At 39.8% G+C, this 142,339-nt stretch overlaps 6 protein-coding genes and 1 long non-coding RNA gene across 34 annotated transcripts in view; 4 read left to right on the top strand and 3 right to left on the bottom strand.

Moving 5' to 3' along the window:
* Window positions 1-12,624, top strand: part of LOC144981208 (uncharacterized) — a 27,502-nt gene extending 14,878 nt beyond the window's left edge. For 2 of the 3 annotated variants that reach the window (XM_078953269.1, XM_078953267.1), the window contains exons 7-18: window positions 1,675-1,782; window positions 1,863-2,161; window positions 2,880-3,030; window positions 3,918-4,037; window positions 4,312-4,438; window positions 4,657-4,787; window positions 5,145-5,260; window positions 6,602-6,958; window positions 7,043-7,157; window positions 9,077-9,184; window positions 11,139-11,521; window positions 12,064-12,624. In XM_078953269.1, coding sequence (XP_078809395.1) covers window positions 1,675-1,782; window positions 1,863-2,161; window positions 2,880-3,030; window positions 3,918-4,037; window positions 4,312-4,438; window positions 4,657-4,787; window positions 5,145-5,260; window positions 6,602-6,958; window positions 7,043-7,157; window positions 9,077-9,184; window positions 11,139-11,521; window positions 12,064-12,136 — 2,088 coding nt within the window. In that variant the 3' untranslated portion in view covers window positions 12,137-12,624. Of the gene's footprint in view, window positions 1-1,674; window positions 1,783-1,862; window positions 2,162-2,879; window positions 3,031-3,917; window positions 4,038-4,311; window positions 4,439-4,656; window positions 4,788-5,144; window positions 5,261-6,601; window positions 6,959-7,042; window positions 7,158-9,076; window positions 9,185-9,678; window positions 9,911-11,138; window positions 11,522-12,063 lie in introns of those variants that run through there. The other variant, XM_078953273.1, reaches the window with a different exon arrangement.
* Window positions 12,625-13,036: 412 nt separating this feature from the next.
* LOC144994622 (uncharacterized) lies at window positions 13,037-23,022 on the bottom strand. Its single transcript, XM_078953277.1, has 16 exons — window positions 22,525-23,022; window positions 22,115-22,237; window positions 21,865-22,017; window positions 19,730-19,864; window positions 17,919-19,650; window positions 17,694-17,829; window positions 17,127-17,272; window positions 16,859-17,047; window positions 16,078-16,163; window positions 15,613-15,675; window positions 15,437-15,528; window positions 15,259-15,338; window positions 14,969-15,057; window positions 14,167-14,309; window positions 13,976-14,078; window positions 13,037-13,402 (listed from the first exon to the last, which is right to left on the bottom strand). Exons 1-16 carry the CDS (start codon window positions 22,677-22,679, stop codon window positions 13,201-13,203), a joined length of 3,627 nt encoding a protein of 1,208 aa, XP_078809403.1. The 5' UTR covers window positions 22,680-23,022; the 3' UTR covers window positions 13,037-13,200.
* Window positions 23,023-29,233: 6,211 nt separating this feature from the next.
* Window positions 29,234-71,481, top strand: apbb2b (amyloid beta (A4) precursor protein-binding, family B, member 2b). Of its 6 annotated transcripts, none has more exons than XM_078953201.1 (18): window positions 29,234-29,376; window positions 46,039-46,130; window positions 48,207-48,275; window positions 49,784-50,848; window positions 55,703-55,947; window positions 56,234-56,365; window positions 56,734-56,805; window positions 57,525-57,569; window positions 58,113-58,198; window positions 59,092-59,152; window positions 60,473-60,619; window positions 60,977-61,104; window positions 63,648-63,762; window positions 64,598-64,685; window positions 65,069-65,152; window positions 65,565-65,680; window positions 66,809-66,988; window positions 68,321-71,481. In XM_078953201.1, exons 4-18 carry the CDS (start codon window positions 49,804-49,806, stop codon window positions 68,489-68,491), a joined length of 2,715 nt encoding a protein of 904 aa, XP_078809327.1. In that variant the 5' UTR covers window positions 29,234-29,376; window positions 46,039-46,130; window positions 48,207-48,275; window positions 49,784-49,803; the 3' UTR covers window positions 68,492-71,481. The 6 variants fall into 6 exon arrangements, with proteins under 6 accessions (XP_078809327.1, XP_011473422.2, XP_011473412.2 ...); XM_011475120.4 differs by having other exon boundaries at window positions 57,519-57,569; window positions 65,072-65,152; XM_011475110.4 differs by having other exon boundaries at window positions 57,519-57,569.
* A 749-nt stretch (window positions 71,482-72,230) lies between these two features.
* LOC144994616 (putative methyltransferase NSUN7) lies at window positions 72,231-88,264 on the bottom strand. 2 transcript variants are annotated; one of them, XM_078953219.1, is made up of 13 exons: window positions 88,108-88,264; window positions 87,079-87,195; window positions 86,506-86,688; window positions 85,536-85,594; window positions 83,663-83,811; window positions 83,434-83,586; window positions 82,882-83,065; window positions 81,516-81,729; window positions 79,103-79,246; window positions 78,800-78,901; window positions 78,610-78,727; window positions 76,533-76,653; window positions 72,231-73,166 (listed from the first exon to the last, which is right to left on the bottom strand). In XM_078953219.1, exons 1-13 carry the CDS (start codon window positions 88,145-88,147, stop codon window positions 72,372-72,374), a joined length of 2,379 nt encoding a protein of 792 aa, XP_078809345.1. In that variant the 5' UTR covers window positions 88,148-88,264; the 3' UTR covers window positions 72,231-72,371. The 2 variants fall into 2 exon arrangements, with proteins under 2 accessions (XP_078809345.1, XP_078809349.1); XM_078953223.1 differs by having other exon boundaries at window positions 83,663-83,799.
* Window positions 88,265-96,851: 8,587 nt separating this feature from the next.
* On the top strand, window positions 96,852-128,033 carry LOC144981209 (RNA-binding protein 47-like). Of its 19 annotated transcripts, none has more exons than XM_078953127.1 (8): window positions 96,910-97,121; window positions 98,484-98,638; window positions 119,014-119,872; window positions 121,128-121,461; window positions 121,781-121,804; window positions 122,158-122,367; window positions 124,157-124,344; window positions 125,328-128,033. In XM_078953127.1, the coding sequence occupies exons 3-8, from the start codon at window positions 119,045-119,047 to the stop codon at window positions 125,577-125,579; spliced, it is 1,836 nt and encodes a 611-aa protein (XP_078809253.1). In that variant the 5' UTR covers window positions 96,910-97,121; window positions 98,484-98,638; window positions 119,014-119,044; the 3' UTR covers window positions 125,580-128,033. The 19 variants fall into 19 exon arrangements, with proteins under 19 accessions (XP_078809270.1, XP_078809253.1, XP_078809313.1 ...); XM_078953136.1 differs by lacking the exon at window positions 96,910-97,121 and adding an exon at window positions 97,936-98,031; XM_078953144.1 differs by lacking the exon at window positions 98,484-98,638 and having other exon boundaries at window positions 96,852-97,121.
* A 2,211-nt stretch (window positions 128,034-130,244) lies between these two features.
* On the top strand, window positions 130,245-138,879 carry zfp91 (ZFP91 zinc finger protein, atypical E3 ubiquitin ligase). Of its 2 annotated transcripts, none has more exons than XM_011475212.4 (12): window positions 130,245-131,140; window positions 131,385-131,422; window positions 131,497-131,613; window positions 131,697-131,736; window positions 132,294-132,407; window positions 132,493-132,582; window positions 132,733-132,918; window positions 133,161-133,211; window positions 135,521-135,599; window positions 135,814-135,928; window positions 137,025-137,124; window positions 137,214-138,879. In XM_011475212.4, the coding sequence occupies exons 1-12, from the start codon at window positions 130,728-130,730 to the stop codon at window positions 138,190-138,192; spliced, it is 2,322 nt and encodes a 773-aa protein (XP_011473514.3). In that variant the 5' UTR covers window positions 130,245-130,727; the 3' UTR covers window positions 138,193-138,879. The 2 variants fall into 2 exon arrangements, with proteins under 2 accessions (XP_011473514.3, XP_023812463.2); XM_023956695.2 differs by having other exon boundaries at window positions 132,490-132,582.
* LOC101168094 (uncharacterized) lies at window positions 138,876-140,114 on the bottom strand. Its single transcript, XR_013658197.1, has 2 exons — window positions 139,826-140,114; window positions 138,876-139,726 (listed from the first exon to the last, which is right to left on the bottom strand). It is a non-coding gene; the product is annotated as an uncharacterized LOC101168094 (long non-coding RNA).
* Between the last annotated feature and the right edge of the window lie 2,225 nt (window positions 140,115-142,339).

Below are 142,339 nucleotides of genomic sequence, written 5' to 3'. Positions count from 1 at the left end.
TTATACACTTTTCTCAGACAGACATAAACGTTTTCACACTTTTATCTCTTTTTAAACTCTAAAAGTTCAAATCTTTGTTGAAAAATAAGTCTAGTTTTATGGAATAAAAGCAAAGATCTAATTGCGATGGAGATTTGGAAAGCTGAACTCCTTCTGTATCGGTCACATGGCACAGAAGAAGTTGATTGACAACAGTCAGTCAGAACAGTGCGCTGTTAAAAAAAAGACCATGAAGTGCCACCAAAAACGACTTAGAAAGGCATTAAAAAGCTGAAATGAGATTGAGGGAGCACAAAAAAAATCAGTCTTCTAAGGCTGACTTTCTAACTTTAGTGTGCAAATTTAATCGATTTAAAGCGTACTGTGAGGGCAAGCGTCTCACTGCTTTAAAAACAATGAAGCTATAAAAATCCAGCCTAAAATCTTCAGGGAGCCATTTCAGAGATGCTGGACTAACGGCTACATGACTTATTACAGATTAAGTTGCTTTGTAGTAGTCCAGATAAAACCATATCAGTTATTGGTTTATTTGATGACAAAAACAAAATTTTAATGATCAGTTTATATGCTTTTCAAGCTTAAACTAGAACAGGTTGCCCAAGCTTTTTTAGGGGATTCAAGTCTATAAACGTTCCCTTTTACTGCACTGTCACACTAGAACAGTCCTGGATTGGGCAGGAAATACCGAAAAGTTCTCATTCGATTTACTTTGTAAAACCAGTGTGCTTGGAAAGGTCATGCAGTTATGACAGCTGCTTATTTTGGGGGTAGTGCTCCACATGAATATGCATTTCCTTTGTCATGTTCTGTCTTCCGCCTCCTCCGTTCTTTGGTTTTCTAAATTGTGACTTAGTGTTCACACTGTTTCCAAACTGCACCAAGAATTCACTTGGAACTGAGACCATCATCTTCTGTCATACTGGGGTTTGTTTGTTCAAAGAAGACTATTAGAGGAAACAAACTCTTAAACGTGAACTGAAATGGATTTTTTAAAAATAGCCTACTGTAAAATGTCAACATTAAAAGGTGGATATTTTTGGGTTTCAGTTTCAGCCGAACTTTAGATGTAGTTATTTTGGGCGCAGAAGCAACTTGGAGTCTTAGTGTTTCCTGTCATTAGCTGCTTCTGATCTGCATATGTGTGATACAGCTCATTTGAGCCCGTGATTCATAAACCTGTCAAAAATGACTGAGTGTGTCAATTCAAAAAAACAGGGCCAATGCATCAAACTGACAGGAACTGAGATGGGGGGGCTTGTAGTGATCCTCTAATTGAGCTTCTCCAACACCCTCTGTGCCTCAAGGAGTTTAACTGCCCACCCCCAGATGAAAAACGATTGCTCTAAACGTTTTCAGTGTTTAAAATTGGTACCTTCCGTATAACTAATGTTATATATATTTTTTTTTCTTCAAAGGAAATGATTTCTTTCTTATCTAATTTAGTATCTTGGGAACCCGGGGAGGGAGGGGGGGGGCTTTGACCACAGATCAACCAAAAAAATGATAAATGGATTATAGTTGCTCACAGAGTGATTATTTAAAGTCTTGCCCTTCTCAGCATGCTTTTGCCGTGTGTTGTTTTGAATAGATTAGGTAATAATAGCACAGAATTGCTAAAATGAAGACTAAATACGGTTGCTACACTGTCTTTGATACGGATGAATGCTCTTTAAGGTGTGTTTGCGTTTGGAGGAGGAGAGGAGGGCTGCTGACGAGCTACGCAGCAGGTTAGAGAAGGAAAAGGAGGAGTTAAGGAAATCGCTGAAGGATGCAACCACTGAGGTGTGTATATCTTTGATTAATAAATATCTCTTAAATCCCATAAGCTGTGAAGGCTTAGTGAACTGTCTCCGTGCTCTCAGATCCAGAGGTTAGAAGGAACCATCCAACAATCAAATCACAAAGAAAAAGCTACGCCTGAAGCTTCACACTCATGCGGACCCCGCTGTTCTCGTTTGGAGGAGGAGCTTAGCCAAGCTCTGGGTCGGCTGGCTCAGGTTCAGGAGGAGACCGAGAGGCAGCGAGACAGGCAGCAGAGGGAGATGGCTTTTCTGAAGGCTGACAAGCATCGGCTGGAGGAGAAGATCCTGGAGCAGAGCCGGAAAAATGCAGAGAAGAGTCTTCTAGAGCAGAGTCAGCGGCAGATGGAGGACCGGATAAGGTAGCAGCCTTTAGAACAGGGGTGCCTGAACTTTTTGCAAATAGGGACAGATTTGGTGAGGTGAAAATGTGTGATGGACAACCGACTGGCCTTCATTCTCTGAACCATTTTAATATCATTAGATGCTATTGAACAAATAAATGATTTTTTTAAATAGAATACTTTTCATTTCTTCACAGAGTACAGAAATCTTCTAAATACATTTTTACCAATCTTACAAAATCTTCAAACTCAGATGGTGACCAACAGAACCACACCAAAAATAAAAAAGCTCTCTGACAGTTTTTATTTTATTTTATATCAAGTGACCCCAAACTGTGTGACAAAGTTGATGGTGACTCCAAACAACATTTGAGTTCTCTAGAGCCTTGACAAAGTATAGATGCACATTTACTTTTAAATTATAGTCAACAATAAAAAAAATGTATGTTTTAAAACAAATAATCAAATCAGGATTTTACTGCGTCCTCAGAACTCCTAGTACCTGGACAATGAAATACAACTTACAATTTGGTGCTCATGTTCTTTGAAGTAGTAGTATTAATTGGGCTACAACAATGCCTGTTAGGGAAAAGGGACTTCTTAAACAGAAGATGAAGTGCAGAACAAAACTATGCCCGAGATTGTGCAAAGATGAGAGAGAGGAACAGTAGAAAATGATAAATATTCATTTTTAAGCTAATAGTGACTCCGTTTTCGCTCTGATTTGCGTCCCCAGGGTGGAGTGTGAAGATCGCCTCAGAGCGGAGTTCCGGATAGAAATGAATGCAGCCGTTGCAGAGAGTGAACAGAGGTGGCAGGACCGAGAGCAGGAGTTGCAGAGCCAAATATCTGAGCTGCAGGCTCAGCTGACCGAGATGCAGGAGCAGGTGAGCCCAAGATATTTGCTCCATTTAATTTCTACATGTTTTTTTTTCACCTTTTTTCTTCTCACTTTGTGGTAACGTTTATTCTTTCAAGTTTAAAACAAACAGAAGCAGATACAAGTTTTTTAAGAGCAATTAAACCAGCAGAAAGCGCTAAAGATACACCCAGAGGAAAAAAGTGTTTTTGGTGTTTTTAACATGGTTTTGTGGCATTTTTCTGCTGATGTATGACATATATAAAGAAAATTAACCTTAAGTTTCCATTTGTAAGTATTTTTTTCCAGATCTTTGTGAAAAAGGAGCAAACAAAATATGCCACTTTAAAAAGAGAGTAGAAAGTCTGCTGGATGGGCCACAACCTCCCTGCTCTGATCCATTCTGATGCATCCACTTGCAGACAAATAAAGCCATGAACGTCTTTGTTGTTCTCATCTGAGCTGACATCCAGCTCAAAACTGTGCGGCCGGATAGCTCCGATATTGCTTGCCATTTTTGTTGCACCAGTAATGGTATTTGGGGATGTGAGGGGCTGTAAGCTAGTGGGAGAGCGTGTAAACAGATGGCTGATGGAAAGTGAGGGCGGGGTTGCTCTGCTCCAATGATCCCGCCCACAAGTCAGAGGCAAATTTCAAATGAACTACTGCTGCTCTGCAGAAACTCTCCTAAGAAATGTCAGGTTTATTGGTTTTAGCTAAAAACAGCATAATCATAATTAAATCGCTTTCAATGATTCGGACTTTAATGATCTTTAAGTGGACGTCAAAATTGTTCATTTTTTTATATGAAGTCAGCAAACATCAGCATCCAAATTCTTGCTACAAACTCATCTGCTGAGGATGGCAGCACGGTGACCTTTAAAAACCTCTGCTTGCAATTTGTCACCAACGCAGGAGGAGAAAAAGAAGGCAGGGCAGGGAGACGATAGTCACGGCAAGACTGAGATTGACAGGCTGAAAAGGGAGGTTCAAGAGACCAAAGAGATAAACAGAAAACTGAAGGAGCTGCTGCAGGTACGTACGCACACACACACATACATACTTTCATGTGCTGCTTGAAAAATCCTATGTCCTCTCCTTCTTAGAGTTTCTCTATGATGAATAATTTAGCAGCTTTGATCAAAATGTTTCCGTGAAAAGCCGTGTAATTTCTCTCAGTAAGTGTGAGCGAGTGCAAGCTGAAGCGCCCTATTTATGCGGGACGTGTTTTGTGGGCTTAAAGAATTGCACTTTGATTACAAATAAAAGCAAATGAATACTGAAAAGAGAATATGTTAATATGGAACAGGAGCCCCAAACGTCAGCTGAGGAGAGGCACAGTCATGCCATGGCGCTGCAGGCAATGGAGAGACAGGCAAAAGAAGATCTGCTGTCTGAGAGAAACAGACTTCAGACGCTGCACCACCTGGAGCTCGGTAACACACTCATTTATCAACACAAAAGAGCTCACAGAGAAACACAAACAGGAACAAAATGAGCAAGAAGTTAAGGCAGAGTGATGTGCATGGAGAAGTTTTCAAATCCAACACTGAACTTTCCATTGCCATGGCTACAATTCACCATGGCAACAGCAAAGGGGTACTGAGGGCAACACTGGTCTTGTTTCCGTGTGGTTTTGTGCGTGCGTTGTCAGATAAGCAGCGAGCTGAGCTGACCCAGCAGCACACGGAGTGGAGCAGACAGATGACCCAGAGACACATGCAGCAAATAGAAGACCTACAGGCCCAACTGCAAGCACACACGCAGATGATGGCTCTGCAGCAGGTGACTCACACACCCAACCACAATGCACTGCAAAAAGAGACACCCTTGATATATGTTTCTTAAAGTTGAACAATTTTCTTTAAATATGCGGGGGGGGGGGGGGGGGGGATCTGCAAAAGATTAAGAAAGAAATTCTAGTCACTACCACATGTTTTTTAAACTGTTGAAAAGCTTTATTGATAGGATTGTTTTTCTTGCAAAACAGAAACAAGTTTTTTTTTGTACTTTCCTAAGAGTCTGTTTTGGCAGTGGCTGTGCACACAAACCTTTCTAATGGTCTGTAAGTTGGTTGTTCATAAAAATAAGACATAAACCATCTTTTTATTTGTTCTTTACTCTCTGGTTTATGGTGTGAAGGACCTGAAGCAACAGAACCAGTACCAGGTGTTTGAGCGTCAGCTGGATGAGAGTCGCTGCGCCATGCAAGAGCTCCAGAGAGAAAACGCTGCATTAAAGAAGCAATTAAAGGAAAGGTAGGAAGAGCTCAGATGTGCTATTGATGTAGCACATCAATGTATACATCAATGAATTTTTTTCTTGTTGCACAATGAAACACAAAAAATCTTATCAGAATACGTCACTTCATTTGGAAAAATAGGAATAGACTCATTTTTAAAACCATCCTGTTTTTCCATTTCCATTGCCTTTAGTCTTGGCTTGTCACTCAAAATAAAATCCACCAGATTTACGTTCAGCAGCCGGAAAAAAAGTATACTTGACTAATTTAAAAAAGTAACAAAATATGTAACTAAAGAAAGTTTATATTGGGGGTCTGCAACCTGAGGCACTTAAAAAAGTAATGTATTTTTAGGCAAATTAATTGAAAGGTAACAGTCAGATAAGTCAAACTTTAGTCAACTCATTCACAAACAGTATTTATTACTCCACGAGGGTCCTGACTACAGTAGCTGTGATGCTCCAACAATCCATCCAGAGGTGCAGCTCTTTAATTTACCAAAGTCATATTAAAACATGTTGATCGATATTTGAGCGCCGATTACCACAGATAATCAGTGCGAGGTCAATAAGCACAACCAGATTCCTCATAATGTCTGCTGGATTTTAAAGCAGATTTTTTAAATTTTTGATAGATTTTAAGTGGGCCAAAAAATACATTAAGGGTCTTTTTGTTTTTTATAGAACTGCATTACACTACCTACTACTATATTTGCTACACTGAGACTATCCTATGAGATACAATGTGGTTTTTATTATGCAAGGAAGTCATGTGAACCTCTGTCAAAAGTTATGAACTGTTTCATACTTAGAAAATAAGGCTATTCTTTAATTATGTTTTTCATAATAGTTATTAAAATATAAATGCAAAGCACTGTTTTGTTTTTTTTAAAGGGTGATCTTAGCCTTTGTGGCATGTTGTCAGCGAGAAATTGACCTGAATGGCTCTTTCAGTGTTGAATGTAGGTTGCAGGCTCCTGTATTAGGGAAAAAAATAATTAGAAATAATTGTAATCTGGGTGTAAGGAACTACGCTGCTGGACGTCAGCTCCAACCATTACATGTATATTTCATTTTATTATAAAAAACGTTGTGACAAATTAGCAGAAACAGGCTAAATGATTGGATTTCTTCTTAAAAAAAGGTAGAAGAATAGAAATGTGAAAGGCTTTTGTATGATTTCTTACCTCTGCTGAGAAACAGCGCTGGGTTGTTTCAGAAAATGTAATCCCTCTTTTCTTAAAACTAGTAGAAAACAGCAGGTAAAAAAAAAAGCTCAGATCCATTTAAGAATCAGTTTTAAAAAATTATGGCAACGGGAAGTTTGTAACTGCCAACTGTGTGCTGCTCCATTAAAGGTCAGTTCAGAGGAATTCTGAAATTGTGGAGAAAGAAGAGGACAGTGCAGAGATGAGGAAGAAGAGGGACGCTCAGCTAGAAGAAGAGGCGCAACGTCTGAAGGAGGAGGTGGAGAAACTGAGGGTGGAAATGGAGAAACTTGAGGAGTCCCAGAAGCAGTGGGAGGAGAAAAGGGAGGATGACGTGAAGGAGGAGGAGGTGGACGAGGAGAAGAAGAAGGAGCGGGAGGAGGAGAAGAGGAGAGAAGAAGTGGAGGAGATCAGAAGGGAGCACAAGAGGGAGATTCAGAGCTTGGTGTCGGAGTACAGTAGCGCCCAAAACCACCTGCAGGCTCGAATAGTGGCTCTGGAGAATGAGTGAGTGGAGGACAAACGTTCAGCAAACCGCCACCACTCCTTCACCGTCTGCGCAAGAATAAACTTTTTTTTTTTAATCTGCAGACTGCGTGAGCGGGAGGAGCGGTGCAGGAGGCGGGAGCCTCGGTGGGACGACGTGCAGTTGGGAAGACTCCAGGAGAGGCTGACAGAGAGAGACCAGCTCATCAAACGATTAGTGGTGAGGATGCAGACCTACGCAAAATAAAAAAAGGTTTCAAAACCTATCAAGACCTCTATCATATTGCTCGTCTAAATGGTGCAGTAGTTAGCACTCTTGCCTCACGGGAAAGAGGCCCTGTTTCAAATGCTGGTGAGCTCCTATTAGTGTGATCAATTCTCAAAGGGTTAGCGCTCTGGTGAATTAAAAGGGACACCACCCATACATCACCACTAAATTTGAGTCCCTAGTTGGTCAAAGTTCAACCTGGTTTGACTTTCAGCGCTCGTCCAGTGGCCATGCATTTTGTACCTAGACTTAGACACTTGCAGAGCGTTGCTTGAATGTGAGAGTTTGGGACGCGGAAGCCTGAAACACACATTTTTGCACATCTACATAGACCTTAAATTGGAAGTGGTCACTGAATTCACCTTGTCGAGGGAACGCGCCCATCCCTGCTCTAGATTGTCACTCGGTGGGGTTGTGTGTGCAGAAAATGGATGGATGGTATAAAGATGAAAGGGAAAGCAATAATTCTATTAAAGTCTAAAAGATGAGAAACCAGCTGCAGCCGATTACCAGATGGACCATTTTCAGCCTTCAAAATAAAACAACAGCATGAGACAAGTGGGACTGAAAGAACAAGTGTTTTCTGCTCTGTTTTTGACTCAACAACACGCAGGGGTCGGAAATTTGGGAAGCCTTATAAAGAGCCTAGGTCTTTTCGGTGCAACACAGGTCAGTGTCTGCAACATCTGTATTATGTAAGCCTGCACATCATCTCATGCCTTCTTATACAACTGTGTGTCTCTGTAAAAGAAACAACAGAACATTCGTGGAAATAAAATACTCCTGGATAAAACGATGCAAAAAAAAAATACAAAAGTAGCATAACAAATTACCTCATGTCTGCTTGAAAAAGTGGCTTTATGTCCAATATTTCTACTTAACTGGGGCAAACCTTGTGAGCAAGATCCTGTGAGATTTATCATTTTTGTCTGAACATATTTTAACTAATACATTTTCAAATACCAGTCAAATTGACTGATTTGTTTTTTATTCATTCATTCAACTTCTTCTGTTTTATCCCTTTCGGGGTCACGGCGGTGACACTTACACTCACACCTATGGACAATTTGGAGTGACCAATTAATCTATGAAGCATGTTTTTTGACGGCGGGAGGAAGCTGGAGTCCCCGGAGAAAACCCACGAATGCACGGGGAGAACATGCAAACTCCACACAGAAAGGTCCCCCATTCATGTTTGGTTTCCGGTCCCCCAGGCACGACTTCTTGCTGTGAGGCAAGAGTGCTAACCACAGCGCCACCGTGCAGCCTGTTCTTCACTCATTTTAAAACTTATAAACAATAAAAAAAAGTGTCTTTTTAAGCAAGAGAACTGCTTCTTCAAAATAGCTTCTGCTTTCCCTGTAGTTGTGTGGTTTAGAAATTAAAATCATAAATGGTTCTCACGGCAAGTGGCAGTTTACCTCTAAAGCTCACTACTACGTGAACAGCACTCTAACCTTATGTCCTGCTTGTTTAAGTCTTTGAATATCCTTCTGACTAATACCGTGCACCTGCCATGTCACGTTGAATTCCTTTCAGGAAAAAGGCGTTATCTTTTTTTGCATTAGAGTTCTCACCTGATTACGACAAAAGGCTGACTAGAAATAAAAAATACAGGAAATCTTTGGTGAAGACTTAAACTGACAGTGGTGATGCACCTAAAGTAACCAAGGCTTTTATAGTAATTCTTGGAATGTCGTTCTACTCCTGGGGGAAAAATGTTTATTAATCATTTTTCTTACGGAGCATTTTGACATGTGTGATGTTTATGTGACATGAAGGACACAAGTCTACCCTCCACATGCAAGAACAACAGCAGCAGCTGTAAACAAGGCCAGTAAAATCCCTGCCTCGTCTTTTCTTCCCTGCAGGAGGAGAGGCATCAGCTGCAACTTCACCCTCCTGTTGCCGGGGACAACAACACCCTCAGGCTGAGGGACACCAAGTCCCGGCCTGGGAGCGTCACTCCAACAATGAGAGTGAGTTTGTCCGCTTTGGCTCATGAGCATAATTTATTCATCCAAATATGTTTCTTTCCAGCCCGATTGAGTCTGGATCTCTGTAGAGGCTGCAGAGCCTCTGCAGATCCAGCCTAGCCACATTTTATAGTAGTTTCTTATAAACTGCTTAAAATAAATATGCATATTGTCTAATCCATAGTTGTTTAAGTCTCTATAAGTCTCTGTATATCCTGGGGCATGTGTTTCTCTCACTGCCAGGGAGGTAAACATTTTAGGATGACCTGATCAGGATTTGTTGACCTGATGAAACATCTTATTTTTCATAATGAAACAAAAATTGCAACATCTAAGCCAAAAAAAAAAATGTTGGTCTGTTGCTACAGATCCTTTAAAATGGTACGTATAATGGAGCCAGATTTTCTGGGAAAAATCTTTTTAACTACTTCTATGGCATTAAGTTTAATGTTTCGACATCTTTGAGATGTTCAAAGCTTCCTCTGTGTATGTCCAAGGAGGACCCTTGTCCTGCACATCCTGGGCTCTGCGGTGGCCCACCTAAAGGTTCAGAGAGCAAGAGACTTGATGGTTTCAGACAGATGTCATCATTGAAGATGTCTAAGCCACCAGACGGGAAGAAGTTATGAAAGGAAGAATCCATTCTGTTGGCAAATTTAGAATGTCAGCTGTCCCAATTTCTTTGCTTATTGTACATAATGTTGCTGAAATGTCCCATTTTCAGCCTTGCTGGAAAATCAATGTTTTTATTTGCCTAACTGTTCTATGGGCTGAATTTCCAGTGTTTAGATTCTACTGTTGACTCTCTTCTTTTATATTTTCTTCAGGGAAGTTGGTCATAAGGAGTAACTGTGCAAGCACTCAGTTGCACAGGCTTAAGTAATTTGTTGTAATATAAAATAAATCAATTAAAGTGCGCCCCTTGGTATATCTTCATTTTATTTTATTATTACTTGTGTAGGTTTGGGATTAGGTTAGGGGACAAAAATGTGCTCATAACGTTTAACTTTGTCCACCTTAACAATATTAAAAATAAGCGATGTCTGTGTTTGTGATATAAGTTAATGAGCAACTTTTCTTCCGTAGCACTCTTTATAGATTGAAAATCACTAAAGTGCTTCATGGAGCATAAAATCAACAAGCTTAATGGCAAACAATGTCAGAAATGGCAAATTTAAGAGCTATAAAAACATAAAAGAATCAAAGGTAACCTTGGTGGAGGTTTACCTTGATGGATTAATTCGTCTGTTTTGTTTAAAAATTAAATATATGGTTGCCTACCTAATCACATTTGTAAATATATCAAGATTCCAGTCAATGTCCTTGTAAACATTTACATGTGACGTAAAACGTGGGCAGGCCACTAGCTCCCTGCTTTGCTCCATTCTGATGCATCCACTTGCAGACAAATAGATCCATGTACGTCTTTGTTTTCCTCGTCTGAGCTGGAATCTGGATCAAAACTGTACGGCTACATAGCTCCAATTTTGCTCGCCATTTTTGTTGCACTGGTAATGTGAGGTTGGGGTTTGTGCGGGGCTGTAAGCAAGTGGAAGAAAGTGTAAACAGTCGGATGTCGGGAAGTGTAAGTAGGCTTATACCACGCCAACGGTCACGCCCACAACTCAAGGGAAAAATTTCTATTAAACTACTGTCACTCTGCAGAAACTATGTCCTAAAAAAAGACACTGATTTTAAAATTTTGGCTAAAAACGGCATATTCATAATTGAAAGGCCATTGGTAACGCGTTTTAAAATAGCACCTGTGTTGCTTTATTTGCAGAAGACAGAAAAAAGGGGGAAAAATCCGTAGTCATATATTTTGATTGAAAGTAAAGAAATTACCTTAAGTGAGTTTTTATTCCCATCATTAATAGAAAGGCTGCAGCTGAATCACTGACTTTGTGTGCTTTGCTGTTTATTAAATGGTTTTTGTGTGCATTTGATCTTCTTCCAGAGAAAGGGCGTGGAGTCGCCCCCCCGAGTCACCAGCATCCCTAGCACTGCTGCCCTCGACAGGAACATCTTCCCTTCCCAATCCTCCACGTCCTCCATCCCTCAGCACTCCTCCTCCACCCTCCCCCACCAGTCATCCTCTCACCCTCACGTCTCTCCCCAATATTCCACCTCCTCTCTTCCACACAAGCACACTTCCATCTCCTTAGGGCAGCATTCCTCCCCGTCCCTCCCACGTTCCACCAGATCCCGGGCCTCCTGCATCCCTCCAACGCCGGCGCCAACGGCTCCCCTCCCCGTCTGCCCCTCACCCACCACAGGCATCCGATACGTGTCCCCTTCCTGCCAGGAGCCACATGCACACTTCCAAGCCCAATCAGTCAGGTATGAATTTCAAGGCTGAAAATGAAGTTAAATAGTTTATTGGTCACAAAACATTTTTTGACATACAAAAAAGGTAATTTTCTAAACAGTGACTCTTTCTGGGTTTTGGTCAGTAAGAAACAGCGTCACATGCCCGCATTGGTAGGTCAAGCCATCAAATCATTAGGAGAAAACAAAACATAAAGCAATGGCTTCTTTAAATAATTATTTAAAACAAGTACTTTTGCTCTTTTTCTAATTTTTGTCACTTCAACGCTATTTTTGTAATCATTACCTTGTTTTTATGGATATTCTGGTCACAGCATTAAAACTATTAATTCAAAGCATTTTTTTTCTTTTCATAATAACTGTTTTGCACTTTTTATGATAAATGAGCCATTTATCATAAAAATCAGAAGGGAAATTTCCACCATTTCTAAATATAAAAATACATTTGACAGGACAGTTGGATGTTAGACAGTAGGTGAGGAAGATGCATTCCTCTAGTTTAATGTCCTAAATGCCTGATATAGTTTTTTTTTTTTTTTTTTTGCATTCTGCAGGGGCTCATACCTGGAGCAAAGGGGCACAGAAGGGCTGAAGCAGGAGTGGTTCACCAAATACTTCTCCTTCTAAGCACAAACGCACACAGACACTCCAGCTGCAACTGCATTTCCTATACAGTTCATTGCTTCCTATACAAATACAGACTAAAGGACACACACAAATAAGACATACCCAGATTGACGGATTTATTGGCTCATCACCAGCAAGGCCATCTCTAACATTGCCTCTAAGCTCAACCAAAAAGTGCTTCTCTACACATGCCTGACCTCTTCTCAGAACGTATGTTGATTGGATCGTCCGACAAGTTTCCATGGAATTTTTTTCACTTTTTTTTTTTTAAAGGCAGTCTTCCTTTTTTTTAAATGCAACCGTTGCATCAGATATTCCAGATAAGTGTACTTTTTTTAAAAATAAAAAAATACATTTCTCTTCAATTAAGGAAACGTTGAAGTTGTTAAAACCACATAACTCTACGGCATATCAAAATGAAGCTCGTCTTAATGCAAAAATGTATAATCTTACTTAAGAAATTGAATAAACATATTTTGTTTTTGTAAGTGTTCCTGCCCTGATTTTTCATTTGATTCTGCAGTTGGTTGCTTTCTTTCTTGGCTTTTATGAGCAAATAATTAACCAGTGCAAAGATTAATCATCAGAGCTACTGTTAAGTTTCTGCAAATACATCCCACTAGCCATTTCTCATGAGCAGAGGTGATGCATTACATTAAAAAAGCAACAGCGGGAGCCCAAAGATATGAAAAACTACACACTACGTAAAAGACCAGAGGCTGTTAAATAAGCAGCTGTTGCCAAGCAACAAGGAGTTGAACAAAAACCGGACAAGTCATTCAATGAAACTTTTCAGCAGCTCAAGATTACTAGAAAAGATGGAAGGTTATTGATCTAAAACAAAAAGTAAAATAAAATAGGCAAATAACTTTTAAAAGACCTTAAAAAAAGAAAAACTACTTTTGACCAGTATGTCAATTTTATTAATGTAACTATACTTTTTACAAGTTCTCTGGATTACGACACTTTATTTCAATTTTTACATCAGGTCAGAATTCACCCCCCCTCTCCTTTAAGCCTCTGTCCATGTGAGCTTTCTCACACTTGGGGAGTTAACTCACTCATTATTGAAACATGGCGCAATTTCTCAGCGCCTCTGTGGCCGAGTTGTACTGGAGGATGTTGTCATGGAAACGGCTGAGCGCCTCTCGCGTGTCCTTGGCCCCCTTGCGTCCTGAACCGCGGTACTTCATGGACAGCAGCTTGGAGCACAGGTAATGCAGCCAGAGCACATTACTGTGAGGGTGGTAGCTGCTCCAGTCGTTCCTGTAGGGAAAACACCAGCAGAAAGAGGACTGAAAAACTGCATGTCTTCTCATGGCTTCGTTCAATGAGCACAATTCACAACTGAGCTGTTAATAAGCTAAAGTTAGGTTTGGATTATTAAAGAAACAGGAATGTAGTCAGTATGTCGGGTATGGATGTTAATAAAGGAGACGTGATTACCGTACACTATTTTCTACGATTTGTATCAATTTTTCTTAAATTGTTTTGCTTTTGGGCACATTTCTTCCTTCAGATGTATTAAACCCCCTGAAGCTCAGAAAATATCGTACTGTAGTAACCCAAGCAATCCATAAGGGGACAGTGTTCATCTGCGTTCACACCGCCCTTGGCAAGGTGCGTTAAAGTTACCACTTACAAGGAACAGTCTCTGTAAACATAAATGTATTTTTTTATATATATACCAACAGCATCAGTGGTGTGTGGTCACAAAATCCACAACTACCGGCTTGTACTTTAGGGGTACTGCAATCCATTTTTTAATCTGTTTGGTTGCACACCTATACTGGTTAAACAGCCACACAGTACATGTATGTTCAAATGTTTGAGTCTGACCCGTTCTCTTGTCTCATCAGCCTGTAGATTTCAAACTGATAGTCTCCCTGACCCATGAAGAGCTCCTCGTCGTTTGAGATGTCACAGGACACTGTCAGCTCATCTAAAAAGAGTAAAATAAACGTTTTTGTCGTTATTTTTTTTTGTGAGAGTAAAACAAATAAGGAAAAAGAAAAATGTAAAAAGCTGACCAATTTCCAGCCTGGAGAGAGAATAGTCGATGATGCGGACCAGCACGCCGTTGGTCTCCACGTGGTGGGTCTCTCCATTGAGGAGGAAGCTGCCCTTTCGTTTCCTGGTTGTTTTGACCAGAACGTTACCCCAGTGGAGGTCCCTGAAGCAAGCATGTCGTGAGTTAACAAAAAAGGAAGGATTACACAAAAAAAATTGACTGCACTGAGGCTGTGTTGCACACTTAGCTCAATGTTGCACCTCTAACCTTCTGAGCTCAAAGGAAAGTGCCAGTGTATGCTAGTGACGTATCCATTGCAACGGCCATGTAATAAACTTGAAGGCCTTCCATATGCTGATAATATAGTCATTTAGATGCAGATCCTTAGAACAGTTTTGAGCCAGATGCCAGCTCAGACGAGGAAAACAAAGACATACGTGGATCTAGTTGTCTACAAGTGGATGCATTAGAATGGAGCGGAGCAGGAGCTTGTGGCTCGCCCAGCGTGTTTTCTGTGTCACAAAAAAAGGTATTTTTCGAACAACATCTTTTTCATCTGCCCCTGAGTCAGAACAATTTGATTAAAGCGATCCTCAAAAATACTATTTAAGCTCAATATTCTTAATATTTGTCCTCCATCATCAGAAAAACGCCACAAGAACCTGTTACGAACACGGTTTTCATCGCTTTAAGACAAAGTCAATCATAAGCTGTGGATATCTGCTGTTCTGTCATAAACTGCAAACAATGGTAGAGCAATCCCAAGTACTGACTGTGAAGCATGAAAAGAAGCAGATTGGTCATTCATCAAAGTGCTTTACCTGTGTTCAAAGTGTAGCTCCTGCTCAGCAACCGCCAATGCAGCCGTCACCTGATGAAGAATGCTTTTCGCCACCCCCAAAGACGCCAGCTTCACATACACACACACACACGGAGGTCAAGTAATGCCGAGAAGCTAAGGGGTTTGTTCTTTCCTCCTTCTTCTGGCATCATAACTTCCTGTTTTCACTGGAGTAAAATTGTAAACAAACTATCTGTACTCGTAATGGTCTACGATAACATCTCCTCTTCAGTAGATGGGCTAAAATGACAGCTGCCAAACTGTGCATACCGTTCCGTTGCTGTTCTCCAAGTCCACACCTCCAAACTCAAACTCCAGGATGATGAACAACTGCTCTTTTGAAAAGAAATCTATGCAAAGACACACAAGGCCACGGAATGACTCTCCAACTTTCACTGCTCAGACCTTGAAAGACGTGATCAAAGGGATTTCATCTCATCTCACTCACCTGGCCTGTCATTTTCAGAGCCTTTCCGCCGGTCATAAGCATCCCACGCCTTCAAGAAATCTGACGGGTAGCACCCCTGAACGCAGTGGAGACTAAGAGAAATAACACATTAAGTCACATTGTTGAAACCTGATCAGATAGAAAACAAGATTCAAAGAAAATCAAATCAAACTCACTCATTGAGTCCAATAAAACCATTAGTCTGGTTGTGCTGTTTCTCTTTCAAGCTGCTGAGCTCCCTGGCAGAGAAAAAAATAAAAAACACACCCACACAGCTTATTAGCACAGCTCTGCCTGAATGCTTTGAAGTGCTTTCCAAAGTTAATTATCATGCATCACTCAATTAAATTCGACCAGACCTTATAATCCTGGTATCTCCAGAAACAGTCAAATAGTGTGCACGCCTGTGACAGTGAACCGTGCAGTCTCAATTATGTCCAAACATTTATGTTCACTTTTTGCTCTAAAAGCTCAAACAAATTGCCACATCAGATATTTTCTTGATAGTTTTGGGGTTTTTTTGGGTCAAAACTCTTAGACCCTAAAGAGAATGATCCATCAAAAAACGGCATTAATGTAAACAATGAAAGGTAAACAACAGATTTTCGGAGGTGGGCATTGGCGCTTTATCCTGTACTTACTTGGATATAATAACCTCATGGAGAATCTCCCCAAAGGTCTTCTGATCCTCTCCGTTCACCTTCTTGCTGCCCTCTATTGGAATGATCTGAAAATGAAACTTGAGTCAATTAAAAATGCAAACAGACCTCAACATGTACTTAGTGTAGTATGTACTACTTAATACATTTACTGCATAGAGATACAGTCTCGCATACATCAGAGTCAACAGTGCATTCCTGATCCTCTTCCCTAAAATGCCATGATCAATTTTTTAATTGAGCCCCTAGTGGTTATTTTGCACACAACTCCAGTTTTCGCTTTCAAACTACAACCTGAATTTCAAGTAGTCAGCCCAGAGTAACACAAAGTGGACAACAAAAACAAGTAGTGACCAATTTAAAAAGAAAGATTTTTTTTTATTGTTTTCATGGTTGTTTGTTACATATTTATAACAAGATATGTAGATCTGGATCATGATCACTAGATGCACTCCAGTGGTGCCTATTTGCCGGTTTCAGGAAGACCAAATTGATGACATCACATTCAGTCTAAATCTGACCAGTGGCTTTTTTTTTAAACTGGCTAAATAAAAAAATTGGGTTACTGGATCAAACCCACTGTCTGTGCCAGTTGATTATTTTCCCTGTGTCACATAAGCTTCACTAAAGTTAATATTGATTTAATAAGTGAACGTCACATTTGAAGCATTTTTGCCATTTATCATGCAGCTGGACTTCCTCAGGCAGCACTATGCCTCTATGATCATGTAGCCAACCCTCTCCCCCCCAAAAATACTCGTACTTTGAGTGCCACGGTCTCTCCCGCAGCGTTGGTGGTGGAGAAGACCTCCCCAAAGGTCCCCTCCCCGATCTTCACACAGCCTTTGCTGCGAAGAGGGAGAATGCACTCTTCCCAGGGCAGAGGGTGCTCCTGGCCACACTCAGCATACACCTTTTCCGCGTCTGACAAGTCTGGCTCTTCACACACAACCTGTGGTGGAAGATGCAAAAAGGTTGCTTCTGGTGGAATCCTTCCGCCGATGGTCAGGGGCAGTGACATGGTGTCTTACCAGGGAGTGCTGGGTCAGCAGCTGGGACTGCAGGTGTTTGGGGAGGGGCGTACGTAGAGGAGTAGCGAAGAGATCCTGACTCACATTTGCCAAAGCGTTCCTTCTTGGAGTCTCCGACAGCCGGAGAGTCGTGGGGGTGAGCTGAACTGAAAAGAACAAAAGATGGGCCGAGACAGTCACTTGATTATGGCGCTTATTCGAGTAAAGCAAAAGAATCAAAAGTCCAAACGTGTTTCCAGTGGTCTTTTCATTATGATTATGCAGTTTTTAGCCAAAATCCAAAGACCTGTTGTTTTTCTAAGATATAGTTTCTGCGGATCCATTAAAAATTTACCTCGGAAATGTGGGGGGAGCAACCCAGCCCCCCCTTTCCGCCACCCATAACCGCTCCCGTTACCCCATAACACCCCCAACTTAGCATTACAGGTGCGACATAAATGGCGAGCAACATTGGAGCCACCCAGCTTGATTTTCTATACATCTGTCCTCCTTCATCAGAATAATGCCACCAGAAAATGTCAAAAACAGGATTTTCATCACAGAAGGTCTTTAGAGCCGATATTTTACCCATTCCCTTGCGGTGGACGGAGAGGGCGGCTTTGATGCGGCTCCAGGTGTGTGTGCTGGGTGTTAAGTTAGCCAGCAGAGGGGGCAGATTTGCCTTCAGCGGGGTGAAAATGTTCTCTGGATTTGTCACCAGCTCCTGAATGAGAGAGACACCAGAATTAGTAACCCTTTTACAAGTTTAAAAACTTTGATGAAAAAAAAAAACATCCTTTCCTGCGCTCTTACCTGTGGTTGTTTCCACGGTGCAGAGATCAGCTCACTGATGCTACAGTCCACAATCTTTGAGCTTCCTGTTTGCTCCGCCCAGCTCCTGAAATTCCCGCCCTTGTTTTTCCAGCGACTAACACTCATTCCACTGACACACACCTTCCTGGTGCTGTTAAACGTGTCTGCGGTGGTGCTCTTCTTTTTCTTGTCCCCTGCAGGCTTTTGTTTATGCTTTGTGGCACCTCTGCACGAGTCCTTCTCCCCAGAGGCCACCTTCCTGCGTCGAACGTTGGCTTTCGAGGTGGATTTGTTTTCGTCACCATCCAATAGAAGGACAGTCTTTGCCTGCCGATCAGCGTCTGACTCCGACAGATCGGAGGACTCCCGTGCAGCATCTTTGATCTGCAGCGTTTCCTTCAGTTCAGACAGACGTATCCTCTTAACCGGTACAACAGGCCTGTTGGCCAGACATTCTTTCTTCAGTGGTGATGCTGATTTTTCAGAGTCGGGCGTCTCTGCTGAAGCTTTTAGCCCGTTGGTGGTGTCTGCCCTAGAAAGAGCAGCAGTAACTTCTCTAGCGCGTTTAACGTCAGTTGGCTGATTGGTATCTTGACTTGGCAACATCGCAGAAGCCAAAGCTGCATCCTTAGGTTGCGTAATGTCTTTGAGTTGCTCTTTTTGTAAACTAACAAGCCGTTTCTTAGAAAGGCTCTCCCCTTGTGCTACTTTTGCCTCTGCAGGAGAATGTGGACTCACGATCACATTGCAGCTGAAGTCAGACGGGTGAATTGAGTCATCTGACTGCTTCTCGGTTGCTCTTGCATCAGATGATTTCTCCTGGTCAACAGAGGGTGAAGCCTTTGTCTCATGAAGGTCAGAGGCCGAAGAAGCCAAGTTTAAAGTTCTGTCATTTCCCACCAGATGACGCAGGGAAGCCGTCTGCGGGCTACTGACAAAGCTTGAACGCTCCAAACAGGAGGAGTATGTTGTGTCTCCAAGTTGAGACACAAGGACCAAACCTAACCTGTCCAACTGAACCGTCCAGCGCCGGCTCAAACATTCTTCCTTCAGAGCTTCGATCAACCATTCCAAACCTCCTGCTGCAGACACAAAATGACTGCTGCCGTCACTGTCTACAGAGATCAGGTTCACGTCCCGCGATGCTCCACATACACTCTTGGCTTCACTGCAGCTGCTCTCCTTGGGCTCCACAAACAAATCAGCAGACTGTTCTTCAATGTGATCCAGATCTCGCTTGCTCTGCTGCCTGTCTTCAGAATGCAATCCACAGACAGATCCAGGCTGCGCTGGAAGGACACGCTGACGAAAAGAGAGGTCTTCATGTGAAGCGCCGATGCAGCTGACCGACATGGACGGAGGAGAGCTGCCCTGATCACAGGTGGGGAAGGCTTCAGATGGTCCTTGTTTTCTGAAGAAACCTGCAGAGGGCGTGGAGCAGAAGATGGGCTTTCTGAGGTGAGGCCCAAGGCTGCGCTCCACAGACGCGTTGAGTGAAATCTCCTGAAGGGGATTGGCAGTGCAGTTTGACATCCCAACGTCATTCATTGAACTTTCTGAACTGCAAAGTCCAAATGCCACAGGGGCTTTTCTTCCCCTGGTGGGCCGGAATACTCGTTCAGACGTAAAGTCATCTGATGAGCTATGGCCACTGGCTGTAGCTTTGGTGAGCCTGGTCAGACCTGCACATCTGCGGCGAGTTACAAAGCGACCAGCAGACAGAGGGTGAACACTGAGGAAGGTAAAGAGAGGAATAACTCGTGACATTCTCTCCTGCTGAAACTCACAAACGTTACATGAAAAGTGCTTACTTGGAGTCTGTAGCTGCTTCAACTGATTTTGTCTTGGGTTTTGGCGCAGTGTTTTCCTCCTCACTGTCACTCGTAAACGTAATTTTATGGCGTTTCCGCTTTGTTAAAACTGGGGCGGACACAAGCCGGTTATTCCTTTTGATGGAGAAGGAAACAAAAATGCGTAAAGTCACACTCAGATCTCATTTTCAAAGCATTCCCAAAGGTCTTTTAATTATGATTATGCTGTCTTTATCCAAAATTGGGGGGGGGGGGGGGGGATCATCATTTTCTTGGACATAGTTTCTGCAGAGCAACAGTAGTTTATTAGAAATTCTCCTCCGAGTTGTGGGCGGGACTGTTGGTGCAGAGTAAACCCGCCCCACTTCCTGTCATCCATCTGGGAGGTATTCCAGGAAGCATGTTTAAACTAGCCAGACTTTAAGCCTGAACTCTGGCTGAAATCCGCCTGAACTTGCTCACTCTGGGTATGTCGGTTCCAAAAGACCGGATATGAGTTGGCGTAATTACGCTCGACTTGGTAACCCTGGGTTAATGCTCGTGCACAGGAGGTACATAAAGACATTCTCAATAGATCGCCGATTTCTGGAGTCACCATGGAAACGCGCGGAGAAAAAAAAAGAAAGCGGGACACTTGAGACGGAAGTGAGACGGAGACTGAGATTTTAATGACGGCGGATAAAGATTATACGTTCATCAAAAAAGTAACACGGCTGCATATATATATATATATATATATATATATATATATATATATATATATATATATATATATATATATATATATATATAATCTTAAATAAATTTCTTCTATTAGTAACAAATAATTTAGTTAAATTTATTCAACCTAATTTCTTACGTCTATAAAACTCAATAACTGTTTATACAACTCAATTTTTACGTATTTATCTAGCTAAATGTCACATTACTTCATTAATCTTTTTTCAATCTTAATTACTTATATTTCTTGAACTCTCATATGTCTAAGTTTGAGCCGGCGGATGTGCTCATTTTTATAACAATAAAAAGGACGGAAAAAATGCACTTAGTGCAAAAATCCAATAAAGAATTTTCCATCATTGTCATTACAATGTATACTGGTAGGGGTGCTATATAAAATCATCATCCTCTCCTTCACTCTCACTCATGGTGCAGAGCCGTAAGCATAGTAGGACAAAATAACTCGGCAAAACACGGTATAACACAGTAAAATAGCTATACAACTAAACACATTCTGTCAAAAACCCACACTTAAACCCAAATCCGTCCAGACAGGCAAAGGGAATGATATCCCAGAATCCCTTGCGGTGCCGAACTAACGGCAGCATCAAAGTTACACCTACTTAATTGAATTAATTTGAATGAAAGGAAAATGATTGTCTGAAAACTACGTGTTATTTTTAAGGTGACCTAAAAAAATGATTTATCTTAACTGAAGAAAATAATTAAGTTGGATCAAAATAAAAATGTTTATCTTTACAACATCCATACGTGGTCTTATCACCCTCTCATGGTGGAAAATGTGTTATCTGAACTTCTTCATCCACTATATCATCTTCAAATGGACACGCCATGCTGCTTCACCTCTCTGTAAACAAACTAAGCTTCAACGAAACCTGCTCCGGACCAGGTTATGTTCAGAGCATGAGTTGCCATGGTAACTTGACCTACCCTGAAACATACCTCCATTTCTGGAACCGAAAGCAGAGGTTATCAACTTCCTTAGCCTCAGACTTATCGTGGGAGCTAGCATAACCTGCTTTCTGGAATACCCCCCTGTTTACACTCTCTCCCACTAGCTTACAGACCGAGTTTGTTAATCAGAAAGATAAAGTTTACAGACCCTCAAAATCCAAACATAACATTAGCAGTGCAATAAAAATGGCGAGCAATATTGGAGACATCCAGCAGAACAGTTTGAAGATTTGAAGAAAACAAATCTTAATATTCTTTATATGTCCTGCATCATGAGGAAAAATGCCACAAGAACATGTTTAAAAAACACAAATTTCATCTAAATAGCGAACTGTAAAAATCTTCTTTCTTTGCCTGACTATATGCTGTATAACCATCAGCAGAAATCCAAGTTAGTTGGAAAATGGCTCAAAAAAAAAAGAAAAGAATAAATCATTGACCTTTTAAGTTTTTTGTTTTTGTTTAGGGTACATGGCCCCACAGGTAAGTTTTCCTCACTGCTGCTTGTTTCTTTTGAACGCAGATTGGCCCTTCTCTTCACTGGATGACCCGCTAAACCACAGGTTCTGCTGAAAACACTGGCTTTTCGGCCTCTGAGATGGAAAAATAAACAGCCCATCAGGATTGAGGCGAGATGAGATTCTATAATGTATTTTGAGACCAACTTTTGAGTTGTGTTATTTAGCAAACCTGGGTTGGTTGAAGTTCTCATTCATTAAACTGTCTTCATCATAACTCGACTCGATCAGGTGCTGCATGGCCTTTTTCTTGGCTGGACGGACTTCTTGTCTGAAGACCCGTTTGTGCTTTCCTCTACAAAACAAGACAACAGAAGCAAGAATTATTTAAGTTAATCATTTCTGAAAGGAGCCAAAAGTCATGGGTGTTTTATTTTTTAGTTAAATACTACTAGCAATTATGTCAATAAAATAACATTAGAGTTATCAGTTGTTTACTGTTTATTATTTATTTATTATCTATCATGATACACATTCTTTGTCATGCTGTAAACTTGACAGACAGCACAATTTAAATACACTCAAGCAGTTTTTGTTAATCTATAAATGTTGTTTTGATCCGTTTAAAAAGCCCGATCATACCTCGTCCTTCTGGGATTTGCAGATTCAAATACGGAATCATCATCAGATTCGGTGCTGTCGAAGGCTCGCTTGCGATCTTTAGGGGAAATCCAAGCGGAAACCTTCCGCATCTGTTTGCCATACGTCTTCAGAAATATCGACTTTACCGGCTTCATGTTTGCAGTAACCGGGCGAGTTATCCAAACACGTTGAAATTAAATAGTTAAACGAAAATATCACTAACTGATTGAAGAAAACCCGTCAAGTTTTAAGCCTGGCGTCGATGATCTCTGCTGCTGCTAGTACCGGGTCCAATGCGTTCAATCTACTTCGTCACACTTGATGAAAAAAAATTTGAACAAAATACCACTTTTAGTACACCTCTAGGGGGAAAATGTCTAAAACTCGCTAATCTTAAACGCGGTACAATGATCAGGCTTTACTTGTTTATTTATTTTTTGTTAAGGTCGTTGAGCTTTAGGAGCCGCTACTAGTTTAAATTCTTGGAAACCGTTGATTGGACAATAGCTTGTGCGACTTTTGGAACAGCGACACCTGGTGGTTCGGAGGAAATAAAAATAAAATTCCCTCTTTAAGGCATTTTCTAAGGACAAAAAGTAAATTTAAATAAACAAAAAAGGAATTGTAATTAGTAAAAGCTTTAACATCAATACCATCGTGGGATAAATTAAATGACACGCTGTTGTGACAAGTGTAAAATTCAGGTAAACTATGATCTGCCCTTGTTCATTCCTAAGTGTTTTTAAGAGGATTTGATAACACACATCAGTAATATCAACACTGTGCTAAAAACTGTTACGTTAAATATACCATTACTTCAATCATAAGGAAAAAAACTTAAAGTCAAATTTGTTTGTAGAGAGCATTTAAAGATAAAAAATATCAAATAAAAATACATTTACTTCCTCAAATACATCATTTTAGTTGAGCAGCATCCATAGCTGTAAAAAAATACATGATTCATACACTATAAATGTCAATTCATGGAACTTATAATTGTTACAAAGTCATAGATGTAATATTTTACCAATGCATTTGGGTGGAACTGTTCTTATGAAATGTTTCTTTTGATTTAGTATTTTTATTTTAGTTTATTATTTACAATAAGAAAAGCAATTTGACCCATCCCCTGGGGGGAGTGGTGAGCTGCTGCCAAACTGCACTCAGGAGGCAGTAGCATTAGGGTCTTGCCCAAGGGCCATCACTGCGTGATGTTAATTGCTTGCCATTGATATGGTACTTGCCCCAATACCATTGTTCATTCTCCTCTGGAAATTGAACCCTGGTTTCCTGCGTGGTAGTCTCTCACCTGAGCTGCCCAGCCCCACCAACTGTGCTAGTTACCTTAACCGTTGGCAAACGTAAAAATTCCCATCATCCAAAAAATTGACAATTTTACAACATTCAGACATTTCTTGACATATGTTTACATCAAATTTTAACGGAATCTATTTGAAATAAAGCTGATCTGTGATTTGAAGTGTGTACTTTTACTTGAGACAGTTGGTAAGGTCACCTGTACACAGACTTGTTATGCGCCAGTTTAACCACCAGGTGTCCTCCTTTATCAGACCATCCATTTATTCATCTTCTAAACCTGCTTATTCTTGTTGTGGGTCACAGAGAGGAGGCAAAACGGGGGTACACCTGATAGTTGAGTCCATTGCAGCCCCACACAGAAACAAACAACCATACACACTCACATTCACACCTGAGGGACAATTTAACATCCGCTATTGGCTTAGGAACCATTTTTGGACTGCAGGAGGAAACTATTGCTAAAAAAATCCATGCATGCATGCAGAGAACATACACATTTTACACAGAAGGAACCCAGATGGGATTTGAACCAGGAACCAGGGCCTTCTTGCTGTGAGATGAGAGTGCGAACCATTACACCACCACACAACCCTATATTGGATTTTTTTTGTTCCTATTTATTTCCCTTATTTCTATTTTTATAATAATGATTACAGTTGAAGAGGAGAGCCAAATTAATAATTGGGTACACTGTTTTTCCAGTGATCAATACTGCAGCGTACTTAAACACTTTATGGACCTTCATGCTGTTGAACTAAGTGAATCAGAGCTTTAATTAAATTGTTGGCGAGTATGTGCAAACATGCAGATGAGAAAATAAGCAATCCAGAGTGTGGTGTCATACTCTACAAATTAAAAAGATTTTTGGTTCTAATCTTATGTCTTTGTTTAAAGTTCAACTGATCTGCTTTGGAAACAAATCTTAGTACAGTTTGTCATCATTTCCATTATTTTTTTCAAATGATTGTTTGAACTCTACTGTCATTTAATTAACTTAGATATTACTTCGACATGAGTTAAGTAACAGTGACTGTTCTTCCAAATATGTCTTCCTGAGGTAACATTTTGCAGGCAGACCAAGCTGGACTTCCTGGCCTGCAAGCCAAACAATAAATGTGGAAGTTATGAATCTATTTCTTCTTCTTTTTTTTTTAAATGTAACATGAGATGCATGATGGTTAACTACTGTATCAATGCAATGCTGAGTTATCGACTACATCCAGTAACACCTTTCATTTAGTTAGGAAAGTCATTACTGTACACTGTCATGGTCTTTGGTTTTAATTGCGGTGAACAAAAACACTCCTGCATCCACTTATTTTGTCACACTCCAAAGTATTTATGTCCTGCTGCCCATCAATCTGTCAGCTTATCTCCACACAGCCAGTTTTACGTCCTCTCTTCTCCCTGCTCTGTGTTTTTGTTGTTCGAAACTCTGTTTATTGAGCTTTCTTGCATTAGTTCCCTGTAAAGCAGCTTGAGTTTGTTCATTAGTAAGATAAAATAGCTCACCATGTAGTGTTGATGGCTGTTTTAGCCACACAAAAAAAGAAATCCACACTCATGAAACTGAACTGGTTGAAAAGTGAAACTTTGCAAAACTATTTTTGGGAGATGCAACAATATTGATTAAAACGCTTTAAATAACATAAAAGATTTCAGACAAACTTTAAACTTTTCATTTTTTTTATTATTGTGCAAAAAAATAAAACCTACAAACCTTTTCAAAGGCAATCGTTGTATTGTTTGAAACTTTGCGTGGAGAAAATAATTAAGTTAGTTGTGTTGAATAGAATTCAATTTCAATTCAATTCAATTCAATTTTATTTGTATAGCCCAAAATCACAACAACAGTCGTCTCGATGGGCTTCGAAGTAAAACATGAACTTAAGGATCACGAATACAAAGAGTTCAATAGGAAAATACTAAAATGAACTAACAAACTGACTAAGCTATACTGGCATCCCTGCCCTTAGACCCCCCTTCGCGGTAAGGAAAAACTCCCCAAAAAAACGGATTCCGGAAAAAACGAAGAAACCTCAGGGGTGCCCACATGAAGGAGGGATCCTCCCCCAGGACGGACAGGCGATTTACCAGAAATCTTAGAGAAGAATTAACTTATCTAAATCTACAACTACATATATAAAAGTCCAGCAGACGAGCTTCATCCAGCCGTGGTTATCGGGACAGTCAAAGGCGCGAGTCGAGCCGGAGACAGGAACCACAGCCAGGTGTAGGAGCAGGAGCAGAGACGAGGTACTCGGTCAGGTACAGAGCAGAGACGAGCCAGAGATGAGCCAGAGGCAGGATCCACAGCCAGGTGTAGGAGCAGGAGCAAAGGCGAGGTAAACGGTCAGGAACTGGAGCACGGATGAGCCAACTGGAGTCTGGAAGCACTCCCACTCCCCAGGAGGGGAGAGGAAAAGAGGGACAATACATGAATCGCACTGCACCAAACAGAGGCATGGAGAACTAAATGATAAATTATGATCAAGAATAGAGGAGAGGAAGGGTAGAAGTAAAAAAGGAAAGAGGACAGAACCCCAGTGCACCATAGTTACCCCAGCTTCAACTTCTAGCAGCCTTTTAAAACAAAAAGTTATTGTTATTAAGTTTAATTTAAACACATTAACATTAAGTTAAATAATCTCTGAATACTAGCTAGTCTGATAATAAGCCTGTCCAAAGAGGAATGTTTTCAGTCTAACTTTGAATGTAGAAACTGAGTCGGCCTCTCTTACATGAGCTGTGAGATTGTTCCATAAAAGGAAAAAAGGGGCTTGGTGACTAAACGCTCTACCTCCAACCGTACTTTTACTAATTCTAGGAACCACAAGCAGTCCTGCATTTTGCGAGCGAAGTGTTCTCATTGGATGGTAAGGGACTATGAGGTCCTTAATATAGGACGGGGCCATTCCATGTAAGGCCTTATAGGTTAACAGGAGGATCTTGAACTTGATTCTAGAATCAACTGGGAGCCAATGGAGCGAAACTAACACAGGAGTGATGTGATCTCTTCTGTTAGTTCCTGTTTACAATCTAGCTGCTGCGTTCTGAACAAGCTGGAGACTTCTTAAGGAACTCTTAGGACACGCTGCTAACAAGGAGTTACAGTAATCCAGCCTCGACGTAACAAATGCATGGATGAGTTTTTCAGCATCACTCTTAGAAAGTATATTTCTGATCTTAGCAATATTCCGCAGGTGAAAAAAGGCAGTTCTACACGCCTGAGATATGTGAGCCTTAAATGATAACTCCTGGTCAAATAAAACCCCAAGGTTTCTAACTGTGGAATTGGGGGCTATACTTATGCCATCCAGGGAGACTATCTGAGCAGACAGAGAAGACAAAGAAAAACTAAACAGAATTCTGCAGAGGTTGTGAGTCTTAGTCCTGAAACCTGAAATTTTAGGTTGCCAGAAGCTCTGAGATGCGTGCAAAAAACAGAGTACAAGGTCAGTAAAATGATTCCTAAGTTAGAGATCGTAGAAGTAAGGTTGGAATCGCTCTTTTAGGTTTGAATGTTTGTTAGATTTTTTAAAAAGATGGAAAAAACTTAGCTCCTACTTTCTATTTAAAAACAAACAACAAACACAGGACCACATCAGCAGCATCTGTCATGTGTTTCTTTAATTTGGTCAAGCAATCAAAGCGTCCAATCATCTTTTTATCTATTTTAAAATATTTTGTTCCCTCTTTAATTATGATTATGATGTTTTTTGCCCAAATTAAAAAATCGTTATTGATTTCTAGAACATAGTTTCTGCAGAGCAGCAGGAGTTCATTAGAAATTCTTGTGCAGAGGAATCCTGCACAAGGATGTTGAGGATGTGAGCTCTCTGTTTACAGGCAGTAAGCTTGTGGCCCATCCAGCATATTTTCTACATCACAAATACAAGATTGGCATTTTTTTTGTCTGCCCCTGATTTACAACAATTTGAGTAAAGAAATACTCAAAAATGACATTTTAAGCTAAATCTTCTTTATAAATATCCTCCATTATCAGAAAAATGCCACAACAACATCTTAAAAACACCAAAAACACAATTTTCATCTGTCTGGGACTCTAAATCTTTCCCTAAGTTGACCAAAAACTTCCGTAATGCCCTAAAGTTGTGAGATAAAAATATATAATTACAAGATTTCTAAAAATATTCTTTGTCTTATAGAGTTGAGACAAAACATTCTGAACTAAGTACTACCTTGAAACTACAATTGAGAAAATCCTAATGAGTACATTCAACTTTAAAGAATGCACACACACCACCACAGCTGGGATCCTTCAATTCTATGCAAGTCTGCAAAAGGAGCTGGTTAAAAAAAAGCACTTAGTTCTTATGCAAAAGCCTCCAGAGAGGAAACAGTTAATAAAGCTTTTCACATTTTGAAATAACCAGTAATAATAAACTGCAATGAATAATTCAAGTCCTCCAGAACTCTGTCCCGGCGTGACTTCTGCATTTCACCATGTAACAGAAGGAAAAGACAGAAGGATCTGGACATTTATTTATCTGAGTAAATATTAGGAATAGAACAATTCACCCTCCTTAGGAATGGGATCAGACCTCGATTTTTGGTTCACGATTGTTTCAGTTTGATATAGGCCGATGAAATGTGTATTGCAAAACAACAACAAAAACTGAAAAATCAGTACATTTCTTTGTTTAATTTTGCTAATAAGAAAGTACCAAAGTAGAAAAACCTTTCAGTTGGCTTATTCTAAGCCTGGTATAAAGCAATCAAACAATATTAAATATATCAAATGTTGCTTAGACACTTTAAAGTAAACATATGCTAATATGTGCAATAAAGATGCAACAATTCCCACATCCAGCACTGCATAAGAATATATCTTCTGTTATTTTAATATTTCCAGATCAGTGTAAATTAATTGGAAGTTTTGGAAAATTGAAAATGGGGACCCAACACTGTATCAAAAACTTTATTAATCAAACAAGAAATGTGGGACCACTAATAAATACAACCTAGTAAGCTAAGACAGTCATGTAAGGAGGTAAGTAAATACTATTTGGATTGAGGTTTTGCACTGGTGAACAGTCAAACAAACAAACAAGAAGACAAACAAACAAACGACTTGTTTGGTTTGTAACAACGAAGAAAATATTATGTTTATGGAGGCTCTAGTCCCTTATCTTTAAGAAAATACCTTCAGACAGAAAAAAAATGGAGAAGTTTTGAACATTAGATCAAAGTTAAAATTTCGTTATTCCATATCAGATTAATGAAAGAAAGCGTTTATTGCACACTACTATGTATTACAATTGTCATAGACACTTTAAAAAGTAAATGCCATAATTAAAAAAACCCTGAAACTAAACAAAAGTAAAGGGAATTGGGGGTGAGCGGTGGGAATGCCCACTTCCGGATTAGCTTCTCTTCCCCCTGCCGGAGACCAGCGGCATCAGGAGGGAGGAGGAAGAGACGCAAGCCAGGAGAGAAAACGGACGGGAGGGGAAAAACAAAAAGGAAGCAGCGAGCCTCCGAAGGAGGACGTAACCCGCGGGAGATGAGGTGAGTGATGTGGAATGCCGAGAATTCCTCCAGCACGGATCCTAAAGCCTCGTTACGGTTCCCGTATGATTAACCGAAAGGCGAGGAACGTGAGGAACTTTCATTCGTATGATGATCTTAAAATGACGACGGGTTGATTGAGACATTTTCGAGGGCGCCGCTGTGTTGCAAACAACTAGCGGGGGGGGTTGGGGAGGCTGCCGTGGCAGATGGGGGGGATCTGTAGGACCCTGTCGGTGCTGGTCGGGGTCCGCAGCTGCGGATTCGGGTCTCGTTCGAGCCGGTTTCTAACGGTTCAGTTAGCAGGCGGCAGACATCGCGGGGTCCCCGCTATGTCTGTCTGCAGCGTTAGCTACCCAAAGTCGAGTGCTGTGTCACATTAAATGTCTGGGGTTCAAGGAAGAAAAACTCGGGTCCAAACAAAGCCCCCCTCCTAAATAAGTCCCCCAAATCCTCCTCGACCCCTGTTCCGTCCAGCTGGGTGCCTGGGTTTGGTCAACATGTTACCTTTAATCAGAACCTGACCCAACATGAAGAAATAGTTTGGCCCCAAACGCTTTAAATGACTCAAACAAATCTGCATTCATTTAATTGTCAATTGAGATGGCCTTTCTATTTATTATAAATCAAATAAAAAATTGTTTTGAATTCTAAAGATGGATTTTTGGAAATAATTAGCCTGGACGTTTCATTTAGCACCTTTTGTAATAGCTATCTATCTGATGTCAACATAGTCAATACAGGCTAACTTTATGCCCAGATAAAATCCCATGAAATATTATTTGTAAATACATTTACATATAATATTCCTGCCATCTGGAATCAAAAATACAGCGTTAGAAGTTTGTAACTCCCAGCAATGAAAGCTATGTTTTCCACACACACACACACACACACACACACACACACACACACACACACACACACACACACACACACACACACACACACACACAAAAAAAATGAATCTGAAAATCCTGAAGTTTCATGACATTTTCAGTCCAGAACAAAGTTACCTTACTTTAAAGTCAACAAAAGGATGCATCACTTTTATGAGACAAACTAAGCAGTTATGGGTCATTTTCAAGCTAAATCTTGGAGATCATTTCTTCATCTAGCTAAAGTTTAGAACTCCGTTCAGAGTTTTGTCCGCAGCAGTTGATGTTGCAGTGAAAAAGGCTCCTTGTGAACCCAGCGTGCATAAAGGAGTGTATTCTCCTGACTGCCTTTATGCGTGTTACAGCCCTGTAGGACGAATGGGCTATGTGTGTTTATGGTGCTTGGTACTGGCTAGACATGGCTGGATATTTCCAATTTCTATCAGACCTTTAGGATAATACACTTTTATTTTGAACAAACACACATACTATTATTATACTATTTATTCTTAGCATATATTTTGTTGCCCTAAACAAATTATTTACCTAGTTTTCTTTAAATATTAGAGGACACAGACTAGAATTATTTTTATCCTTGCATATGAATCTGCTTAACATTACAAAGGAGCAAATAAGTCTGATTTTTGTTTAAGGAGGGATTTGTCATTTTTGGTGGATTATTGTGTGGATTAAAAGCGCAATTGAATAATGGAAAATCTCCAATTTAAGACACTTTCATCTGAATAATACTACGTAATTTTTTGAATTGAAGCTTATTTTTAGAGTAATGTTTAGGATTTTATGCAATTTGTACAAAATGGTTTATCTTAATGAAACACATCCATGTCTGTGAAGAAAAGGATGGCAGTATAGAAAAAATAATAGTTTTAGGAGATGTTCTTTTTTTGTCAATGTGACTTTTTTCATAACATATAAGATGAATGCAGCTTTTGGAGTGGAAGTATTGTCTTAATATTTAAATCATTAGTATGTGTTTTTACACATACTGTGTTTTTATGGTTCCCTTTTTGTCCTGCTCATGTTTTGGCACATTTAACCATCTATACAGCCCAACAAAACTATCTTTGTGTCATTCCTTCAGCGCTGTTTATTGGTTGTCTGTCCTTAATGTTTACTTATTTATTTGGTTTGGGTTTTAGTTTTTTTTTAAATATGAAAACCAAGTCAAAGAAACCCTAAATAAAGCCAAACAACACAAAAAAGAGCAGTTAGAAGACAAATCATTTATAGCACAGCACTGTCCATAAATTCTGTTTTTATCTAAATAAATAGTCGATTGTTTATCTGCCAAGATGTGGGATTTTGCAGATGATAAACAGCCATTGTTACACAGACACAAATGCATTCCATAGAATTACCAGTTTATACAAATTTAGCACTAAAAAGTACCATATAGTAAGTATCTCCTTGGAAGAAATCTTCTTTCAACTGGTGTCTGCTTGTAGATGACACAGCTGTAGTATGTCTCATCCGTTTGTGCTTCACATTGGCTAACCTCTCATGCACATATTTGTTTTTGGCACACGTGTGAACCATTAGAACTGTATTCCTATCTCACAGCTTCTAGTTTCTAATTGGTATTCTCACGTCAAACAAAGAGAGAGATGAGGAAAAAAGTCCGGTGGCTGTGCTTTAAGATGCATGCCCAATTGCCATTGAGCCTCTCTGTATAGGTATTCTTTCACAAAGGCAAAAAATGCTTCCCAGGAAAAAAATAATCCTTTTGTTTTGCTTGTTCTGCGCAGTATGTGGTAGGTGAGAAATATTCAGTTAAAAAAAAAGTGCTTATGTAAACTTCCTCTGCCATAAAAGTTTTCCATTAATGGGGATTCTGGACAATATGCAATTCTCAGACAAAGAGAAGTACTTGCAATTATACAAATATGAAGAATTGCATGTTATAATCCTCGGATCATGCTGTAGTTGTGGAGATTTTTTTCTTTTTTATTGTCTTTACAGTGGTATTGCTTTAGTAAGCTAATCAGTTTAAGCTGCACCACCACAGTGGAAAATACTGCACTGCCGTCGTCGTTTACTCCTTTCTACACTTGGTCCTGTCTCTGGCTCCTCACCCAGGCCTGGTCCTGGTCTGCAGTGTCTGTGTGTGTCTATGATTTCATTGTTAATTGCTCCAGGCTCTCGGGCCGTTCTGTTGGTTTATGTTTTACCCCTCTCCCCATTTCCTGCTACCTCTCCTCACTTCATCCTTCTTTCCCTTGTCATTTAGTTTCTACCCCGCCTTCTGTGTAATGTCAGGATTTGCTGAGTATGGAAAAAGTGACTTGGACATTTATGGGCAGAGTTTTGGGCTAAGCGCTGCAGAGTGTTTTTCTACCCTTGTTTGTTTAGCTTTGCTGCTATTAGAGTGCCTCTGTTTCAAAATGGCCACTTCTCAGTCAGTCAGTCAGTTAGTTGGTATCGTTTCTCTGGTGGGCAGAATATAGGTATACAACACTACCAGTGTGTACATGTATGATTGGGGTGATGGCTGCCTCCCAGCACCATCCAATTAGACGGTGTGCACACTCAAAATCGTGTTCAACAGCTGTTGAACAAGTGTGGTAGAGGTTTGCGTGTGCGTACATGCTTGTTTCTGTGTGGGGTTGTGGAAGAAATCATATCATGATGATTCAGTCTTATCACCTCCCTTCTTCCTCTGAAATATCACTACCACCAATGACCACCTTGGTTCAGACATGTGTTCATGTTAGTGAATAATCCTGCTTGTCTAGTCTATACAACAGTAAGGATCAACTAAGGATTTTGGTGCAGTAATGGTTGTGTCAGCCCATGTGTCAATTTGTCATTATTTTCTTCCTTTTTTGTGTGTGCACCTTTTCAAGGCATCCTATCAATGGCTTTCAATGGGGTTATTGTGCCCACTATCAAGCTGGCTGTAGTGGATATGTGTGTGTGTGTGTGTATGCATTGTTGTTGCAGGGAGCAGACAGCCGTGAGGTGTGTTTGAACAAGGAAAGGAGTACAGAGGCCCAGTTCATCCTGTAGGCTGTGAAAATGAATGGGAGGGTCCACATCTTGTCCATTGTTCTGTTGTCCAGTCTAATTTTTTCGGACAGATCTTTGCATCCGCAGCCCTGACCGATCATCTGTCTTTTTACCGTCAAGTCTGCCATGTGAATGGCTAATGAGCACGGGTGTGTTTGAAAACAGGCGGAGGTTGACTTCACAACCACCTACTATCTCACCCATTGTGTATGCTCCTCTGCTGGTGATGTCTTTTCCACATCAATGCATTTTCAAATGTGTACCCCCATCGTTCCAGCTCAGCTGCGTTATGGTCTCTGCTCTTTTGTCTGACCGTTTGGCTTTTTCTCTCTGAATCATTTTTAAAACAAACGCACAGTGGGAAGATGTGAAAGCCAGAAAGAGAGGGAAGAGGCCTTTTGAACAGACCACCTACACTTGGTGTGAAGCTTTTCGCTGGGATTAAGTGAAAAATTAGTGGAGTACAGGTAGGCCTGCACAATATACCGCAAATTTATCGTTATCGCAATATCCAGCTCTGCGATATGCATATCGCAAAAGACGGCGAATATCGCAATAAATCGCAAACCCAAAATGTGTTAAAACAACCTTCTAGCAGCTTGAAGCATTTAACGAATCAAATAAATCCCTTTATGCTTTGACCAATCAGATGGACGCCTTCCCATTGTTGACCAATCAGATGGAGGCCTATTATGTTAACCCTGGTCCTGAAGAGCCTCAACCCTGCCTGTTTTCCAGCTCTCCTTAACCAGCTTGCTGTTGATTGGCTGACTCAAGTGATTTCACATCCTGATTGACTGAACACACCTGATTTTGGTTATCATTATCGAGCAGTCTAGGGAGAATTGGAAAACAGACAGGGTTGAGGCTCTTGAGGACCAGGGTTAGCCACCCTGACGTTTGTCCCCCATGTCGATGAGGGTCATTTGGAGTATAATTTTTAAACTGTTGCAATGAAATGGGAATGATGTTTTTGTTTATTTTTCTATTTGTTTATTTACCGCAAATTTATCGTTATCGCAATATTGATCACTAATATCGCATATCGCAAGTTTTCCTCATATCGTGCAGCCCTAAGTACAGGTCAATTACTGGAAAAAGTTTTTTTGTCCTTGGGTATTGTAAGATCTGCAATATCAGAAAATTAAGAAATGCATGTTTTGAGTTATATAAGCTGAAATGGAATACTGATGTGTTATGTAAACCAAAATTTAGAACTTATAATTTGATAAAAGAAAGTTTTGGTACAGAAATTTATGTTAAACATAATCTGAGTAGAGGTCAGAGGTCATTGTGTGCCCAGTTTAGATGTGGTATTCTGCCTCTAGCTTTAGAGACGGGGCGATTCCACTCTGTCCCTGAAGATAACTGTGTTTGTACCCTCTGTCACCTAAATGACATAGAAAATGAATGCCAGTTTTTGTTTTATTGTACCATCTATCACAATCTGAGAAGTGGATTATTCTCTGGTTTATTTTCGATTGATATGTCGGATGAAGACAAATTGAAACATTTAAGTTGAATGTGTTTAAAATAGCATTTTTTTTGTTGAAAGCTTGGGAACGCTATAAGATATTTTATTCAAAATGATAAAAACCTGTCTGTCTATTGTTTTTTGTCTTCGGAAGTCCATGTGGGCCGGGGACTTTGGTGCTTGACGCTACAATAAATAAAAATGAAAAATCAACAATTTTGAGTGGGATATAGAGTATGTTGACCATCTGTGTTAATCTGTAAGAGGAATGCAAACAAATATTACTTATAGGCTAAAAAGGTGAGTTTAAGCTATCAAAGCTGTACAGTAATTTTCTTAGTGGCCTTGGTCATTGCCTATTGGGCAGGGACTGCCCAATAGTCATCTTCTCAGTGACCTTGTGGAACAGTGTTCAATCTAAAATAAGGTTCACTTCCATAGATGGGTCATATCATAGACTGATGTTTCAACCAGGTAAACTTTAAGTCCCATTTTTTTCAGTGGTGGGAATTGTTGAATCACCAGTTAGTTCCTGAGCATTGACTTCAGTTTACTATTATGTCACTGGATGGATGGAGTGCAGACAGCAAATATCTAGAGGCAGCTAGACTTCAGTTTATGGTTACATGATGACTGTGTATTAGTTGGTGTTACTTTAGCAGGAATGAGTGACTATAGAGAGCATACTGCATATGTTTGTGAGCAGAGTTGCATGCTGTTGGGTCAGAAATACATCTGGACTATATTTATCTAAATGCAAAGATGCATATTTGAAATTTAGCAGACAGGAAATATGGAGAGAAAGGGAATGAGAAAAGGAGAATTGGCTCAATTTTTCAATTCATAACTGCATTTACCTTGTGGGTAACTCGTAATCTAATGAATGCTGCAGAAACATCCCTAGTGGGGCCTGTAGGCGAATCAAAACAGCTAAGCTGTGATGTTTAGACTTTGGTATCACACTTTTAGTATTTCTCAGTACTTTGACCTAGAGAAAAAAGGAAGGTGCTTCACATGTATACGTTTATACAAATATCACTAGTGTTATTGACAGAAAAAGCCAGAGGTAGTGATTTCTTTTATTTCCCTAAAATGTCATTTTAAATAGAACATTTACATTAACGAAAATGTGTAGTTTGTCAGGATGCTTTTTTCGAGGTAAATGTAGACTCACATTAATGTGTGCTGTAAGAAATCCTGATTATAGATCACAAAGGGAAAACAATTATGAACACATAATTTTGAAATATTCTAAATTACTAACAGAACCTTGTCTGGTCATTAAAAAAGAAGCCCATTACATAATACTATTTATCACTAAACAAAAGCTATGCTAATATCCAGAAGCAGTTTTTAAAAATCAACTCAACAGATTCTCCTGGGATTCCCTTTTCATAAATATTTGTTTAAAAAAAGCTTGTAATTTAAAATGTTTCTATTAATGGAGGTAATGCCATTTTTTAATAGAGGAAGTGAACTATCATTCATCTCTTTGTCCATTCCTGCTTTTACATGCTGGCAGCTTCTCTCTCCTTGTTCTGATGTAATAATTAACCCCCAATCAAAAGGCCACGGTTTGTCAGTTTACGAAAGGCTCTTTGGTTGGAATACCGAGGATGACAGGTAATTGAAATGCTGAGTCACGGCTCCTGTCATTGTGGTCTTTTGGGTTTTCGACCGCACAAGATGCATTTCATCATTTCCCATGGTTGGAGTAAAATGAATCACCATCACAATGAACTGTATAAGAAAAAAATCCTCAATTTTGACATGACTTCTGAAACTACATCAGCAAAAAGTGTCATTGTGGTTTTAAGGTTAACAACTGAAAGTAGTTGAAGAGTGTAACTTGTTTAGCTGCACAATGAAACAGCTAAAAATAAGTCAGTGGTTTCTCCAGACAGTGGTGGTGCAATATTGGCACACCAGAGGTGGTTAACCATCTATATAATTTCTACCTCAAATCAGTGTCCATTCAGAGAAGAATGTGCCGTTGAAGTTGTGTAATAACTAGAAGAACTTGATGACAAAGAACACAAAATTATGCTGGAGCTCGAGAGACTATGAACAAGAAATGGAAAAAAAATAGAGAATTGGATAATGGACAAGTACTGTAATTGTGTCCATTATAGACATCTGTTTGCTCATGAGTCACTCTTTATTTTTCATTGGTTTGTAAGAATCCCTTCCCTTGACCTAAGGGTCAGAGCCATCCTTTCTAAACCTCTGTGTTTGAGATCAATGTTATTAGTAATAAAAACTCAGTTGTAGTTTTCAGATAGTCTTGTGGCGCTACAATGTAACAACTTGCCAAAGGCTTTTCTTTTGTGGACATGACTGGGCTGAAGTCACAAAATAGCTAACAGTCTAAGTGCTTCTCGGTATGTCTGGACCTCCCTGTCCTCTCCGATGTCCTGTCACATCTTGGCTATATTTAGGAAGCACAGTCTCTGGGCTGCCTTTGCCCTCGCCTTGGATCTGACAGGTCTTTTATTCATGTGCATGCATGTCTGCCTGTCTATGTCTGTTTTCACTGAGAGAAGATTTTCAAATGACTTGCCTCTTGTTTACTGCAAGCCAAAAGAATGATCTTACATATTGCTTTGAGGCAGATGTGCTAAGAAGAAACAACACATCATTCTGTTGAGCGAAAAAAGCCTGACATAGATTTCCAATGTTGTGAATTTAAATAAAGGTCTTCTTCTGGACAATTTCTCTTTTCATTATGACAATTTGAGAAACATTTAATAAAAATGTAATCATTGATGTCCTATTCACCTGAGCTTATTTACATTACCCCAAAATCCGATAACTGGAAGAAATCAGATAACTGCAACATTAAAGCCTTAGTCATAAGTACCATTAGGGCTAGATATGGCTGCCTGCGGGCAAAAAATGGGCAAACCTGAACGGGACATGCAGGTTGCATTTCGCGTAGTGGTTTCTCCAGACAGGTCACCGTATGACAGTTTCACCTGAACATCATAAGTGTTTGCAACTTCCATTAACCTTAGAAATATTTCACAATACACTTAACACTTGTATGACAATTCTACATTTCATTTTCATGACATCCCTTGAGGTGGTCATACAAGCCTCTTCAATGGAACTGTAAGACACACCTGCACTCTTCTCAAGGTGCGGCCGCTCCTCTCTACGACCCTCCATGGGACCGGACAACCCAAAAACCTGCAGCACCCGTACAGGTCTTACAATTTAGATATGACTGGCATTTCAGAAATCCAATGACCCCAAAAACCCTGGTTGGTAGGCCTTCACAATAAATCGCAAATTTATCATTATCGCAAAATCAAGTTGTGCAATAAGCATATCGCAAAAGTCGGTGGAAATTGCAAAAAAAAAATGCTAACTTTAAATGTGCTAAAACAATCTTATGTCAGCTTGAAGGATTTAACTAATCAAAAAAAAAATCCCTTTTTTTATTTGACCAATCGGATGGAGCCCTTTTACAGGGAGCCGGTTTAGCTCGTGCTGGTTTGCGGCGCCTTCCGTCCGTGAAACCAGGGTTCAACTCCGGGCCGCTCCCTGTTCCCTTCTCTACTTCTGTGCCGGTCCCAAGCCCAGTTGCTTTGAGAAGGTTGCGTCAGGAAGGGCATCCGGCGTAAAACATTGCCAAGTTTTCCATGCGACTCGTTCGCTGTGGCGACCCCTGATGGGAAAAGCCGAAAGAGAGACGGATGGAGCCCTTTTACATTAGATGCTTGCCTCCTATGTAGACGGGGAGTACATTTGGAGTGTAATTGACGTTATGTTGACTCTTATTTAAATTAAACAGCTGCAGTGAAATGGAAATAATGTAGTTGGTTGTTCTGCTATTTGTTCATGTATCGCAAGTATTGTGAGTTTTTCTCACATCGTGCAGCCCCACTGGCTGGTATGTTTTAGTCCTGTCTTTTGATTTCTATCATTTTGCATGGATGTAGGGACTCTAAGACTTTTTTTATTTGATTCTCATGGTTCCGTTTTGATTTGATCCGTCCTGTATTACTCTTTTATTCTGTTAAAGAAATCGAGCAGAATTTCTCAGAATCCAACAATTTACCCAAAGATTTCTCTGCATGCATTCATAATGGTAGAACTTAATGTGGTACCAACAAAAGAGACAGTACACTGCCTTCTGTTTTGAAATTTAGCATGCCTGCTGAAAGGTGCGTTGTGAAGAGCCCCCACTACTGTTGCAGCTTCTGTCTCACACGTTTGCTGAAGGGTTGATTGATTTGATCTTAAAGCAACTCCAAGCCTGTATGTGCAGATTTACTGCTATGAATTTGTGTGTTTTCATAAGATAGGAAGGACTATTTGTCCACTTTTTGCTCACACAGTAGAAATTAACAATAGTGCATATTAGGGTTCGGTAAATGATTATTTTGGTTGTGGACGAGTATCTGCAATTTTTTTGTACTTGTCATCCTACAAAAAGTCTTTTAAATATCGCATTGAAAATACCTATATTTATCCATTTTACCATTTATATTATCTGACTGGGATATTATTTTTTTAGTTGAATCTAAATTGGTCCACACAAGTGTGTTTGCATTTTAGTGTTTGTCTTTGTTGATCCTCAAGAGACCCTGAACTCTTTTTTTCTTAGTTTCAGAGACCTTGAAAAACAAAAACAAAAAAAACTTGATTACTTCATTTTATTTTGCTTTACTATAAGCCAGACATCTCTGTTGTTTGCATCATGGTCAAACCCCCGCTGTCTGACTCCTCACTGCTTTCAAAAGGCGAGACTGCATGGCCCCCACTCTTGCCTCTCCATATTGGACCTGTGTCAGTTTTAGATTTTAAATGGACATTCTTGTATTTGTTTTCAGAGCACTTCATGGTTTTACTCTTGCATTTCAGTGGTTTTAACAGCGTACCCCTCCTAATAGCCCCTGAACAGGAGCTCCCGGTCATTCCTCAGATGGTAGCTCAGGAGCAACCATGTGTTCTGGCTGCTGCACACTGTGGACCCAGGCATGGGGAAACTGGAATAATTGTTAGATATACGATGTAACTAAAAATCACCTGCTCTCCCCTCAAGTCTGCAGTTTACCTTGTTGCTGGCATGTAAAACTTAACAAGGAGAGACTGTTCATAATGGTCCTGTTGAGTTTATTTTTTGGGGAAAGTAACTGCTAAAATGCCTTTATACAACTTAATCGGGCTTTTTAACCATTTGTCCTGATACTTCCAGTTTTTTGTTGGATTTTACAAAGCCAAGCAAACCTTTACACATGAATTCAAAGTGCTTTAATGAAGCTCTTTCATTTAGTTATTCGAATAACTGCAGGAAGCGTTGGCTCTGCTGCACTACGATTGCAAAACTAATATTGCTTTTGTAACTTTAATGGTGTTGACTTTCAGCATAAACTAGTGTTTGTTTACAAAACTCTGCTTTGATACAAACAAAACCACTGGATGCAGGTTTTCATCAATATAAATAGATTTAAGACAAACAGCCTGCATCTCCAACTCATGTTTTCCTATACAATCCCTTTTTAAAAAGGTTGCAGTAAGGACCGGAGGTTGTTAATAAAGGAGGAGGAGGTTGCAGCACAAATACTCCACCTCTCCAAATGCAGGAAGACGTTCCTATGTTTTCTGAAGTTGTTAGTTTTCCATTTTTGATGGATTTTGATACATGAACGTGCCCCCCCTGACTTTTATACAGCTTCAAAAGCCTTGAAATCTTTGCCTTGAAACATCACGGTTCAGTTCTTATCCATCAGTCCTGCCTGTCACTCAGTACACATAGGATGCATTCATGTAAATGCATATGAAAACACGTTTTCAGTCAAAACCGACACATTTCTTTCACGCTTAACATGCCATCAGCCTTTGCCCTTTCTCTATTTCATTGGTGCTTTCATTGCTGCATGTTTGCTCAGGGTCACTGGGTCAAGAGTGTTTGCAGAAATGCAGTCACTCACCACTCTAAAGGTGTGAGCTCTGTGTTCAAGTTTATCTGTGCTTGTTTGCTCCCCAATCACGCCAACTCCTGCAGAGATGCCTGAGATTCTTTGGCACACCCTGAACATTCCTCCCTCCTTTACTTTCTGTTGTGGTCATTTGTTCCACCCATGCAAACCACAATAGTGCAAAATGATATCTTTAGCTGTATGTTTACATCACATTGAGGCATTCCTTTATGTACTTTAAACTTTGTCTGACCTTTATCGCTATAAACTGGTGCTACCTTGTAGATATGGTACAAAAGTGTCTGCAAGTTTAAGCTATAGTGTTATTTGAGGGAAACACCCAAGTATGTGTGTGTTTGCCTGTACACAAGTAGGTTTGTTTAGACTGAAGGCTCAGTCAGAGTGTTACTTTGTCTCTGTCATTTCCCGCTATTGACTGAGTAAGGATACCCCCCCATCTCTCTCCCCCTTAAACATCCGTTGAAACCATGGAAGCAGTTTCATGATGGCTTAGTTTTCTCCTCAGCTTCCTTATGGAAAAAAACACAAGGAAGCACAAAGTGATTCATTACAGTTCAGATGTTCTTGATGGGCCTATCGTCAGTTGTCTCCTGTCTTCATATGTATGATGTCGATGTTTTTTCTTTTTTGTCACTTGCATCCGTTTAGTCAACCTACCTTTTCTGTCTCAATAAAGTTCAAGGAAGGAAGTTCTGTGCACTAACAAAGAGGAAGGAAGTTAAACAAATTGGTCAAGCAAGCACCTAAGCTGTTATTGATCACATTGGTAATAATTACTGTTTAACTACTAAAAGCAAATTAAGTAACACGTTTATACTGTTTGGCTTTTTTTCTCTTAATGTTAATATCTTCAGCTTTTCTCTGCTCTGAAAGTCAAAGTGAAGTGCAAAAGAACAAAGAAGATATTTAAAAAATGAACATCTTGCATTTACTTTCATTATATCTTCGTTTGAGTTGTCTGACTCTTAAGCGACGATCACACCACCCTAGACAATGCACCTTCAAGCAGCTATTTGCACCACTTAGACTTTTCGCACCAAGCCTCTTCCAACCATACGTGGCGGACATGAGCTTATAAACGCTAGCAAAAAAATAAAGAAAAAAAAAGGCGACGCCCCTCCTTGTTTGTATGTGAACACAATGGGCTGAACGCATTTGACGCGCTTTCAAAAACGAGCTAAAAGCCCGGTGAGAACGAAGCATTAGGAAGAAAAAGACAGCATTTCTGCAATAGGGAAGGAAAAGGAGGACAAATGTGTCAAGAAACGGAACAGATCTCCAAATGAATCAGCAGAGAAGCTGGAATGACAAAGAAAGACTTGTCCATTGGAGTGTGGGCAGACGTCCACTTGGCATAAAAAGTTCAAATCCAGCCTTTCCTCACTGAGTGCTGATTCTAAAAAGTGATGAAGGCATGTAAAAGGAAACATTGATACAGAGAGAGAAATGTTGTTTTTACAGGTGGTAACTACATCCTTTTTGGTTGTCCAAGCTTGCCAGTATATCTGAAAAAAAAAATCTCATCACAGTATGTTTTTAATAATAATCCAAATACACATCTTTTTAGGCTAAAGATATTCCATAATATTGACTCATCAGACCGTATTTTATTCATTTATATTTAAACCTATTTACTTCAACAGTAACATAATTACTCTTCTCAAAAATGTTGTTTGCTGGCATTTAATGAAATGCCAAGCTGGTTTAGGATAACAACCCGATCTAAAGGAAAGTCTTTAATCTAAATGCCAAGTTAATATCTCTCATGTTTGTGATGACAGAAAAAAATAATGTATTAAAATGAATCAAGCTGTTCTTTTAGGCCTAAGAGATAATGTAACTAGGGGAAAATAAATGCACTATTTCTCTGAGAATGCAACATTTCTCAGATGTTTTAGTGGTAGAGGTTTTTATCATTTCTGTGCCCAAATGTAACGCTGCACCTATTTTTGTTTCATAATTGTCAACACAAATAGCTAACAGATTTTGCAGACTGCCTGTCATTCTAACTTACGTTAAGGAATTTTCGCTGCTTGCTACTGTTGTCTACCACATGTCTCTCTCTCTCTGTGGGATGGTGCCGGCCCTGCCCATGACGAGGCTCTTTAATTATGCTTTGATACCCTTATCTGCAGCACAAGACTGCAGAGATCCCCTCAGTGTGTTAAGGCCCTAAAAACAGCAGTTCAGTTTGGAGATGTAGATTCATTTGGGTGAAAAGTTTCCCTTTTTTTAAACCTTAGTCACTAAAAACAACTATAGCTTCACACACGAATGAATGGTTGGTTTGTCTTTGCATTTATATATTTTTTCTTGTAGAAAATAGTCAGAACATGATCAATTTTTGTAGTTTTTGTTGCTTTGTTTGCTGCATCATTCTTGGCTCACAATAGAACCTTTTCAGATCATTTCACCAGATTGTCTTCATTCTTTCACCAATAAACCATTAAAAAAAAGTAACATGTCATTAGAGAAAACGTTTACTGCACACGCCTTGTCGTACGTTTTCCCCTCTACTTTCTCACACAAAGATTTAAGCATATATTCTCTGGTATGCAGGCTTGTTGCAGCAAGATTTGAGGAACCAATTGAGCCTTGTAATTTTAATCCTAGTCTGTGTGAAGATGGATTGCTGCAGTTGCCTGTTAGTCTTATTTGGGATGTTATCCCTCCTCCCGATGTTACATCACCAAACATTAACGCATTACAGAATAAACTGTTGTGTTTTCTTGTGTTTTTCTTCAAATGGTTGGATACATTTTCAAGCAGAGTAGTTTGCTTTCACTCAAATCTGTTTTTTTTTTTTTTAGTTTTAAACATTTTTTATATCTTGAAAAGACTGTATTTGGACTTGAGTCACATAATATGTCTGTACTTTATAGCGTTATAACTGTATACATTATTAATTAAAGTTGTATTGCAGTCAGAAAGCTGGAATAGATGAATTTCTAGATTTGTTTGAACAAATGGAACATATTATGCTTGGAGCAGCAGATGTCCTTTCTGACTGCAAAGTGGTGGTTGAAAAAAGGCTACAAGATCTAAATAAATGCATTTAGAAAGCTGGGTGCATACAGTGCAGTCAAGAGCTAAACATTAGTGACCTTAATTTAATTTGTGCAGCCATGGGTGACCGGTGTTTGCATTTTGACCTAAAAGACACAGAACTGGGAATGGCCGGGGCCTTTTTTGTTAAGGCACTAAAAGATTATTTCAGACTTGTGGCCTCTGGATTTCCCCTGAGATCTCTCGTTTCCACTGAGACTAGATTAGGCTAATTAAGTGCTGAATTGTTTCTCTTGCCAGAGCAGCATTGGTGTTGCAGTATTCGAAGCAGCCTCTGTATCAAATACAAAAACCTATAATCTTTTTTTAAAAATTGTTGCGATGCTTATAGTAAGATTCTTTAAAATTCCAGTTATAAGCATTATTACTGTCTTTATAAGCCTTTAAAGAATATTTATAAATTGTTCACTTGCATTTCTAGTTGTCTTACAAATGCTTTATAAGTGTTTTTCTGCTGCTTTACATGTAAGACATTTAAAAGACATTTACAAATTCTAATAAATGTCCTCTAAATCTCTAATAAAGACTCTACACATGCTAATACATATCTTTATAAGCAGCATATTAACACTTAAGGCATAAGTAAGACATCTATAAATGCTAATTAATGTTATATAAATGTCTTATAAAGGCCTTAAAAAGACATTACTAATGCTTGTTAATGTCCTCCAACTAGATTATTAAGCAACCTTATTATAAAACCTTACCAGATTAGGTTTTGCGTGCACGTTATTCATTTATTAACCATATATAATATAGATAGATGAGTGATTTTTTTTTTCCTCTTCATTGCTGCAAGTAAATGGCAGGGTTGCATTGAATTTTTACATAATCTACCATTTTTATCAAGCCAAACTCCACAAAGATAGTTGAAGACAAACACTGAAGGAAGCTCAGTTTGCGTCTAGTTACATTTCGATGAACATAATTCCTTGGCATTGATAGACAAATGATGCTTTTTCTGTATTTTTGATTTTATTAAATTATTAGCACCATTGTTATTGATTCATTTTTTAAATGTAAGGTTTGTTTTGTGTTTAAAACATTTTTTTGATTAGTCGTCAAAGCATTTATATAAGAAGGGTGTTTTTGTTACACCAGCTTTTACAATTTAGAACTAAGTACAATCTGGGATAAAAAAAAAAAAGGTTTGAAGTACTCAACTCTCACTTCCATACTGTTAGGTTGTTTTCTGCACAAGATCACACAAGCATATACCAGTATGTCTCCTTGCAAATTTTAAGATTTTAAAATACTGGTACTTAAGATAAGATTGATTATCTGTCACAAATGTGAAAGAGCACAGGGATAAACGCATAAAACTGAGAATGATCTGGTTGATTTTAGTCATTAAATCTGAAATCCACCTGCTGCTGTCTATTTGGCAAAGGGTAAACTAGACATTTTTAAAGAGGGGATATGATTATGTTAACTATGCAGAAGGGAAGCTTTGTTGTACCTTAAAGCCTAAAGAACTGCTTACATGGTGAAGTGACTTTCTTATGTTGACAGAGCAGATATCTTGGGATGTGGCCCTGGGCTTTTCTTGCTCACAACAGAAAATTACATGGAAGCTGTAAAAACTGTGATAGGTGTGAGATTGTAAATGGGAAGGATTGGCACCTTTACCAAACTCTGTTATTAGACTATATAATTCATTTTTAGACTTTATGGTTCTTGTCTGTTAAATCTGTTGCAGGCCCAGAACAGATAAAATGTCTGAATCTAGTAGCTTAGTTTGTATTTCATTAAAAAATGAAACTTCAAAAAGGCATGTAAAGACAGAAGGTGACATACCTTTAAATGGGATTTCCAAAACATGTGTTTTTTACATCATGTTTTTCTCCATAAACTTCCTGTCAAGATTTTCTGTCTCCAGTTGTGACAGGATGTCCAACATGGACTGCCTCTTGTTGTTTTAATTCACCCTTGAGACTGTTAGTACACCAATTTAAAAAAAAGAAAGCACTATGCCTGCTAATGCAGTTTCTTTTGCTTGTAGTTATGTCTCCTGGGGTATAAAGATTGCATTCCTATATAACATGTCAGGCAAAACTCCTAAAAATAGGAAGAAAAATAAGCTCCCAATAAAATGAGCTCTGTGTTCAACCTATATAAACTCACTCAGCTCAAGGATTTATATTTGACAGATGTTATAAATTATTCTTTGTCTGTATCGTAACTCTTTTTGGCATACTTTTTTCCCCCACTCTTCCATTTCCTGTTGTTAATTGTGTTTCATGGCCGTTTCTCTTTGTTTCTTTTTCAGTGAGAACTGTTTCATCGGTTAAAGAAACGTTGCACTGAGCACCACTATGGACCTCCTACTTTTTGCTGTCCTCCACAACCCTTAATATTCTGGTTAGTAACAACTTTAAATTGTTTTCTTGCTGTGTTTACTTTAAGGGGAAAAGAAAAGTGCATTTGTGCTTCATTCCTAACCCAATTCTGTACTTGAGAGAAATATGCACCATTGACGAGTCTTTACAAGTGTACTTGAAGTGTACTTGGTGTAAACTACTGGTAATATAAAAGACAATGAACAATAAAACATAATATTTATCACCCTCCAGCAATATGGTGTGCGCTTTTTAAAGCCTGCATAAACCCCGGCTGGCTACGGTTAGTATTTAGCAAGTGTTGTGATGAATTCTAGTATATGTCAGCAAGATCTAGTGACAAAACATGCAGAGCCAGATGGTTCTTAATCCACCATTTTCCCATGGCAAAGAGAAATACAGTTAGCTTAGATAACACTTAAACAAGATACTCAGACTAATCAGAGATCAGGACCACCCATGGTGATATGTGAACTTTATAAAGACTCCTCTGTTGTTGGAGAAATACATTTTGTCCTGGTTCCAATATTAAACCCTCAAAATGAATTGCTAGCTAAGCTATGTTCCATTGAAAAAATAACTACTAAGATTTGGACCAAGAACTTCATTTTTTGTTTTTGGGAGAAGTGAGAACTTTGACATCTTGGGGTTTATTATTGTTTCTGAAGAAACAGATTTTTTTATTTGTAATAACGTCTAAAGCTGATAATCTTTTAAGGTCTGCGACGTTAATGTGGTGAATAAAAATTGGACATTGAAATGCAGATGATTCTTCTGCATGCAACTTTAGAAAAACTAGAATTTCATGAGGTGTCATTTGTTTTATCAGTGTTAAAGATGGTGAGGTGTTACTAAACTTTTGGGTTTTATTGTACAGATGTTTGAGCAACTGGTGGTGTATTGTACTTTTTATCTGAAGAAGCCAAGTGTTGGATTGACTACTAATGGGGAACATGAGCCGGGTTTAAACAGTTGTGAGACAGGTTAGTTTTACCTTACTGATGTTTTGTTGTTCCATTGGTTTATTATGTCACTGGGTTCCAGCTCTTCCAAACCCCACAGTCTCACTACCAACTCCGGAATGTCAACAAATTCTGAAATAAAGGACTCATCATCAACGACCTGCCTGACTTTACAAAAACATCTAAACCACCAGGGTACCCATAGTTTCTTTTCATCGCACCAGAAAAACAAACCCTACTTTTTGGCTCAAACAACCCAACCTTCTTTGCAGACACTCACCATCTCTCGGTTTAATTAATTCAGTGCAACGGGGCTGCCAGTCTGCTGGTAAAATGTCTCCAAACGATCCAAAAAAGCAGTTTTGTGTTCAGTTTTAATCAGCAAAAAAGGACACATGCCACGCAGATGTTCTGAACTTTGCACTGGATTGTTTTGGCAGATGCATGAGACTCTACTTTACACTTTCTAATAGAATAGCCTATTCAGTAGCACTTTTGTACGTAAAAGTTCAGCTCTATAAAACTTATTCTGGCTCTTCCAACAAACAGCAACTGGTGTGTCCACACAACATGCAGCAAATGTTCTATTCTGCATATCTTAGTACTTGGTGGTAAAGATACAGATGTGAAGCAAAACTTTTCAGCTCTGTCATTCCACAGGGGTGGAGCGAACCACACGATTGTGCAGGCATAACAGCCTTACAACTAGTGCTAACGCAAGTTAGAAGTCTAGCTCTTCTGTGCTCCTAAAAAGATGTTAATTTCTAACTCTTAAGATCTATAAAGATTAATCTCTGTTCTTTAGGTGCTTACGTTGACTCAGAATTTTTCCTTCTCATTCACTTAATTTTATGGTTTTTTGGAGTAAATAAAAGTTTGTTAAATGTAACTATGACTGATAATGTACATGTGCTCTTTACCGTGTTTAACTTCTACCAACTCTATTAAGCTCAGGGTCTGTTTTGTTGTGGATAAACGTCTGACTGGCCTTGCAGATTTATATAGTGTCCACGCTAACAAAGTCAACTGAGGTTCCACACGAATGAGTGTGGTTTGTCAGGGCCATCCAAAAAGAACTCAAAATTCCTTGCATTTTTCCCTCATGTACTTCCTGCTTTCCCCTCTGTGGTCTCCAGGTCTGCTGCTGAATCTACCGGATTCTTATCTGTGACAAGTACCGATCTATGACTGATCCCCCCTACCAGGTATGAAATATACACATGAACATTTCAAATGTGCTGTGAATAACCGAGTCATGTTGGGCTTTTCTGGTGAGTCTTTTAGTCACTTTTGACCTTGACCCATCCAGCTATAGCTCATGTTGCTACGGTCACTGGGGTGAACAGATGCAGTGGTTTGAGTTGTTTTTAAGTCTTTGTGTGAACTGTGTCAGAAAAGCCTTGAGGGGACATCCAAAGCTGCACTATAATTAAGTGTTAGATGATACTTCAGGGCTCTCTGCTGTTTGACTGTTCTACTTTTCTTAACATCAACCATCTGCAGAGAAGTCAGTTAGGTAAGAAATTCAACTGACTTAACAAATTGTCCCCAAAAAACCCACCCATCTGAAAAAATCCGGACTAATTACCCCTCAGCCTGCTTGTATGATGGCCACAGTGTCTTTAAGGACCAAGAACGTGGACTTGCTGTATTTTTATTTGATTTCGGTTATTGATATTGACTAGACTCCAATAACATCTAGTAAATTATTATTTTAATTTATAACATTTTGAACAGTTAAAATCGATCAATAACCCTTTTAATTGGCTTAAATATTGGGAAATGCTGCTGTACTCTTTTTCTTAGAAATTTGATGTGATTTTATGTGTACAGATTTTAGCTGGTTTTCCTCAGATGACCCAGTAGTTAAGCCAGTTAGATGGATATTTCAGACATGCACTTTGCAGTACAAGGGACAAATTTGGATTGGATGTACCTTAGGATCCCTTTTTTCAGAAAAGCACGTTAGCCATGAATATATTAAAAAAAGGTGACCATACACTCAATTTTTACAAGAGTGTTCAATGTCCATTTGCCTCAGTCTCAACAATATGGGCTGTTCAATTAGAAAAAAATACTGTCTTTAAACTTGTGGGGTACCTGCAGAATATTATAAATATTTTGATTTTCTCGTGGCTAACATGTTTTCCTGAAAGGGGGGATTCTAAGGTACATCCATACCAAAACTGTAAAGCACGATTATTTTAATAACTCCACCGCAATAATGAATGTATAGTCACTGTCCTTTTTGGGCTTTACCCATAGCAGAAATGGAGCATTTTAGGAAGGTGTATGATCATACTTTTTGGTTAATAAGTTTTTAATGTAAATATGATTTCTATCAGTGTCTCTCAGCACTTTCTGGTTGGCACGTTGCTAGGGCAGTCACTGCTGCAGCTATATTTATGCGGGTGCCTTAGTACACTTTTTAACCCTTTAACTCCAGAGCTGTCACCAGCGACAGCTAAATAAAACATGCTCTTTGGACTTGCACTTCACTATATTGAAATGGTGCATATCAGTGCAAATCTGCTTTTCTCCGCTTAAGAATCTGTTGGAATTACGTCTGTAAACTGTTAAAGAGTTACGGTAACACAGAGAACGTCAATACTGGAGATAAGTCTCCGATGTTAAAGGGTTTATGGTGTGTAATTCATTAAGTGTGTGGATTCTGAGTCATTACCTTTCTTTTTTTTTACCTGGATTGTTTCAGGTGTTCTGTCTTGACCCACAATGATGCCAGTGGATGTGACCAATCGCAACGGCCCCGCCGCCACACCTCCCACCTCACTTAGCCTTCGCTCCTCTCACAATCAGCTTCTCACCAGCGATGTCATCAAACAGGGCTTGGCCACACCACCCAAATGTCGCAAAAAATATGCCCTCACAAGTATCCAGACAGCCATGGGTCTGGGAGAAGCAGCGCCTCCATCATCATCTCCATCCTCCTCTCCGTCGCAGTCTTCAACACCTACAAACTCTAAACTAGCTAAGAATGGAGTTAACCAACTTCGAAAGGCTGGTCAGGACCAGAACAAAAACACAACTGGCTGTGATGTGATGGAACTTGACTATAACTCAGAAACTATGGAAGATGACTTCAATGTCAATACAGTAGAGGAACAGAATAGTTGCATTCTAACAAATAATGACCGAGAGGAGGATGGGTCTGACTTTAATGCTGAACCTTATTTATGTGCCAGCAGTGATGTAGAGTCTGAGCAGAATAAAGATTCAGACTTGGATAGCGACGCTAACACCACTGTGGAGGTAAAACTGAATAACAACACACCGGATCTGGAGCTTAACTTGAATGGGGAGGCAGACGAGAATGATGACATCAGTATTCTGTCGGAGAAGGAACTGATGTCCAAGGTAAGGCTTGAAGAAGACGAGCTGGTGGAAGAGCAGGAAGATGAAGAGAAGAAGCCTTTACTTGTGATTGGAAGCAAATCGCCCGTGAAGAGCCTCAGAGGTTCTTCAGACTTTGAAATCATCTCTGACATTCACTCCAACATCAAGCTCCTTCAATCAAGCAAGAACTCTGTTGTGCCCCCTCCTCCCTCCCCGCGAAGACAAGCCAGTCCAGAAGACACTCCATTGATGTCCTTGGCCTCCTGCCCCTCCTCTTCCTCTTCTTCTCCAGAGACTAAAAAGGACAGAAGGACCGGGGCAAAGACAGACTGTGCTTTGAACCGCATCCAGAATCTGAACCCCAGTGACGAAGAGTTGAGTTGGACGACCCTGTCCCAGGAGAGCAACTCCCCTGAAGAGACTGGTAGGTGCCAACACAAACTCATGCTGTACGTTTCTCCTTTACTCTTTCTTGCCACTGGCATTTGTTACAGAGAGTGGCGTTGCCATCTCTTACGACAGTCTTTTCTGTAATTAAAAATGTTGCTATTCATTCCATCCTGATCTGGGACTGTGCTTTCACAGTGCTCCTGCTGTTTACAACGGCCCTCCAGGCGGCTTTTAACAAGGTGACTCAGTTGGGCTCCGCCAGATTAAAAACACATAAAGGCTGTCGAGCATAGTATTGTTTATCCATTAAACGTTCACTATAACATCTCCGGGAAGTTTTTGTGTTATTTCACAAAAGGTTAGAAAGAACATGTCACAGTTTAGCTGATTTCTTTTGCTGCAGTACGTGAACTTCAATCTTATTCTCATAAATGTTGGACTTTTTTCTGAAACTTTATTGGTAGCGCACATTCTTGGCAGCATTTCTTGCTGTTTTGTCAGGTAGTGTCACGTTGAGTTTTGCTCAAAGTATTTTTTTGTTTGTTTCTCATAAAGTTTCATCGATTGTGGAAAAAAGTTGTTTTTATGTTCTACTTTTTGGGTAATAATAACAAAAAAATCCGTCAGCTGCAGAGCTTGAGTCTTGATTCTTGAATCCCAGTTCTAAAACTTAACTTAAGAGATATACTCTCTTACAACATCACTTCTGCCCCCCCTCAATTCACTCGGATGATCCACAGTTGCTTAGACTGAAGGCTCAAAACAACAGTGTTTCACTAGCACATTATAAAAATATTTCTACATATACATTTGCTGCTGGTGGTAAATTTGTCTCTTATTATGTCTTTTTGTCCAATTATTTTTTTTCTAAACTGTAAAACTTAACTTGAAAATTGTGTTGATGTTGTTTCTGTTAAGTTTCATTATTTTTAAGTTTTCCTAATTTTGTTATCTATGGATGATGAAACAGAACAAGACCTTGGAAGGACTGTAGCTACTGGCTTCTGTTGGCTTTAGGGTTGAATTAAGCGCAAGAGGAAAAAAAATATTCTTTTCAAAATAACTCTAACAATTACTATAAAAAAAGTGTTATTTCCAAATGAACAAAATCAAAATTTTCAAAACAAGTTCATATGACCAATTATTGAGAACAATCACTGCTAGAGAAGCTACACCACACCTTCAAGTCTTCTTTGAGTTAAATTGTGTCTGTCTGTTTTTATGACTGCTGCAGTTTACAGTTGAAATTATTGCTTTTTTTAACGTTTAAGTACATTTTTTTCTGAATTGTTGCCTCTGAATCCTCGTGGTGATCGTTATTGCATGTCTGGTTGCTACCATATCAATGTGGGACTGTGCAGACTGAGCTGGGGTTTCTTTCACAGGCTTGTGTTAGCTTAATTTTGTGGGTTGGAGGGCTTGATGACACTACACTTGCATAGAGAAGCTAATGCAAATACACATCCTAACCGTTTCAGCTGTGCCCAACATCATACTTTAACTCTACTCCGCATCAGGCACACCTGGTGTGAAGCTTCTTCCCAACTGTTACTGAAGTGTGCTTATTGTTTTCTGACCTCTTAGATAGAGGAAACGGATTGCATAGGCATGGGTAAGGAGATGGGGCATTGTAAAATTAAAAATCTATATAAAAATTTGGCAGAAAGTTCAGCAATGGACTATTCTTTACTTATGAGATGCCAAATTACTGTGTTGTGTTGTTTATTCCAGTATTGTTGTAAATTAAACAAAAAAAATCTATAGGAAAGTGTCTATTACAGCTAAGCAAAGCTTGAAGAATAGAGTTCCGGCCATATGATACTTTGTTTTGAATTTAATCCTAAAAAGGTTTTTTTCTTGTCTGAATTAAGGATTAAGGAAAATTGGGATTTACCATAGTTGTTCTGCTTCACACAGATGTCTCTGTTTCTGCTTTGTCAGTGCTCAGTCATGTTAGTTTTTGAAATCTCTGCAGCTCCAAACATAAAATGGGCTTCAATAGAACCTCCAAAAATCTCCGTTAGACTCATTTGAGGAGCATGTTGTGTGGCATTGCACATGTTTAAGCGTTTGCCTTAATGCATGGTTGTTTCGGTACTCGAAAGGGGAAGCGCCATTACAAATCTCCATTGCTCCAGATAGAGAAGGCAGAGACGACTATAACAAACCTGTCTCAGCTGGAGGGAACGCACAGCCTCTCCCCCTTCTTAAATGTCTGTCTCTCTTTTCCCTCTTTGCCTCAGTCTCTATCTCGTGTTGCTGGTACTGTTCTCTCAGGCAGCCTTTCTTCTCGTCTTCCCTGCCCCTCTCCTTTCAGATCACGCTGCCTCCGAATCTGTGCTCTCCCATGTCCCGATGCCCCTCCGGTCTCCGCTCTCTCGTGTGCCTCCTCACCCCTCTTTACCAGCCTCTCCCCCTTCCCTCTCTGTCTGTCTGGGATTCTCTCTGATCACAGCAGCAAGTTTTTGCTGTTTGAGAAGCAGCTAGCTAACTATGATGCTGGGGAAAGACTATATGCTGGCAATTGTGATTGTCAATCACGAGGGTAGGTGCTTTTGTCACGGGGTCGGCTGGAAGCAACACTGTGGGGTTGGTTAGTTTGCGCCGTCCGAGTGTGTCAGTGTGGCTCTTGCAGGAGTATCAGCAAATGTGTTTTGGGGCTTTCTCCGATTGGTGCACAAAGTTAGTTCATGGCTGCATTGGTCTGACACACGTAAAGGATCTGCAGTTTGTGCATGCTAGTGCTGGTGCGCCGTGAGGGAAGCTGTCGGTCCATGTTGGTATCATTTGTCAGGCAGACGTGTGTATCCGTGTGCATGCCTTTTCTTGTTGCTCCACAGACTCACACTTCTCCCCTCCCCCCTGGCTCAACTGTATTCTGCATAGAGATGTGTGCGTGCCGGTTGTCACATGCTAACTGCTCCATAGCTCCCTTGTGGTACATTTTTACGGCGCATTGGCACTTTAACATAACTGCGATCTGCATGCCAGATCCCCACGTTGCATTTCTATACTTGCCTAATTGCTTGCAACTGACACCGCTGATTTTGTATCATGTACCGTAATAACTCAGAGTTCAACTTTGATGTCTGCTTGCCACTTCCTTGGTGTGTACATGCTTTTCGCTTTCATTCTCATTCATGAGTTCCCATCCTTCCTCTTACTCAAAGCAGAGACAGTCATTTTAGGACCGCTGTAGTTTTATTTGCTCTGACCTATTTATTTGTTTATGGAGACTACAACTCCCATACAGTGCAGCTTCACAGCTCGTATGTGCATCTGTGTGTGTCTCCGTTCCTTCTTAGTCTGGACTCGTCTACTCGTTCTGACATGTAGCCTGATTTTATGGCCACAGGTCCATGTTTTATCAGTGTGTGGTCAACAGTTTAGAAACTGCTTGAAATTGTGTACACACACACACACACACGCACACGCACACACACACACCCACACCCCCCCACACACACACACACACACACACACACACACACACACAGAGCACCATTCTAGTCGGTCAGAGCTTATATCATCTTTAGGAGCTGCTGTCCCCATTTCTGCAACTTGGCATCAGTTTACCTTTCATCCTCTGCTACAGCCTTCTCTGCAGGCGTGCATGTGCTCTTCACTTCATGGTTTTGTTTCTTGTGTTTGATGTAGATGAAAAGACTTTGGGTAAATCAGTGACAACAGATTCCAACAAAACACAATCATCTTACGAGTGTTTTATTATTTTCTTAGGAAAACTAGAGCTATGGTGCCTTAAGCAACCTTCACACGGCTCTCTGCAACGTGCGCTTAAGCAGCCACTTACAATGAAAAGTCTTTCAGGAAGGATTTCAGGAACTTTCGCATTCACACATAGATACGACAGGGTCTACGACTTTTCTCGGGCTCTACGTACAAAACGCACAGACATTGAATGCACGTTGAAAGTTAAACCAAGTTAAACTTTGACCAATCTTGGACTCGAATTTGGTAGTGACGTATGGATGGCGGCCCCTTTTAAATTCACGGAAGTGCCAAGCGGTTAAAAATTGATCATGAAGGAGAGATTCATCGTTGCCGTTTGTGCTCGGCTGGAATTCTATTACAGCAAGTCTTTCATATAGTGGAAAAGAGCTGTGAAAGAAGAAGCCTTGAGCAAGATTCTTAAGATTTGCACCATGACAGCATTTCACACCAGGACCGACAGCACGTGGTGGCCACGCGCTAGTAAACAGTAGAAAAGAAAAAGAAGAGGAAGACCCTCAATGCCTATCTAGTGTAAACACCATAGGCTATATGTTCAGGAACTCATGTTTAGCGCGTTCTTGAACCCACGCCACATGCCCAGCATGTCTGTAGTTTTAGAGACAAATGCCTCACGAACATATGAGAGAAAAAAAGAAGCATAAAGTAGTGAAGGGTAAGTTGTAAATTGATCACATATCCACTTAATGAAACTGGTGATATTTTTGCAGAATTTTTGGAGAAGAAAACACGATGGCAGATGTCCAGTATAAATGTTTTTACTTGTGCTTGTAAAAGATGTAATATTTTTCAATTCTGCTCACATTTTAATCATTGGGATTTGACAAAATGTCCAGAGCTGGGCATGTACTTTTTCTTCTAGAAATTTATCTCTTTACACATATTTTGAAATCAGACATATTTTTCATTCTTGTGGGTTTTTTGTTGCATTAATCTCAGCAATTTCTGTCCAGTTCTTTCTGGAAAAAAATGATAAAATTAAGTTAAATATTATCCTGAAACCTCCGACCAAGTTGGACTTTCTGCTTTCAGGATGTCCTCTTACTAGTTGGTTGCTTGTTGCACTTTAGCTTGGACTCATTCCTGTATTTTTGCCCACTTTCACCTTTTTTCTTTCTGTTTTTTAATTGCTCATCAGATATTTGGAGTGAGCAGTCATTCCAGACAGACCCCGACCTCCCTCCGGGATGGAAGAAGATCACAGACATGGCTGGCATCTACTACTGGCACATTCCGACAGGTACCACCCAGTGGGAGCGACCTGCTGCCCGTCCACCTCACCCCGGAGAAACTGAGTTCACAACCTTGGGGGATCATTCAACTTCAGCACCACGTAAACACTCGCTGGGCTCCCTCAGCCCCTCGCCCACTCCTGACCACGAGGTGAGAGCTTAAGAAAGTGCATTTGATCAGATGGTTGAAGTTTAGAAAGATTATTTAAAAAAAAACATTTTTTTATTGATTTCCAAGAACACTACATTTTTGGTTGGTAAAAAAAAATAAATTTTTGTCTTAGTAAAAGTCCTGAATGTTGAGAAAATTCACAAGTTGTTTTAATGAGATCATTAATGCCCCAAATCTCTGTATATTCTTTAGATGTCTTACCATCTGTCACAGACCACAGAAAATATATTGAATTTTTGATGACTCCTTATGTGTTTTTCTACAGTCGTCCCAGGCTGAGATCTTCTTCCGAGCGTCAACCCGCTCAGGCAGCACCACTTCTGACAGCTCTGTGGAGCCCCTCTCAGCTCATGAGCACATCCTCCCCACGTGTGGATTTGTCAACAGCTGCTACTTTGTAAGCTTCAGAAGAATTGTTTTTAAATCTCCTTTTCCACACGTTCTTAAAAAAGTATAACCTGCTTTTATTGTTGTCCTCCTGAAAGAAAAAAACCTTAGTCGTGTAGCATGATGGCTTTAGGACAGAGTGTTAAAGGAGATTGATGGAGATCAGCAATGTGTAGATACAATATTGATCGACTGAGAATGGCCTGATGTTGATGGATTGACGTGTTGGAACCAGATTCCTGATAATTCTTTATGTGGCCACTGACCTTGAGGCCTCTCCTTTTTAAGCTGACAAAGTGACAAACTAGATTATGACCTAATAGAAATGACAACATTTCACATCTCATCGTCGTCTCATTCGATCCTCTGTCTTTTCAGCCTCGCTCCACTTCTCCACAGGGGACGTCCGATCAAGAAAGTCACTCCCAGCATCATGAGGACGAAGATAAGGCAGGGAATTTAAGCATTTCTTTTTCTGTTCACATTCTACTTGAACTCAGTGGAGTTCTGGGCTAAATGGGTCAATTCTTTTTTCCTGTAACACTAGAGATGTTGCCAGCAACACCTAAACAACCCCACGATCTTTGACATAACTCAAGTTAGAAATGGGAATCAGTGGAATCTGATGCAGAGAAAAGCAGCTTTTCTTTATACCGCGATAAATTGATTGTGTGAGCACTTCACTACTGTAAAGAGTTGCACATCAGAACAAGGCTGCTTTTCTTTAATTTAAAATCTGCTGGAATTACGTTCATTAGGTAAACAGTCAAAGAGTTATGATAGGCGAAAGAATGTAAACACTGGAGAGTTAAATGGGTAAAAATATGCATGAGTGCATCTGGTAAAGACTCAAACGTGGCATCAATGTGTTGTAGCTCGCCACATATGAATAAAAATGGTTTCTGTCAAATAAATCTATTGTTCTAAGCACACAAGAAAAAAAACAAGTTTCTAATCAAGCTTATTCTGTTTTTTTTTTTTAAATGTTTTGTTGCTTCGCTCCTCATTGCAAAACCCGAGTGTGAAGTGATCTGGTTAGCTGATAATCCTGTTTTGTCTTTCTCCCCTTGCTCCTTTCCCACCTTCAACCTTTCAATCTCCACCCACCACTGTCTTTTCTTTTTTGTGTTTTTTATTTTTATTTTTTTTAACGCTGTATGTAGAAACAGGTGTGGAGTGAATTTGGCGGCAAAATTGATAGTGAAATGTGGAAGGCAAGTATAAAGCGCTCTGAGTGTGTGGGGAAGTCTTGTCTAACCTCACAGTGTTTGCATTTTTGTAGAGTTCACTGCCCGAGCAGAAGCATGTGTGGCTGATGCTTCAACAAAAGCACAGACATTTATTTTTCAATGACGCTGATATGTGAGAATATGTCCGTGACATGGCTCATTTAACAGGTTGCCTCTTGAAACCATCTTTTCATCCTAATTGCACAGACATCTTTTTGTCTTGATGTAGCATGCCCTGTTATTAGTATTGTACCATAACCATTTTTTAACCAGCCCACACTTGAATGCATGTTTGCGTGCACCGTTCAGCATATTGGCTTTTTAGCATATTTTGTATTTGGGCTTGTAACCTATGGTTTTTCATGCCAGGACAGTCGATGTGTTGGTGTTTATGCATATTTTATTCCAGAGTCTGCCAGAGGAACATAAGCTGCTGTTAGAACAGACATGTTGACTGCACATTTCAAAGGGGTGTATTCTGGGGTTTTAATCTTTCTTTGACACGCCCATGTCACTTGTGTGTCTCAGGATCTTCAGGCTGCTACAGTGAACCCTGATCCAAGCCTAAAGGAGTTTGAAGGGGCCACGCTTCGATATGCATCCCTAAAGCTCAGGTGAAGGTTTGCTCAGAGACACTGCTAACATCAGACTTTCAACTTACCTACCGGTACATGTACTGTAAATGTCTGAAACCTATTTATTTATTTTTTACTTTTAAGCTCCATTTTTCTGTTTCTGCCACTAATTCTCACCCTAAATATTTAGCCTTTTCCTTTGTGTATTTAGTGAGGTCAAACAGGGTCATGTAGACGTTAGTTCCATCATTAATTTGATCTTCATCAGCACACTGAATAATGTGGAGAACAAAGTAAACAGGATATTCTGACAACATTTTATTCTCCTTTGCAATCACAAAAAAGTCTATTAACTATTTTTTAATTTTTTTATTTACATTTAAACTTGCACAGAATATTAGGACAAATGCTTCTTCTCTTTTTTATGCAGTAAAGTGCAGCCTTTTAAGTTGTTGAACAGGTGTTGATCTTTTTGTTGAGTGGTTTCTAGATTTTCCTGACAATGTAGAACGTCTGTACGCCTGTAGAAGTGTAATGTTTCAGAACAAATACAAATTCTACCTATCATATCTTAAAGGAGAACTAAACAGTGCTATCAATCATTTGACGCTATTCACTTATTTTTTACTTAACATAGTTTTGTTATTACTCAAAGAAAAAAGCCACTACAGTTACTCTTTAATACAGCAGATCCACCAATGCCAGCATTGTTGTTTTGTGAGGGGAAAAGCCATTCTTTTGATATTGTAATCAAAGGGAGATTTGTTTTACACATTTCTGTAGGTCCAAATGTTTGCAGGCTATTGGTTGTATTTGTTTCTGTGCACACTATTGGTTTAGTGGCCAGCAATCTGATTCAGAGTCCACAGGATCTTAGCATTATTTAACCTTCGGAAGAATGTTAATTCTTTGACTCTGTTGGGTTTTTTTAGGAGCTGTCCTGCTTTGGAAGAGAACGAGACGACAAACGTGAAGAGTGAATCAGAAGCAAAGGTAATTCTTTACGTAAGGGTTGCTGGCAGACGAAGTGTGCATTATGAAAATGAACGCACTTCGCAGAAGTGCGTTCATTTTCATAATGCACACTTCGAAGGCCATTAACCCGCTTATTCCATGGTCACTTATAAAAGAAATAAATATTCAACCAGTTTTTAGTCCTTTATTGGTATTATTTTCTTTTGGATCGCTTTTGTTCACAAAAAGCGGTCTATTTGTCACATGGAGCGGCGCCCACTCTGACCTCCGATCTCGACTGCAGCGGCAAAGGAAAGCGATATCTATGCTGATTGTCACGATGGGTTAAATAATTTCAGAGAGAAAGTTCACCTCTTAATGCTTGTTTTTGTCCAGATGATGAAGAAAAAGTTTGTTCTAAAGAAGCCAGCGCAGTGAAATAGAACATTTAAGCTAGATGTGACAAGATCTTCTTTTTTAGGTGTGCATTTTTACTGTGGATTATCACTTTTTAATCTACACCCAGCAGCCAATCAGAAATGAGAATTAACCCGGACCATGGCATAAACCCATTTAAATGATGGCATCTGAGGTCAGGGGGAAAATTATACGTACAAAAAAAACTGTTAAAACTTTATGAACCAAATAAAAACTAGCCAACCAATATTGCCCCCTGGTGGTTAAACAGGATAAATGACATCCTTGTTTTTCAAGGGTTACTGCAATTAAATGCTGAACTAAATGAAACATTCCGGCTTTAAGGAGTCCCTCATACTGCAGAGTTATTCTGGTAACTTTCTACAATGGTCGCCCAGCTGATGATTTGTTTCATCATAGCTGATCCAAGCTTGATTATTCAGTGCTAATTTTGCCAAAGTCCTGAATGTCAGAAACTTTCTTAGCTTCTCAGGTGCCTTAAATAGACACAAATGGAGTCAAGCAATCTGGGCTTCTGGACCAGCAGCACATTTGTGTGAAAAATAGTCATCTGCAGATAAAGATTGGAATCTTTAAAGGCTTGTGTACTGTTTGGAATCTGCATGCACAGAATAGCCTGCATTAAGGATGCTTATAGCTGATTGTATTTTATTTGTAACTTCCCACACTACTTCTTTTAATGGTTTTGATTTATGAACTAAATCTGATAAATAAACTGTACTTTTACTGGAGGAAAATGATGTCAAAATGTAATGAATACTTGGCTTTCTCTGCCTCAGGTTTCTTCCTCCTTACTACTTGCCTTCTCAAGTCTAAATTGAAATTAGAAAAGGTTTTCGGTGTAAAAGCCTGGTAATATGTATCTGAATCAGTAAAACGGTCTCGTGTTTTTTTTGTTTTTTTTTACTGTATGTCCGCCAGTGCTTTGCGGTGCGCTCTTTGGGCTGGGTGGAGATGGGCGAGGAGGACCTGGCCCCTGGAAAGAGCAGCGTTGCCGTCAACAACTGTATCCGACAACTGTCGTACTGCAAGAATGACATTAGAGACACTGTTGGCATCTGGGGAGAGGTGAGGAAGAGGAAGGCATGAAGCATGAAGGCATGGCAGCAGATTTATTAAAGTAAAAGACTTTTTAGGCTGAAAACTTGCTTTTAAAAAAAACAAGAGGATTAAAAAATAAAAGACTTTCTACTATCAAACATGTGAAATATGTCAGAGTGAGGAAGAGGAGAGAAAAGAACAGACATGTGTGAAGGTGTCTCTCTGTGTGTGATGTAAAATGACACTTCATGCCCTTCTTCGATGCTTTAATCTCGCTCAGGTTTGATCATTTATTTAAAGGCCTTAGTAAACAGAGAAAGCACACACTTTTATACACATTTTCAACATTGTGTGTTTGATTGCACTGTATTTGCTAATCCTCAGGGGAAGGACATGTACCTGGTTCTGGAGAACAACATGTTGAATCTGGTTGATCCCATGGACCGCAGTGTGCTTCATTCCCAGCCAATTGCAAGTATCCGGGTCTGGGGCGTTGGCCGGGACAATGGCAGGTAAGCTGTGATGGCAACCCCATAGATTTACCCCATGTTACCTCCTTTTACATTCACCTTGGTAATACAGTAGTTTGTAAATTTCCAAAGAGACCTTGTATTAAGTTGCAGTTGCATTTGCTGTAGTTGTTCTCGTTAGTCAGAGCTTTAAATAGGTTTTTGATGAAGAGATGACGAAATCAGAGAAACTGAAGATGAAGATTCAAAGATTATTAGGAATAAACCATCCTTTAAATCCAGAGGACAAGAAATGATTTTGATTTTCCTTCTTTCAGTTTCATCTCTTCCTTTATTGATTGATTTTATTGCAGCTGCCTTTCACTTTAGGTCACAGATACTTCTGATATGCTACGTGTTGATGACCATTAGAGGGCGCTGTGCACAAAAACCAAAAAATATAGCTAAAATCCATTTTCCAGCATGGATATGTGATGTGAAGTTTACAAGCTGTGCGATTCTAACAGGCAAGTAGACCAGCATGTGTTCACTGCCAAGCTGCTGGAGTAAGAGAAGGAAGAGTTTCAAGCTGCTGCAGTAGCTGGTTCCACGTTTCTCATCTATACACTCGAGCTTTAAAAAACAAAACATAAAAGAACCAAGATGATTCTGTCATGTTTCCTGAGAGCTGCAGAGCTGCTACCGTGCACATTTCCATCGCAGGAGAGCCTCACGAGTAAGAATACCTCAGCTGGAGCGAAGGGAGGAGGCTGAGGGATGGTCAGAGGGAGGAGGAGAGGAGAGGGGGCTTTCGGAAGGAGAGAAGGAGAGGGGGAGGACACTGTTCAGTTCTCTGTGATTTGGGGGATCAGACAGGTTAAGAAGAATGCGCGAGCCTGCAGCATCACCAGGGACTGAGAATGTAATTGTCTGAGGACGATCCTGTTCAGAGGATTAACTGTCAAGACCGCAAACAAAGCGCTGTGAGTATCTCTGCAGCCGTCTTGTTTTATCAGAAAGTAGAAGTAGCTGATAGGAGGTCTGAGCACCCTGATGATGTATCACAGCAGTCTGTGTCTCCAAGTCTTTAAGAACTGTCCAGAGGTCTACCTGTTAGAGATCAGCAGTTGGCTGTAGGTGTAGCTTTACTCGTAGCTGGTTTTCTGGATCTGTTTGCCTGAGATAATGTTAAGTGATATGTGTGTTTTTTTTAATGTAGCATCCTCACAGTCAATTACTGCAGAGCAGGGTTCTGTTGGGGTCTGTCTGTGCATATCTCTTCCCATTTTTGCTGTGGTTTGGATTCCCACGTGAATGATGAGGGGATGAAAACCTGGATTTAGCGGGGATTTTCCTGTCCGCTCAGACAGAAGTGGATCTGTCAGTAAACAAGCAGAGTCTCTGATCCTCCTCTCTCCTTATGTGCCTGAAAAGTCATCATCACTTCTGAGGAAACGCATTCCCACTGAAACCTTGGTATCTTGGTGGGGGGTGTGGCATATGAGATTATAGATGAAATGAAAAATCCATCCAACCTGCATCTCCATTTTTATGTTTTTCTATCTGGATGGTGCTCTGTCATCCTCCAAGTGTTTCTATTTACATTTTTAAGCTTTTCAAATGTGTTTTTCTTTGTCCTGGATAATACTTAACAATGCAATGTGATGAAATGTGATGTTTCTATTTGTGCTTTTATTTATTTTAAGGGATAAAATATTGATTAGTAGCTTTCCCTGCCAATGAAAACTACCTATTCCCAACCACAAATCTGTGTATTTGACTAAACTGCAACTGAAAAAAATGTCCCAAAAACTCCCAAAGACACACGATAGATTACAAGTGTTTACTTAAACTGTTTATACAGGTTGTCTCTGGTGTGAGAACAGTTGTTTTTTTTTTGTTCTTTTTTACTAAATGCCCTCTTTTCCTGCCATGCCTTCTTGGATGCAGAGAGAGGTAAACACATTCTTGGTGTCGCTGAACCTCCCACAGCATGTCTGTCATCAGTGGTCTTTGTTCACTTTTCTCCGTTTGTGTGTATTTATTTTCGTGCCTTTGTACACACATGCAGAACTGAGGGTGACCTCATCTGCTGGTTGTTTCTACAGGACTGCAGAACAGAACCACAGAAAATGCCAATGTTTAAGGAGATCTTCCTCCCCCAAGATTCATTATTACAACATGAAAACAAAGGATTTCATTTGTTCAAAGTCGTTATTCATTAAAAAAAATAAAAAAATAACGCTTTCCATCTAAGGCAGCACTGTTTTTTCCTTATTATTGCTTTTGTTTATTCTAAGAGGTTCAAAGGATTCCTTTCTGGGCCCTCTCCTCCCCTCATTCCTCATTCCTTCTGTACAGCAGATTTAAATTATTTTCTGCTCCAGTGGCCTCAGTGGAAAGTTCTGTCCTGCTGTCACTGGAGTCATCTCCATCGCACATCATGCTGTTCTATTGATCTCAGGGGTCCTTCGACAAGACAGTGCATGTGTGTGTTTTTGTGTGTGTGTGTAATGTTCAGCATGCTGATAAAGGGCTGCCAGCTCCACAGCTGGACCTGCCGCTCCTCATATTTCTTTTTTTTTTTCTTTTTTCCATCTTCTCAGGGACTTTGCTTATGTGGCGCGGGATAAAAACACCAGGATCCTGAAATGTCATGTGTTCCGCTGTGACACTCCGGCCAAAGCCATCGCCACCAGCCTGCACGAGATCTGCTCCCGGGTGGGTGTCTTCACACACCAGGCTGCTCTGGAGGCCACAGCCCTTTCTTTTGATGAGGTTTACATTGAATGACGAGCTTTCATAGAGCTGTGCTTCACGCCATATTGATTTATAAAATTCCTTTTGGCCGTCCTCTTTGTTTTTCTTTGAAGAAGTAGCCATGAGGTTATGGGGCCGTTTAAAGGCTCCGTGTGTGTAATTAAGGGCTTTCAACTCACTTACAAAGCTTTTTCTAGCGTTTTATTATTTCATTGTTGCAAAGTTCCCCCCCCCCCCCCCCCCATCTCATTAGTCATGTTTATTGACTCCGCATTTTTTAAAGTTTTTTTAAATTACATTTACTGATGCTTTCTTATTGCATGTTTTCTGAAATAAAGGGAGAAATTGCAAATCATTTTATTTCTTTACCAATTTGCTAATAAATCCAACTATTAATGTGGTTTAATTCAATTGTCATTGATTTGAGTCTCCAAAAAAGCAAAGTTATGCAAGAATTACCAGCATTTTTTTTAAAACTAAAAATACATTTTTACAATGATGTATCTGTGGATCTGAAGTTGTGATGTTTCAAACAATCGATTTGCCTTTTTTTAAATTCTTCTTGGGAAGTGAAAAGTAGTTTGTTAGCCTGCTCAGACGCTTTCTTCTGAAGATTTTCCCAGGAAGTAGCAGGGGTCCTCACCTGCCGCAGTTTTCCCTTTAAGCTTGTTACACATAACAGTTTTCAATCCACTCTTCTTCCCCATCGTCTCAGCTCGCTTTTTTTCATAAGCCTATTTGTCAATAACGCTCTCTTTACGCTCAAAAGTTCCTATTTCTTCTCCTCCTCCTCCAGATAATGACAGAGCGAAAGAATGCCAAAGCCATGGCAGGAGGCTCTCTTCAGGACAGGATGCAGGCAGGACTGGACCTCCCCTTACAGGGTTTGTTTCAATCATTCATCCACTGGTGAATGGAAAATGAACTTCCTCTGTAGATAAAATTACTAATTCTCTGCATAAAGAAAAGCAAGAAAATTGTATTTCAAAAAGATTTGATGTAGACAATCGGCTAGAGAAGATGATTCCTCACAAAATCCACCAATAGAATCTTTCTCTTCATTTGTTTTCTTATGAAGGCAAATATTTAAAATTCAATTGCGATATAAATCTTTCAAAATAAGAGTGTTAATGTAAAAATGATCTTAAGTAGGATTAACAAACGCCTCACAAAATTGACGTCCTGAATATATTTGCATTTGTAGTATTTTGACTGTTTTGGACAACAATGTTTTCCAGCCTCTAAGTTTTTGTTAAATTCTCCTCAGCAGAGTTCCCCACACCAAAGACTGAGCTGGTTCAGAAGTTTCAAGTACTTTACCTAGGAATGATGCCTGTGGCCAGACCAATCGGTTCGTATCCCATGTTCTTGTCTGAAAGCGCGCTGAGAAAACAAAACGAAAAACCATGGACGCTCTTCTTCATTAGAAGTGGAGACAATTTCCTAAAGTGTTCATCAAATCCATGCAGAGTTCCAAAGATCAAAAAGATGGAGGATCGAAGCTCCTTTGTCTTTAACCCCATCTTCACACAATCTTTCATAAAAAAAACACTTTTAAAGGATAGATTGGTGTTTGAGTCTAACACATGTATTCTAAATGAGCAATGCCTACTTTTAAAGTACATTAAATATTTTATAATTATTATTTCAATCAGTTAAAACAGTTTTATGGTCTGGGTTACTATCAAAACTGTAGCTTTCATGTCCAGTGCAGGTGATCCACTCACACCTTTCCTGTTTGTTTTTCATATCCTCTGTTCCAGGGATGGATATATTGAATGGGGCTATCGACAGTCTTATGGGTTCTTCCACTAAAGAAGACTGGACTCCTGTGGCTCTTAATGTGGCAGACGCCACAGTCACCATCAGCAAAGACCAGGTTTTCATGTCTTTGTTCGCCTTGCCTTAACTCTCATCTTTCAGTGCTCAGCAGGAATGCCCCCACCCACCCCAAAAAGTCTTAGATAAATTAAGTGTGCTGACTCGGACAGCTCCACTTTGACAAATCTGAGCACATGGTCATAGTTTTGTCCTGCGATTACCATGGAAGAAATGTATTAGATGCTGGACTGTTGCAGAGCTTCACACAGACTAATGAGGCATTCTGGTGACCGCTACACCACAGCCAGCTTGAGTACAGCAGCATTCCATCAACGCTGCGTGAATGGTGAACATCCTCAACTTCGTTCCAGATGATCCAAGAAGAGTCTTGTGATGCTGTCCTACAAATCAGTTTCCATGGCAACATGAACCTCAAGGAACCACTTTAAGGGTTTGCTGACATGACCAGTATCGTATTGAAATGCCGAGGCAGCAAACGGCAAAACAAGCAGCCAATCTCTGATCAGTGACTCTGTACATGAGTTAGATGTCATTGGTTTTGTAACTGGCTCATTTAAGGCCACCGTGCGCCTCATCCAACTGAAAATGTCCTCACTAAACTTCAACCTTTCCAAATATTTATAAATATGGACATTTAGACAGTGTAACCAAGTAAGGCCGCTCTAAAGATCTGGACTGGTTGCTCACTCAAAAGATCCCATCCACTCTTTTTGCACAATTTAATGTGAATTTAAATGAAATGATAAATAGTTTTAGAAAACTTCAACCTCCATAACAGTTGCTTTGGATTTCTTATGCAAACAGAGGGGGAGAAAGTAAAGGTTTAGAGTTGCTGGTGTGCATTTTTTCCTGTAGCTAAATTAAGACTGTTTAGGTTGAAGAAGTTGGGAGTGAATAGAGACTCAGTTACTTTTGTAACTAGCCTTCTAGTGGTCATCTGGTGGAACTGACCTGCCTTCAACTCGTGTTTGCTTTGAAATGTGTCAATAAATGTGTCGGAATTAAAAAGAGCGGAAAATAGAAGACTGTGGAATCAGAAACTAATGATCAAAAAGAAAATGAATAAAAGTAAAGGGCTTTAAACAGATAACAAAAATAACAAATTAAAGTATGTAGCATATTTGAATTATTATTTTTACTAATCTCACCCCCTTGTTTCTGCTAGGATGAAGAAGAAGTGTTAGTGGAGTGCCGAGTTCGTTTCCTGTCTTTCATGGGCGTGGGTCGTAACATCCACACGTTTGCCTTCATCATGGACGCTGGCGGCCATCGTTTTGACTGTCATGTGTTCTGGTGTGATCCCAATGCCGGCAGTGTCTCTGAGGCGGTGCAGGCGGCGTGCATGGTAAGTCAGAGTAAACCAATCTCATCCTGAACTACCTCACAATTATTAAATATACTGCACAGATGAGAATCCATAAACATAGAAAGGTAAACACTAACACGGCAATTACATATAATGCCTATTCATTTATAACATTTCCAATGTAAGGATTGGTCAACTGTAAGGGTTTTTTTCAGGGACTGAAATATGACTCTTTTTAGAACTTTTTTTTAAATATTTTTTTTTACATTTTAGTAAGCTGCAGTGTTTGAAAACGACATCTGATAACAAATTTTAGGATATTTGGCAGAATTATGCAAACAGTTTTGACATGAATGCAGATAATAAGACACAAAAACTACAATGATGGAAAACGATGTGAAAACTGAATCTTGAGAGTTTTTGAACATCCACCTTAATGAAAAGTGTGATTCTATTTACATTTTTAACATCTTCTTGTGGCATTTTTCTCATAATGGACGACATGTGTGAAGAAAATTAAGCTAAAAATTGCATTTCTAAATGTTTCTTCATTAAAATAGTTGAGAATCGGGAGCAGACACAGAACACTGTTGCTAAAAGCTTGTACGTGTGACGTAGAAGCTACCGTGGCAAAGCCACAAGCTTCCATTCTGATGCATCCACTTGTAGACGAATAGATCCACGAACGTCTTTGTTTTCCTCATCTGAGCTGGAATTTTGGCTCCAAACTATACGGTTGGATAGCTTCAGTATTGCTCAGCATTTTTGTTGCACCACTAATGTTAGATTGATGTTATGAGGGGCTGTACGCTAGGGGGAGAGAATGTAAACAGATAGATGATGGGAAGTAAGGGCAGGCTTACTCTACAGCAAAAGTCCCCGCCCACATCTCTGAGGAGAATTTCTAATATGAGCTACTGACGCTCTGCAGAAACTATGTCCTAGAAAACAACTCAGGTTTTTCAATCTTGTCTAAAAATGATGTCATCATAGCAAAATGAATGCTGGGAACGCTTTTAAAATAGATCAAAAGATGATTAGAGTGGGAAAAGAGAAACCCCATCCGAGTGTTTTTGGTAGATGCAGTCCATGCATGCAGGCTGCAGATGCTGCAGATGCCTCTGCTCCTCTGAGGTATTTACAGCAGTGCTGGACTGCAGGCTATTGATCACCCTTCACAACTTTGGATGTATGCTCACACAAGCACACACACACATTGGCAAACCAAAAGTGATGGACGGTGACATGAATCATCAGTCATTACCATTGATCACAGGCAGCAGCCTGCAACAGTCCAACTTCTTTCTCCGTGTTCCTTTTGCACACACATGCGTGTGCTGTAACTCTTCTGTCTGTGTTTTCTTTTCTCAGCTGCGGTATCAGAAATGTCTGGTGGCTCGCCCGCTGTCCCAGAAGGCTTGCGGCTCCTCGCCTCCCGGTGACTCTGTGTCCCGCCGCGTCTCCACCAGCGTAAAGCGGGGGGTCTTGTCGCTCATCGACACGCTCAAACAGAAGAGACCTGTCACTGAATTGCCACAGTAACCACAGCAAAAAAAAAAAAAAAGAAAGGGACTCTATCTACTTACAGAATCTTAATTACCATGGTAACTCATCGCATCGCTGCTGTAAAGTCCATGTCCATAGAAGACTCAAGCAATGGCGGAAACAACAAAGCATCACCATTTGGGAATGCTACCCCAATTTCCTCCGTTTTTGGGAGAAAATCTAAAAAGTCCTGATTACTCGGCTCTCTCCTGAGCAGCGGGTCAGCTTAGTTTCCTCTGAATAATCAAGGAAATTCGGAATCATCGGCATGGGGAAGAAACGATCAGGAAGGATGCTTAGGAAGGGGAACTTGTACATAGAAGTACTTTCACCTGCCGCTCCCCCCAGAACAGTGAAAACGATGAACACAACTCACTCCTGCCCCAACCGTGGATCTCTCCATGCTTTGAGTGTATTTACCTGTGTGCGCTGCCAGCATGACCTTCCACCGGAGGCCGCAGCGCCTGCACTTCAATCAGCTGTCTCATTAGTCTAGGCGCTTTGTCACAGTCTGGTCCTCCTTCCTCAGTGAACATACTATAAACCTAATGAGAGAAAGGAGTAACCATAGCTACCATGTCTTGTTTTGAAGAGAAACCTTGAATTGAAGGAAGAAGCAAGCTGCTACGACATTAAAACACTCGCCAGTCTACACCTAAAGGCTAATGCATGAACCGTTTTCTATAAATGTGAACCGTTCGGACACACATCACCTCACTGCTGCTGCTTTACGGACTGGAAGGGAAGGCGATAGGAATGCTCAGCCTGACTTTCAGCTGTGGATCATTGGAGACGAGCGGTGACCTGTCACCTGAAGCTTTCTTTCACATCCCCGCCTCTCTGTTTGTTTAAATCTTTTGTTATCCCTTGTTGATAGCCATAATAAAGGCAGAGAGATTGGAGGGAAGGGGGGGGCATTTCCCCTTTGCAGGAGCAAAGTGTTCAAACCCCCTGCTTCAATCACAGAAGATGTCGGCATGCCACTGCTCCTCGTAACCCCCGCTGCAGGAAATTTGACTTTTGCAATCCTCTCAATCCCACCTCAGAACTGTCTTAGTGTCTTAGTAATAAAAGGGGGATTGCCTGGAGGAGATATGAGAGTTGAGGAATGTGTTTTATACTAGTGTGTTGGTTATTTTTTTATATTATTTTATCATGTTTTTTTTTTCTCTTTATCTTACAAGGAGAGGAAATTGTTTTGGCCTCCGCTTGTTTTGGAGAAGAAAAGCAAAGACTTGCATGAACTCCAAAAGACGGGGACTGTCCTGAGCTGCTCCACGTCTCCACTTGAATTTGTTTCCTCTTCATGTTTGTGTTCATTGGTGCCATGAGATCAATTATCACGTAAATTACTTCCACATAAAAACCTTTGTGTGTCACATATCATAGATTAGATGTAATCTGTCTCATCACAGCACTCAAGACTTCAAAGCTGTAGATTGATTATGAACGGGCAAATGTTTGAAACAAGCGAAATATGTTTTTATTTTTTTTCCCAGTAAATCAGCAGATTGTCTACTTTAAAGCTATGGGCCCACCAGACATGCGATGCTTGTTCTAGAACTGGCTAAACGCGGGTTCTTGTTCAAGCAGGGAAGGGCTACTCTTTCTTTTTCTGCTGTCTACTTGAGCATGTCCACCACCTACAGTTGGAAGAGGTTTGCTGTGAAATGCTGAAGCGGTGCAAATCTTGCCAATTCAGGCTTTTTCTATGCAGCCCTACTCTGATATATGAAAGATTGGGTATCATAGAATTCCACCCGAACACAAACTGCAATTATCAAATTGTCCCCCATGATCCATTTGAAAAAGGGTCGTTCATTCATGAACTAAAAAGGACGTCAGCCATACAAAAATACCAAATCCGAGTCCCTGATTGGTAAAAGTTCAACTTGGGTTAACTTTAAAAAGGCATTTTGTACGTAGAGCTTTGGCGGTGTGAACATGGCTTTAGAAATGTTTATGTGAGAGCTTTTCCTGAAGCTCTGACTAGTTTCTTTAACGATTCTAGATTATTCAAAAGAAGAAACCACATTTTCTTTATTGTAGCTATAAAAATCAACTAACTATATTATTAAGACATAAAAAAAGAATCAAATATTTGCTTGTTCAGAAATGTAAAGTGAATTTTGATAAAATGCACATTTATGGGAAAGCTGTTAATTCATCTTGTTTATTGTGGCGTTTCAATTTAAGGGATTTCAAGGGATGTTTTTTTTTTAAAAGCAGGATAAAAATTCTCCCACACAGCACCTTCCTTCCTTTTCACAAAGCTTTTAAAATGAAAAGTCTAAATTCTGAGTGTGCATAATGCCCATTTAATGTAACCTTTAGCGTTCGTTATTATAAGCTATTTTTATCTTTTGAAGGTTTTTTTATTTTCTTCTCATTTTAAAATGCCTTTATTTTGAAATCTTTAAATGGCCAAAGTGTAAAATACTTATATAGATCATTGTAGATATAAAAAAAACAGTAAAAATGCAAGGAAATAAAGAAAACAGTTAAGAGTAAAAAGGGGGAAAAACTTCCAGTTATCCCTTAGATTAATGCTGAATTTAACTGTGCAATTATCTATGCATTCTTTGAGTAAATGAAAGTCATGAGAAAAAGCCTCGCATGCCCTCGAATGGTTGAAAGAGAAACTGTATGTATTGAACAGAAATATTTTTATTTTATTTATTCTATTTTATAAAGGTATGTACGGATTTTATTGGTTGGGGAGAGTTGAAGCCTCTTGACGCCATTCTCTTTGTCCCCTCTATCAAACCCCAACAAGCTTAACTTTGCAGAAAAGGAGGAAGGATTGAGAAGAGGAGGGGAGCAACAGTGGACGCTTAGCTTAAACTGTCACAAACATCAACAAATGAACACCCTCCATTACCATAGATGGATGTGTTTGCTTCCGTTTGCTGCTCACTGATTTGTACACTTTATCAATGTAACCAGTTGTGAGGATAAATGGCATTAAAAAAAAATGTATTACCTGACCTTCTGCGTCTGCTGCCACCAATCATTTCTGTGTCCCCCTACTACTACCTTTAGCGAGTCACTAATGTTTTATTCAATTAAAAATGATACTAAAATTCTTCATAAAGAAAATTTGAATCAAAACAGACTAATTAAAAACTAATCTTAAAGTTCTCGTTGAAAAAAATCAATTAATAAAAAAGGTCAAATGGATGGTCGGTGCCTGCAGGCTCCCACCTGGAGACTAAATAAACAGCAACCTGTCAGATTAGTTTGCATTAATTTTATTTTTTTAATCATGAACACCTTTAACACTCATAGGCCCAGATAATTACACTCTCACCTCTGTGCTTTGCTGTTTACATCCTGCAATTAGTGCTAATGTTTTCACAGAGGCCCTTATATACATTCTGTGCATACTTGGGTCGAACAATTTTACCACATCATTTGTTAGATAGTTTTCCTTTTGTTTTCTACAGATTAATTGCACAGTTAATGAAAATGCCATGTTATTGTCTGGGCATAAAGACAATTAGTCAGCAGGCGTCCTCGGGACAGAGGAGACGTTTTTGCTGCAGAAATGTTGGCGTAAAAAAAAGTAGTTTTTAGACCCTTATTTGATCTCATATTTTATTTTTCTCATGTGTAAAGTTAAATGTATATATACATTCAATATATAATTATGTCACATTTACATAGAAATATAAAACTATGGCACATAAATGAATTTAGCTACATTAATAGTAAACAAACATCGTTAAAATTCCTTTTGTTCAAGCTGGCCTTAACTGTTTAAGCATTTATCTCATGTGATGGTGTTAAAAAATGAACAATTGTTAATTTTTTTATCCTTTTTTTTCAGTTTGACCCAAAAGTAGAAACACTTAAGATAAACCTCACGGCTGCATTTTTAAATGTCAGGCAGTGAGATTGAGGATAAGGATGCTGAAGTGCTTACAGGCTGAGAAGAGACGCTCTGGGAGACAGAATTTCTGCTCTTGTTGCCCGGAGAAGAGGAGATGAGACAGGAAATTGGTGGTAGGACATGGTCTTTAGGCCTCACTGCTCCCTGTGTTGTTGCAGCCTTCTCCTGTCTCCCCTGTCTGGAGGGTTCGGCGGTGTCCTTGAGTGTTTCTGCTCCTGCTTGCTGAACATTTGGTCTTCTGATGGTTGAGTTGGAAGCAGCTGAGCTCTGCTGGGACTGACCCGCTGGATTCCCGCTGATCTTGTGTGCGAGAGCTGTGATCAGAGTCAAGCTGCTGGAGGGTTTGTCTGAGGAAATTGATGCGAGCGTGAGACGCGGTATTTGTTTGGGCTTACTTGCCTTCTTATTGTGCGACTGGTTCCCTGTTTTCTTTGTAGACTTCTTTTGAACAGAGTCTGCTTTTCTGCTTTGTTTTTTTGCCCGTTTACGCTTTTTTTTCTTTCCTCCGTTCGTTTCGGTCACCTTTTCCCCGTCCTTCCTGAAGTCTTCCTGTACAATCTCTTGTCCCTGTTCTGAGGTTGGATTTTCAGAATCCTCCCCCTCCCGCCTCTCTGGTTCAGATGGGGATGATGGTTTGCTTATAGATGAAGCAGCTTGAGTCTTCTTGCTTTTCCCCTTTTTACGACCTCTTGGCGGTTCAGGAATTATGCCCCCCAGGAGGCCCTTAGCAGCTGCTCTTGCCAGCACATCCTGGACTGTTTCAACCTTTGTGGGGTCAGCCTGAAAAACACCAAGTTTTTGATTGAAAACAAGCAATTTTACACCTTTATAATCATAAACCCTCACATGAGAAAGATCGGTGCAACACAGCTTCTCAGATGTGACCGTGGTGTGACTGCTTTCTATTGCAGGAAAGACAAATTGCTTCTAAGTACTGTCCATCTCCTAAAAGAAAAAAAGAAGAAAATTTAACATCTCTCAAAGCCAGTTTAGAAAACTTATTTTTTCTTTTCTTGAATCTGTCATTTACTCCACATTTTTCATGGTAGGGAGCCCAAAAGTCATACACACTGAATGCAGCATTTCTCTAAGTTTGGGTTTTACATGAGGTGCATCAAATGGTGCAAATGGCTCTAAAATGAGAACAAAAGCCACAGTGTTGAAATAAAAACTCAAACATGTTCTCTTATAAGGTGAATTACCAAAACACTCCATGCATCTGCTCCCTGTCTGGTCCTTCTATCAAATTTCAGAACCGTTTGCCCACCCCTGCTTTAGGGGCAGAATCTCTGCTCTTCCTGAACGTAGAACAGATACATTGTTAAAGCTTTTTGAGCGATGCAAACATTTTTACATAAAAACTCTGCAGAATGTCAGTGTTTCAGAAAAAAACAATAAAGCAGCTGTTTGTGGTAGAGTCCTTTGATTAGAGAAGTTCAGCTTTCAGAGGCGGCTTTGGTGTAAGTGTTCTACAAAGTCTTACTTACTTCATGCAATGTCAGTTACATGAAGTGTTATGGTGTCAATTCAGCGCCTAATGTATTGCTGAATTGACATTTTCAGTCATTTCTGATCCTAAGAACTCTTTTCGGCCGTGGTGCAGTGATAGGGTGGTCGACCTCTGATCGGGAGATTGCAGGTTCGATTCCCGCCTTGCCCGCCCGCCCATGTGTCGAATTGTCCTTAGGCAAGACACAGAATCCCACCTTGCCTCTAGTGGGAGGTTGGCGCCAGTGTGTGGCAGCGGAGTCGCCATCAGTGTGTGAATGGGTGAATGCGACTGTGACTAAAGCGCTTTGGGCCTTCGAGGAAGGTAGAAAAGCGTTATATAAGTATACTCCATACATAGGGATATTGAGCTGTGAGTAAGAACGAAACATCTCACTTGCGTTTCTTCCTCTCAGAACCGTTGAAACAATTTCCTTCTCTTGAATACTTGAATAATATTTGCAAAATGAAGCTTTCCTGATGAAACAGCATGTGAGCGCTGACGGCTGACTGTCAATGTTTTGCTTAGAGCAATGCAGAGAAGATATTTCCCAGGAGCATCCATTCATTTATTTAAATGCAGATATGAAAAAACGTCAAAGCTTTTCTTTCTGTCTTTTCACACACCAGTATTTGATTGTCTTTGTTGTTTTTTTTGTTTCCTTGATTAATAATGCACGCTTTATATATGTATATATATAGTTAGATTTGTATTTGGGTGGGGCACCACAAAAGTATTGGTGGATCAAATATTCTGTTCTGTGACTTGACTTGCTGTGACCTTGAATTTCAATCCAATTTGACCTCCTGATTGGATTTTAAATGACTGCAATGAGCTGGACGAGCCAGAATCTGCTCTGTCTGTCTAAACAGATAAAAACCATGTGGATCTTCTTATCAGCAGACATTTAAACCCAAAATATAAACACAGGATAATTTAATACATTTGTGAGGTTCTCTAGACTGTCTTTCTAGAGATATAGACTGCATTCTGTGAGCAAATATGAAATTAAATCACCCAAAATTGTATTCATAAAACTTCACTAAAATATGTGAAGGAGTTACTGTTGAAACATGTTTCCATAATTAATGTGTCATAATAAACGATGTAACTAACATACACACTGCTAAAACAGATCCCTAGAAATGTGAAAGCTTTTCTTTAAATCAATCCATTTTCTCTGTACCCCTTTCGGGGGGATGGAGTTGCTGGAGCCTGTCCCAGCTACTGTTGGGCAAAGGTAGGGTACATCCTGAACTCCCACTCACACCTATGAACACTTTAAAGCACCCAGTTAATCTATGAAGCATGTTTATGGACTGTGGGGGGAAGCTAAAGTGTCTGGAGAAAACCTATGCATGCATGGAGAGAACATGCAAACTCAACACAGAAAGATGCTGTGCAGCCCACTTTTCTTTAAATAAGAAAGAAAACGGTAGGATTATTGGATTATTGGTCTGGTCGCTAATACATGTTTTCTCAAACTAGGATTATTTTGTTATAGAAAAACTTTCTTGATAAGTTTATTTTTCTTGAAAAAAGGGTCTTTTTTACTTTTTAAGTGTTCGTTTTTGCAGATTTCATCCTCACAGGAGGTTTCTAGTCTCATAAAATCAAAGCCTGTTTTCAGTTTTAAGGTTTTAGCTTTCAGAGTGAACGACCTCTGCTGGATTGTTCTGTTTGGAACAAGAAAATAGGATAACATCCGGAAAAGGCGCACTCATCATTTTCTGCAGGATTTTCAGCTTTTTTTTTCTTTCGTTTTTGTTACCCCTGCTTACCATTTTTGGTTTTGTTGGTGTCTGAACTTTACTCTGTTACCTTTGTTTGTGTTAAAACTTGTTTGTGGTGTTTTCATGGTGGCTGAGGAGACTCAACGTTAGAACTCCATCAAGCTGCAATGGTTTGACATCCCTTACACTAAAGTTTCAAATTTGAAGTTGGCTTTCTGAAGCCAGATGGTTTAGCCTATGGGGCTGTCAGAGTGTTAGCATCACGAGGGCCTTTTTTTTTAAGGGGACAGAGCTCACTTTTCATCTGGAGTTCTTGGTTGTTCTTGCACCATAGCTATTTATATTTTAAATCCTTGACACTTCATTACCACATACCTTTTTTGCTTACAGGTAAACCAAACAAATTAGAACATGAAGTGTGTTTTTCAACTCTCAAAATTGCATTGCAAGTCTAATTGTGCTTATGTATTTGGTGCCAGATTTTCCGGCTGCAGAGGATCAATCAAAGGAGCAGCATCTCACCTTTTCCCTCCATTTGTTCTTTTCTTGGTTTCATGAGTAAAGCAGGAAGACGAGTGGGTACAACTGTGTGGATGCAGCATGCTTGAAGAGCTCTGAGACTGTCAGGATTATCCATTCATCTTTGCCATGAAGCTCTGATATGCACCAGTGGTCCGGGTATATTTTTTCCATAACTTGTCTCTTTTCTTATTGAGTTGGAATAATGCTGCAGTATTTTCAAGGAGCACGACTTTGCATCTGCGTGTCTGCTGACAAGCTGCATGACCTCCCAGCAGACAGTAAAAGAGTGCTGCCTCAGCACTTCTTAAGGCAATCAGGCACAGACACACTCGCCCTCACAGAAATACTCCAGTGCAAGAAACACCACTGACTCCCTCTGCCCCGACTCTTTTACAGCCTCACCTGACGCGATAGTCTGGCGATAAAGCATCCGTTGGTGAGCTGAGAAGGCGCTAGTCTGAAGAACCTGGGGTCCGCTGTGGCTCCTGGTGGAGAATCACTTGGAAAAACCGGACCACTCACCCTGAGGAAGCAGTGAAAAGCAGCTCATGAAGAACATGGTCAGCGGTAATTTATTATTGTTTTAGTTCAGGGAAAGGTCAACAACTAGGGGCACTGCATGAAAGCTGTCACCTTCAGAAGTGGCATTGTGGTAGATCGTCACCCTAAGATCGGGAGGTTGGAGGGGGTTGGAGTTGGTTTTGAGCGACAAAACGGTTCCAGAACGCGATCTGGCTGCATCGGGGTCAAATGTGGCAATTTGCACAACCAGGTGTGTGACAACAACTAATGGAACTTTCCCTCAAAGACCCTGCAGGTGTTATGATTGTCAAATGGAGAAAACGTTTTTCCGATTGTGTCCAAATTCCCTCATTATTTACTACTTAGTGCACTAATTTACAATTCCAAGAGTCTCTGAAAAACTATTGTGCAATGATGCTCACTGGAATGGCAAATGTAGACCGCAGTGCACTGTGTTTAAACAATGTGTCATTTGAAAAAAATATATATAACTTCATTTTTTACATTTCATCTAAGTTTTTACTATTAGAACACAGTGGACTCATAAATAGTCTTTGTAAAATATTAATATTTGTCAGGTTTTAAGGGTTGACCTCATTTTTTCCCTTTCAAAATAAAGTAGTGAGCTTTGTTGTCGAAAAGCGTTAAAATCCAGGGCACTGGATAGTCCTGCAAGTCCTTTAGGGGATGGAGAGTAGGTGGGGGGATTTGGACACATTAGTTTATATAAGTTATTAAAAACCTTAACACCATGCCCCAAGTGATGTAGCACAAAAATATGGAGCTCAAAGCTGAAATACAAACAAAAGTACTGTAAATCTTATTCTGATTCTTTACTTTGAACAAGTGTCTCGTTCCTCTTCCTGTTATGGGAGCATTAGTGAGGGACCCAAAATGCAGGAGACCGGACTTGTGACGGTGATAAATAAGGTCAAAGGATGACAAAATCATGAAGCAAATAGGAAGACAAAGCAGACAACCTGACCAGACTGACCTGAAAACAAGACACTTCAAGAAAACTGATGTTTGAAAAAGCCTGCAGCAGCCATATAGCAGTTGGACCAAAAAAAAAGCAATAAAAAGTTGAGAGAAAAGAATCCTTAACTATGGCCACAATATATTTTAAGAGATTGTTACTTTTTCAATATTTGGAACTTTTGTCGCTTTTAATGTTTTATCTGTCCAGTGTTCTCGAGTGTATTGGACACCTTTTTTAAAAATAAAATCTTTAGAAATACGTTGTTGTTCAGCCGTGATATATCTTTTTAAACATAAATAAATTCAAGCTTTTATTTGACAAATCACTTTAACACAAACTATGTATAAAACGCTATAAATTAAAAGCTTAACATAATTAAATTTTTTTAAAACTATTAAACAAGTGAAGAAAAGCATAAAAAAAACCTTAAAGGTTTAAAGCAGGGCAAATTCCCCTGTTGGACCAAATGCGTGACTATAAAAATGAGTTTTAAGTATATAGAAAAGATGCTTCACTGACATTTAGAGGCATAAATCCTTGTGTGACAGCTGGCAGTTCAGCCTGAAAGGACAGTTTTGAAACGTCTGGGAAAGCAATCCAGTGAACGTGCCAGTCCTCTTGATGTTTCAAAAGAGTCAAACACACATTGAATGCTCACAAAATTGGAGATTTATCAGTGAGGAGAAAAAGCGCTCATTGTTTTTCCTGCTGGTTGTTGTATATTCTCCCAAATGACTGACATCCTGGGGATGTCAGACTCATACCTACACATGCTCACGGCAGTTTATTATTTCAGCAGCTGCCTCTGGACGTCTTCGAATATGTTGAACAATTCTCAGTCCTTCACTGTTCATTTCAATCCTGGACAGGCTTACGGCAAAGAGATCATTGCAAAGAAAAGTTACTGCTCTGCTTTGCAGTGGTGAACGCTCAAAGCAAACGCACAAAAGGGGAACAACGTTTTAGTTTGGGTTGTACCTGAATGGCAGCAGTTTGGGAGGAGTGCGGGCTTTTTCTAGAACCTTCCTCACCAGATCCTCATTTTCGTCAGGATAGACTGAGCGAGTGCAGTACAGAACAGTCTGCACCTTTGGAACTGACAAGCAGAGAGGAAGTGAATGGTTGGAGTTGTTGAAATGTTTCTTTGAAACAGTGATGTTGTACTCACAGGTGAGCGCATGACCCAGCAGCCATGATTGTTTGGTGGTCAGGGAGAGCATTTTGCTGGAGGAAACAGAACCCTGGGACAATTCTGGCAGTAGAGTCCAGTCTGTTAACAAATTCATTCACCTTTTTTAGATTTTAACAGGAAAAATTAAAACTTTTTATTTCGAACAAAAAAATGGCAGTTTTGGAGTTTTATCATTTGTGTTTTCTCTGGGTTTTCCCATCTTAATGTGGGAAATTCGTTCTTTTTTAGAAAAAATTTTAAACATGGGGCACATTTAACACAACCCTTTGATTGACACACCTCCGTGTTCGCTGTGCATGGTGGGCACCGGGTCATTGAGGGCAGAGGACGAACACTGTGGCAGAACAGCGATGACTCTGATCATCTGAGCGCTGGTGTCCCACTCGCTGAGATTGGAAAAAGCATCTGAAAGGATTTGAACATCTGCAAAAAATTATGGATATGAGTCAGGAAAGTACAAAAGAGACGCAAACTGTAAGGATTCACCACTGACTGTTTTTTTTAGTATCTATGACTCGGCAGGCTGTTGAGATCCCCTAGGGTAGGCATGTCTAAAGTCCGGCCCGTGGGCCAAATGCGTCCCGCATTCAATTTTGCAACGACCCGTAGGCTCCTTTAATAAAATGAATGATATGTGGTCTCCAGCATTTTCTAAAAACTAGGTGTACAATTTCTTGATGGGGGATGGCTAATTTATGATTTACAGACGAGACATGCCATCAACATCAACGACAAGTTAACTAGGAATGAATAGTGCGAAAAAATGAGAACTTGACAGTAGTTTAGGCCAAAACGTATTAAAAATGATTGGTTTTCTGCGTGAAATATGCCGTGGTAATGAAATATTAATTAAATAGCTAATTTTTATTTAATGGCAAAATAGTTTAAAGAATGTCAGGCCAAATGGTTGGCCCTCACACATTTTTCCCCTCACCAAACCTGGCCTTCTTTGCAAAAAGTTTGGACGCCCCTGCCCTTAGTGAAAGCGCTTTCTTTTTCTGAGATGTGTGTTGCAGGTCTGGGTTCCAAAATTCATTAAGGTTTGAAATGTTGCAGAACTTTTAGGAGAACAATTGACCAGGACGTGGCAATGTGATATGCAGGTATCAGGTGAGAGTAAAGCCGCAGACTTCATCATGTTCAAAATCTCATTAAGCTGCACCCACAGGTCCTGAGCTGCGCTGTATGATGGATCCCACAGCGAAGAGGAGATGTGTGTCAGGTGATTGTAAGTTCCTGAACTCTACAGCCTCTTCTTACTGTTCAGGATGTCCAAGATGAAATGTCAACTGTTGCTTTAGGTTCCTTTCAAAGTTTTTCTTTCCTCAGAAATCTTGAAAGTACAGATATTTTGTCATTGAAAAAAAAGAAGTAAACACTGAAATGAACAATAGCAGACAAAGAAAAAAGTATTTTAAAGACACGATCTGACCCATTTGAGGTTAGATTTGAACAGATTGGACCCAGCTAGATCCAGCGATGTTTATTGTTATTTATCAAATGCAAATGTAAAGCGTTAACTGGTAAGAGGGGAAGGTTTGAAGGCTTTCCAGATAAATCTAGTTAAAAGGTTTACACACACAGAGCATCTTCACCTCTATTGAAATCTCTATTGAAAGTTGAGGGTTGAGTGTCACTAATCTGTCACTGCCATATACTGAACAGATCAAATCGCAGTTTAAAAAGTTCACTATCTGATTTAAATTCCAATTTGACACCATTTTTGAACCATTTATCAAATTTTCATTCTAAAACCAATTTTATTAGGTTATAAAAAACACATAAGTGGGGATTAAGACAAAACAAACAGAAAACTTCTCTTGGTAAACTTGATATTTCTTACATTAAAACACACAAAAGAACAGTTTTTCTCTACAAACATTGCAACAGTGCTGTAAAAGAACATCAGTTCATAGATTTGGTATAGTTATTGTATATTTTTTGTGAAGTTCAATTGAATTATTAAATTTGTAAATATGACCCTGGTCACTTATTTCACAGCCAATGAAACATCATCATCATTCTTCATCTATTTGTATTCTGACCCTTTTACAAAACATGCAGCCTAGTTATGCTTCAGTCCAACAGAGAATTATTCTAACATGAAATTCTCCTGAAGGACACAAAATGTTCAGCTCAGAGTGCAGCAGGAAGAGTACATTTTTATACTCGAAGGGGTTTGACGATAAGGCGGCTAAGTGCTGTCAGTCCTGAACTTTTTATCAACTGTTCAGGGAATTGAAGGCTTTCAGAAAAAACGGCTGCCTGTGGAAACAAACTAGAACCTCTTCGAGGAAAAAACTCTTTCACTGAAATAGGGTTGACATGATCAGAAAAGTTACATTTTGAGTTCTTATAGCACTTCAGTATCATTATAAACTAAACATATAATTGTATGTTATAACACATTAAGCCATAAAAAATAGCTATAAATTATGAAGAGAAGAAAACTGCCAAATGGATCTTATTAAAAATGTGCAATAGTTGTAGATTTTCTTCATATCCTCCCAATTTTTGCATCAGAAACAATGAAAAACTAAAACCCAAATATGGAGCAATAGTTAATTCTAAGGAACCTCCAACTGTGATAATAACAAAAAGATCATTAACAAATAAAGTTTTAGACTCATTTTTCCAAAAGTCTCAAGCATATGCTCTACCGTCCGATCGCTGAGGTCTAATCGCCACTCACTTTGTATGTCCATTTGTGCGAGCAGCTCCCGCATTTCCTTCACCTGTGACGGTGTGTGATCGGTGCTGCACACCAGCACTCTGCCCACGCGGGAAGCAGCCACAGTGGCGATGTGAGCCACGGTCAAAGCTGAGAAGGACCCCACCACCAACACGTCGGCTTTTTCATACAGAAGAGGCTGCAGAACCCTGACTGTCAAACACGCACTTCTGTCCTGCATACAGAAGTATAAGCCAGTGTTATATATCAACTCTATATAAATATTAGAATACAGTAAAAGCAAATTCTATGTTCAAGAAGGGAACAAAATTTGACCTTTAATTAGTAAATCAGTAATTCGTATCTATCCGCTTTGTCAGGCACACCTGTCCAACGGCTCGTTAACGCAATCAGCCAATCACATCACAGCAACTCAGTGCATTTTGGCATGTAGACATGATCAAGACGATCTGCTGCAGTTCAAACCGAGCATCTGAATGGGGAAGAAAGGTGACTGGAGTGACTTTGAACGTGGCACTGTTGTTGGTGCCAGTTGGGCTGGTCTGAGTATTTCAGAAACTGCTGATCTACTAGGGCTTCTAGGGAATGGTCTGGGAAAAAAAAGGAAATATCCAGTGAGCAGCAGTTCTGTGGGCAGAAATGCCTTGTTGAGGCCAGAGGTCAGACTGGTTACAGCTGATAGAAAGGCAACAGTAACTCAAATAACTACTGGTTACAACAGAGAAGAGCATCCTAATGTACAACACATCCAACCTTGAAGCAGATGGACTACAGCAGCAGAAGACCACACCAGGACCACTCCTGTCAGCTAAGATCAGGAAACTGAGGCTACAATACACACTGAATCACCATAATTGGACAATAAGAAGGAATGTTTCCAGTACCTTATTGAATCTATGCCACCAATAGTTAAGGCAGTTCTGAAGGCAAAAGGTATACCTGGCAAGGTGTACCTAATAAAGCGGCAGCTGAGTGTATTAATAACTCTTCTACATTGGGTGATAAAGATTTTTTCATGCAATGTCCTACTGTGTGCAACTTATAAGACTTTTATTTTTCTCATTTCCTTTAGGAATTTTCTTGTATTCTTTTTAATGATTCCCTATGTTTTTCTTTTAAAGTAAATGTCAAAAATAAAACATGAAAATAAAAACTTTAAAAATAAAAATCTTCCTGAAAACGCTAAACATTTGTGCTCAGATTCATGCACCTTGAATTTATTTTTCTAATTTGTAAAGTCCAAGTTGAACTTTTAAAGAGCAGAATGACATTGCATGTAATAGCATTTCTTTTTTTTTCTCTCTGGGAGATTAATCTTTTTTTTTACTCTGTTTCTTCCATCTGTGCTTTAAGTGTAGATTTCTACCTGTATGTTCAGCACATGTGTGGCAGTGAGACGGCTGTGCAGGAGCTTAGCCTGCAGGCTTTGATGGAAGACAAGAGTGTCTGGACAGAGTGGGTCCTTGCAGAAGGTGAACTCCGTGAGGTCTGTTATGTTCTGAGCTTCAATAAGGCCGGCGCTTTGCAGGGCTTCACAAATATCAGCAAGACTGCAGAAAAAAAAAAAAAGACCCAGTCTCATTTATTTTATCAGTGTGATATCAGCTTCTTCTCAGTGTTACATTGACAGAATAAAAGACTTTTACCCTCAAGTTACCACAGTGTCATTCACAAAGACCCTTGTGCTCCTAAAAACTTGAAAAAATATTCAAAATTCAAACCGTGAGACTGCCTGGAAACTGTGTTTCTCCCAAAAACAATAAAATTGAATACAACCAAAGCAGTTACAATATAAGTTCTTATATAGTTTGTTCTGCAAACACAGGTTTTTTTTTAAATCCGAATTAGTCCAAAAATTTACAAGACTTTAAAAAGAAAACAAAAGTGCATTATTACTTGAGGAAAAACAAAGACATACCTTATCTTGTGGGTGTTAATCCATGCGTAGAGTGGCAGGATTTTAGCTCTGGTTTGTTTGGTCCTGACAGAGTCAGGCAAAAAACAGGAGACGCTCCGCAAACGATGTTTCACTCTGAAGCGAGCTAGATTTGCAGCCAGCTTGGTTTTGCACCTGTAAGAAACGGATCACACTTGCACCCATCCCAATGCAACAATGCAATTACAAAGCTCTTGAGATCTAAACACACTTTTGAAGAATCCTCTGCAATTCCCTCACTTCTTGGAAAACCTCCTGTCCCTCTTTTGGTACAAGCTCTTGTAGAGCAAACTTTTTTTCCTGGAGCTCAAACAGCATCACCATCGCCAGGGGCAACAAGTCGCTGTCCTGCAAACATAACTAAATTAATCACACAGAGAAAATAGACATAATTATTTTTCAAGACTGTCATTCATAAACAAGATTTAATGAATCTGGCATAGAGTTGGAGAGAGGTTGATGCAGCGATTTTTCTCCCCTGGAGTTTCAGCTTCATTTCACGTTACTCTCAACTTTCCACATATTCCACAACTACCTTTACAGATGATCAAATGGTCAAACCTGTTGGGGGAAAGCAGGTGGCACGCACACAATTTTGAGATCATAGACAGCTCGGTTAGCTGATTTTCTACAGGCATGCTGCAGGCGACAGGTCGTAGTGAACACTTAAACGACACATATGGGTGGACTAGGTGAGACTTTATGGATTATTCATTTTCTTAACCCCCCCCCCCCCCCCCCCCCAATCGCGCACACTTTGCAAGGAGCCCATTAGTTCTGTTCTAGTGATAAATGCTCATTGCACCCTCTGTGCATGCATCCTGAAAGTTAGAAATTAGAAAGTGTTTAAATATCACCAGCATACCCCTGTGCGTGTGGCATTTGTGCACATTAAGTAAGGAGCCAAAACACGCACCTCAATAATGACTACAGTGTGGTTTAAAGGGTCTATATCATGCAAGATCAACTTTTTAAAATTTTAGATGCTTTATAATGTTCATTACTCCCAAAAAAACAACAAACCCAAAGTGGTATTTGGATTCATTCACTTATTTCTGGGTATTTCTTCCAATGTGAACATTCATCTTTGCAAAAGTTACGATGTTGTTTGTTTTCGTTGGCGACACGCTGCAGAGCCCGACTCTAGGTCAATGTCTTGAAATGGGCGGCCCCCATTTCACCCATTACAAAAGGCGGCGTTTGTGTTTAGAAAATAATTTAGGAAAACAACTAATATTTCATAAAAATGTTGTTCTTTTGTGTGTCTAAGGTAATATATTACCATGTAAATGCCCTTTAAAAGTACACGGCATTTACAATTTTTAGAAACATTTTGAATTTTAATCTGAGCAGAGTTTTAGGGGCTATATGTATTTCTTTTGCTACCTCTCTTGAACCTGTCTAAGGTTGTCTGACACATGAATTGATCCTGCATATAAATACCATCCCTCCGTCACTGTCTCTGCCTGTGGTTGACAATAAGGTTTTCAAACCGGTAACTGAAAATAATACGTAAAGAGACATTAAAATGCCCATTAAAGCTAAGATTACCTTTCTGCTGTGTTAAATCGTCTGTGTTCATAATGGTCTCTTCCGGGTTAATTGATCACTCCAGGTATTCTGACACCACAAGCCAAAAAGCTGTGTGCATAAAAGGTGAAACACGTACAGTGCCGTAAAGCTGTTTGTAGAATAATAAAAAGGATCTGTGGTGGGGTTTATGGTCTTGCTTCCGCAGTAACGGCCTTTCCCCCTGCATTCTGCTCCCCAATAAACTTCCCATCCCCACATACACAAAAACAGTGTCTGTTTATCACTGTATGTGAGGTTTCACATTGTTTTATGGAGTAATTTAGTCCCCTAGTTGGAGAATGCGTCTTCTTGTATGCATCTCTTGTCACCTATAAGCAGCCAGACAACAAACGATCTGAATACAAATGTACTTTAAACTGCAGCACTGTCTGCCTCCCCAGCATGATCAGGGGAAGCACTCATGCTTTACTGGAGGACAACAACAAAAAAAAAAAAAACTCACATTTTTTTTTCTACAGCGAGATCCAAAATTGAAATGAGAAAGGACTCACCATATGTGGACATTTTTGCAAGCCGCTGTTAGCAATCACATCCATGAGTAACTCTTGATCTAGAATAAGAGTTTAAAAAAAAATAGAAGAAATACGCACATAAACGAATGTTTCTTTTTTGCACATCAAGTTTTCTCCCCAAGTACATGTACTTGTACAGTACCTCTGTAGCTCCCATTTGGAAATACAATTGAATTTTCAAGAAAAACCTAGTAGCCAAAAATAATCCCAAGTCCTCCATGATTTCATACACATTTTTTGTATTGCATCACAACACCTTGTAAAACTATTGCAATACTTTGTCTTTTATGCAATTCAAAGATCTGAATAGAATGCATTTTGAGGTTGAAGAGGCTTGGCAAGATGTAGTTTATTGTTAAGTACTACAAGTATACTTAGTCTATGCTTAAAATGTTCAAATTTAGTCGAAAAAAGTATTTATTTAGTATACTTCCAACACCACACATACATCGTCAATAGTTCACACACTATACTTCGTGCTATACTCAAGTATACTTCATAAAATTAACTTCAAATGTTCTACTTTTTGTTAAGGGTGACAGTAGGTTTCTATGCTAAGAATGCAGCTGTCTGATATCATTGGTTAGAAAGGTTGTTTTTAGTTACTGTCAGTTGAGTCACTTAAGATGCACATTTGGTTGCATCATTGCAACCAAATCAATGATGCATTTGATTGATTGCAATGAAATGATGCTAAACTCTAACAGCACACTGAGTAAAACTTTCTTTTTTTTAAAGCAGGGGACACAGTTTGGTAGGGTTTAAACAAACAACTGTTGCACAACTAAATAAAAAATAAGTGCTCTTTTAAGTATTTTACTGGGTGTGTTTTTGTGTGTTTGATGCATAAACCCATACCGTAAGATAACAAAACAGCTTTAACATCATTCTTTTTCTTTTTTTGGTGAGAGGGAAACAATAATCTTGAATGGTTCACTGCTAAACTTACATTTGAGGGTGTTGAAGGCGAGCTGGTAGGCCTGTTTTTCTGTGTTTTTGTCTCCACTCCCCGACAGCGGTATGTCTGTCTTTTCTCTGTGTGGCAGGAGGTGATGTGGCGCTGGCTTTTCAGCATGCAGCCACTGGAAAATGGCTGCGGCCTGCAGATAAACCTGATCTGAAAGGCGTCTGTCTGAGGAGGAAGAGCAAACAATGCATGTTCAAACGAAGGTCTGAGGTAAATAAATGTGATAAAAAATGTATTAGGTCCCATTTTCTACGTTGACAAGGATGAACCCTTCAAAGAACTGAAAGTCCGACTTTAGGATAAAGTTTCAGTTTGCTTTGTTTCTCCTCTCTGCTTCATTTGATGCTCTCAGCTCATCCGGCAGACTGCAACCTGAGGCCAAACACATGCCGCCTTCTCTTCGGTTTCACAATAAAAGCTCTTACTACTTTAGTTCAACATCACATCAGCGATCAGCATGCAACCTCACCACTCTTGGAGCTAAATGATCATGACAGATTATGAAGAAGCTTCAGAGAAATGTTACATGATTTTTTTTTTAATTTAAAATCTTACCTGGGGAGGAATGCAGATCAAGAAGAGGAAGAGTGGGCAGGTTCCTTGTGTGGTTTTGATCAGAGGGAACTGCCTGCTCCGTCTCAGTATTCATATTGACATCCTCAGTGGAGCTTGCTGTGCAGTAACAGAGAGGATGAGAGTGAAATACTTGTAGAGGGTTGGCAGCTACTCTCTTTTGGGTCATTGATGTTTCTGCAAACATTTAACAAACACTTTGTGTGTTCAAATCGCTGACTGATGTACAAATATAATCCTGGTTCATGTGTCTTCTTCCTTCAGTGTTGCTATTGGTAAAGTGCATTTATAGGTTCCTCATGGTGCAGTTAGAGGGTAGTTCAGATACAGCCATGAATAAATAATCAATTGCTGTCCGACCCTGGACAAAGGTCCATCTGTGACTCACCTGCTTAACTCGTGTGCGAGAAGCGGTGCTTCAATAACATTGATTACCTTTTTTTTTTTTACTGGAAACATGCCCAAAACACCCTGCCACAGACTGCCAATCTGTCCTGGGTGTACCCCCTCTTCACCCAACAGTAGTTAGATTAAACTCTTGCATCCCCATGAAATACCCCGTGGAATACAGCGGGTTAAGAAAAAGGATGGATGGATGCCCAGAACCTGAATTATTTTGACCTCAGAATCAAAAGTCTACATGCATCCTACCTGTTCAGTGGCATTTCTTAATTTTTATTTAAACATCTAAACAGGCAGCCCCCTAATTAAACCTGAATGAAGACAAAAAGACATATAGAGTCTAATTTGCTTTTACTAAACTCATAAATGTTTAAAGAGCAAAGTCAGAGTTTATCGGAAATGTGCAGTATGTCCAATAAGGCGGCGTGTCAGGTCGAAAGGAATAAATGAGTGAATTTCAAACAGCACTGATTTAATGAGTGTCAAGCTGTTTTCTGCACCCTGCAGATGAAAACTTAAGAAGCAGCGCGTGGAAGAAAGGGCTACAACAGCTTACTGTAATCTGCACAGAGGATGATGAGCTGTTTAAAATTGCATAGCAGGTCTTACCATTGTCATTCAGAGCCCTCTTCACTGAAACTGCACTCATCTTCACAAAGAAATGCAGGCTAAGCAAGTATCCAGAAGCTTTCCATAAATTTCTAACTGCTGTTTTCTGCTCGGTGTTGTATTTCTCAGTGTCAAGGGCCTGGATGCTTCCTGATGCCTCTCCCTCTTTCTAATGCAGGGCTTTGTTCGGCATGAGCCTTCCTGAGTTTGGGAAAGCCATGGCAACAATATGATAATGAAGGAGGCCTGATCCTCGAAGACAGACATGTAAAGTCTAAACTCTTTCCACCATCACTCTCATATTGATTACTTTGACTGCTGGCTGTAAAAGCGCTTTCGTATCATTTTAAATACAGTCTAAGTTCCTGCATGGAAGTAAAAGTGTAAAAACAAACAAACAGAGAAGTAAGAATAGGAGCTTAAAAGCTGTGATCTCTGCCTGAGATGGTTTAACTCCTCCAATTAAACAGATGAAAACATAAAGAAAGTTTGAAGTGTAACTATCATATTAAAAACGTATTATGCATGATTCTGCAAAAGCGTATCATAAAATATTCAGACTTTGTTCCTTTGATGAGTACAAAGAGTTTTCTGGTTTATGTAAAGCATGTACACTCCAACGTTATTCAGAAACGTTCCATTTCGTTTTGGAAATTTAAACATAAAAAGTACAAACATTGATCCATTGATCTTTCAAATGACATATCAAAATTATTTTACTGTTTACCTGTCTGGTCACAGGCTTGCAGTACATCTTTACATTTTACAAACTGTTAAAACTTTGGAGAAGAAACCCAACGTTGTTCACCATTGTTCAATATTACAAAAACATGATTTACTGAGTTGGCGAAACATGGTCAAATTCTCAAATCTCTGTCTCATGTCCAAAATTCTTCATGGCTTACTATCCCCTCCTCTCCACCAGTTTGTAAACAAACAACAGTCAGAGGAGACTGCATCAATCCCTTTGGAAATAGTGTTTTTGGTCAACCTATAATTCATTTTAGACACAGTTAAAGAAATGGCTCATTGGGAATCAGTGCTGTCAACACTAAACTTCCACTTACTGATCCCCGCGACCATCTTGTCTTGTATGTGTGTATATGTTCATACATTTGTCTGATTTTGGATCGTGATCTGAGGCACCTGAATGGCGAGTAAGGAAGGGGGAAGCTCAGTGAGGTTCAGCAGGGCAAGACCATGTAAAAATTAAAAAAACAAATAAAAGAATCTTAAAATGAACCCTAAATGGACAAGCAACCAGTGGAGCGATGCTAAAATCGGCGTGATGTGGTCTCTCTTATGTCCTCCAACCAGAAGACAGGCAGCTGCATTTTGAACACATTGGAGACATGAGAGAGACGACTGGCTGAAAAAAAAAGAGAGTTACAGTAATCCAGCTGGGACGTAATGAACACGTGGATTACCGTTTCAAAATGGGCAGCTGTTAAGAATGGTCTTAGCTTTGAAAGTAGGCGAAGATTTAAAAAGCTCGACCTTACCACTGAGCTTATCTGCTGATCCAGTTTAAAATGACTGTCCAATTTAAAACCCAAGTTCGAAGCAATTGGTTTTAAAAAGGCAGTCAAAGGACCCAAATCAACTGGGGACGGCCCACTAAAATCATTCGGTCCAATAACTACAACTTTAGTTTGGTTTTCTTTAAAACTCAAGACAATTCAGATTTGAATGTCTTTTTCAATGGTGAATAGGGCCAAGAACTGGCAGCCCACGTCATCAAAACAAAGCATTTAGACAGTGGAAGAGAGTCAAGCACAAATACATAAAAACATATAAAAGTTTTTTTTTTTCTTATTGTTTTCAAAATTTGAACAATTTGAACACAAAAACGTTTGAACAGTTTAAGCATCAACTATCAAAAATATGTCAGCCCCCCCACCCCACCCCACCCTTCAACTTAAGACAGCCATACAAGTAAAATAATTAAAAAATAATTATACTAATAATAAAGATAAAAACTAAGTAACCAAAAAAAATAAAAATAAAAAGGTATACAGGCAGTAAATACATACAAGGATGTGAACTTTTTTTTTTCCACATGTGTTACAATTCACTGACCAGTTAGTTTATGAACAAGGCATTAAAGAAGATTGCTTAATGTTTTGTCCCTGTAAAAGTAGACCCTTTAAGTTAAGCAGGCAGATGGTTTAAATAAAAGTACATTTAAAAAAAATCATAGAAAAAACAGAAATGTAAGAATATAATGGTAAAAAAACACAAGAGTATTAAATTAGAAGCATAGTCACTGTTTGAAAGACTCTTGTTTTTTTGGGTGATTAGGACAAGAACTAAGAAGAATAAATGTTGGGTGCTCCAAGCAGAAGATGCTTGAATGAATGAATGAATGAATGAATGAATGAATGAATGAATGAATGAATGAATGAATATATAAATAAATTAGTATTGCTCCAAAAAAATATACACACCAACATGAATAACCCAAGTGTTTTTTTAAGTGTTCCAACAACAACTCTCCAAGTGCATCAATGATATTGATGCACTTGCATCTTGCTGATATTACCATCCATCCATCCATCGATCCATCCATCCATCCATCCATATTATTAACCCGCTACATTCTGGACAGGGCCAATCTGTCCCAGGGCGCTGACCTTACTAACACTTTGATTCTTTTTTGCAGTTCCTTATAATCAGCAACTGAGATACAGTTGGCAAACATAAAAAAGTTAAGTAATGAAAAACCTTTTAGGTGATTTAGTTCAGGAGTTTCTGTTCTGTCATGCCAAAGATAATTGAGTTATGTGTTTCTTCCAGTAGAATGTAAAAAAGTACCTCTGTCAAAGAATACATTCAAAAATCAAGAGTGTCTAGTAGACAAAGCATCACATACAGTCTGCACATATATTTATGGAATGCATACCCTTTGTTTAATTTAGCTTTAAGAAAATAAAAGTCAAATTTACGTTTTCGTAAAAAATGAATAACTTCTTTTTACCCGGGGAAACATGTTCTTAATGGAGTAAGCCCCTCAGGTAAATCATTATCTGTAAATATTGTAATGTTTGTTGTAGTACTGCTGTTGCACCAAGAGAGGGAGACATTTTTCTGAGTAAATCATGAAAAAAGAGAACCACTACAGCAGACTGATGTACTTTAAAAGTGTTTGTGTATATATATATATATATTTATATATATATAAACTCTAGTAGTTATTTAATATGAAAAAAAAACAAACCAAATTAATTGCCAAGATGAAGTCACAATTCCAGAGACAATCAATTGCAAGGGATCGGACACGGTCAGCACGTGTCCAGAACTTGCTGGTAGAAGAAGAAGGAGTGGGCTTCATCAGAGTGGAAAAACCACAGCAGGATTTTGGGGCCAAATGAGCCTCACTTCTCTGCGGGTGAGAGTACAGCTGGAGAGATAATCCCATCCAACAGGCGTCATCAGTGTCGCCTCACAACACGGCTCCAGTTGCTCAGAAGGTCTGGTGTTTGCGTGCACATGCGTGTGTTTGCCAGCACTCAGTTCAATAATCGGCCTGGTTGGGGACGGTGAGTTGCACTGGCTTAAGCTGACCTGGAATTTTCTCAATAAAGATTTAATCTCCAAGAAGCAGTACAAGGCCAGGGGACTTTCTGTCTTGTTGATTTTCTATCAGTTCACCTGTGCAATCACTGTCAGCCAATCCTTCACATCAAAGCCGTTCCACATGCAGTTTCGTTGCCTCCAGTTAGACAGAATTGATCTTATTTACTTATTTGATTTGTTTTGATGTGAAGTTTTACTTCTTAAATGGTACAGGTGATGCTTTAAATTGAATGATTTCAAATATTGACTAATTTTATTAATAAAGTTGCAGCCCATAGTGGCACCTGTAGTAAAGTTTGTTTTTTAATAAAAACTCTTACAAAATAAAATGTCACCCCATACATTGCAGTTTTTCTTTGCTGTGTTGTTGACTCCATTAAACTGTTGTGTGTTTTCCTGTAGTTGGCATGACGAGAAACAGAGATGATTGTGTTGGTCATGGCATGACCTCATTCAGTCTTTACAGGACTTGCTAGACAATCTGTTGGAGTTGTTCTTCTTACTCTTGTCCTTTAAAGGTCTCAATTTAGCTACAAAGCAGAGAATAACACATTTGTGAAAAACACAAGGTCAGGACTTGACATGTAAATACAGAGACAGTTTGCGTGTTATAGTTCACAGACTTTTGACTGATGAATTTCTTGTCTTTAAATTAAAATCTGTCAGTAATAAAGTTCCTGGAATTCGTTTGATTAGTACTTCCTGTTTTATTTTGTAAATTCTTTTCCTGTTTGTGTTGTCCTTTTCTTAATCCCCGTCTTCTCGTTAGATACTCATAGTTGCTTGCACTTCAGTCCAAAAAATATGGTACCGGTACTTGGATTTTCCACACTCCAGCTACATCTGAGATCTTGGGAAACCTTCACACTTAATAGTTTGTTTCCTTCATGTGGCTGGTGTGAAAGCTCACCTGACCTGTTGCCAAACAAGTGAATTTTTATTTCTCGAGTGATGTTTGGTGCAATTACATGTGAAGGTATCAGAAAAAAAAAAAAGATGTGTAAATTTTTTCTCCATTCCCTGCCCATGTGAATCAAGTTTGAAAGTCTTCCAAGCAAGTCTAGGAAAATGGAACAAAAATGAACAATATTTTTAGCTAACAGAAACTCTAAAAAACATGGAAAATGCAATGTTTTGTTGTGAAACCCAAAGTTTTTTGTAAAAGTGTTTTATTGAAATTTAATCTTCAATTTTGAAGAGAAACTTGGCCTGAGCTGCGGGTTGAAAAACAAGCCCAAGGCATGTTTTCTGTTCTGTCAAACAGGGAATGGTCATTTACATCAAACACACCTTCTTTCCACACACCCCTTCTTTCTGCAGGCAAAAAGGCTTGCTTTCTCGGTTGACATCAGTCATTTCTAGAATGCATCTGTACGGTGGTCGAAAGTTAAATGCCAATTTAAACGTTTGAGTTACAAAACATCTTTAGCTCCAATTTGTGCACGTTTCTTTACAGCAAAAATGTTGCACCACCTTTAATTCTGCTAAAACGTCATGAGTACCAACTGTAGCCAGACAAGGATTAGTTTTGTTTTTCTAGAAATCCTACAAGCCCTTCTTTTTAGAAACCATGATTAATGTTCCCCTAATGACATTACGACACACACAAAACAACTCCCTGGTTTAAAAAAATTGGTTTGTTGACCTTTTATAACGTCGATATTAAAGTTTTCTCTTGTCAAGATTGCTCATTGAGAACAATGCAACGTTGCTGCTTTCTGTAGTTAAACTTTGTGCTTAAACTGCCGCTGACATTTTCGGTTCTTCTCTTTTCTTAAGACCTGAACCTGGATCTTCAGTGGGTCTCAATGTGAGACCATGAAGTCTCACTTACAAGTTACAGAAATGCATTACTGAGTCCAATGCAATGCATGCCATTGCAGCTTAATCCAAGCTTTCCTCTGTCCTGGGCTTTTTCTTTGTGGTGATGGAGGGCTGCACTGAGCACGACTTTTGCAGATACAGAGCTACACTGGCACTGGTGGGCAGATTATTATCTCAGAGGGAATCACTTGTCTGTCTCAAGCCTCTCTTTTTATTGTGTTGCAACAAGGGCAGGGCAGAAGCTGATTATTGTTGGATGACTTTAGCTTTGATTACACGCTGAGAAAACCACACCAGCATGTCTGTAAGTTTCAGTAATAACTCCAAATGATTACACCTTCGGTTCTTAAAAGTACATATTTGAAAAAGTAGCTGAAGCATGAAAACACAAACTTTGGATTAACTTTTATTTACCTTTTGCTTTACTACACTAAAATTGCTTGGGTTCAATGAGTTAAAGGATTAAACTTCAAATAGTTAATGTTGAAGGGGATTGAAAACAGGATTTTGATCTCTTGAATGACAGGTTGCTAAATTTCAAAAGTTTAAAATTAAAATAGGCTTTTAAAGAAGGCGTCTAACAAAACTCAAAAATAATGAGTAAAAAAAAAGAAGAGAAAAGGTGAAAAACTCAGATCCTACAGTGCGAGAAGCTATTCAGAAGCCTTGCATAAACATTTCTTCTACGATGCCATGTTCACACCGGGCATGTGATTGCTCGTTTATCCCACAGTGTTCACACTGGACAAGCAGGGAGGGGCTTCTTCTTTTTTTTTTTTTCTAGTGTTTACTATCTCGTGAATCCTGCTCCAGGCTTTTTCTTACACAGCTCTATTCCGATATATGAAAGACTTGGTGTCATAGAATTCCGTCCGGGAACAAACTGCAATGATTAACTTCTCCTTCATGAACGATTTTCAAACTTTTGGCACTTCTGTCAATTAATGGGCATGCCAGCCAAACCTTGCTGACAAATTCAAGTCCCCGATTGGTTCAATTGGCTTATACTCGCATTTACATAGACTTTTCTATTGGAAGTGGTTGCTTAAACACACGTTAGCAAGGGCTGTGTAAAGGTAGCTAAAGATTCTCTGAGAGGAGCCCAAATCCAGGCCTCGAAGATGGGCCTCCTGCTAGTTTTTCAGAAATCCTGCCTTATCTGCAGTTGATTATCTGAATCAGGTGTGTTTAGCCACTTAGGAGCTTCATTGGTAGGAAGGCTGGAAAACATGTAGGACACCGGCCCTCGAGGGCTGGATTTGGGCACCCCTGCTCTAAAAGATAAAAAAAAAAACACTGGTCAACCCCCTAAAATAGAAACAGTGGAGTATACAAACACAAACCGTAAGAAGAAAAAGCTCAATCCAGATTCAAAACATCAGTTTATTCTTATCTACAATAGATCAGTAGTTTATTCAAAACCCAAACATGCAAATAATTGTTTTTTCATGGCTTCTCTCTGTTATGAATCCCAGTAATTACTAAATTGCATTTCCACTTGTGTTTTAATAGCAATGGACATGTGTGGACACTCCCTGTGTCAATTGCATGTTTAAACACAGATGACTCCACAGCCACATAGGCATCAAAAGAGCAGCAATGAAGAAGCAGTTTTTATAAATGAATGCGGACATGAGATGTTTGTAAGTCAGTGAAAAGGAAGCACGTGATACTGGGCATCCATCTGCAGTGTGGGAAAGCTTCACCTGCTTTACCAAATGAAGTTGTTGTGACGGTTATAGTTTCTTTGCTTTTGTGCTCTAGTTGTCTTTTGTTTCTGTTTGAGTTCAGTTTCCTGTTTTACTTTGAAAGGTTTCCTGTTGCGTTGTTATTTCGAGTTTTACTTTTGGTCCCCATTTGCCCTCATTGTTTCCACCTGTGTATCGTCTGTTCTGAATGTATTTAAGTCCTGTCCTTCCCTTCCGCCTGGGCTGCTCCATAGGTTAATGTTCCTGTTTCCAGTGTGTCTAATATTTCGAGTTTCGAGTCTGCCTGCCTGCCTGCCTGCCTGCTGCAGTGGTTAAGTTTTGGACTTTTTTTTGATATCTTGTTATTAAAGCTGCTATTTCACTAAAACCTTTTGCCTCCTCCTCCTCTCTGCGCCTGGGTGCTTACCTCAATCCGCTGTTTGTAACAGTTGTAGCTTACAATTCTGGTTACATACCCAAGTTTGAAAGATTTGACAAGGACACGGATACAGATGAATGGATGGATGATTGCCTGATTTTGGTTACATGAGCCATTAAATTTTGAGTGTAGAAAAATTATGTCATGTAATGCTTAAAATCAATAAAAAATATGTTGTTCACCTGTCACCATATCCCTTCAGGGAATCAGCTTGCCCTTATTTTATCTGGGCTGGGGACCAGCACAGGGAGACCTGGGTCTCGGGAAGTTTAGGCAATAGCATGAAGGGTCTTGCCCAGGGACCCACATTGGAAGAAGCTCATCGTAGAACATTATTGATCCCGTAAAGGGAAATAGACTTTTTTATAGCCTTATTAAAAACTACAGCTAAATAGTAAATAACACTAAAAACAAGTTTAAAAAAATGGTGCAACTAACCATTCTATCGTGTCCTTACTACGTCATTACTAACAGTGGAAGTCATTTCAATTAAAAATCTCACTGATGGAGATTTGTTAAAAAATTTTTATCAAACTATGTTAAAGTTAATCTGAATTATAGTTTTTTTTTCTTGGTCCTTATTTTCTTAGTTTTGTTTTGGTTATGTGCCCCCGTGCTGTTTTTTTCTGAATCCATTGACTTTGCACACCTTAACCCTTGTGCTATCTTAGATGACCCCACCCTTACATTGACGTGTTCGCCCTACCATGACAAAGGTGGATAAAGGTGGAAAGATTTCATGTAATCCATGGACACCAGTGAGGTTCACAAATCATTGAAGAAAAAAGTTTTACGCACTGTTTAGTGGGTCTAGATGACCCAACTCCCAACGTTAAAGTGCCTAGGATAGCACAAGGGTTACACTGAGGACTCTGCCCTAACCTGGTTTATGCTTTACTGCCTCCTTTTCATATAAAGAGTAGGAAAAGTTATCCAGGAAGCTTTTCCAAAGTTAACTTTAAACTCTGCAGAACACCTGAGTTGAAGATGCCTACACATTCTGCTGCAAAAAGCATTTCTGCTTTATTCATTCAGGGGGGGTTGGAGGGTGGTTGAGATGTGTTAAGTAAGCATTTAAGTGAAAATCTATTGAGCAACTCATCCAACGGCCCAGCCTCTTCCCTGCCAGAGTTCAGCTGCTGTGTTGAAACCTTATTTCTCTGTGTGAGCACGTCTGACTCAATCTCAGTTTCCTACACACACACACACACACACTTGCAAGTTCCCTACTGTGTGAGGGAGTGAGTGCGTGCGCTTTATCTGAACGTATATGTGTGTGTGTTGTTACTCTAAACAAAAATCCAGCTTCCTCACTTCTCTGTCCTCACTCTGGTAGCTGCAGCCCGTGCCGTTCAGCACAGTTCTCTTCTGTCCCTTTGTCTCCATGACAACTGGCTGTCATAAAGACAACGCTCTCAGCACACACCTGAGATCAGGAAGAAGGAAACACTTGGTGCCGCCCACGCCCGACTCGCGAAGGAATTCAGGTAGGCAGACACCCATATACACGCTCGTGTTCAGTGTTAAGGGGCAAACACTCCATGTCTGCAGCAGTACAGCTGCATGATCAAACAAGTACAATATTTTCAGTAAAGAAGGAGAATTAAGAGGGTGTGGGAAAGAAAAAGCGCAGCATGTGAAGGACAGTGAGAAACATTACTTTGGTCAGAATCCATGTTGGTTCAACGGGGTAAAGAATGTTTCTGATTTCTCGACTTCTTCCCTCTGACAGAATAACAAAACTCTTCTGAGAGTGTGTTATCACTGACAGCTACCATCATCATTACGCACGTCAAATAGCAAAGGCAGTATAGCACAAGACTGCATGTCACCATGACCTCAGAGGTGTGCGCGCATTTGTGACCCAGCAGAGATCCGGTCTGAGCCTGATCAGCAGTAATAGGCAGGTGGTGGATGGGAGCGGTCATGTGGTGTGAGGTTTTGGGTGAGCTGTTAAGGAATCTTCTTTAGAAGAATGCTGCTCTGACTTCCATGATGCAGATCTCAAACTGGGTGTTTGAGCACACACACACACGCACATAGGGACACACACACACCCCCAAACAGGTTGAACAGGGGCACAGGAGGATAGCATTTCCCATCCGGAATGATGGGAGGGAGGGTGTGCTGAGAGTGCGGGCAGTTTGATTCTGGTTTGGTTGGTTTTAGGAAAAGGCTGTACCTTTCACACACCGACAAGGTGATATAGAAACGAAACACTAACGTGAGGAACAACAGAGAGGGTTTTTTTGGTCTTTCAATACAAAGAGAGGGAAGAGACAACAGGAAGTTGGACCTGGGGAACTCTGGCAGCAAGCGTCTTCATCGTACAATCTCATTTTGAGTACTGCATCAGAGAGGATAGCTCCGCGGGTCGGCTGGAATGATATTCCGATTGTGTGTGTGCTCAGAACTTTTTTTCTCTTTTGTTCCTCCTTCCTCATCTTTCTCCCCCCTTCTCGGCTCTTTGGAATGTGGGGCTTATGTCAGTGAGAGTCAGGTACAGACTCACTAATTGCCACTGCCCTTCCTCCCTCCATCCCTCCCTCCTTCTTTCTCCCGCTGTAGCGCTCTCCTTCAACTCTGTCACCTCCTGCTCTCTCCTCCACTTTGAGACCTTGTGCTCTCCCCCTTTCTCCTGTCTCCTGCTGTTACGTCTACAAGTGTTGTCGTGACTGGAACAGAGGAGAGGACAAACAGAGAGGATCTGAGTCAGAAACTGAAAAAAACCCCAAAAGGAGAAGAGAAACTCTGACTTGTCCTGTCTTACTGTGACTGGTGGTTTGTGTGTCTGGTCAAAGTTTCTGAGACCTTCTCTTGTTGTGCTTTTGGGGAACCTGTCACTGAAGGCACCTTGACAGACGACAAGAGGTCGCTGAGAACCTGACAGACTCTATAGAAGAGCTGAGGAAGATGAGTGAGTGACAAGTACGATTTGCTGCTTGAGAGTGGAGAAAGAAGAACCGAAAGTGACACTTCAACTTGGCATCCCATCATCCTGCAGGTTAGTTGTAAACTTGTCTCTTGTTTCACGTGTCTCTTCAGTCTAGTTGTTGTTGTGCTCTGGGTGTCTGACAGTTTTGCTGTGAGGGCAGTTGTGAGGGACTTAGTGTGTTTTCTCACCTGGAGGTTTAATGGCGTGCACACGCAGATAGACACAGTGGGTATCTGGAAGGACATTTTTTCAGCTGGTCCAGTGATCACACTGACCCAGCTGACTGCTGTAACCTTCACTGCAAGGTTACTGGATGAGGACTTGATGTTTATTTGAGTGTGTGTGTGTCTGTCCATTTGATGTCTTCTCTGCTCATTGTGTGTGTGCGCTTTAAAAAAAAACTGGTCGAGCAGGGCGCCAGTCAGCCTTGAGTGTCCTGTTGTTGTACAAACACGATTTAGTTTGTGTGTGTGTGCATACACATAGTGTGTGCAGAAGTACTTGTGTCTCGTAATGGCTCGTTCTAATTTGCTAAATTGACATTCAGAATCTGAAAGTTCTAAAACTATCGTCACACTGTTGTGTTTTTTTTCCAAAGTAGTTTTCTTTTGTTGATAACATTTAGCAAATATCATTTTAAATTAACAACATGACCAGAATCAGGATTAAAATCAATTCTCATTTAATATTAGTGGGCTGAAGTGCATTTTTCCAGAATGTTGTGCTGACGCTTACTTTCACTATTCTTGTATTCTTGTCATTCAAAAATGAAAGGAATGAAATGAGGAATTTTCAAATGTACTTAAAGGAGCTAAACATATTGTTGTACAAAAAGAAGCTTTGATGTAGATCACCAACACTGATGCTAGAAGGCTTTTTGCTATATTTTTATTATGTTTATTACGTATACCTGTGCTTTCGTGTAGTTACAAAGACACGCAAAAAGGGCCCACATTTAAATCTCAGAATGTCTAAACAAGACTATCAGGTCTGACTAAATAGTTACAAAAAACTGTTTAAAAACCGTTTTCATTAAGTCGAATACCTGTTGTCGTATTTTCGTCCCCACTTAGTGACATTTAGTCACAGCTTTTCAGACATTTGTCTTTTTGCACTGATCATCAGATTAGACTTAGTAAAAATGTGTCTAAAGCCGGTTTCCTGTCCTCTGACTTCATGGAAACAAGATGATTTAACACAATGAATACTTCAGCAAGGGAGGTGTCTGGAAAGGTGTGTGTTGAATCACAGGTTTATCCTGATATGCTGTTTTTTTCTTTAAATTTGCTTTATAAAAAAACAAAACAAGAATAGAGAAATAAAAAAAGATATAGATGTTAGTAAAACACCATAAAACCTATTTAATAGTGTAGTTTTAGAAAGTAGATGATCATTGTACATTTGATGCGAAGACTTGACTTGTGTAATACAAGTTTCAGGTAGTCAGAATGAAAATATGTTGCAGACCTGCAAATCTCAAGAGTAAGAGTAAGGAAGAAAAAAACAGCTTAAGCTGCATGAATCAAGCATACAGACACCCGCAACGACTACAGGATCGTGTCACATGACTGTCACGTGAACAAGTCACGCTGATGGTGAGGAAGCACAGATTCAGTCTGCCGTATGACAAAGTTAAAGTCCCTAATTCAGCAGAAACGTAAAGCCGCTGTGTGCAGACACACATGCAGCTCGGGGAGAGAAGGGAGCCTGTTTGCACTATTGTGCTGTTTATACAACACCTGTAACAAGATCTGATCTCCCCTCTTGCCCATTCTTTCATTTTGTCACAAACACACATACCTGGAGAGCACAATGATCACATTCTTCCCATCTCTTAACCCCCCCCACCCCCCCCCCCCCCCCCCCACCTTCCTCTTTGGCTCCCCTCTGACGAAGCCACAGCGCAGCAGTGCAGGAAAGCAGAACCATCAAAATTAGAATAACGTGTTCAGGTAAAGAGATGGGTGAAGAATCATTTAAGAGAATATTTGTCGACAATTACACACTTCAAATTTGGTTGGCGTGGACTTGAATATGGAAAATGTGGTTGAATGGGCACACTTTTTAGGGATTTTAAGGAAAGAAAAAAAAGAAATCAGTGTAACTGAGTCGGGGGTTGTACCTGCTGTCCCACCTCAGCTGGAAGGATTGCCCCAACCCCTTTGTGTGTCATCAAAAAAGTGTGTTTTTTTCTGCATCCAGAAGAAAAACACACTTAATTTGACAGTTTTTATTTTACAATGTGTCAATCATAATGTTACAAACAAGACAATTGCTTCGTTTTCATCTAAAAATCTCCATCATATGGCTTGATTCAAGAGAAAAGTTACTGTTGGCATTGAAACTCTACCACAAAAAAGAAGCTGTTGTTAAGGTAGCCACAACAAACATGTAAGTGTGGTTTTGACTTCATTTAATACCTGGCTTAAATACTTTGCTGTCAGATTGAGGCATTGTCTGTGCGTGTATTGCAGGATTGCTATTTTTAGTGTTTGTTCTCAGGTTCTGTGGTTCCGTCTGCACTAACACAGGAGTGAATTACTCAGACTTCATGTGTGTTTGTACAGTACCATAGTTTCTGCTAATGCAATTTGTACTTCTGAAATGTACTAAAAGGACTGCCTATTTACTGCTGCACCTGTTATCGTTTGCATTTGTAATCTGACACATCTCGTGTGCTTGGTGCCCCTTTTTGATGCACAAGTAGACTCCAGGATATAATGGGGAACTCTATGGTTTCCTAAAGATTTTGTTTTCTGATGCAACTCCTTTTTCTAAAATAGGCAACAATTATTGAAGATGTGTTTAGTAGCATTTAAGAAATGTTTTCTCTGTCTTGTATTATAGACCCACTCCAAGGAAAATTGTGTTTTTGGTATTCTCGTAACATTTTTCTGAGAAACTTAAGCTTGAAATTGCTTTTCTGATTTATTTTTATTCCTTATTCCAATCATGGTGAATCAGGATCCGACTAAAAAAATGCAGTTTAAAAAAGCTTTTGTGACACACTACGGCAAGCCACAAGCTCTGTGCTCCACTTCATTCTGATGCATTTGCTTGTAGACAAACAGATCCATGTGCGTCTTTATTTTCCTTGTCTGAAGCATCTGGCTCAAAACGGAATGGCTGGATTTATCTAATATTGTTCACCATTTTTGTTTTTTGTTGCATCAGTAATGTTAGGTTAGGGATGTTAAGGGCTGTAAGCAGGAGAGCGTGTAAACAGATGTATGATTGGAAGTGAGGGAAGGCTTACTCTGCGCCAACAGTTCCCAACCACAGCTCTAATGAACAAATGCCGCTCTGCTGGAACTATGTCCTAGAAAACAACTCAGTTTTTTTTTTTGGCTAAAAACAGCATAATAATAATAACAAATACCACTCTGAAGGCATTTACAATAGATCAAAAGATGATTGGAGTGGAACTTAAGAAAAAACGGTCAATACCATCAGAGCTAATGTGCAATCATGAGCATTCACACAAAATAGATATTAAAAATGTCAAAAAAGTTTTTATCATTACTTGCTTTACTATTTCCCATCAAACTGGACTCTGCAACTTCACCACATAATGTCTGTACCTCTAACGCATTGCTCTATTAATTAACCAATTTTGACGCAGATGCATAACCCTAGACTGATTTCACAACACCCAAAGTCTTTCATTGAGACGGACTGTTGTGCAACTGTCTCCCGTATGAAAACTTTGGAGGACTGTTGAGAGTATAAACAGATGATATCCAATCACAAGGAAGGAGAATTCAACCCTCCTCCTGCCGTGTTTTTCTTCCTTCGTCCCGTGCCTTTCTGCTGTTCAACCTTTCACCCCAGGGTAACCCCCTGTACCCCTCTCTTCCAGTGCAGTAACACCCCCCCACCCACATCCTCTCCTATTATGCTGCTCCCTCTTTGTCTTCCTTGTCCTTCAAACTCTTTGTACACTAATGCTCTTATTATGCTTCATTTCACCGCTAGTTTCATAATCCACCTCTTTTAGGTTCCATTCTGGGTAAATGAGACGACTCATAAATTCATGAAAACACTCCTGTATTGTTTCTCCTGAGGTGATCCTCCCTCTATATTTCCTTCGTATGCAAATGTTTGTACAAAGCAAAGGCACTTTCTCTCTAACCTTTGTTACGATTTTTTTCAAGGATTTTGACTTTCTGAAGGAAATTTGTTAAAACTTTGACAGCTTTTTTAACTTAATCATTTAAAAAGTTTTAATTTCACATGACAATACATAAATCTTTTTAAAATTAAACTTGTTTGCTATGTTTTTAAGTGCTCTGCTCTGTTTCATCCTTTGAGATACATTACTTCTCTTTAGGGAATTATTTATAATGGGCCAAGTGGCTCAACCATTGACTGTATATGAGAACAGGACTGAGTGACCCCCCTCCACCCCCATGTTCTAAGATGGATATACTCACTGGTTCCCAGAAGCCAAAATCCCAGACTTCGATTGAGAAATTAACAGCTATCATATTATATTTGTCAGAATCTTTCTCTGCTACCTTTCTTTAACTTGTTCTTGCTAATCCTATTTTTTTTCTCCCAACTTTTTCTTTATTGCAAGTTATTTAAGTTATAAATTGACCAATCAGACAGCTCAGTAAACATATGTGGTCCCCACGGGCTCCACGTAGAAGGTTGAAACGTTTGACAGGTTTTGTGTAGCCGGCTTTCAGTGGTCGGGATATGGACTTCCAAAAAGCTCACATCTGATTGCTGAGGGTTGTTGCCACAGAAACGTTGACTCAGACAGACTCAGACCAATCACTGCTTACTGACGTTGTCTGGCTCCAATATGGCTGTATCCATATCATGAAAAAATGGTGACTAAATTGACTTCATTTCATCAGAGCCAGACATAAGGACTTGATGATTATGCCATTTTTAGGCAAAAACAAAAAACCTGTGTCGTTTTCTCGAATATAGTTTCTGCAGAGCGGCAGGAGTTCATTAAAAATTCACCTCTAAGTAGTGGGAGGGACTGTTGGCGTGGAGTAAACCAGCCCCCACATCCCAACATCCATCTGTTCACACACTCTCCTGCTAGCTTCCAGCCCCAACCTCACATTACTAGTGCAACAAAAATGGAGAGCAGTATTGGAGCTATTCAGCCCCATAGTTTTGAGACAGATGCTAGCTCTGACGAGGAAAACGAAGACATTTTTGGATCTAGTCGTCTAACAAGTGGATGCATCAGATGGAGCTTCTGGTCTGCCGATTGTTGCTTCTACACCACAGCAACAAGCTTTTTCAAACGGCTTTTTTTTATCTGCTCCTGATTCACAATGATTTGAATAAAGAAATACTCATAAGTGCAATTTTAATCTTAATTTTCTTTAAAAATGTCCTCCAATGTGGGAAAAATGCCACAAGAACATGCCAAAAACGTGATTTTCATGGGAGGGAATTTTTAAAAGAGATGAAGAAGGATGTTAGATACCAACATCCTAACTGTAAGGTGGTGATGGCTGACCAAGCAGACCTTCTTGTGACAGCAGAGGAAGGCTGTCGCATTGATAAAAAAGAACATGTGAAACGTGAAAAACATCAAGCGGTGACAGAAGTGCTATGTAAGGCAAAACTCAACATACTTTCATAGCCTCCCTACGTTGTGCCAGGATGGAATGTTCCACTAAACTGATACTAAACCGATACTAGAATACTGTTGCCGCATGCAGACACACTCCAGACAATCAGGCTCATCCTTCCTCTGAATTGTCGCTCACACTTCTTCCTTCTCTGTTACGTTTAAATATTTCCTGCTTTGTCTGTGAGCAGTATCACTGTGCAAGTGGATCACACACAGCTGTGGGTTCTCAGGATGATTTCTTTTTGGCCTGTTGTTCCAGTGCCCGTTTCTGTGTGGTTTGCGTGACACTATTTGGTTTAGCTATTGTGTCTCTGCTAAGGGGCGTTAGCCGGAGTTGACCGGCCCTGAATTCCATCAGCTTTTTATTCTGCTCTTATCTGCCTTTATACTTCCCCCTTCTCACTTTACTGAGTGAATGTGTGTGTGTGTGTGTGTGTGCTTCTAGGTGTGTTGAGAAAGTTTTGTCTTTTCATGAAATGTAAATATCTATTTTACCTAAAAAGATTCAAAATTGTCTCCATTCAAGTCGCATACTTTTTTTCAATGCTGGTCATCCTTGATGTGGTGTTACCTGAACACACAAGCCACACATAAAACAAATATCAACATGTATATTTTTTGCTTTGAACTAGACTTTATTGGTATGCTTTCCTATTCTCTATGTATTTTTGTCTTTTATGAAGTTGTGTTGAGTTTATTCTTTTTTAAACACTTTTGAACACCAACGCTACAAAGGTTTAGCTTCCCTCCATCATTTTGGCTGCTGCTAAGCTGCTAATTACAACATGCATTGTGTATTTTTCATGTTTTACTTTGTCTTTTACCAGATTTCCGTCTTTCCCAGGATTTTGTACTTTGTTTCTTTATATTGAGTTTACAGTCTAATTCTGTTTTCTCCTTGTTGGGATTCTGTTTGGTGTTACTAGAATTAAATAGGATTTCCTGCTTTGGAAGGGTCTCTTTTTTTTACTCTATGAGAATTTTTACTCCAGAAATCAAAATTAGGAAACATTGGTTGAACAAATTTGACGTAATTACTTTGATCTTCCCAGCACTTACTTTTTAATGTAAAAAATAAAGGCTTGCTCTAATTTTTTGGATTTACTGTCCCACACTGATCAAATTTTAATTTATTTTCAAAGCCTTCCAAGTGGTCTGTTAATTATGATTATGCTGTTTGGGCAAAATCAAAAGGATATGGTTTCTAAAGAGAAGCAGTACTTCATTCGAAATTCGCCTTAGTTGTGGCGAGGACTGTTGGCGTGAAGTAAGCCCACCCACACTTCCCATCAGCCCTAAGTTTAAACTTTCTTAAGATATCTTACAGCTCCTCACCTATAAGCTCTTTCCAACAACAATTTTTTGTCTTTCACAACAATTTGAATAAAATCGAAAAATAATTTTAATCATTATTATCTAAATCGTCCAGCATGATAAAAAAAAATACCACAAGAACATGCTAAAAACACGAAAACACAATTTTATATCGGATTGAGTCTTTAACATTTTGGTTTCATTTTGGTCATGTTTTAATGTAATCTTGTGTCATATAATTTGGTGTCCCACTCCTTATTTCACATTAATTTTGGACTGTAAATAGGGTTTCACACTCTTATGGAAAATAACCTGTTTTTGCCTGAACCATCAGCAAAAATTTTGTGTAAGCACAGTTTTTCACGTTGCACTGATGCACACTTGTAAAACCTGAAAAACATACACATCTAGTTAATAATCTGTTATTCAGCTGCTTAAACCATTATTTATACCATTGTTACTGGATCAGCTCATTACACCTCATCTCATTAGTGCTGTATAAAATTGCAACTGCCTGGCAGTAAATCTATCTCTTTTAACCAATCCCCACTCAAATCACAGATCATTTAAAATGGTGTTTCGTAAAAGTAAAAGTAGAGGAAGTCAATGAAATGTAGAGTATAATTAGAACTTTAAAGCAAAAAGTTAAAGTTATTTTACTGTGATTTATAAATCTGTAGTGTGCATTGAATTACTGGTTTAGCTAATACATTTCTATAGCGGATGCACATCATGTGTATTATGATGCAATATTTATAATAAATATTATATCTCATTCCATACTTGTTATGTAATTGTATGCAGTTAGAGGGAATCTGACTGGATAGCATTTGAAAAACAGCCACATAAAACAATAAAAGCTAAAAACCTTGAAAACAGGAATGGGTTTGATTCCTTCTTCCTCTCTATCACATGACAGGGTTAACTGTGACTGCTGAGGAAAGGACAATCATCCATGCTGACGTTACAGTGGTTACTGGTTATTGGCCAGATAATGAGCAGTTCCAGTGTGGTCAACAGGCCCTATGACTCTCTTGTGCTCCTGTTTTGCAGCTTCTTCATATCTTTGCCTTTCAGTTGTTCATTCTCTCGTCTCCTTGACCTTGGCTGAAGGTGCAGCACATTAAAACTAACCGCAGCTCGTTGGCTGCTTACCGACATGCCACCTGACTGCGCAGAACCAGCTGATCAAGCTCCGGGCAAAAGGGGAAACTTCTGTCATCACAATGGAAAACAAAGTGTTGGGCCTTTTCGTCACGTCCGATTTCTCTATCTGTTTGTCATTTTTGTGCTGAGTCATTCAGTAGGTCGCAAAACTAAGACTGCAGCGTCGGTCGATAGTATTTCGAGAATGCGAGGTGACGTTTGGCTGAGGGGAAGGTGAGCAGAACTTTTGCAGTTGCACACATTGAAACCCTTCCGATCAACTTTATTGGTTTTGACGTAAAAGATGTGACGTTTAGCATCTGGTTTCAGTCAACGAGCGTTCGCACAAGCCCAGCAGAAAACCGTTGCCACAAAAGCCGTCAGATAAACCCTTCTCATTGGAAGTGCTGCTGATAAAGACGAGTTCTTCTTTCAGCCGGAGGTGTTTTCATGAGAAACATGAACTTTAACCCCCCGTGGCCCTCTATCACGTGTCATGCAGGGTTGAAACACATCTCAGGATGTCTCTGAAATGTTTATGTTTCCAGTAACAGGATAGGAGAGTTTGAGGTTTACATACAATACATCCCCCCAACTGACATGGTTTTAGTTAGTATTTCTGACATCTGTGTTGACACACGGATCTATGTTCCTCTTAAACTAAGACAAAGCATTCAAACCCATCAAACGTCAATATTAAAATAGATTTGTCCAAAACTATGCAGGAGTGCGTGGTCTCTTTAACCGTTGAGCCTTTATTGTTGTTCACCTAAGACCTGTAGACCCAGTTCCTCCATGTTTATCTCTGTGAACGTTGAGTAGATGCTATCTGGCCTGGGTTGTGTGATGCACACGTAGCACGACTCGGATTTTTTGGCATTTTGCAATGTGTGACCATCAGAAACTTAATTTTGTGATTTGCTTTAGTCCAAATAAAGATTTATGGTGACTTGCAAGTTTATTAAAGTTACTTGTACTTGATGTTCATCTTTCATTAATGTTAAAAGATTCTACAAATGTTCAACTATTACTTAGAATTCTCAGAGTTGTTTTTTTTTTGTGCTTATTTTAGTTTTGGAAAATAAGTGCTCTTAGCCTTTAAAACAAAAAAGGTGAAAATATTCCAATTTAATTTGACTTTGACCAAAATATTTTAACAGAATCAGCTTTTCATTAAGATCATTGGTTAGACAAAGCACCAGATGCACCAGCATCAGATTTTATTATCTTTTCCAACTCTTTTTTCCTTAACTTAGCTAAATATATATATACTATCAAAGGAATGATTTTAGATAATAAAGCAGATTCCTTTATTTAAAGTTTGTCCATTTTCCTCAAAAGAGAAATTATGTGAAGTCAGCCTCTCGCAATAGAACACCAACACCCAACATGTCGTGATGCAGATCTTACTTATTTGAAAACCTTGTCAAAGTGCATAATAACTGACAATCAATCTTTATTTCTGACCAATCTTTTGGTCAGTTTTTAAGATATCTATTTTAATTTTTTGTGCTTAATGAAATATGTTCTTGTATTCATTCAAACAGCATCTAAAAAGATTTATGTTTTAAACGTTTACTCATTTTTTCTAATAATGTATTTTATATTTTCGTGTTAGAATGAAGTCTGCATAAGAGGTTTTCTTGAACGTCTTACTCCTTATAACAAAACATTATAAATTGTTCAAGGGGTAAATATGGATTATCTTAAACAAACATGCACTTCCACAGATGATAATGACCACACTATACTTTTCTTGAGGACATTTTTTTGAAACGCTGTCAGAGATCCTAGTTGGATCTTTAAAGGGCTTGTTTCTCCATTTCTCTATTTCAAAAACACATTATTTTGGAGTCACAATGACTTTTCTTGTTTGGGGTCTTCTTCTTTGACACTACTGTGCCAAACTTTCTGTTGTTTACAATGATTAAAGTAGCTCTACTAACACACGCATACAAATGAGAGAAGGATAGATGCCTGGCTTTTCCCATGAGTCCACTCTTTTTACAGCTGACCCTAAAGAAACATTTGAATTGACCTATGACCTAAATGAAGTGGTCGTGCGTCCGTCTTTAACAAAGTTGTTGATTAATCTGTCACTTGTTCAACACAAAGACATCCCCTGACTTCAGTGTGAGCTAAAGCAGGCCTGGTAGTTTGTCAGGGTTGCTTAAGGTTACGTACGACCCCCTCGTTGTCCTTTCTCTTCTTCTCCATCCTCTGTGTTTCTGTTAGATATAACTGGAATGTGACAGGTTTAGTCACGTTTGCATTGTCCTTATCTTTGATGAGTTTAGCAGCTTGTTGTTGCTAAAGGGACTCTCAATTGTTACCTCATATAACAAACCAGCTGACTCTGTACTCCGTGACCCTCTGTGCCATGTTGGTTTCCCATCATCCCCCTTTTTGACAATTCATTTGAGCAGGAAACATGTCTTTGAACTTAAAAAACCTTAAACACGTTATTATCACTTTACGTTGTTTTATTCTTCAACAGTGCCCTTTTGAATAATTACTTCATTTCCCGATTTTATTTTTGATTCCTTAGACTATTTATTTCTTTATTGACGATTTGATTCAAAGACTGACTCTAATAGAAATCCTTTTTTTGTTGTATTTAAAATAATCTTGTAGCATTTTCTTGATGATGGCAGACATAAAGAAACACAGTTTTGTATTTCTGAGTATTTCTTTATTCAAACTGCTGTGAATCTGAACCAGATCAAAAAAAGAAAGTAGATGCTAAATTATGCTATGTTCACATACCCCAAAGTACCACCACGCGGCGACCTAAATACAAGTTTTTTGGCAAATTTGGCAGGTGGCCGTGCGGAGGATTTGTAGTCGAGAGATGACAGTCTCATTTTTACATTGCCAGGAAGGTTTTAAGAAAAAGTTAACGTTTTGATCTATCGTAAAAGTGTTTCCAGTAGTCTATTAACTATGATTGTGCCCTTTTAAGCTGTCGTTTCCTTGGACATAGTTTCTGTAAAGCAGCAGTGGTTAACTAAAAGTACCCCTTTTGAGTCGTGGGCAGGACTGTTGGTGCGGAGTGAGCTGACTTACTTCCCATCATCAATCTGTTTACAAGCTCTTCACCAGCTTACAGCCCCTCACAAGCACAAACGTTTGAAAGTGGTCTTTTATTTATGATAATGCTGTTTTTATTCAAAACGCAAAAACCTGTGTTTTTTTTCTAGGACATAGTTTCTGCAGAGTGGCAGTCGTTAATCAGAAATTTATCTCTGAGTTGTGGGCGGCACTGAGTATTTACGTGACCAGATCTAACAGTTTAGAACTGAGATGAAAAAGCCAAGCTTTTATTGCAACCATCCAAGACAAATGCCCAACTTTCTTTCCTTATTGTAGTCAATCATTCCAGTTTGTCCCACCCACTGCCCTTGTATTCTTCCCCTTTGGTCGGAATCTTTATCAAGAGAGCAAGAGTGAGATTAAAAGAAGGAGAAAATACAGAGGTTGGGTGGAGTGGAGGGTTACCTGTACTGAGTGGCTCCACCCCTCCTCTCCAATGGCCACTGAGAATGATTAACATCAAAGCACCTTTGCTCACCTCAGAGCATGTCTCAATGCTGAAGCACCAAAAAGAGGGAATGGACAGAGGAAGCAACTTTTTAGAAAAAGTGTGACGAGACGCCAAGATCACACTGACAACAACCCCTCTGCTGCCTCATCACTGTCTGCACTAGGATACAGGTAAACAAGTTCCAATCTTTAACAGGCATTCAGACGGTTTTTTTTCTGTTGTTAGTTTGAAATCTATCTAACCCCTGACCCCCTTTAACTTTAGGATTCGTGTCTTCCTCACCATCCCATAGTAGAATTTCCCGTCTTGCTTTGTGTAAGTCTACCAGACTTGCCTGTTTGGCAACCTCAGGTCTGATCGGAAAAGAGCAACAAAAGCACGCCACGCCGATCAGAAACTAGAGTGGAGATCAAGGAGTCTTTTCAAAGAAACCAGTGGAACCAGTGGAGTGGCCTGACACTGTACAGTGTGTGTTTAGAGTGGTGGATTAAAATGACAGAATACACATAGAAACTGCTATTATTGTTCATAGACATCCTGACTCTTTGTCAAATAATATATGGACTTTAGCCCTGGTAAGGCGTGTTGTTTGTTCAGTGTGTTTGTGTCAAAGATTCATTCACTGAATGTTCTGATTCACTTCTTCAAGGACAAGTGGAAAGCAGAGAGAGACTCTGACGTGAGCTGTTTTTTTGGATCATGTCGCGTTTGTCAACAGGGTGGGCCCAAGTTTGTGCAAGGGTTAGCTGCTTTTGTAACCCGCTAAAGTTGGTGGGATGTGAAGTATGCCTGTAAAAAAGATGGCAGCAGGCAGTATCATTTGATTCATAACAATTCTAGAATCTTTTTAAGTTCATGCTCCGAAACGCTAAATTAACTTAGAGCCAAAAGGGTATTCATTTATTAAGGAAACATTTGTCTTTAGTTAAATCAGTTTTGTGAATATTGTAAATTTCCCAAGACTTATTTAACATTTTTCTTGGTAAATTCATTCAATGAAATGCAGTAAAAACATTTCAGTCAGACAACTTATGCAGTAGAAAAAGCTTTATTTTCCAGATTTTTTTTGGCATAAGGCTCCGTTCAGATACGATAAAACAAGACCTCCATTGAAAACTTATATATAAAAGTATAAAACTAACTCCTTATGGAGCTCACAGGTAGAAGCCGGGGAGGAGGGTGGGGCGACAAACGCAGCACTAGGGCAAATGGATGACTGAAGGCGTAGAGCACACACCTGGTTCTTGAAGTAGGTCACGGAACAGGTGAGTTAATTGGCTGAAGTGTCCATGTAGAGGTGTAAACAGGTAATCGCACTGCTGAGCTGCCTGCCTGAAACTCTCCCAAGGTCGTTCATTTTAATATAATGTTGTACATCAAATAAAAATCTGGTTCTGGCCGTCACCGTCTTCAGTCAGGTCCTCTTGAGAAAAATGCTAATTTACAGTTAGGTTAATGTCTTTCACACCTATTTGCAGGTGAATGATTTCATCAACGTTGTTGTTTTTATTTTAATTGAAGGCTGAAATTGTGCTTAAATGGGGGTGTGCTGTCAAAAAATAAGATTTTACTCGGGCCTGTTTACTCATTTTTGCAGAGGTTGGGGTTTGGGGAAATATTTTTAAGTCAGGATTGATGAAAACTGTGGAGCTGAAAAGCTTTCTTTAAGTCCGTCCAGTGCAAACCAACAGGTCTCACGGCTGCTATGTATTTAGCCATTGATGTCCTTTTCTGTTTTCAACGTGTAGCCTGATAAGAAAACACATTTTGATAGAAGTACTGTTAAGAATTAATCATCAAAATTGAAAATACATTGATCACCATATATGAAAAGGTTCTATTTTTCTTGAATTGGCCTTCAGGAGCCCCCACATCCTTTATAAAGCCACTTTTCCCAAGGAGGCCACAGTGGCTTTTATCCCAACTGTGACACGGTCAACGTCAGGAATAATTGTTTGAAACAATGACTGCTAGGGCCTTGAGCATGCTAGCAGATTACCCCGAGGAATGTGTTTGCCCAAGGAAGCAAAGCCCCTAAAGCTAAAGCAGCTCTTCTGATTAGCGATGACTGTGTGACTGAATAAGAGCCTCCTCTGTTTAGAACTCCTGCTCGGAATAAGACCGATAAAATGCTCTGAGCTGCCGATCTGGACTCTTTGCAATATTGTTTCCAGTTTTTGCACTTTGGAGCCAGGCTGCTGTGGTTTTGAGTGACGTTGGAGATAAATGTGAAGGTCCTGGAGGAGGCAGGCTCAGGAGGGGGGTGCTTAGTTAAATGAAGTGGAATCATCTCTCTCTGGTGAAGTTAGTGTGGGCTGGAGGCAGTGACTTCCAAACTCTGTCTGACCTGGAATTCTTCTGGCTGGTTTCACTTTGAGGGGCTTTCTAGCGTCAAGGGAGTCCTACTCAGGTTCTCCTTCTTAGACCTTGTCTGCCTGTAAACACACTCTTTCCTTGAAACAATCTGCTTCAGTTTCTTCAGTGCTGCTTCTTTCTGAGACTGGGTGAGCCAGAGGAATGCTGGCGACAGGTGCATGAATGAGAAAAAAGAAAAATGAGAAGAATTAGGCAATAGAAAACAGAGAATTAAACACAAAGGATGTTATACTTCACAAAATGTCTAGCAATGATGCTTTAAGTGAAATAAAGGACATTTTTTGGGGGGGTTGTATTGAATCTGCTTTCGATTTGTTTTAGTTGAGGAGCTGAGAGTCAAAATCTGCAAAATGAGGATATCATGTGACCTCAGAGGTCAGCCAAAGCTCTCACTTCTCTCTTTCTCCTGTCAAGTTCAGAGTTACATAACAACTAGTTGGGACAATATATTCTCAGACAACACAAATTCCGCTGGGATTTATTAAAAATCCCATGAATCATCCACAGTTTAAAACAGCTATGTTGTCAATAAATTACGTATTTCGAGATACTGAAAATAATTCTTTATGTTGCTGAAATAGAGTGACATGGTGGAAACAGCTTCCAGGAAAATATAGTTAAGCCAGTTTGGATCGGGTGTTACTCCAGTTCAGAGCTGTAGGACCCACAGTCTTGTGACACGCTGCATCATTCACTTGTAGATGTCTCGTCACAATCAGTCATCAAGCCATTTAGGACGATTAGAGGTTTTGCTGTTTTGCTTACATTTTGTTCTGATTTTTTTAGAATCCCCCCCCATGCAGCAGATTCCATTATGGTTGTGTGTGTGTGTGTTTTTGTCAGACAATGACCTTACAAAGGGAACCATCTTATCTGAGATTTAATTCGAGACCCACAAGGTCATATCTTCTCCTCCTGCTCTATTTTCCCCTTGATTTCACTTCCGGTAGAGCGTCAACATAATTAGCCATCATATTAAAAGTTAAAAGAATTGCTACATTGTGATCACAGACCGATCAATCAACCTTGCTCCTAAACAGATCATCTTTAGTTGGTTTCAGCCGTATAAAACTGTTCTGTTCTGTGTCTGTCAACAAATCCTGAACAAAAACCAGATTCACCAATCATTCCTGTCTTTCTTTGTGCTTCCAGTTGGTTCAGCACAGATAAATACAAACAAGACCGCCCACACGTCAACCTGCATGTTATTTTACGTTGCTGCATTTAACACAATGACCGTGGTTTGTTTTGAATTACTTTATTCATTTAACAGTTGTCCAAAGGTCATTCTGCGTGATAATGTTCCTGTTTGTTAAAGATGGAAAATTACAGCTCGGTTAAGCAAACTCGAAAGATTTTATTGAAACAACAAGTGAGTCAGCAGCATGCATTGTTGCTTTTTGGGTTGAGTTTACCTTAAATTGAAAATGAGAGATGAGTTAGTTTGTCGGCTTGTGGGTTTAACAGTTAACTGCTGACCTGTTGGGCTGATGGTTGCGCTGTGCAGTCACCAGAACACCTCAGTCGGGAGACGTTCTGATTGGCTGCTAGCAATGACAGGATGTTAATCTTTACACTGACCTCCTTAGCTAAAATGAGAGTTCACAAATATAAATTTTTCAGACATTCTGACAATACAATCTAAAAACAATATCTGTTTTCAATATTTATCTAAAACGTTTAATCAGATCCTGAGATTCTGAGGTTCTCTTTGATAAAAAAAAAAAGGTTTTGAAAAAATCAATCCCTATGCATTTTAGATTACGCAAACATGACTTTCTACTTTCATACAAGCTGAATTAGAGCGGCTGTATGATCAGTGCAAAAGCAGGCACTTTAGAAATGATCTTAAGAAAAATGGTTTTAAAAATAATTCTAATTTTAAGAAAAAAATTCTAGTCATTGAGACATATTTTCTCAAACTAAGATTATTTTGTAATCAAAAAACTTTATTAATAAGATATTTTTTCTTGAAATACAGAAAATAAGACAACTTTTCTTTTTACTTTCTTAAGATTCAGTTTTTGCATCGATGGGCTTTCGTCTTTCTACGAAATTAAAGGATCTCTTTTTCCCCATTTTCTTTGGTTTGCAGTAACTTCAGATGACATGAGTGCTAATGTTGTGATATCAAAAACTGGTAGAACCAGATATCAATCTGTTATCCTCTGTCATTGTTTTATAATCACCCTAAAAATCTATTTTGACTACTATTTATTTTTACATCCAAACTATATCTTTTAGTCTAAACTTAAATGTTTGGATTATTTTTCTGGACATTATTAAATTAGGATAAACAAAACCAATTAATCATATTTTCTTTAATCTGAAACCTGCTGCTCTGTTTATCACTGATATTTATACTAAAACAAACCCTTTTAGAGTGTTTGCTCAGTCTGCACGGCGCGAGCTAGTTTCAATAGCAGCTGAAACTCACACTGAGTGTGCTGTTGACCTCACTGCGACTTTCACCTCCTTTCTTTTCCTCACTTTCTCCATTCTCACTCGACTTAGCTACAGTTTGAGGTGTTTTTCCACAGAAACTCCTCAAAAGTGAGGACCCCCCTGCCTTTGTCTCTTCTTTTTCTTTTTTTTCTTTTAAACCTGCCGGTCTCTTGACTGCCCAGGAAGGTGTGTGTTGTTTGTACAAGTAAGGTGCTCTGGGAACACACTTGTTATGTACAACAAAAAAAAAGTACGCACACTTTATGACAATACAAGCACATTTAAAGACACAGAGAGTCTTGTGCTGACATGACAGACAGTAAATCCCTCTAGTGGTTACTCCCTGTCAGAATTTCCTATGGTCCTCTTATACTGTGACACAAACGTCAGGAAGTTTGAACATTTCCTGCCCCTTTTTGCCCAATTCTGCATCTCTAAGCAGAAAACCCTCGAAGGCTTGTAAAACCAGATTTCCCATCATAAAACTCTCAGTCCAGGAACGTTACTGAAGGTGGACAATCGGTTAAGATGCCAGAAATTGAAAAATCTCTCTTATTATATTTGGTCTACAATGAAGACATTGAAGTTGATGCTTGAAAAAGCAGGGGAATGAAAACCTCACAATAATTTGTATTTGTCTGTTATGTTCCCTTTTCACTTGAAGTAAAATAATTTTTAAATTCACACAATGGTTAAAGTTGATTTTCTGTTTAATGTCCAAACTACTCTACCCAATTACACAAAAAAAACACATCTTAAATAATTAATAATAATTCCCCCCTCTAATTTTGTGAAATAAACTATCACTAAAATAAAAACTAAAGCGAGCCACACAAAACACTTGATGAGATGTCTTCCAATTTTGTTTATTACCCAAAGATCAATACTTCCTTAAAAACAAAGCTGGAATCCATGCACTCTACCCAGTATTACCTTTTTTTTTTTTTTTTTGCTCCACCCTCACCGCCTCTCAGGGCTGTGGCTTTAATCTCGTTGTGTGTGTGTGCACAAGTGTGTGTGCGTGTGAGTAAAGGAGGCTGGACTCTGCTCAGTGCCCTGCTGTACCTGTCTCTCATGGAGGTGGACTAACACTCCCAGAGCAGGCGGCCAGGCAGCACAGCGCTGTGAATCCACAGGGGTAGCTATCCTCTCTGATCACTCTCTGCTTCTCTTTTCCTCCTCCTCCTTCACCGCCTCAGCTATGATAAAGCTTTGTCAAGATTTCTGATTTGTTCTGGTCTTAACTTCCTCTTTTACACCACTGCCTTTTGCTCGAAAAACATTGTTGCTGGGAAAAACAAGTACTTTGACCTGAGAAGTTCTGTGACTTTATGTTTTCAGTTGAATCTTTCCTTTGTTGAAGGATAAGTTGAACTGGGCTTGCATGAGACATTTAGCACCTTGTCTGTTTTTATGTGGCAACAGCAGATTGGGGCTTAGATTTTAAGTGCTCTGTTGATCCTGTTCTGCTGAGTTGTGTTGTCACTAGCTGCTGGGTGGATGCTGCAAATCAACTGCATCCACGTGTCCACATGTGCGCTCAGGCACCCATGTTTCCCTGTAAAGTGGATCAATGTCAGTCAGAATAACCAGAACAATAGATGCATTGTTCCTTATTTCTGAAAAGGGCCTGGATTTTCTGTGCTCCATAATCTGGAGTAAAATGGGAGGTTTTTTGGTTCACTCCTTCAAAAAAAATTAGGGGCAGTTAATTTGACATAACAAATGCAATGTGTTTCCCCCTTTAAGCACTGTCTAAATTACACTAGGTTGCATTTGTGAAGAAATTGTGGAAATTTACCCAAAGTAGCCACACTGTGTTTGTAAAACTCCCCCTTAAGGAAACCCATAAAAGCCTTTGTGTCTGCTCGTAAAACAATCTGGCCCCAGGTTAACATGCTGTTAATAAGCACAGAGTCAGGTGCTTCTATCAATCATAAACATAACTTAATGGGCAATAGGGGCAGCAATAACCGGAACACTGACTTTCTTCACTTGCTCGCTGGCTGCTCCATCCCCCTTTCTGAGCTAACCTTTGACCAGGTGAACTCTGAGTCTAAACTCGGATTATGTTTAACCTGTAAACTGCTGGCTGCTCCTGTCAAGCTGAACAGGAATGATTCTCATAACTTTCTATATTGTTTTAACTCGATGAGTCATTATCTGTAAAACTTTATTCCTTCTGCGAACGAAGACTGTGATTAGCGTTCGTCTAAGTTAATTATCTACCTTGTAATGAATCAGGTTTCCTTCTTCCACAGACACATGATTACACCTTCTACAAATCCCAGGGTCTGTTGCTGCAAAAATTGCTTCAAATGTCATCCATTTTTACAAGACATTCACCCCTTGCCATGAAAAAAAAACCCCAACTCTTGGGTCTTTCATATATTGGATTTTCAGTTCAGTTTTGTCAGCAATGAGGAAGCTGGCCTAAAAGCAGGAAGCAGGATAGCGTATGTCAAAAGTAAAGGTCTGACAAACATGTCGCAAGGAGAGGAATTCTGCATGTGTCACCAGAATGTTACATCGTCTTCGTGCTACATAGCTCCATCTTTATCAAGCAAGTACTGTCCTCCCTTTGTCATCGGACAGCAAGATAAGGCTGATAAGACATGGAGTCATGTTAGCACTTTGGGCGAAATGAAGAACAGAGGGAGGACACGTCAGGCTCCCAAACCAACCACAGAGATGTTAAAATGTAGCTAAATTTATTTTTGTGTTGTTGTTTTTTCTGTGAGGTCAAGGCAACTTCACCCTCTGTGAGCAGAATCAGGACCTTTACAAACACTTAGTTTCACCCTATTGAGGTTTCCTTCCTTCCTGCTGCCAAGATGGAGGAGGAAACTGGAGCACGTGGTTGCTACCACTTGACTTTTGATCTGTTTTGACTGTCTTGTCAAAATAGCCAAATCCTGTCACTTTAACCAGTAATGAAGCCTTGAAATAGCTCTCCCATATCATTCTCTTTCAAACTGATGCTCGTGTATTTGTTGTCATTTTAAGAATCCCAGCCTTAGGCGAACTGAGCAGGTACATGTGTGTATGTGTGTGTGGGAGGGAAAGATATCAGGTCAGGTCAAATGAGTGTGCATGTTGCCATGGTTGCTTGGCTTTGTAGTGTTCCACCATTGTTGTGACAGCCTCACCTATCTCTGTCAAAGTCCAGGCAATCTTGTTAGCGGCCTGGCTATCGAGCAACATGTGGCTTTTTTTTTTTTTTGCTAACTAACTAGCCAGGCATTGAGCTTGTTGGAGTTTTGATTGGTTTCTTCAGAAATTGAGGTTATTTAAGGATTTGGAATTTTTCTGAATGTGGGCTGTGTTGAAAATAAGAGAGTAAGAGGTTTATGTTTGCGAAGCCGATTTCTGCTTGTTCTCTGGCACTTTTTTGAGACTGCGCCCCTCAAAGAAAGCACACATGCATGCTAAAAGCTACACCCACACATTGTATAACATTCATATTGATAAGAAGGTTGAAAGTCCAAGGTGGACTTGTGTGTATGTGCTTTTGCGTTTAACTAATGAGTACGTTGGGTCACAATGTACAACAATTAAATGTGCAGAATTTTTGTCACAGCTTGAGGTCATATTTCACAAAGAATTCCTCAAGTAGCTTAATTCCAATTGGTCTTTCCTCTGACCCACACACACACATTGTCACGTCCATACACTCACACACTTATGAAAGCACACAGAGCATATGACGGAGTCACACTGAGCGGACCTTGAGCTAGAGTTTTCAGGGTTTACAGCCCTTCGTGTTCTCAGATGGGGGTCAGAGGTCAGCCAGGGATCTGACAGACTCAACAAAACAAGGTTGTAAAACCACTGATAGAGGAAGGTGCTCTGAGGATTTATAGACGCTTTATTTCCACTCTTGCGTACAGGTCAAATAATGAATCTAAACTACTGGGCATATTGTGTTTATTGTTAATTGATTTTCTCCACCCTAGAAAGCAGCCATTTTGTGAGCAGTTTGGCTTGATTTGATGTTTTTTTCCTGTCTTCCAGTTCCCCAAACTGATTGGATGGTTTAGTCAGAATGACAGCTGAGGATCCTGCTGCTTCTTCAACAATGAGCAATAACGCTGCCCATGCTAAACCCTCCGCTGCTTCCCACCATTCTCTCCACGGACACATCAACATCCCAGAGGGTGTTGCAGGAGCCTCCAATGAAGCTGCACTGGTGACCTTGATGGAGCGCACTGGCTACACTATGGTGCAGGAAAATGGTCAACGCAAATATGGCCCTCCTCCTGGCTGGAACGGCCCATCTCCTCCTCGAGGATGTGAAATCTTTGTTGGGAAAATCCCAAGAGACGTTTATGAGGATGAGTTAGTCCCAGTGTTTGAGTCAGTAGGCCGCATCTACGAAATGCGTCTGATGATGGACTTCGATGGCAAAAACAGAGGGTATGCATTTGTGATGTACACAGAGAAACATGAGGCTAAAAGAGCTGTGCGGGAGCTAAATAACTATGAGGTGCGGCCTGGTCGGCTGTTGGGGGTCTGCTCTTCTGTGGATAACTGCCGTCTTTTCATTGGTGGCATTCCCAAGACAAAGAAGCGTGAAGAGATCCTGGAGGAAGTCTCCAAAGTGACAGAAGGGGTATTAGATGTCATAGTTTATGCCAGTGCAGCAGACAAGATGAAGAACCGAGGCTTCGCCTTTGTAGAGTACGAGTCGCATCGGGCAGCTGCTATGGCCCGCAGGAAGCTGATGCCTGGCCGAATTCAGCTGTGGGGCCACCAGATCGCTGTGGACTGGGCTGAACCAGAAATCGATGTAGATGAAGATGTGATGGAGACGGTGAAGATCCTCTACGTTAGAAATCTAATGATGGAGACAAATGAAGAGACAATCAGACAGGTAGGACTTGTGATATATTTTGTGTTTTTAAAGAAAGACTTATTTTCATTTTTGCTGCTCACTAGAATTCACTTATATGGTTAGTAGTGTTCAAATTAGTCCCAAACATTTGTTTCGACAAATGTCAAAGCTTGTTTGAAACTCTGATCCACCTAAAGAGAAACATAGGTTTCTCTTGGGTTGCAAGTGAACACTGGTGTGGTTACCTACAGTGTGAATTCACTATCTGGCAAATTAGAGAAGAATAAAAGACATAAAATGGCATAAGCAACAATCATTTTTTAGGGAAATAAATATGTATAAAGATTAAAGTACCATTTAAATAAGTGCAAATCAAGAAAGGTTTTAACATGGTGGTGCTTGAACCAGCAGAAGTAAGACAGTAAAGGTCCTTATTCAGAAATTATCCTAGGTCTAAAAACCAACAAAGGTTTCTCCTCACCTTTTTCCTTCAGTGCTTGTTTTTTGGACAATCCCACTTCCAGACATGCAGATCTATTAACAGCAAAATCCTGCTTAACCCTTTAACACGGCAAATGTCTGCGGTAACACCTAAATAACGCACACTCTTTGACATACTGTAACTCCTCGACTATTCACACAATTAACGTGAAGCGGCTGATTCTGAAGTGGAGAAAAGCGACTTTTCATATCGGCTTTGCACCTTTATGCAGCACATTTCAAATGTAAAGTGTTGCGCAAGGCTACTTTTCTCCACTTCAGAACCCGCTGAAATTATTTGCCTAATTGCATAAGGTTGGAGAGTTACAGTAGTTGAAAGAATGTCAACAACACTGGAGCAGGTCCACTCCTAAAGGTTTATTAATAAAAGACAAAAAAATCTAAATACAGTTTTGACATCTTTTATCACTCCTTGTCTAATTACGGTAAACCAAGTCCGCCAAACTGTTCTGATCTAAAGTTGCCCTTAATAAGTCTACCTTTCTCAAAAGGGTTCTCAGATTTTTAAGAAGGCACATTGTGGAGCTTACGCTACTCACACTTTGTCGACATCAAAGTTGACATTAAATAATTGAACGTGTCGACTCAGAAAGCTAGAAAGCTATGGCTAGAAAGCTAGAAAATGCAACGTTTTTTTTTTTATTGCTGATTAGACTTTTTAACACTGTCAACCTTTACTTTTGAAGCACCCTAAAAGAAAAGGGGAAAAAACACAAAAACAGATTCATGATTCATCTTCTTTGTGTTTTTTACCAAAAGATCCAAAATCACGTTGTCTCATTCCGTTCTCCAGATCTTCAGCCAGTGGAACCCTGGATGTGTCGAGCGCGTAAAAAAGATTCGTGACTATGCTTTTGTCCACTTCACATCACGGGACGATGCTGTGCTGGCAATGGACAACCTGAATGGCACAGAGATTGAGGGGTCCTGCATCGAGGTGACCCTCGCCAAACCGGTAGATAAAGAGCAGTACTCCCGCCAGAAGGCGTCCAAGGGGGCAATTCCTGCCACTCCAGAAGCCACTCAGCAGCAGAACTACGTTTACCAGTGTGACCCCTACACATTGGCCTACTATGGTTATCCCTACAGCACCCTCATTGGACCAAACAGGGACTACTTTGTGAAAGGTTAGAGTTCATGTTTGCTTAACGTCTGAGAAGATTAAAATGTCTAATACACATCTAGAGATTGTCAGAAAAAATGCAAGTTCTGCATTATTTAAGAAAGCGATGTAATAATGAGAAAGGATCACATTAATTTTCAAAAAAATTCCCAAGCTTGATAAATATTTCAAATCTGAGAATTGTTAAAAACCAAAGTCAAAATGAGCTGATGGACCAATGAATGCTAATTACTTGTGATGATTGATTAAGTGTGGTCTTGGGTAGGAGAAGGACGATCTTATTGACTTTCAACAATCATTGTGTTTTGGTTTTCTCTCCAAAGGAACCCCAATGATACTGAACAATGGTAATCACTCACACCCATATTCCGTCTCATTCCTTCAATGAACAATCAGCTTTCTTGTCATGTGACAAATTTCACATTCTAACACCATTCTTTTTCTGCTGTGCTGTCACCTCACATTTCAAGCTAGGTCATTTTAGACTATTTTACAGTGCTGTAAACTTACAAAACTGCATAGTTGTACATAGACACAAGGCCAAACGTGGATAAACAGTCCAGCGGCAAGTGTCTTTTAAAAGCCCACAACAGAAAAAAAGTTCAGCTTAAAGAAAGTTTTTAGTCTTGTTCCCCACCAATAGTTACCTAAGTCCTAAACCACAGCTACTGTCGTCATATAACTTTAATTGTATTTTAAGCAGGTACTGTGAGAGGTCGTGGCCGTGCCGCTGCAGGTAATCGTACCCCTGGACCGCGAGGGTCATACCTTGGGGGTTACTCTGCTGGTCGTGGCATCTACAGCCGCTATCACGAGGGCAAGACCAAGCAGCCCGAAAAGCCCTATGAGCTGATGAACAGTCTGGAGCTTCCTGCCTCCGTCAACCCAGTTGGCATCAAACCTGGCACAAGTCAGTGAGATAGATGTACCCATCCATGTCCAAAGCCTGCACTAAACCTCTCTCCTGTGTGGTTTGAGGCAGCGTCATAGCTGTTGCTAGATGGTCATGTGTGAAAAGACTTTATCTAGATGAGACAAGTTTCAAATACAAAAATAAAATGTTTGAAATTTCTGTCTTTTCCATCATGACCGGAAAGCAACTCATTCATTTCATTTCTCTATCTTTCCTTTTTCCGTCCCATCAAAAATGTGCCTTTTCTGAGAAACAGTGCTGTGTTGAATAAACAAAAACAAACACGAGGAACTGCATTGGACATTGCCAGTAAAACACAATGGTCTGTTTAAAGATAACAGGAAGGATTCCTCACATATGTATCATCTTGCCTCACAATTGACTTTGCCAGAGGGCATTTCATTTCCTTTAACGAACACTTGACATTCACAACACCTATTGGAGTTTTTGGCACCCGAATGCAGTGAAACGATGAGTTTTGGATGCACAGCGCTGTTACCTCTCTAAATGTGATGACGGGGGTTGACAATTTTTACCTGAGCTCCAACTTTGACTCTAACCTCAGGAAGAATGAACCCGTTGAGCAACCAAAGCCTACATGGTCCGTCAAAATGCCTCTCTTCGTGGATAAAGTTCTTCTGCTCTCCTGAGCTTCAATAGTCACCGTCATAGATGGAACTGAAATTTTAAATATGAATCATCTCAGCTCTGTCTGTTAAGATATTCAGCAACGGGACCTTGAAAGGTTGGTCTAGACGACATCTAATTGCTCATCTGAGAAGCTTCTTCAGTTCTAACTGGGAATGGGGAATTTCAATTTCAACCCAAAGTGTCATCTATGCATCTGAGCCAAAATGTAAACTAGAAAAAGGTGGAGTTTAGCCGGATGTCCCGCAGATCAACCTTTTAAAGTCCGCTTTCCTTGAGGAACACAATTCTGCCATCCTAACGATGAAGTCAGGAATAATGCCTGCGTTGATTAACTTGAACTAGTTTAACGTGCTTTAAGAAAAATTTGTTCTAATTTCTGCTTGACTTCTTTTCATGCCAGTAAGCAGCACTGTAGCAAATGACAGGAAGAATTCAAGTCAGACAAGAAGATTTCAATTTTTAATTTGTCTAGATCAAAAAAAAGAAAAAGAAATGGACTGTATTCCCAAATAAACACAGGCATTATTTCCAAATCAAATCCCTTTTCTGAAGCCTAACCCAGCGACTGCCCATCCCGGACTGTTTGCAAGTCTAATGCAGGGTCCCAATTGAATCAACTTTACACAAATTACCTAACTTAATTGCTTTTTGTTTTAAAATCATTTATTGTTGTTCTCATTTGTTCCTGATTGCAAGTCTTGTTTTGATTTTTTGGTTGATTTAACTTCAAGTTCCTTTTTCCAAAATAGAATCATGTCAGTCTGGAATTTGGCTTTGTAGTGTCTGTGAAAAATTAATACAGACTGAAAGATTTTTTAGTCTCTGAAACAATTACTTATGTTCTGTGTGAGTGTTTGTTAAAGTAAGGGGGTTAATCCGCTGCAGAACACCGTCATAATCCAAATCACACCTCAGTGCCAGTTTGTGTAACTTATTTTCACCACTTATAGGGAAATGTAAATTGCCCTCATGTTAAGGATGCTCCATTGTATTTTAATTCGTTTGTTTTAGAGACTGCTTTCAGTTTGAAGCATGCCTGCATGTGTGTGTCCCCTGTCTCCTGCTTTTACCACACCCTGTTGTTGTGGCCCACTCTGTTATCCAGGCTTTTATTTTGGAATATTTCTTTGTGCAGTGGCTTTACCTGCTCTGGGTGCCCAGTACCCAGTGTTCAGCCCCACTCCTGCACCCAAACTGATGGAGGATGGAAAGGTGCACACAGTGGAGCATCTCATCAACCCTTTGGCCATTCAACACCCAGAACACACCACTGCTGCTGCCGCCACAGTCCTACCTGCAGTGTCCACTCCTCCTCCCTTCCAGGTGAGTCTCACAGAAAGCTGTTGTTTAGGAGAGGGTTACTACAGTTATTGTAGTTTACTCAAAATACTTATTACTAAAAAGTTATTGCAAAAAAGGGGTTGGTTGGCTCCACTTCTTATACCTTTGCTCCCATGTCTCTAAATGACTGACCCCAAACGTAACAGCCATAAAGGCTGATTTTAATATTTTTGTCTTAAAAGAAAGTTAAACCATGTCAGATGTTTAAATATCCACTCCGATGAAAATTGTGTTACGCACACAATTGTACTTCTGAACATTTCTTAATTTAAATTGTTGTGAATCAGGGGCAGATAAAAAATGTCACCTGAAAAAGCTTGTAAGTGTGATGTAGAAGCTACAATGGCAAGCTGCAAGCTCCCGGGTCCTTTCCATTCTGATGCATCGGCTTGCAGACAAATAGATCCACGTACATCCTTCTTTTCCTCATCTGAGCTGGCATCTGGCTCCAAACTGTACGTCTGGATAGCTCCAATATTGCTCACCATTTTTGTTGCACCGGTATTGTTAGGTTGGGGTGAGAGGGGCTGTAAGCTACCGATAGAGAGGGTAAACAAAGGGATGATGGGAAATGGGAGCAGGTTACTCCACATTAAAAGTCCTGCCCACAACTCTGAGCTGAATTTCTAATGAGCTACTGCCGCTCTGCAGAAACTATGTACAAGAAAATGACACAGGTTTTTTGATATTAGGATAAAAACATCATCATTATAATTAGAAGACCACTGGGAATGCTTTTTACAATAGATCAGTAGACGATTGGAGTGGGACATTAGAATGTTTGTAAGGAAGAATAACCCAAAACTCATGCATCTCATAGAGTGTTCTGTAAAAGAGCTCCTGAGATGTTTATGAAACATTTACTTTCCATTGATCTTCTCATGTTTATTTCTCTGTCTGCATGCCCTTTTCAGTCACTGTGGACATGTTGTAGTAATCCTGGTGTTTTTGTCTTGTTGAATCAGGGCCGTCCCATCACTCCTGTTTATGCCATGGCTCACAACGTTCAGCGCATTCCCACAGCCGGTGGCCTGTATGGACCCGGCTTCGTCCCCATCACAAACTACACGGCCAACACAGCTGCTCTGGCTGCCCTGCAGAAAAACGCAGCCATGACCGCTGCAGCATACGGAGGTTATGCCGGCTACGCCGTGCCGCAGGCCTTCCCTGCAGCCGCCTTTCAGCTGCCCCTCCACGACATCTACCAGACATACTGATCCTGACCAAGACACCAGGGTGTGACTGAACGACATCTCAACAGTGCCTGTTCCTCAAAACATCTCTCGGACTCGAGTTCTGAAGGAATTTGTAGCAAACATTAGGAGCAAAGAAGTGACATCCAGACTTCTCCAGCTCTCGTCCCCGTGAACCCAGAAAGGTGTCAGTGCGGTTAGATATAATGACAGGTTTTTACCATAGATATATTCTCACAAAAACACAGTGTACACATCCTCTTCTCCAACGAAAGCATGGCTCCACCATTTTGTTGCTATGGCAACGGGAACACTGAAGGTACATTTAAGTATTTATGACGAGAAGATGCGTATTTAAGATTTTATTCTTTGTAGGTCTCTCATTTATTTGTGATGGTATTAGTTTTTTCCCCAAAATAGACCTTTACACTGCCTTTCAAGTGTAAAAACGAGACAACAAAAAAACAGAAAGATTGAAATAATTGGAAGGACGTAAAACAAAACAGGAACTACTGATAAGACAATGCTACTAACTTTGGAAATATTCTTGTTTTGTAGTTGCTCTTGTATTAATTTGTGATATGTTAGCCAGTTTTGCGTCTTGTAGGGGATACTGTCCGTCCATGTTGGTTGAATGTTTATACTTTGAAACTTGTTTCACTTAGCTTTTTTTTTTGGTTTTCTTAAATGAAGGTTCTAGGTGTTTTTTTCCTCAACTTTAACTAGTTTGTCGTTTTTTGGCTTTAACATTTGGAAACTTGTTTTTGGTTTATTGTGTTCATGGCTTATGTAATGACAGAATCCACAAGAGCTTAAAGGATACATACATATATATATATATATATATATATATATATATATATATATATATATATATATATATATATATATATATATATATATATATATATATATATATATATATATATACACACAGTACAGACCAAAAGTTTGGACACACCACACCTTCCCACGTTTCACATGTACACTAGCTGTATTTTTAGAAACCAACCACTCCTGGAAGGCATTGTGTACAAGGAGGTGTCCCCTGGCTTAAGAGCTGATGGGGGACCAATAGACTGAATCGTTTGGTTTTATCCTTTATTTTCGTTTCTTTGTCTTTTTGATTGGATTCCCTCTTGAGAGGTGAACAAACATGGACAGAGGGTTGGAGGTATTTTCTGTTTGGGCTAGGGGGCGCCATGACTGGAACCGCTTCCATGTTTTTCTAGTGCTAAACAACCCATTTACCACACTCCAGACTGATGACTCTGACTTACAAACTCCTTTGTGCTTGACTTAAGTGCCAATGCCTTATACTCTGTGCCTACATAACAAGCCCACAGAGATTTCCATTAGCCCCCCAGAATTTTTTTGTTTTGTTTTTACGATAACCTCAACTTTTAGTGTTACTGTGCCATAGCGAAACAAGTCTGTTTCAACTTTTTTGCAGTCAGATGAGACAGCGGCTGCCTCCCTCCAGTGCAGTAACACTCCATAAGCTCATTTTCCCTTTACAGCAACATATTGTGCTTGACCGAGGTGCACTTATTTACAACTGGAAAGAAGTCATCACTTTCAAATGAAAAAATTTATAAGTGTAAAACCTAATCTGAAAACATCTTTGACTGTTTTTATGTAACAATTTGAAACCCTTAATGGATGAAAAAAGCTCCTGAATGTTTTCCCTGCACTTGTTAAAACTGCCCATTGTTTTTTTGTTTTTAAAATGTGTAAAATTGGATGTCAGCAATATCTCGTTTTGAAATATGCAACAATTTAGCCATACTTTAAGCAGAAAGTTGCGCATCCGCAAAAAAAAGAAGAAAAAAACAATTTTTTTCAAAATATGCCAACTTTCCTTTTTCTTTTTTTTTTTGATTGAGTTATATTTGAAGTTTTACTCTCATATTTAACTGATTTAGTGATTGGTCCAAGAATTTGAAAAACAAGTGTAATGACATTTGATGTGTCTCATCTGTTGTATGTTCCTCCATCTCCTACTGGATTTTACTGCTGTTAACTACATTATGATGACAAGTCAGGATATATATTTAATATATGCATTTGTTGTGTATGAAGTGAGAAGAAAAAGGTATAATATATTCAAAACTTCTTTTCCTTATTTACAACTTAAGTAGGGATAAAAATCCACAGTAATAAAGGTAGAAAAATATGGTATTTTTTTTTTCTTATTTTCCCCCGAATGTCTGTTAGCCTTAGACAATAAGGTTACCCTTGCCTTTTTTTTTTTTTAGTTTTGTGTAATATACTTAGTGTTAAGAGTGGGAACACAAAGAATCCTCATGTTCAGCTAAATTTTAGCAGCTTCAGCAAAGATTAAAGCTGGCCCACTGAGGTGTTACAACCTGCTGGTACTTTGAACTGGTGGTGTTGCAACTCTGCGTGTTAGCCGTGTCTTAACTACTGACAGACTGAAGTCGCATTTGTCAAAAAGAAAAAAAAGAAAAAAATATAACAAACAACAAAAGTGTCCTTTCTATCCTGCCTTCCACTCTAAAAATGCCTGCTGTACTTTTTTGTTTTTTGTATCTGCATTTCATCACACTACAGTGGAGGATAAACGGCTTACACCAATGAAGTTTTTCATTGAGGCGTTATCATTTAAACTCTTCCGAGTGTGTGTGCCTTATTGTCAACATGTTGCCTTTGCTGTACTGTTGTAGAGCTATGCAAACTGTTTTTTTTTCTATCTACAGGTTTGTTAAAAAAAAAAGAAATAAACAGCCTCATTCCCTCTTTTGTGCATTATTATATTTATAGTGAAAAAGTAAGCAAATAAAGTGTATTTGAAAAGATGCGGAAGGTGTCATGGTTAATCATTCCCCCATCGCTTTATGAAACGAGGTCATCATCAGCCTCAGCCTGACGTTTAGATTCAAGGCCAGATAAGGGTTATGTGAGGTGAAAGGACTCCAAGAAGCTGTGGATTTGAAGGAGTTCAGAGTTTGGAAAATGTTTCATCAACTGCTGAACTTTCCTCCAGATAGAAGCTGAACCCAAATGGCCGTTTTAGGCTGGATTTCATCATTTGAGTTAGTTTGCTGTTCTTTATTAACTCTATCTTTTACCCAAACGGTTTTACTTTTTAACATTTATCGAGGTACAAACTCCTATCGTTCCATAAATGCCTGTCGTATCATTTAATTGGAAGCATTGTCTTATGCACAAGAATGAAATGTGATCAATGTGTCAATATTAAACTGCAAATTATTTAAAATAAAATAAAAAATAAAAAAACAGTGGCTTGGACAGAATCTAAGGAAGACAAAATGACTTTCCAAACAGATAAAACACCGGTGGACGACATGGCTACTAATTAGGTTAATTGTCAACTATTCAGTGCTGTGACTTCTTGAGCAAAGATAAGCAAAGTCCTTGAATTGCAGAAAAATGCACTGCTCTACAAAAAGTACTTTTCTTTAAAGAGTCATCCAAATAAAATTTGTATTTTTTAAATATATTTATCCAGCACAATTCATGTTTTGCAACAGTTGAATAAAGATGACGGACACCATGAATTGGTTTTACCTGCCTGTGAACCTCCCTTCTGCTGCATTCAAGATCATAAATGTAAACTTATGAAATAAATGAACCAAATTCATTATTACTTCTTGTAATATAAAAAAAACACATTACATATTACTAGTCTGCTGTCTTCTCAAATTGTGACTTAGAAACAGAGGTGACAGGTGTCATGTTTGATATGCCTTTTTTTGGTGGGGAGGTTGGTCTTGTCAAATTTAGTTTTACATCAAATAAAAATTTGGTATTGTATAAAAAAAAGTTTTTATTGATAAAACGTTTCAATACATATTTATTTATACTTGATGCTGCTTTTTATTAAAGTAATTTATTGCAAATGTAAAAATACAACTAAGTTGTTTTTTTTAACATCTCAGAATTTTGAATGAACTAAGTTATTATGGTCAATTGTCGCCATCTAGTGGTACATTTATGTAACTACAGCAGTGTGATGCAATTGTGATCGATGCGGAATCTCATTGGGCGCCATGTTGGGGATTATTGTTGTAAAATAAAACGCAATGGTGACATTAGTTGACCTGCAGCGTGAAGGGAGTCTCAGTATTCACCGCAGAGAAATCTCTCAGAAATGTGGGGAGATTCACAAATGATAGCGGGTTTGTGAACGCACATTCTAAAATTTGCACGATCTGTGAGTTCATATAACAAGTGTACCTAAAAATGATGTTTGTGAAGCATCTGTTGTGCATTTCTGAAAAAATTTATGTGAATTTCTGCAAAATGTATTGTGTTTCTGTGAAACACAGCGTGCACATTTGGGGGGAAACACTTATTGTGCATACACTACACAGGGTGTGCATTTGTGTGCATTTCCAAATTAATATTGCACGTTTGCGTAAAATTACAGTTGTGAATCAGAGCGTTCGTATTTGTGAAACTGGTTGTGTGCATTTCTGATCATTGAGACTGAATTAACTCCATACATTCAAGGTTGGTCTCAATTGCTCGACCTCTGACTTTATTTCATTTTTATGTAAAATCCCAGAAAGCGGACATACACAAGCCTTATCGTCAACCAGTGAACTTGGAAAACATATAATCTATATTTCACTACATTTCCCATGATGCCTCGAGGTCGTCTGTGTACGCCTCTCTCGGGTAAACAGTACGCACTACTTCTGCCCTTACGGCGCACGCCGTGGTAGACTTGTAAACATACTCGCTAGACCGGCCCTGTTGTGTGAGGCGCTGAAGGAAATCCACTTGATTTATATATCTACTAAAACGCGCTGCCGCTCTTGAACATACCCTCGGTTTATATTTGGCTTAAAGGAGACGCAACAAAGCGCACAAAATGGTTGTGCTTTAGGCCTGGACGACTAAGTACGATTACTATGGCTTTAAGAGCAAGAAAATTGTGTCTGCTTCTTTAAAATTATTTCACTTTATTGCTGAATAGGTAATTAAAGAAACTTAGAAGTTTCTAATTAATATTTACTTGTATTTAATTTGCGAAGAACTAAACAGAAAATGCATCACTGTTGTATTTGGGCCGCTTGTCGTCAAATCGTCTTCAAAGCAGATATAGTTATTTTTTTCTTACTTTGCGTGTAAACCTGCTCGACTTAAAGCATTTCCCGAGTGGGCCGTGCTGCCCTCACTGTGATGGAACCAGCGAGCGACCGAGACGGGGATGTAAATAATGGTGAAACGCCAGCCGAAGACAAGGCCTCAGTGAAGACCCCGGCAAACAGTACGTCCAGTGCACCGCGGAGGGCGCTCAGAGAGCGGGGAGCGGGTCGACCGCGGTCCGGAGCCTCTGCCTCGGCGGAAGAAGTGAACGGAGCCGCTTTGAGCCCTCTGACCTCAGGACGGGTGTTAAGAGACAGGTCGACACGAGCGGTACCGGCCTGGCTGAAGGACTCCAAAAGTGACGAAGACGAAGACGAAACGGGTCCAGAGAGCGGAGCAGCCAAACGGAGGAAAGTTTCCAACTCAAGGAGGAAGAAAATTTCTGACTCCGCGAGTGCGCTGGAGGCTGAAGAGGATGTTCCAGGAGACATCCTTCAAGGCACAGAGTGAGTCTCAATTTAACTATTTAGCATTAAGTAAAAGATGTTGAAAACGTTCAGTGTGTGCCAGTGGGGTTCTTGTTGCAGCACGCCTTCAGCAGGGCTCGTCCCCTTTCTGCTGCTTGCATGGGTGGAGTAAACCTTCACCTGGCTGTGAAGATGCTTCCAGTCTTCCCTAATGAGATACGCTTCAGTTGTGATCATTTTGTCACTGAGTAAAGTGAATGTAACGCTGTTCTCCTATCTGCAGGTCGGAGGAGTCCAAGAAAAATGCAGCAGATGTACAAGGTAAGAAATATTCATTCATCCAAACCAGATAGCTGTTTGAACCCACAGTTAAAAAATCGACTTCTTCTCTCTAGCTCTTCCCTCCAGACGCCTCTCGACCCAAACCGGTGCCAAGACTCCAGCTGGCAGGACAGTCCGTGGACTCGCCAAGCCTATGTGTAAGACCGAACCTGGCGTGGAGAATCCAGCAGGTGTGAAGCTTGTTGACTCACATTCCTTAGATTATGTTGAGTTTGCAAGTGATCGTTTAGTGATGTCCATCTCTGTCATGCAGTGGCGGAAGGAGAGAAAAACGACAAGGACAAGAGTGACACGTAAGTGTGTTTTTGGCCCTTCAGATACACGAGAGCATTATTGTTTGTGAAGAATTTGGACTATGGTATGGCGTATGTTTCTGCTCTTTACCCACATATTAAAAGACATAAACTCTGAAAAGAAACTTAAGTATTTGCTATGCCGCTTTGTAACCATTCCTGTTTTTTTAATTACCCCTTAAAATAAATGCGACCAACTACTAAATTTAGCCTTGGATCTATTAAAATACATGCTGGCAATGCAGCAATGTGCATCTTGGCCACCCTTAGTGAATTTTTATCCGTTTTTGTGCTTGGTTGCACTTTAAATAGGTGCAAACAATATCAGCTGGTTGAAAACCAGACTTCTACAGCTTCTGCTACGAAAATCTCATAAAAAAAAGATGTGCTGCTGTTTTATCCTTTCCGAATTTACTGTTTGCTCTATGCAGTCTTTTCTTTTTTTTATGACCCAAACAACTGGTATGTTACTATTTGAAGAAAACGTTTTGACATTGACTAAACAAGCCTCTGCAGCCATGTGGAGAAAAAAAAAATCAAAAATGATTTTCACACAGTGAAGGAAAGAAAGGGGATGGGAAGGACGACGCCGCTGAGCAAGCGCTGAGGGATGAGGAGCCTCTGTTCCAGGATGACCTGAATGATCTCAACTACCAACCCCCAACGCAGAGGTACGCAAACGCCACTCGCCGGCGTTCATGCGCTGACAGTGAAAAAGAGATGTTTAAAGCACAAGACGTTTCTGTCGTTTAGCAGTCTAGACGAGGAAGAGGGTCTGAGTTCCGATGAAGATCCGCCCTTCAGGGACGACCTGAACGATCAGAGTTATGACCCGAGGGATGAAAGGTTTGTGTGTCAATAAAACAAAGGTTTAGGTGGCACTCGCTTTTAGAAGTAACTGAGCTTTCTTCCTGTTTGCTCGTGCTGGAATAGACGCAGGAGTCAAATTTGCTCTTTCAGAGTCAGATTTTTTGTTATTAATCTTTTTTTTTATAGGGATGCCGCTAAACCAAAGCGCAGAGCTCCTCCAAGAAACAAGGAGAAGAAGGACAAAGACAAAGGCCCTAAGAAAGAAGAAGAGGTCGATGAAATAAAAGTAGAAAGTTCAGAGAGTGTGGAAATCGTACAAGAGGAAGTAAAGATGGAGGAGGAAGTTACAGAAGATCCAGATGGACCTAGGAAGTAAGTTTAGCCGACAGCAGGTTTCATGCAGATAACTAGACTGATCATCACACATTCCAACTACTGTCGCAACCAAGTAGATGTTTACTGAAATACTGAAAAGAAAAAGTACATGGTGTTTTTCTAAGTACTAGCCAGCAGTTTCTTCTGACAGTTTTTGAGTAACATCTAAGATTTTTTTGGGGATGTGTGTGGCTGCAGAAGCCATTTTTAACAGCTAACCTTTCTTCTTTCTGTTTTAGGAGAGGTCGTCGGAAAAAAGACGACAAAACTCCACGGCTGCCGAAGAGAAGGTGAGAGTCAAATCTGTTTTGGTGATTATAATCCCAGATTCTACAAACGGTCACATCAAATATACATTTGTCAGATTGAGATTGACTACCGTATTTTCACGACCATAGGGCGCAGTGGATGTTTACGGGTGCTTTTTCTGTATTTAACACATACAAAAGGCGCAGAGGGTTTTAGGGCGCGGGTACGTTAAAACATACCGGTAAAACATGCATGATAGTGTGCGTTTTAAAAAAGGCAGCGGAAGCAAAACCGAGTTGGTTGTGATTTTTTTTTTTTTTTTTCCAGTCATCATTTAGCATCCAAACATCTGTCAAAGTCCTCCTCTTCTGTATCTAAAATGAACAGCTGGGTTACATTTCTATCAAACATGCCAGGTTCCCTTCCAGCATCTACAATCTATTCACAAACGGTGGCGTAACTCGCCCGGTGCTGCCTCCCAGTAGGGTTGTGCCGATGGCTGACTGAGATCACGATGGAGAGACACCATCGTGATGCCACGCCCCCGCCACGCTGCGAGTCGACACCATAAGCAGCGGTTACATGTGCAAAATATCTTGATCAGATCAATGGTTGGATTAGAATTCAACCGTGCACACGGGCCCAGAAAAACTTTTTCTGATTATAACAAACGTTAACATGGGTCCCACTTTCGGTCGGAATCAATCATTCGCACATGCTCAGTAGTGTTAAAAATACCGGAAGAGGAAATTAGTCTCGCTGTAAACAAGCCGAGTTGCCAGATACATAGAGACCTGGCAGCTTGGTAATACACGAGATGATCTTCTAAACGTGCTTTAATTATTGTGATGGTTATTATGAAGCGCGTGTTCGCTCATCATTGTGGTCAGTGCTTTTTTTGTGGAAGAACAGAGCCGGAAGAAACCAGGGTTAGGAGAGGCTAACACGCGCTAACAACATTTAGCCTTTGATGAACATAAATCCATGCGGGAAAAGCTGCAATCTGCAGCTTGGCTGCACGTAAATATGTGGAAATAACATCAGCCTTTGACACGACTGGAAACACAAATCCACGTGATTGTTTAAACGATTTCTAAGGACTGAGTGGCATTTCTGCTTTGAAAAAAGTTCACACACCGCCCCAAAGCCGCTGTGAGCTGACGGTGCGAGCTCTGCCTGGACACACACTTTTAGCGGGAGACCCGGTTCTCCTGAGTTCGGTAGCTCGTTCACCTAGAGCTGCGGGAAGGATCGCAGTCCGAAGTCTCCTACCCATAGCGCGCACGTAACAAAGCATCCTCCCTTCCCCTCAAACACAGACCTATAAGTCTGTCTGCTCTGCTCAGAGACACAGTCGCTCTGTCCACTTGACTAATCAAGTGCAGCAGCGGATTACTTCTTTTCTATTTTTTATTTTTTTTTGTTAAAGTCACTTCCATCAGTTTATACTGGACATTTTTTTTCATCTTGGATGAGTCATTAGTTGGTTAATAAAATAAAGTATTAAAATAAAATACCGAATAATAATTATATAATAATGAAAAATTACCCCCCCCCCCCAACGATATCATCGTCAATTTAAAGGACATCGCCCACCCTACCTCCCAGTCTTAGTAAAAGTAGGATAGGTTGCAGTTTAAATACCCAAATGATCTGCACTTTTGTACTATTTGGGATGGTGTCTTCTTTCACGTCTTCACTTCCCTCCTTACCGTTCTCATGCTGTGCTATCCTACGTCCTCTTTACCAAAGTCACACAACAACATGTTGGGCGCACCGCACCATAGGGCGTTGGAGAAAAATAAAGACTTTTAAGTGCGCCCTATGGTGGTAAAAATACGGGAATGTGCGCCCCTTAATGTATGTGGTCTGGAGTAAATACTTAAAGATCCACTGCGATCATCTTGTGATCTGTTTGAAAGTGTTCCAGTGGTGTTTTAATGACGATTGTAATAATAATAATAATATTAATAATGCATTTTATTTAAAAGCACCTTTCAAAACACTCAAAGACACTGTACAGATTCAAAGGTAAAACACAATAAAAACACTTGAACAAAATGTTACAAGCACAATAAAAAAGTAAACTGACTTCTTAATAAACAGATTTTGCCGTTTTTAGGTTGTTTTGTGTGACATTGTTTCTGCAATAAATAAAATAAAAATGTAAGCTTGTTTTTCTTTACATATGCCCTCCATTATCAGAAAAATGCCACAAGAAGATGTTGAAAACAGCAAACACACAATTTTCCTCTTAGTGAGTCTCTAAGGAGGAACTCTTTAAAAAGTGACGGCTGCAAAATGAGGCAACTGTTTGACCTTTGGCGTGTCTGTGCTCTTGTCCACGCAGGAAGAAGCCACCGGTGCAGTATGTGCGCTGTGAGATGGAAGGATGTGGGACCGTTTTGGCTCATCCTCGATACCTTCAGGTTGGTCTCGCCGATCATTGGCGTTCAATCTGACCTCAGTCGCCTTGTCTCCTTTCCTAAAATGGCTTAACAAAAAGTCAATTGATTTAGTAAATCTATTTATTTACTACTTTTAGGATTAGACAAGTTTGATTAATTAAAGATCTAAAGGGGGATTTATATAAAATATCAAAATATTAACCCCCCATCTTATTTGAACTCCCCCTCTCATTAGCATCACATCAAGTATCAGCATTTACTCAAGAAGAAGTACGTTTGTCCCCATCCGTCATGTGGGAGGCTTTTCCGCCTGCAGAAGCAGCTGCTGCGCCACGCCAAGCACCACACAGGTATGCAGGCTTCAGCCTTGTTGGCTGTTTACTTTCATGTGTTCTGTGTTTTCCAGAGTATAAGGCTACGTTCACACTGCAGGGCTTAATGCTCAATTCCGATTTTTGGAAAAAATTAGATTTTTCTGCAAGGCCGTTCACTTTTCCAATTAAATGCGAATTTTGATCTCCTGTGTGACCGTGAAATGACCCAGAAGTGACCCGCATGCGCAAAAGAGTACTCAATGGTGAACGACGTCACTCGTTTGCGGAAGTAGCTAACGTTAACAATGGATGTCGACAACACTGGGCTTATCCCCCAAAATGCAGTCCAGCTCTTCATAAAATGGACAGGTGATACATTGATGGCCACTTCGTTTGTTCCAGTCTTTAACCTCCTTGTATTTGGCTCAGAGGCTTTTTATTTTTCGCTGGCATTGGAGCCAGGATGGTCTGTACCCATTTCGCTGGAAATTTTTTCAAACCCCGGTTGCGATAAGAGCCCTTGAGTTTGGCCTGTATAGAGCTGTCACCCCAAATATTAATCAAATCGGTGACCTCACTTCCCTTCCACTGACTGGTCTCAGCAGCATCGTCCACCGTGGTTGATGTTTATGTTCTCGTTCTCGCCTACTTTAACGCAGAATTATGACTTTTGTAGCGTATCGATGACGTACGGGTCGGATACATGTGACCTGGCCGTTCAGATGGAGGTCGCATTTCAAAAAATCGGATACGTTTCGGATTCAGGACCACATACCCAAGTGGCCTGGGTCACATTTCAAAAGATCGGAATTGGGTCGTTTCAGCCTGCAGTGTGAACCCTAAGTCGCAGGAGCCAAAATAAAAAGCATTATAAATAAGAACAAAAAAAGTATCTGCCAAATTTTGAGTAATTTTTAGATTTGAGTATCTGCACGGTCGGGACATATCTAGCACAAAACACAAAACAGAGCAACCAGTTTTTAGTGGGAAAATAACAAATTTATGAACCTATTTATGTTTAAAAAATCACAAACAAGTTGCTCCCTTGGCAAAACTATACAAAAAAGAAACGCAACTTATACTCAAAAATACTGTATGCTAAAAAAAATGACTTTTTTTATTTTTGTCACAGACCAGAGAGACTACATCTGTGAATTCTGTGCTCGAGCCTTCAAGAGCTCCCACAACCTGGCTGTGCATCGCATGATTCACACTGGGGAGAAGCCTCTACAGTGAGCACTTTGACCGTTTGGTTTGTTTCTCGCGGTTTCATGACTTGAAATCCCTTTTCAAACCATTGTTTTTATCTGTTTCCTAACAGGTGCGAGATCTGTGGATTTACATGTCGCCAGAAGGCCTCTCTTAACTGGCACATGAAGAAGCATGACGCTGACGCCACCTATCAGTTCTCTTGCTCCATCTGCGGCAAAAAGTTTGAGAAGAAGGACTGCGTTGTGGCTCACAAGGCCAAAAGCCACCCGGAGGTTTTAATTGCAGAGGCGCTGGCGGCCAACGCCGGTGCCCTCATCACTACCCCTGCCTCGCTGCTCGAGCTGCCGGGAAACCCCATGCAAGGAGAAGTCGCAGGCGTGGATGTCAACCAAGCTGCACCAAGTGGGGCGGTGGACCAGTTGGGTCAGGACATTGCTCAGATATCCCATATGAGTCACGTGCCTCAGCAAGTGAGCCACCAGGTGGTTTTACTGGGTCAAGACCAGAACCTTCATACCATGCAGGTGCCAGTGACAATTGCCCTGTCCCCAATCGACCCCCCGTCCCCAGCTGACGACCAGCAGCAGACTCATCTCCAGCTGCAGATGCCCGTCCAGTTTGTCCAGACTGCTCCACAGCAGCAGCAGCAGCAGCTGACCCTCCACTCCGGCCCTGTGGTGACTCAGCACCAGGCCCAGCTGCACCCGCTGCAGTCGTACTCGTCCGAGCAGCAGAGCTCCGGGCAGACCCAGATCCTACAGATGACCTTCCAGCCCGTCAGCCAGTCCCAGACCCAGATCCAGCAGATCCCCATCTTGGCCACTTCGCCACAGCTTCAAACCCTGCAGACGGCCGCTCCGAGCCCACCTCTGCTCTTAGCCTCCCAGCCTCAGTCCCAGAGCCAGACGTCCACAAGCGCAGAGGGCTTCATCCTGGACAATTCGGTGCTGCCCCCCGGCTCTCCGGCATGCACCTCCCACCAGCCGACAGACATTGTGGGAGAGAACAGCGTGGTTTGGGAGCAGACGGCTGAGGATGAAGTTCTGACAGACGGGACAGAAAGACACGTACAGCAGGCCCTCATTTAAAGACGGGGGCTGTACTATAATGCCACCTTTAAGGTAACTGTAGGCTCACCAATATATAATGTACTGTTCACACTGGTAGCATTTTAGAATATCTGTATCAGGGAAAGATCTGTTTGTGTATGCCTTTGTAAATAACAGTCCTGCGACTAGCTGTTAATGTCTGTATATTGATTTCATGTTGCAGTGATGCAATAAGATTCCCCATCTCTAATGAATTAAGCATGGAACGTCAAAACTCGGCATCAAAGTGGAAAAAGGTGATTTTTTTTGTATTTATTAAAAAAAAACACGGAGGCAGCTTTTTCTTCACCGATGAAGAGGAGATGGAACAGAAAATACAGCGAAATGGAAAATGCCTGTAAGACGAACCGCTAGTGAAACCGTGTTGACGTGTTTTTATGTGCAGCTGTTTGTCAGACTTGTCGTTTGTAGACTAAAGGGAGGATAAGCTTTTCAAGACAAATGATTTCTTAAGCCGTCTCTGACTATTAAGTACACCAAGGCTCAACTATAACTAATAATGGACAAACATGTTCAATATCAGCAAGCCACTTTCACAGATTTATCAATAATTTATTAACTGTAATGTCATTTAACTGTAATCTCTGATCTAATGTTAGTTTCATTCAAGCCCAAAACAAGACACTGTTCATTTAGACGATGTAAATAAATGTCTTAACACATAAACCAACTGTTTTTATTGATTTACTAGATTTAAATCAAAATGTATCTTCCTCCACAACAGGATCAGAATTTGACCAAGTGAGTAAAATAATATTTCTTTTATACGTATTATAACATTAGTGTGTAGCATCTCATATGGTTTGACTCTCAAACTATCCAGATTGTGATCACCGTGAGCAATAATACTATTTATCAGGACGTATTGATCTGCTCTCTGCTCCTCTGCAGAGAAAACTGTTTCATTGCCTTTTTAGGAGGAATTAAAGTGTTACTCAGTCCAACTCGCTTCTTTTTCGCTGGCTGCTCCTCTTCCTCTTTGAACTCCAGCCGAGGATTCTGGGATCTTTGACCTGGAGCCTGAGTTGCACCTGAGGGTTCTTCTCTTCCAGGCGGATCATGGGAGGAACTCGCGGTGACAGTCTGAAGGTCGCTGTCGTGAGCAAACTTGCACTTGATTCCAAACCTGCATCTTCCATCCTTTCTGTAGGAGACGCACATTTTTCTGCCTCCGATCTGAGATGGCTTGGGTTGCATTGTGAGAGGGACGTGTTTCTGCAGAGCGATGAGTTTCTGATCAACCTGAGCCTTGAACGGATTCGCAAACACACTGCAGTCAGAGGAAGATTTCAGGGGGGGAGGGGGTAACCTGTTTGGATTATGGGAACCAAATGAAGGTGCAGGAAGCGTGGGTTCCCTCGGTACTGATGCTGCCGTTTTAGGATGTGGTGGCGATGAAGGTTCTGGATCCTCATATTCCGGTTCTGATTCACTAGATGTTAACTCAGACTCGAGTAAAAAGTTGCGACCCTCCTGGCCGGCTGTTGTTTTCTCCCCAGTCTCTTTAATAGATCTAGAGGACCAAACGTAATGAGTTGTCAAAAACAGCCACCATAAAATAATTTTCAATAAATTTATTGTATATATTAGAACACTAAATGTTTGTTCTCACCCCAGTCTGTCGCAGGTCCTATCCCTCGTCTCGTTCTCGCTGTCAGAGTCAGAGGACACTCCGTAACCAACCAGGGACTTCATGTTCTTGATGCTAAGCTAACTAGCCTAATGAACTCAATCTTGAAAAAAAAGGGGGGGGGCGGTTATGGTAGGAGACAGTTTAGCCTTACAACAATCTAACTTTTGTATTATTAGAAAAAATAAAATAAAAACTAGCTTGACATGAATGTCTCAGCGAACAGAGAAAACTAATTTTGTTTATCTTTTGCTGCAGCTTTGGGATTACTGCGTTCTAACCGCCTGCACTGACACCTACAGGATGGGCGTGGGCGCTACACCAATTCTCACCTAATTTTAGCCTTGAAAAAACTTTATTGATAAACAACATACAACAAAAGTGTAAATCCATCATATAGTCCTAATTTATTAATTAATCTAATTTATTTATACAGGGGCGTGTGATGCAACACAAGAAGTAACAATTATTGCAGGTCTTCAAATGACCACTGAAGGCGGAAAGACTCAATTGCTCACTCACTCCCAATGTTTTTTACACCAATAAGTGTATATTTAATGTATAAAGTTTTTTTATCGTTTATTCATGTCCAGTAAGGAGATTATTTTCGATTGCCTGTAATATTTCAAAAAATCTAAAATTTTGTGCATTGGGAGTGGGGGTTGCGATTGTCAGGTGAGTGGGGAGGGGGTAAATAGAAAAAAGGCCACACTTCATTTTGTCCTGCTCAAATGCTTTTTTCTAAACTTTGTTGAGTTTAACATGGCCTTTTCATGTCAGGCTCCATTTTAGCTCAGCAAAATTCAATATGTGACATCAGAGATTATTTTTTTGGTTACATTTAATTTTTGCCTAACAATGTTTTATGGTAAAAACGTGAAACTTTCAATATCAATTTTCTTAAATATAAACAAAATGTGCTTCTTTTTGGCTAAGACTTAGAAGCATTGTCCAATTTTCTAAGCAATGAAAGATTAAATTCATAGGGTCTATTTAAAGGAAAACAGAGAAGAACCAGTAGCCTTATACATGAACAAATGTAGTTACATTTTGTAATTCTGATATTTTTTAAAGCAGTTAAATATTTTTACACAGATTTATCTGTTAAAGGGAAGTATGATTGCAGTTTAATTTCTTATCAAAGTTTCAGTTTTCTCCTTATCATGAGAAATAAAACAATCTTTTTATTTGAATCAACAATAAAATGATTAAAATGTGTTTACTTTCCACAGTTTTTGTGTGTTTATAACGTTTTTTTCGAGGGAAATTTTAATTTTAGGAAAATCTTTGAAACTTTTTAAAATAAAATTTAATGTACCGGTTTGCTGCAGGTTTTGCAAAGGTTAAAGGTGTTCGTGTATAAGGCTAACTTTTTCCAATTTCTTTTGTTTATTAAATTATTGTTGTTACCTACAAAAATTGAAGGATGCAATTTGGATCAATCAAATATATGCATTATTTGTCTTTGAGCTCAGTAATGTGTTTAGTTCAAACCTGGCTATAAAAACATTTATTTAGCCTTCCCAATTGACTGCAATTGATTTTCCAAACACTCAAAAGGTAAAAAGAAGAGGGATTTATGGGCTGTTAAAAACACATGGTCACTGTGGAAGTCCAGTCCTTGCTTTGAGCCCCAGCATGACCGCCAGTGACCAAAAGAGGCTAAACGAGCCGACAGAAGAGGATAATTGAGCATAAAACCTCCAAACCAATGTTGTAAGAAAAATGTTTCATAGGATAAAAAAAGATAATCCGCTGCAACACCACACAATCTGTACAACACCCTGTTAAGGCACAGTTATGTCTTCTGTCGTAGCTTTTTATTGACTGACACTCACAGTTGCAACAGTCCAAACTGCCCTTTCAGCGAACAATAAAGCACTGAATTTTTGAAAAATGGCTCACAGATGTAGAAGAGTAAGGTGTTTCAGGAGGGTAAGCAGAACACACACAATGGACTTCAAAGGTACTCTAGTCTTTATAAAAGCAATAAAGCCAGTATATGTTTAACTAAATGAGGTGACGCAGCAGGTTTTCAATTATTCATGAAACCACTACACTGCATTAGCTTTCCTTCAGAATGAAGGGAATCAAACACTCCTTTTCTTAAAACTGTCAAAATTCCATGCAGTAGAATGTCCGCCCTGAGACTGGAAGGTTGTGAGTTCAAATCCACAGCCAAGTCATACCAAAGACTGGGAACCAATGCCTCCCTGCTTGACACTCAGCATTTAGGGGTTGGATTGGGGCATTAAACTACCTAAAGTCTGCAGCTCACTGCTCCCCCAGTTTTAAGTAGTTAAATAACTTCACTGTCAGACTAAAATTGTACTTTTTTCACATTTATCTAAACCAGGGGTCTAACAATCCTCAACACTTAAAGAGCCATTTGGGTCAATTGCTCACTTACCCAGAACCCAGTAGGAGTCACAAAGTCTCTCTTCACCCTTTAGAAAATTAGGACACTGATTTGTATTTAAGTTGTCATCACTATTA

Source organism: Oryzias latipes, chromosome 1, assembly GCF_053564925.1.
Source record: "Oryzias latipes strain Hd-rR chromosome 1, Olatipes_Hd-rR_3.1".
Classification (NCBI taxonomy): Eukaryota; Metazoa; Chordata; class Actinopteri; order Beloniformes; family Adrianichthyidae; genus Oryzias; species Oryzias latipes.
Note: the sequence above shows the minus strand (reverse complement) of the source record. Positions and strands in the feature narration are given on the sequence as shown.

Bases quoted from the DNA above. Each gene is read 5' to 3' on its own strand.
- LOC144994622 (XM_078953277.1), bottom strand. From the start codon at position 22,679: ATGAAGCCGGTAAAGTCGATATTTCTGAAGACGTATGGCAAACAGATG. The intron at 17,048-17,126 runs GTAAGACACCAT...CTTCCACCACAG, and splicing joins TGCTGACCCAGCACTCCCTG to GTTGTGTGTGAAGAGCCAGA. The intron at 16,164-16,858 runs GTACGAGTATTT...TTTCATTTTCAG, and splicing joins GAGAGACCGTGGCACTCAAA to ATCATTCCAATAGAGGGCAG.
- zfp91 (XM_023956695.2), top strand. From the start codon at position 130,728: ATGGAACCAGCGAGCGACCGAGACGGGGATGTAAATAATGGTGAAACG. The intron at 132,583-132,732 runs GTTTGTGTGTCA...TTTTTTTTATAG, and splicing joins TATGACCCGAGGGATGAAAG to GGATGCCGCTAAACCAAAGC. The intron at 135,600-135,813 runs GTTGGTCTCGCC...CCCTCTCATTAG, and splicing joins CTCATCCTCGATACCTTCAG to CATCACATCAAGTATCAGCA.
- LOC144981209 (XM_078953144.1), top strand. From the start codon at position 119,045: ATGACAGCTGAGGATCCTGCTGCTTCTTCAACAATGAGCAATAACGCT. The intron at 121,462-121,780 runs GTTAGAGTTCAT...TTCTCTCCAAAG, and splicing joins CAGGGACTACTTTGTGAAAG to GAACCCCAATGATACTGAAC. The intron at 121,805-122,157 runs GTAATCACTCAC...TTGTATTTTAAG, and splicing joins CCCAATGATACTGAACAATG to CAGGTACTGTGAGAGGTCGT.
- apbb2b (XM_011475110.4), top strand. From the start codon at position 49,804: ATGATGCCAGTGGATGTGACCAATCGCAACGGCCCCGCCGCCACACCT. The intron at 50,849-55,702 runs GTAGGTGCCAAC...ATTGCTCATCAG, and splicing joins CAACTCCCCTGAAGAGACTG to ATATTTGGAGTGAGCAGTCA. The intron at 65,681-66,808 runs GTTTTCATGTCT...TGTTTCTGCTAG, and splicing joins TCACCATCAGCAAAGACCAG to GATGAAGAAGAAGTGTTAGT.
- LOC144994616 (XM_078953219.1), bottom strand. From the start codon at position 88,147: ATGAGTGCAGTTTCAGTGAAGAGGGCTCTGAATGACAATG. The intron at 83,587-83,662 runs GTGTGTTTAGAT...CGTTTCTTACAG, and splicing joins TTGCAGAGGATTCTTCAAAA to GTGCAAAACCAAGCTGGCTG. The intron at 78,902-79,102 runs GTGTGTCAATCA...ATTTGTTAACAG, and splicing joins CATGCACAGCGAACACGGAG to ACTGGACTCTACTGCCAGAA.